This window comes from Mixophyes fleayi, chromosome 3 (genome assembly GCF_038048845.1).
Source record: "Mixophyes fleayi isolate aMixFle1 chromosome 3, aMixFle1.hap1, whole genome shotgun sequence".
NCBI classification, from domain to species: Eukaryota; Metazoa; Chordata; class Amphibia; order Anura; family Limnodynastidae; genus Mixophyes; species Mixophyes fleayi.
In genome coordinates, this window is record NC_134404.1 from 267738603 (window position 1) to 267882781 (window position 144179).

Below are 144179 nucleotides of genomic sequence, written 5' to 3' on the forward strand. Positions count from 1 at the left end.
ATTGAGTACTGGCAGTTTTATCATAATCATAATTGCATCTACCCTTTACCTTTGTTGTTTGTCTCCTCCTAACTAGTTAAAAGAGGATCATGGGACATTAACTCTATTAGTAATAGAAATAAGCAATGCTGTAATGGACTGGTTTTATTCCAGATGTAAGATGCTTAGTAAATAATTGTAGCATGCACATATACATTGATATATTTTTTATTGCAATAGCTAACAGGAATGTGTAGATAATTTGAATATGGCTGTAGATATTATATATGTGCGGGCCAGATTGAAAGGTGACGAAGGAACAGGAGATATGTATATTTGATTGGTAACCGGTATAGCAATACTAATGGAGTATTAATCCCATGAGTTAAAAATCGATAGGATTCCTAAATTGTGATATACGGGTTGCAATGGGGACCAATCATTTGTGATGAGGCAGGTAGTTAAGAGATGGTTTTGAACAAAAAGAGGGGAATTGAAAGAGTTAACTTCCAAATTATTTTTTCAAAGCAATGCAAAACTACAACTAAAGTGACATATCCTGCTTAAACTGTTTTTTTATGCAGCAGAACTTTGTTATTTGGTAACTCAAGGTTTTATGACATGCATAGATAAGACACCTGTTTAATAGCAATATTAAAATGTATTTATACTCACAATTTATGTATTTTTCTCTTTTTTGCTTAGCGTTGAGATACGTATTTTGCTATTTGTTGGTATAATGCCTTATATTTTGCATACGTGATACATTTGCACGATTATGATATGACTACGTAATCTGAACTTCAAAAACTGATGTCTTTGTCTTAGTAAATCAGAATTCTTGCAACAGACCTGTGTGTGTGTTTTGCTGACTCTCCAGCTGGCCGCATTAATACACCTTATCTGATCACTCCCACTCAAGGAATATCGATGACAACAGAAACTATTCTACCTAAAACCTCTTACGCTTATCAATAACTGAAGACACTGACACAATGCTTTGACATAAGGTCTCAGTTTATTGAAATTTGAAGGGTCGCTCGGTAGGCCATGTTGCATATAACAGTCAGTACTTTTTGCCCCGGCTATCTGGTGGATACAGACTACTAATACCAGACGACCCCCTGAATACACAGGTGTTTAACACAGTCATATGTGGCAGACTCTAGTGCAGTGATGTGGTGCAGTGCAAATGAAATATTGGATGCTAGGCCATCTCAGTTCAAACAGAAGCAAACTATTGAATTCCTCTTCTCATCCAGCACAAAGGAGCATAACGGTTGCAAGTAAAAGTTATAAGACCACTTCAACTCCTCCAGCACATCACTTTGCTGCAATAAAATATTTCTGACAGTTCACGTACCTGATGCTGCAGGATTAGTCATTATACAGTATCAGCAGAGTTTATAATTTTCACAGTTAGACAATTGGCATGGTCCAGAAGTTCTTGAATGCTCATGCACACCAACCCCTCAATCAGGGACCCTCTTTTTCAACTTTTAGCCTCACTGCCATCACACAGCGACCCCATCCTCAAGGTATGGGGGAACTTTCCAAGGGGGCACCTAGTGCTACTGTATTGAACAATTCTTCACTATGCACGAACCTCCCTTTATCCCTTTATACTGAAGCTGCCTTTAACTATTTGGGGGAACACTTATGGAATATCTTACAGATGTCACACATCCCAATCATTAGGGATTTCTGCTCCACATGCTTGTAGTTATGAACAACATCACAGTGCTTCCCTGACTGTAGGATCCAACCATACTGCTACACATGGCACTCTCCCTCCTGTTAGGGACACACAACTCAGTCTCACCTTGAGATCTCTCCCCAGGTGCTGACACTCCTTGGGACTATATCCAGGGGCTCTCTTCACTTCCTGTTATCGCACAAAGGTTTTTCTGTGTCAGCTGCCACACACTCACCCATATCCATGGTCACTGGCTGTCATCCATCCATACCTTTCTCTCTCAAGCACACTTTTCCAGAAGCTTCTCCTCCAAAGGCTCTACATTTCTGATGGCCTTTGTAGTAGGGGACTCTCCCCCTCTTGTCCACTGTCATCCAGCGGTCTCTCTCATGTATTGCTGCACCCTCTCATGATCTCCATGGTACTGGTGCCTCTCCAGGGGTACACTTGATAGTGGGGATCCCCCCTCTGGCATGGACCCTCTCTATAGAGCTCTTCCTGACACGGGGGCTCTTTACTTACACTCACTGGGTTCTGAAAATTTTGGCTCACGACACCTGCGGTGTCCCCCCTCTACTCCCTCAACTCCACTTCACTTGCCCTTTCTGGTCTATTTCGACTGGGAGCCAAGTCCCCCCATTTCCCATGCCCGGAATCCGGGATCACCTCCTCCCTCCTGGTCCCCGGGTAGAAAAAATGGCTCCTCGAAGGCAGTCTTAATAGACTCTGGCTCCCACATGACTTTCTATCTCCTGGCAAGGGTGTGTATGTGCTGCGCCATTAGCCACACCCAAACCAGTTGTTGACCATGCCCCCCATTCAATGAGGAGGCAGCTCGCATCACTGGGATGGGGCCTTACGGCTGCCAGTTTTTACAGATTTTATGAAGCTTATGGTGGTGGTGAAATCCATTGCAGGTCAGCTGTCAACTAATACCCAAACCAAAATCAGTGATAGGCCATTCGGCACTCCACACTGTTACCACGGAATACTCCCTTACAATTTGTCCAGTGCCAAATCTGGCATCAGAGTGACTACTCCCCTTCTGGACTCACAATGATATGCCCACAAAAACCAGGTAAAGGGATGCTCACACAAAGGGACGAAGAGCCATGTTGGTTTGAAAGGGTCAGTGGTAGCACCACATGTAAATATCAAAATCACAGTGTCCCCTAACACTTTCTTACATTTCATAATCATGATCCCTCTAAACTAAAATTCACAGGCATATGTATAAGGTTAGTAAATCAAGGCAAGGAGAAACTTTATCAATAAAATATCTGAAGAGGAAACAAAATGTATTTTTAATCTCAAGACTTTATCTCCCAAAGGCCTTTCTATGATACTGATCCTCTATATTTGTATAAGTCTTGGTCACTCACACCTTTTAACAATTTCTGGCTTTGTACAAGTTGTTGGATTATGCAAGAAGTTTTTGAAATTCATGTCTTTACTACCTACAGCCTTATTGTATGTAGTCAATTTTAGCATTAAAAATAAGCGATTTCATATAAGAAAAAATGGCAAATTCCTCCATATTATTGGAACTACTACAATATGGCTACCAAGAAATGGGACTGTATGGTAATCAACATCTCACACCCTATTCATTGAAAGCGCCTTAGATGAGGGCTGTAGAGATTCCCAGCCCACTCTTCCCAACCAATCAGGAGGCTTTATCTATCATGGGAGGACAAACTCTTTACAACCTTATTATCACTGCATATTCCCTAGAGAAGCCCCCTATTGGGCAAAACGCATAGGATTTGTATGCCAAAACTGTTCTCACTACTGAAAACCCTATATCGAATCCAGGACTAAAGCGGCTCATCTATAGCCAGCGTCTTTAAGCTGGTAATCACAGTTCTTCATCATTGCGTATGCACCCCACCAGACAGAACTCAACAGGACCTTGTAAACTCTGGTCGCATCCAATGCCCCTCACCTCAAGGGGAGGTAAGAGGCTTGTTCCAAAAGAGAGGACTTGCTGGAAGATCTCCGATGCAGCTATACTGAGTGAGTCTGGTTTTTCTTTCACTTGGACAAGATCGTTCATCCCATCCTGATTATATACACTGAGATCCTGCAAAAACTCTCCAAAACTGTGTTCTAGACATTGGAACTTGCACTTACCACTATCAACTTATGCATGAGGATTACCTGGAAAATATTGGATTTAATAGCTTATTTCTGAACCTTTTGTGACACATCCATGTCTATACTTGTAGTACTTATCACATCAGGATTATCTGACTGTATTTGATTGGTCTAAAGAGAAAAGTTGAAGAGAGAAAAGTATATGTAAGAGGCATTTACAATTCTAGGATTAATAAAGCATTCAACACTGAAATTTTATCAAAACAAGATCATGATTTCCATACTGTAAAAAAACGCTGAAAATACCAACAATGTACGCACTTCCAAAAATACACAAAGACAAAAATAACCCTCCGGGCCGACCCATTATCTCGGGGATTGGAGGACTAACCCAAAAAGCAAGTAGATATGTGGATCAATTTTTGCGACCTCATGTTCTAAGCTTACAATCATATGTTAGAGACACTCTAGATGTCCTCTTCAAGATACAAGAGATAGTGGTGGGTGCAAATACTTACTTGGCATCTTATGATGTGGAATCTTTATATACTAATATAAGTCATGAAGATGGATTGAATGCAGTACAATATTTCCTTGAAATGAATATTGAATCAGATCGCAATAATTTCATTGTCACTCTTTTAAATTTTATTCTTACTAAAAATTGTTTCCTGTTTGATGAAAAAAAAATTCTTCAGATAAGGGGGACTGCCATGGGGACATGCTGTGCTCTGACTTACACCATCCTAATTTTAGGTTGGTGGGAGAAGGAAATAGTGTTCTCTGAAACCAATGAAAAATACACCAAACACATCTTGTTGTGGCTAAGATACATAGATGATATCCTGATTTTATGGGAAGGAGATATTCCCTTGTTTAATGTGTTTACTGGGATTTTGAATGCAAACAATTTGAATTTAAAATTAACCTCAGAAATTGATCTAACAAGGATCAATTTCCTTGATTTATCCATCTATATAAAAATGAAAATGGAACATTGAATACAGATATGTATAGGAAATACACTGCTACAAACAGTATTTTAAATTCTTCAAGTGCACACTATCCATCAGTTATTAAAGGTATACCAAAAGGAGAATTGTTGCGAACTAAACAAAATTGTTCCCACAATTTAACCTTTGAAAAGAGGACAGAAGAACTTATAATGAGACTCAAACAAAGGGGATATGGAAGAAGAACTATCAGGAATGCCCAACAATTTGTATCTACTAAGAACAGGGAATCTCTTATATATTCTAAATCAATTCAGAAGAATGACAACAGAGATTCCAAGGTCAGAATGATTGGAACCTTCTGTACAGAATGGAGACAATTAAATGAGATTTTCCAACATCATTGGCATGTCCTCCTTTTGGGTCGAGAATTGAAAACATCTCTGGGAGACAAAATTTCCATTAATTGGAGAATATCAAAAAATCTAAATGATCATTTGGTACATAGCCATTTTCAGAACAAGATCTCGAATCCGAATAGAACAAAAGGCTTCTACAAATGTGGATCATGCAAAGCATGTCAGATTACAATCACTACCAAAGAATATACAGATAAATATGGTAATGTCTGGAAAATAGATGACTTCTTAAATTGCAATTCCACTGGAGTGATATATTGTTTAAAATGTCCTTGTTCTAAAAATTACATTGGTATGACTAGTCGTCCTTTTAAGAGAAGGCTATTGGAACATGTAGGAAACATTAAAAATGTGGAGAAAGATCGGATCAATTGCAAGACATTAACCTCGGTCGCTAAGCATTTTTTAATACATCACAATAGTAATCCAAAACTGATGAAGGCATTTATAATGGAACAAATACATATGGGTATTCGTGGAGGAGACCTACAAGGAGAACTCCATAGAATGGAAACAAAGAAGATATTCATTATGGCTAGTATGATACCAGAAGGTCTTAATGACTACACTATTTACTTGGCATTTCTATAATTACATTATAGGATACAGGGATCTCTTATTTTACTCTATCCATTGGTGTATTTAATGGAGATATATATATATATATATATATATTTATTATATATATATATATATATATATATATATATATATACAGTGTCTATAATCCAATAATGGAAGAATTTAGATTCCTATATTAAAAATTAAAAATAAAATAAAAAATATGTCAATAAAATGAATATGATAACTGTTCATTATAGGGTACTATAACCAGAAATTTTATGAATTGAGATAAAAATCTCCATTCCATAATCACCTTAATAATCGCTTCTATAACACCTGGAAGACTTGTTAATTTCTCTTTTCTTTTTATTATCACTTTTAATATAAATTAATTTAGGTCACATTGGTTGGTGACATGAACTAATTTATGTCACCTAATAGTAGTCACTTTACTTACTCTATAATCGTTCTGATTTTCTTACTAATCAATAAAATATAATATACTATATTCTTTTTATTGTTAATATTTTCTATTTATAATTTTTATTATATTTCTAATATTGTTTGGACACCTTTAAAATATTATTTTTAGACTTACTGTCATGACTTGCATTCTGCAGCTACCGTCTGCAGTGACTTTATAGGATTTGTTGGGTATATTATATCCTACTTGTAGTACTACTGCCCACCAAAGGGGCCACTGTGCTACTTGGACTATTTTTCCTCATTATCACTAGGAGTTGTTTCACTTGCTGCTTGCCTATACAAACCTGACTGCTTCAAACGGTCTTGGCCAGATCATCAGGTCACTCCTGTGTGCATTATCGAGTGCTCAGCTCCTGTCTGCATTACCTAGTGCTTAGCTCCTGTCTGCACTACCAAGTGCTCAGCTCCTGTCTGCACTATCAAGTACTCAGCTCCTGTCTGCACTATCAAGTGCTCAGTTCCTGCCTGCACTATCAAGTGCTCAGCTCCTCTCTGCACTATCAAGTGCTCAGCTCCTGTCTGCACTATCAAGTGCTCAGCTCTTGTCTGCATTATCAAGTGCTCAGCTCTTGTCTGCATTATCAAGTGTTTAGCTCCTGTCTGCATTATCAGGTGCTCAGCTCCTGTCTGCATTATCAAGTGCTCAGCTCCTGTCTGCATTATCGAGTGCTCAGCTCCTGTCTACATTATTGAGTGCTCAGCTCCTGTCTTTATTATCAAGTGCTCAGCTCCTGTCTGCATTATCAAGTGCTCAGCTCCTGTCTGCATTATCAAGTGCTCAGCTCCTGTCTGCATTACCGAGCACTCAGCTCCTGTCTGCATTATCGAGCGCTCAGCTCCTGTCTGCATTACCGAGTGCTCAGCTCCTGTCTGCATAACCGAGTGCTCAGCTCCTGTCTACGTTACCGAGTGCTCAGCTCCTGTCTACATTATCGAGTGCTCAGCTCCTGTCTGCATTATCGAGTGCTCAGCTCCTGTCTGCATTACCGAGTGCTCAGCTCCTGTCTGCATTAGCGAGTGCTCAGCTCCTGTCTGCATTACAGAGTGCTCAGCTCCTGTCTGCATTTCCGAGTGCTTAGCTCCTGTCTGCATTACCGAGTGCTCAGCTCCTGTCTACATTACCGAGTGCTCAGCTCCTGTCTGCATTACCGAGTGCTTAGCTCCTGTCTGCATTACCGAGTGCTCAGCTCCTGTCTACATTATTGAGTGCTCAGCTCCTGTCTTTATTATCAAGTGCTCAGCTCCTGTCTGCATTATCAAGTGCTCAGCTCCTGTCTGCATTATCAAGTGCTCAGCTCCTGTCTGCATTACCGAGCACTCAGCTCCTGTCTGCATTATCGAGCGCTCAGCTCCTGTCTGCATTACCGAGTGCTCAGCTCCTGTCTACATTACCGAGTGCTCAGCTCCTGTCTGCATTACCGAGTGCTTAGCTCCTGTCTGCATTACCGAGTGCTCAGCTCCTGTCTGCATTTCCGAGTGCTTAGCTCCTGTCTGCATTACCGAGTGCTCAGCTCCTGTCTACATTACCGAGTGCTCAGCTCCTGTCTGCATTACCGAGTGCTTAGCTCCTGTCTGCATTACCGAGTGCTCAGCTCCTGTCTGCATTACCGAGTGCTCAGCTCCTGTCTGCATTACCGAGTGCTCAGCTCCTGTCTGCATTACCGAGTGCTCAGCACCTGTCTGCATTACCAAGTGCTGTGAGTTCAGGTCTCTCATCAGGACTGGACCCCCTTTTTGAGACTTTCCTGTGGCTGCAGTGCACCGCTATTCCAAGATCTACTATTGTTGCTCTCTCTACACCTGCTGCGCTGAATACCATCTAACGGATCAGTTAAGTCTTCAACATTGTTGTTCCCATTGAACTGTTGCTTTGACTTTTCACCTCTGTATATTTATGCCACAATCCGTGGTGGACTGTTATCTGTGTTTCTTTATGAAGCCACTATAACCACTTACTCTCTCTCCGTGGTCATACCTGGGAAATCCTGACAGTATGATCTGGCCCTAATACCGAGCCTGCTGCTGCATGGTTTTCATCCCTTTTGAAAAGGATTTCCAGGGGAGTGACCTACTCCGCATTCAACATTAATTACATGGCTACTATTTCCTCAGAAAATCACCTGTTTCAGTTGCTCCAAGTGGACATTCTTCAACTTCGCACTCAAATAGCGCATGTATCTTCTTTGCTGAACCAAGTGCTTAAGCAACTTCCATTTTCCACCCCTAATACATCCTGCTGTAAGGAATCTAACTGTGCTGCTAGCATTTCTTTACCAAATTTGTCTGCATTTGACTCTCTGAAAGCAGTACCTTCCAATAATCCTGTAACAAATTCCAGGTTTTCCGGTGCTCCGCGCCCCCACCTGACCGAAGAGGAGCGATGGCGCAGGAGGACCTACAAATTGTGTCTTTACTGTGCCAGTGATGTACATTTTTTACAGGATTTCTCGCTCCGTAGACTCTGACCATCTTCAACCTCTATCTCCAGCTCTGAGTTGCAAGCTTCTGTCTCCATTCCAGACACACTGACTGCTTCCATGAGAACACATGTTCCCCAGTTCGACCCAGAGGGGGCGCTGTCCTTAAAGTCTGCTCCAGAGGGGGTGCTGCCCTTAAAGTCTGCTCCAGAGGGGGTGCTGCCCTTACAGTCTGCTCCAGAGGGGACGTATGTACAACTTGAGATGACCCAGTCTCGTGCAAATTCGAATTTATCCTCTGTTCAAGTCTTCCAACCACCTACCTTCAATGGGGATATTCAGCAATTTCATGCTCTTATTAAATTTTGTATACCCTATTTTCTCTCTGTATCCGACCTCCTTGATACTCAAAGAAAGCAAGTGTTTTACATGTTGGCCAACTTTACATGGGAAGCTCTGGAATAGGCAGAGCCCTTAATTGAAACCCAAGATCCCATCCTGTCTGATTTACAGCTTTTTACTGAGGCCGTGATCGAAGAATTTACACCAGCACTTGCCAATCTCACTCACAGTGATTCATCTATGCCACATGTTCTATCTCCGGCTACTCCAACTTTGAGATTATCGTTTTCTTCGCTCCATTTCCAGCAACCCTCTAAAAACCATAAAAAAAAGTGAAGAAGAAGAAAGATTCTCCTGGATCTCAACTCCCTTGTGGTGTGGTTTCTATACCCTTTCCGTCCTTGCATGAAGACTTCTCAACTACATGCCCAATTCGGGACTATGACTGACTTTTCCAACCATTTCTAGTATTTGGGCATCTGGAATCCGCCCTTTAAGGAGGAGGTACTGTCACGACTTGCATTCTGCAGCTACCATCTGCAGTGACTTTATTGGATATGTTGGGTATATTATATCCTACTTATAGTACTACTGCCCACCAAAGGGGCCACTGTGCTACTTGGACTATTTTTCCTCATTATCACTGGGAGTTGTTTCACCTGCTGCTGGCCTATACAAACCTGCCTGCTTCAAACGGTCTTGGCCAGATCATCAGGTCACTCCTGTGTGCATTATCGAGTGCTCAGCTCCTGTCTGCATTACCTAGTGCTCAGCTCCTGTCTGCACTACCAAGTGCTCAGCTCCTGTCTGCACTATCAAGTGCTCAGCTCCTGTCTGCATTATCAAGTGCTCAGCTCCTGTCTGCATTATCAGGGGCTCAGCTCCTGTCTGCATTATCAAGTGCTCAGCTCCTGTCTGCATTATCAAGTGCTCAGCTCCTGTCTGCATTATCGAGTGCTCAGCTCCTGTCTGCATTATCGAGTGCTCAGCTCCTGTCTACATTATCGAGTGCTCAGCTCCTGTGTGCATTATCAAGTGCTCAGCTCCTGTCTGCATTACCGAGTGCTCAGCTCCTGTCTGCATTACCGAGTACTCAGCTCCTGTCTGCATTACCGAGTGCTCAGCTCCTGTTTGCATTACCGAGTGCTCAGCTCCTGTCTGCATTACCGAGTGCTCAGCTCCTGTCTGCATTACCGAGTGCTCAGCTCCTGTTTGCATTACCGAGTGCTCAGCTCCTGTCTGCATTACCGAGTGCTCAGCTCCTGTCTGCATTACCGAGTGCTCAGCTCCTGTCTGCATTACCGAGTGCTCAGCTCCTGTCTGCATTACCAAGTGCTGTGAGTTCAGGTCTCTCATCAGAACTGGACCCCCTTTGTGAGACTTACCTGTGGTTGCAGTGCACCGCTATTCCAAGATCTACTATTGTTGCTCTCTCTACACCTGCTGCGCTGAATACCATCTAACGGATCAGTTAAGTCTTCAACATTGTTGTTCCCATTGAACTGTTGCTTTGACTTTTCACCTCTGTATATTTGTGCCACAATCTGTGATGGACTGTTATCTGTGTTTCTTTATAAAGCCACTATAACCACTTACCCTCTCTCCATGGTTATTCCTGGGAAATCCTTACACTTACATACTGAGTAAGATATATATTAGATAGAAGTAAAATTTACTATGCTATTCACCTTCTAAAATAAATATATAAATAACATCCTATTATGATACACTGCTAATATAATGTTAGAATTGCCACTGTTAACAATCAATGAGGTTATATATAACCAGACTTTATTTAATGAACAAACACTATCTAACTCCCCCAATATCTGTTCTTAAATGCATCCTGTACTTCCCGTACAGGCGAGCTTGCTCCATTGTGATTAACGGGTGAAAAGTCACTACTCCACCATGAAACCTAACTGCATTGGCTGAGAAAATTTTGAATTTTTTGACTAAGGTCCTCCTGATGAGGCCAGGAATATTGTTCCTGCAAGAATGTCTGGTAAACAAATACGATCAGCATAAATTCAGCTTGGGACATTTTTTATTGCGAATGGTGCGCAGCTCCATCCTAATGGAGATCAATGAAGCAAGAGTTTTACATTTTCCTAGGTCATTACCAACTAAGTGAAGAATTAGGACATCAGGGGGATCTGTGACATGTTCTTCAGCTGAGAAGAGAGGCAGCAAGGCCGCCCAAGCCATGCCTCTCTTACCTAACCACCTTACAGACTGACTGACCAACCACAGGCCAGCTTTTTTTAAGGTAACCAAACCTGCCAAACCAGGAGGTACGTAATTAATCAGCCCTGACCCAGAGATAAAACAGGAAAAAAATTGCTTTATGCCTCTGCTAAAAGCAACAAGCAGCATCGCTCTGGGTTATCCACAGGGGAGGAGGGTGGGCGAGTGTTTTGTAAGCATACGGCTGCCATCTGCCAAAAGCTTTAATCACGACACTGGAATGACCTTCTGCAGCTGCTGCAATAGCTACCCCAGTCCAAAAGGACTGGGTAGAGAGCCGTTTCTAAAGTCGGCTGGGTAGAAAGCCGGTCCACATGCAAACGGGGCATATGTCTTATCATGATTGGACTCATAGGCTTTTCCGTAGTGCATTTACAGGAATTTGTTAAGTGGGGGCAGTCCCGCAGGCAGGAACCAATGGGAGCTCCATCCCCAAAGGGTCTACTACTCGTAAGTGAGAACATAATTTAATATATATTCAGAACGATATGGTCCTTTATTTGATTGATCACGTCTGCTTCGTACAGAATTCCAACTGTGTACACAATACCTGATTCATGGCTAGTAGGCATCGGACTTTCATCACACAAAGTGCTGTAATGCTGCGATGGAAGACCCATTCAAAGTCGCAGCTGTAGCTGCCCCAATCTTGAAGACTGGGATGTATTGTGCATGCTGAAGGGGTGAAGCATCCCTCCGTGTCAATATATGGGTCTGCGGCTTGCCACAACGTGCCCTGCAGAGGCAACCGTAGAAAATTGTTACAGCCACCAATGGAGTGCCGGCGACTTAAGCTCAGATACCAAAGTGGATGTGTATGTGTCTGTGAATTCTGGATATTATGTGTTCCCTTGATTAATCTGCCAGAAGTGAGAAATCTGGACCTTGCAGCATGTTTAGACTGTGCTAGGAGGTACTCCCTTGTGTCTTATCTCTTCCCTTGAAACTTTACTAAAGCCACAGCAGTAGCTGCCCAAAACTTAAGTGAATGGGTACCCTAGACCTATGCTGATAAATGCAGTGATTTCCTTAGAAATTGCGTCAAACTTAACGAAATTCAGGTGAGAAAAATCCTAAGTGTAACAAAGTAAGTGGCATCTTCATGTGGACTAAAACCTGCCTACTGTCTGCCTAAGGTGACCAGACATATGGTCTGTGAGTTTATGTCAAGTCAATGCCTGCTACTTAACTGGGCACTCTGTGTCCTGTGACCTCCCCGTGAGACAGCAAGTAACACCACACCAGATCTATCAATGAAGCCAGTAGGCGTAGTCGAATCCCCAATCTAAAGTTTCCATATCAATATAATCCTTTTGGTTAATTGTAAATGTATGTATCACCACAGGGGTGCAACTGTCAAGGACCGATCAAGAATTACTATTGGTGCACAACACAAAAGGCCTGAAAAATGTCACATGTGTTCACCATGTGGTAAACTCTACGGGATATATTTGCTAAACTGTGGGTTTGAAAAAGTGGAGATGTCTATAGCAACCAATCAGTTTCTAGCTGTCATTTAATTAGTACATTCTACAAAATGACAGCTAGAAACTGATTTGTTGCCATAGGCAACATCTCCACTCTTTCAAACCCGTCGTTTAGTAAATATACCCCTAGATAGTCTGCTCCATCAATGTGTACCATAGTAACTTAATTAATCTATTTCACCCGCAGCTTTAAATATTGTGTGACATGCCTTGGTTAAAATTGTGCACCTCAGAATAAACTCATTGTAACAGTATATGTGTCCCAAAAATATACTATAAAATATTCAAAAATGGAAATCAGTGCAGAGGAAATGTAACTGAGACCAACTTGTCTCAAAATTACAGGATTTATGCATTAAGTAACTGATAAAAGCTTCCTGCAATCAATGCTTAAAGATCTAACTACTCCCTGTAATCCCAAAATGGCTGAAAAGCTGTGATATTCTATATTGGTAGACACCAGTTCACATAACTTACTAATAGTAGCACATTAGACTGAGCAGACTGGGTATCTCAAATTGTAAAGTGCTAATCAGGGATCCCAATATAATTTCTTGGGGTTAATATAATTAAGAGCAAGCTAATATCAAGACACAGTATATTGTCTGAGCCAGAGTCTAGTTACAACCCCTACTGGTAAACTTCCCAAGGGGTGGGTAGCTATGCTAACTAGCCTTCCCTCCCAGTTTAGCTTCATACCGATGCCAAAAGAAGTTATTTAATTCAGTGAATGTATCCAGAGTCAATAATAGATATGCCAATACTCATCACTGATGCAGTCTGACATGGGCACCATTGTCAAGGCAAATGTCAAGCAGATGCATCATCATTCCTGCATCCCTTCACTTGCACACGTCATGTTAAATGGCATCTTCATCAGCTATTACTCCAGGCGATCTGCTGGAAAGTATACAAAGAAATAGTAGGGTTTTGGCGCTGCTAAAAGTTGTTTTTTTTTAAATACGTTTTATTAATAACATCTAATCTTGAACAGCATTACAAAATATAAAACTCTTGAAAGGTACATTAGTGGGATGATAAATGCACATACAAATTTAACAAATTTAACAGTGTGTGTAACACTCTCTCACAGTGCTTTTACAAAACAAATTCAGCTTCATATGAGCATGGCACCATGAAGATGTTATTTTATTTTAAGTTATACAAATAAAAGGAAAAAGATAAAGAAAGGGGAGTAAGGGGATGATATAGGGCAAAATGGGGGGGGGGGGAGCAGATTGGGAAGGTTAAGGGAGGGGAGGAGGAATTCACGCTTTTAAGTTTTTAGCAGAAGGTGATAATTCGATCTGGGATTTCCAGTAACAAATCGAATACGACTAGAATTGAAGCAGGGGTTGGTTGCAATATGAATCCCATGGAGACCAGATTTTGTTGAAGGACACGGAGGAGCCCCTAAGCACGCTGGTGATGTATTCCATCTGATAGGTGTGCCAAACTCGACCACAGACCATTTGGAGCGTTGGAGGCGTGGGGTTCTTCCAGTGGGCAGCTATTTGGCAGGTATCTGCACTGATTATATGCCGAAGAAGCTTATGGGTGTGTATTGGAAGGTCTGGGAGAGGTAGAGGCAGTAATACGTGCTTAGGATCGGAGGGTACAGGAGTATCGAGGATAGCTGTTGCTAGTGCGAGAACCTCTGTCCAGAACGGGCACAATTTGGGACAATCCCACCAAGTGTGCATGAAGCTGCCAGTGTGGCCACAGTCTCTCCAACATGTTGGACTTGTTTGAGGATATATAATATGGAGCCTAGAGGGGACGTAGTACCATCTATGTAGCAATTTATTGGCGTTTTCTTTGATGCGGACACTTATGGAACAACGTGCTGTCCACTCATAGATGTCCGACCATTCTTCTGGATCTAGGGGTGCTCCCAAATCTGCCTCCCACTGTGTCTGAAAACGATCCTTGGTCTCCGTGGAGGTAGGAAGTAGGGCATTGTATAGCATTGAGATTAGACCTTTTGAGGATGGTCCTGATAGGCATACGTTCTCAAACACAGTGGGGGGTCTGGCAGACAACTGAGCCTTGACCTGTTGGTGATAGTGTCTGATTTTCAAGTATTGGTGGAACTGTCCCATCGTGAACCTGCACAGCTCGGACAATTCCGAGAACTGAGGAAACATTAGGGTCCTTGTGATGTGGTTTAGCAGTAGTAATTTACCTTCCCCTGCCCATTTTGCTCACATAGGACGTGATAGGCCTGGTGTGAAAGATGGATTCAACCAAAGAGATATGAGTATTTGGGGTGCGGGAGATAGAGATGCCATTCTACTACACCGAGACCAGAGTGAAAGGGAAAGGGCTATTACTGGATGGGTTCGAGAGAGGGCTGGACGCTGTGCAGCTGAGAGCCAGAGGATAGAACAAATCAGTGAGCCTCCTAATGCTGCTAAAAGTTTTAATCCTCTATGTGGTGTTGTTATTTAGTGAAACAGATGAGGCTCTACTATACAAAGTACAATATACAATCTGTATTTTACTATAGATGCACTATGCAGTATATATTAAATAAAGAGAGTCTTTTACAGTTCAGTGGTTTTCAATGTTCTTTGTTAGTGTTCTCTTTCTTGAGCTTGATCTCTTGTTATGTCTTTTGCTGATCTTGCTTGTCCAATTATCACAGTCCAGTAGTTTGCATGCAATAAAGGGAATATGCAGATCTATGGTGAAGTACGTTCTACTTTGGTTAATTCACAAAATAACTTATTGCACCTACATAGATTCCTGCTATATGAGCGTGTAAATTCTCAATAGTTGTGGTTCTCCGTCTCTGTCGTTAGATTACTGCTGTTTTTATTGTAACTATGTTTCAGCAATGATATGTCATTGGGAAAAGGAAAATCACATGTGGTAAAATATAAACACTTTATTTCGCCATATGTACACTTACACATAGGTTTAAATTTGTTCACAAAGAGGGTTACATCAGGATGGTGGCTAAGTGGATAGCACTTCTGCCTCACAGCGCTGGGGTCATGAGTTCACATCCCGAACCATGGCCTTATCTGTGTGGAGTTTGTATGTTCTCCCTGTGTTTGCGTGGGTTTCCTCTGCGTTCTCCGGTTTCCTCCCACACTCCAAAAACATAATAGTGGTTTATTGGTTGCTATCAAAATTGACCCTAGTGTCTCTCTCTCTCTCTGTCTGTGTGTATGTTAGGGAATTTAGACTGTAAGCTCCAATGGGGCAGGGACTGATGAGAATGAGTTCTCTGTACAGCGTAAATGGTTATGATGATTTCAATGTCCTCCTCCAGATTGTCCGAGTTTACACTGCTCTCGTGCCATGTTGCTGTATTCATTTGGGAGCTGGCCGCAGCGTGTGTCTGGCTTCTGGGTTGTGGGACACTGATTTATGGGAGCCTTCAGGGGTCAATTGGCTGTCAGATGGGTTTTCCAACGTGTTTCGTCAGTGTTCCGACTTCATCAGGGAAGGTCCACTACTGTAAACTTTGTATCTTTAATACCTCCTGTTGACGTGGAAATTGAAAAACTAATGTGCTGATTATGATTACATTTACCATAGATATTTATATAATGACAAGTAAAATCCATTTTACACAATGCGGGTTAGTATTTCACTGGATAATTTGTTCATTAAGATATTTGCACACTACTAGTGGCAATATTTTCCGGCTCTTTTATATGTCAATAGTTCTGATGTGCTGCTTGTGGTGACAGTATGCAGCTAAAAATAAAAATAATTAAAGTATATTCTCCAACCAGCTGGCTTCAGGAGAGTTCAGTTGACTCTGAGAATCTGGACTAAAAAACACATTAGCATCTTTTGAACCATGACTACTTGCATTAAACCTGTCTGCGCTACCAGTGAGATGGTGTGGTATGGGCCCTGGTTGGACGTAGTTTATCAAGAAACCAGAAGCTGGTTGGATAGGATGCTCCCGGGGCTGGGGATCGGTGTAGCCAGGACGAGGACTGGCATACCTAAATTTGGGGGACCTATTGGGTGAGAAGGTGGATTAAAGAACTGGAACCTCTGCCCATTGGACAGGGCGACATCATAACCCCCAGACACGGATGAGAAAAGGCAAAGGGATAAATTACTATAAGTGCCACCCCCCTGGTGGCCCAGTCACCAGTTGTGCAGTCCAAACACACCATATGCACTAGTAGGGGGGGGGGGGGGTTGGCCGCACCACGGCCTGCTCAGTAGAGGCATGGGCTGGTGATTCTCGATGGCCAATGTAAAGGGTGTGAGTGGTGGTAATAATCACCCCTTTGAAGAGGGACTTCTCTGCCAGCTTGGGGTTGAGAGTGAATCATTGCTCTCTGTGAGGTGGGGGGTTGCTCTATCTGTGGGGCTCCCAGGCATAGCCTCTAAAATTGATAGGATGAAGGGGCTGGGTGGCGTATGTGGAGGGGGGAATTGCTGGCAATGGAGGCTGTGTGGTAAGCTAAGAGAAACTCCTCCCACCTTTGGACAGCTGGATTCTTGCCTGGCATGGCTGTTGATCCCCACGTGAGGAGTATAGTGAGCCTGTCCCCTTTGTAGTGTGGACTGAACAGCACAGCAAGAGAGGACACACCCCCTCGCTGTGAAATTTGCCCATCTGCTGTGCTGAGTCGGAGATCCAAAGCCAGGCTGTGTAAGACCATACTCAAGTGCATGCACTCCTGCTTCTGTGGCCCAGAGCAGGTAAATGTTGGAGGGGGTCACAGAGGACTGACGGTCTTCACTGGGGATGCCACTGCCGCCCAATGTCTGAGGTGACAGCCATCGCTGATGTGGCAATTCAAGATGGCTCCCTTGAGGCAGAGGGGGGGGGGGGGTTGGGTGCCCATTACTCTCAAGGGGCTGGAAATCATTCTCTTGGAATGGGGCATGTCGGCACACAAGTAGGGCAAAAATGGATGGGAAGGAAAGAAGAAACGGCATAGTGTAACAATAAAAAGGGAGAGGTTAGGGAGTAATGGCTGGGGAGGGGAGAAAAGAGGGATTGGGAAAAACGGAAAAAGGAGTAAAAACAAGAGAAGAAATAGGATATCGAAGATGTTAGGAGAGCAAAGACACAGAAGTACAGCAGAAGGCAGTATACTTTTAGCAGTATACAAATGCTTCCTGCTGATCTCCCACGGAATTTGCAAAGCAAAGTGAGGCCCAGCAGCCACTAGGGGAAGAATATACATTAAAGCTACATGTCCCCCCTCTGTGATTCTATTGGCTGGAGTATGCAGTGGACTTAACCCTTAGTAGGTAAGTGCATTACTTTTCATAAACGAGGTGCATTTAACTTCATTTGACTTATGGCCTTACTTGTCAAAGTTATTGTTTATTTTATTTTTTTGACACTATTTTTTTAACCTTATTTTGGTATGATAACACTTGCGGAGCTGTGACATAGTAGCTCAACGATCAGTATTCATCAGCTGACCAGTTATAGACATGTACACTCCCAAGTTGTGCATGCTATTCCACATACACAGTGAGGTGTAGAAGAGAACCACAGCCCTTTTGCTACATAGTTTTACACCTTACTGTGCAAAAGTAATGACAACTTTTAGGTGTCCAGAAAGGCTTGTAATATGACCACACAATGAAGACATCATTTCCAAAACCAACAAGTAAAACATATACAATCTTACATTAACTGGGTGCTATACAAATACAGGAAGGAAACAGGGAAACACTTCAAAAGGAAATGATCACACATAAGAATTATGCAGCATAAATGTAGTACTTTTCTGTTGTAAAATTATGTCAATCTCTTGTACTCTCCCCTACTGTCATCAGCTTAAAAGTGAAATAAGCCACAAAATTATTGATATGCTATTGAAACTTATAGTTCACTAACACTGTTATGGTTTGCATTTGGGCAAAGGTTGATGGCACCAGGCCTTCCAAATTGTGCTACAAGAAGAACACCTATACTGACTTGTTTGCCTGTGAAATTATCTGCATAGGGAAAATCCATGTTTTATGTGTATGCTTCTGCAGGGATGCAGTGTGGTCAGAGCAAATGGTACATGTGCTCTGGGAATTAGATGTGATGCAGGGAGCCATAGACAGTCTCTCCCACAGCCCGACTAGAGCCTTTTTTGTTTTTTAGGCCAGTATTATTTTTTTTTATCTATTTATTTTTATGACTGGCTTGTTGGACAGTTGTACAGTGATACAGGACCCTGACCTGCACAGTAATCACAAACTTGCCAACTTTCTTCAGCTCCCTTCCAGGAGCCAGCCAGTGGAGGGGGGCGTGAGGGGGGAGGGACGGCCAAAATCTCGTCACCGGGAATCGCGGCGTTTGGGATCTAATTCTGCCCACTTCACTAGGAAGTGGGGCACTTCCTAGTGAAGTGGGCATAATTCGGGAGATTGCCACACTCGCCCGGGAGTCCGGGAGACTCTCGCAAAATGCGGGAGTCTCCCAGACATTCCGGGAGAGTTGGCAAGTATAAGTAATCAGCCCATTGTCCTGACTGCCACAGCACCCCATCTGGCATACTGGCTTGTCTGCTCCCCCTCCCTGATGCTCTGACTGGCTCCCTTATTGTTTTCTCTTCCCTTCTAATACTTCTGTCAACATTCTGATTCTGCTCCTTTACCATTCTCTCCTTGTCACACATGACCCTCATCCATCTTATGTGACATGGGGTAGGAGCGTGGGTCCATATGTGACAAGAACTCTCCGTTGTACCCTGCATCTAATCTGTCTCAAATCCTGTTATATGCATCTAAGAAAACATCTGCAAAAAATATAAAATATATATATCACAGAAGGCACTGCAAAAACATTAATTCATGCACTCATAACCTGCCATATTAACTACTGCAATTCCCTTCTTACAAGTCTATCACTCACCAGACTTTCACTCTTACATTGTGTTTTGAATGGCACAACTAAGCTAATTTTCTATACAAAATATTCTATTCTTTTTTCTTTTTCTTTTTTTCTTTACTATTACGCTGCTTTGCCAGTATCTATATTGGATGCCTATACTTACAGAATCCATTATAAAACTACAAACATAAAAAGCCATTAACCACATTGCCCCAATATAGTATCTTCACTTGTCTCACATCTCCCACCTCGGACTCTCCTCTCTGCCTCTCATCCTCACTCATTATGGCCTCTAATTTTTGTGAAATTCCCTCCCTCATACAAAAAGACTTTGGGCTAGATTTACTAAGCTGCGGGTTTGAAAGAGTGGGGATGTTGCCTATAGCAACCAATCAGATTCTAGCTGTCATTTTGTAGAAGGTACTAAATAAATGAAAGCTAGAATCTGATTGGTTGCTATAGGCAACATCCCCACTTTTTCAAACCCGCAGCTTAATAAATCTAGCCCTTTGACTAGCTTCCACACCTCTTCAGACAAGTTTATCAGATTACCAAGCCACCTTCTTATGCTCCCTAGACTACTTTACCCAATTACCACCCCTCTACTCAGTTAATACAAAACATTTATTTATCAACCTACAGACATCCAAACCAGCATTGCTTTATGATTTGATCATGTAGGCCCACTAAGCACTTTTTACCATTGCAATCTTGCTGGATCAATATGCAATCTGTGACTCTTAACCTTATGTGTCAAACTCCTGATTTCCTATAGATTGTAATCTTGAGACAAGAGCCCTCTTACTTCTGTGTCTGTTTAATATGCAGTCTTATTTTATTACTGCATTTGTTCCCAATTGTAAAACGCTACAGAGTATGCTAGTGCTATATAAAAAACTGTCAAAAAATAAATATATGGGCCAGATTCATTAGGGCACGCCTTATGAGTGCAATTTATGTTCTGTATTCTACACACGTATTTATGACTTACGCACTCCTGAATTCATCAAGGAACAGGTCTCAAGATACGCAGTTTGATGAATTTGTCGCAAGCCATTTACTTTACACATAAAATGTGCTTGGTGCAGTGCTGCGTCTGACCACGGAGTTGTGCTGTTTCGGACCGTTCAACTCACGTGCTTTAGAGTACGCTAGGCAATGTTATAAATAGGGATTCTTTAGTTTATTTGGCAGTGTTCTTAGGAGCTGATTTTACATGATCTATTTTATTTGAATCACACAATGTATTACAGATGACAGATCCTTCATGTAGGTGACCACTAATGGAATGGGGAAGGTGGAGGGCTAAATCTCCCTAGGGAAGGGAGCCCAGTGCCGACTTGTCTGGGGTTGGTTGCCATCATGGTACAGGGATCTCATGCTGTAGGATTCCCTTCTATAGTGCTACCACTCCAGGGAGACAAATAGTGAAGTGTTGTGCTGTTTACCTCCCCCTTTTCTTACGCTAGTTCCTGTCTAGGCTGGCAGCACTACAGTTGCTAAAGCTGTTTTGGGGGGCACAATCTGTTTTTTTATTTAAGAAAAATATATTAAACTTTGTTAAAATGTAATGATCTATGGCAATATTGTGACTGTACACCCATTTGATGATAATGGCTTTGCAGTCCGTATAGCAGTATACGTGTAAAGCAATCACTTACCTTGTCCATTACAGTAATATGGGCTGATGTCTAAATGTTAGGATCCTGCTACCCTCATCACAAATTAAACCTTATGACTAAAAATGTCTTGAAGTTAATATGTATTAGGAAGAGACATCTGTGTATTAGAACTTTTTTTTCTGTTGAAAATGTCCCTTCATTATGGTAAAAATTTACATGAAAACACTTTTTAAAAAAAAAAAATATTCCCACACCAATGTTTGGAACATGTTTACGTTTTTCTTACTAAACCCCAAAAACATGAAAAAACTACCAAATTAACTAATATAACATTTTTCAATGAGTGCATTTTTTTAAATATTTTTTTGCATTTTTTTTTTATATTTTTAGTAATAGATAAGCCAGGGATGGGGATTTTCAACTTAGTGAGGGGTGCAGGAAGGTAGATCAGGAGTGTGGGAATTTAGGTCAGGGGTTCAGGAAGGTAGTTCAGGAGTGCTTGAAGGTAGGTTAGGGCTGTGATCAATATGGTTGACTTCTTCAGCTATTAAAAGAAAATAATTAATAATTAGATTAACACGCTTTTGCCAAAATATATTACTTCTATGGATGTGCCCTGAACAGACATTTGCCTGGGTCGGCAGAGGAGTGAAGTTGCTTAAAATTACTCTGCAAAGGTACATGTTATGCAGTTGTAGCCAGAGGACTAATACTTGTTGGGGGTATGCATATCTCTCTCTCTCTCTCTCTCTCTCTCTCTCTCTCTATATATATATATATATATATATATATATATATATATATAGTGGCAAAGAGACTTATTTGTCATACTTCTCCTTTAGGGAAATGGGTAAACACCCAACAGGCTGCAGATAGGGTTACATTTTCCCTGGGCTGTTCTTTCAGCTCATACACACACAGATGTTCCACATAGGTGTAATTATTCTGTGGTTCGCTATGGTTGATTTATAGTGCTGGGGTGGATCATAAAAACACTGTTTGTATTTATGGATGGGGCCCACTGATGCCAGTTAGTGGCCGGCTAGTAGTGAGGGAACTACTTTTTTAGCCAGACGTAGGGTTGTGGAGGAATTGTGATGCTTTACTGGCAATGTCTGCTGTAGCCACTATTTAAACTGTTTAAGCCATCCTGAATACTGCTTATGAACAGTGAAATGGTACAGCCAAGCTGTGTGAGACTTCAGTGAATCTTGCTTTCTCACATGTGGTGTAGAAGTGGAATTTTGCCTACAGCACCTGGTATTCCCAGGTGTTCTCCCAGCCAAGTACTAACTAGGACCGACCTTGCTTGACTTCCAAGATCAGACATGATTGGGAATGTTCACGGTGGTGTGGCTGTAGGTAGCATTGGGTAGGGAACTGTCCTTGGTTTTCAGCTCCATATTACCAGAGACACTGACTCATAAATTGTCCAAAGGGAAGTTACTCTGTGTCCATGGGATGGCGAAGGAATATGACAGGACCCTTTTGCCTGTTGCTTTAAGTGGACAGACAGTCACGGTAGTAGCAGCAGTTTTCCCAAAACTGCCATACCTTCTAATACTGGACTTTCTGCTGTTCAAGCAGATCCTCCAGGAGCAAATCCAGACAGACACCTTGGCAATTGAAGCACCGGCCGGAGGTCCAGGTTTGATGGAGGAGCTTGAAGGAATAAGAAAGATAAAGTGACATAACCTGCCATGAAACCTGAACCGGAATGTTTAGGAAAATACACCTCCCCTGGCTGAATAGTTGAAGAACAGACAAGTGCCAAAGCAGAACCAAATCATGCCATAATTTGGTGGCGAGACCTTGGGTTAAGCGGTCACGCCTTCCAACAAGGACTGAGATCAGGACTGGTCACGGCTGTATAATTTATTTGCACTGAGAGACTTTGGCCGAGAAGATGTTGCCTTAGCTAATGTCTATAAGAATTTAGTTGCGAAAAATGGGATAGAGAAGGCTGACAAGCCTGCAGAGTGTAATGCCTATTATATGGTAAAGAATGAATTGTTGTATAGAGTTGTTAATGTACAAGACGGAATTGTAGAGCAAATGTTAGTACCACAAATCTATACACCCCTTGTACTCAAAACTGTGCATACACATCTGTGTGGGGGACACTTGTGGTAAGACAAAACATTTGAGCATATCTTGCTCAGGTTCTATTAGCCGGGAGTATACGAAGCAAAAGAAACATGTCCAGTATGTCAGAAAACATGTCCGAAACCGGACTATCGGGCCCCGCTAGTTCCCATCCCCACAGTCCAGACCCCATTTGAACTTATTAGGATTGATTTGGTAGGTCCATTAGAGAAAAAAGGCTGGTGCAATCAGTGTATATACTGGTCTAACTGGACTATGCCACCAGGTATCCCTTGACTATACCTTTGCATAATATAAAATCCAGCACAATAGCAAAATAACTCCTTCTGTATTGTACCAGGCTGCTCATCCCCAAAGAAATCTTGACTGAGCAGGGTACTCCCTTTATGTCCCGTCTAATGAAAGAGCTCTGTCAGTTGTTAAGAGAAGAAACGTTACACACATCAGTATATCACCCGCAGACTGACAGGTTAATGGAAGGCTTTAATAGGACACTCAAACATATGTGTTTTTGTAATGAGCTTAGAAAATTAAACAAAGTTTTCTGTTTCAACACAAACCCAATGCGCAGAATTAATGAGCTAGTGGAAATTGTGGCCAATAATTGGTACCTTACTACATTAGATCTGACCAAAGGCTACTGGCAGATTCCCCTAACACCATATGCCAAGGCTAAGACAGCCTTTTCAATCCCAGAGGGGTTATTCCAGTATAAAGTACTACCTTACAGGCTACATGGGGCTCCCACAACCTTCCAAAATGCCCTGAATCGACTTTTAAAACCACACCAGGAGTATGCAGCTGCATACTTACATAACATAGTCATCCACTCCCAGATTGGGAGTGGATGAGACACATCTATCCAAATTGGAGGCAGTATTAGCCTCATTAAGGGAGGCAGGTCTAACCGTCAATCCTGAGAAGTGCGCATTGGCCATGTGGGGGTCAAATACTTGGAATATGTTGTGGGACAAGGTCAGGTCAAACCCCAAGTTGACAAGGTAAAGACTATCAGAGATTGGCCCAAACCTGTGCGAAGACCCAGTTTATGGTAATTGTGCCACTAAAGTTGCTCCTCTTACCAAACTCCTAAAAGACACTTGTCTAGATAAGTTAGTTTGGTAAAAAGCAGTGGAGGTTGTCTGGTGGGATCTTCGAGTGGCTCAGTTTTCGGCACCAATACTTCAAGCACCAGACTTCAGCAGGAGAAGGAGATTGTATCTCCAAAGAATTGCCTCTGCAGCAGGGTGGGGTGCTGTGCTCTCGCAGAAGTTTGATGGAACAGAGAAACCTTCCTTTATTTGAGCCGCAATCATGCCTAGGGAGAAGAAATACTTCATGGTGGAACAGGAGTGCCTAGAAATCAAATGGACCACTGAGGCTCTTAGGTACTACCTCCTGGGTAGAGAATTCAACTTGGCCACTGACCATGCACCACTGAGTGGATGCATAGGAGCAAGGAGGTGAATGCTCGGTTAACTAGGTGGTTCCTAGCACTCCAGCCCTAATATCTCGCAGCATAGGCCAGGGAGTCTGCACAAAAATGCAGATGCCCTTTCTCACCGAGAAGCTCTCTTCACAGTATCAGTGTCACCGAAGTTGCGAAGGGGAGGGGTATGTGGCAAAGAGGCTTATTTGTCACACCTCTCGTATAGGGAAATTGGTAAAAACCAGCTAGTCTGCAAGAGCAGGCTGCAGATATGGTTATATTTTCCCTGTGGTGCTCTTTCAGCACATGCACACACAAGTGTTCCACATGGGTGTAATTAATTGGTTGTTTGCAGTGGTTGGTTTGTAGTGGTAGGGTGAATCATAAAAAAACTGTTTTTATTTTTTATTTGTGGGCGGGGCACTGATGCCAGTTAGTGGCCAGCTAGTAGTGAGGGAACTACTGTTTAGTCAGACGTAGAATTGTAGGAGAATTGCGATGCTTTACTGGAAATGTCAGCTGAAACTGTTTAAGCCATCCTGAAAACTGCCAATAAACAGTGACATATATATATATATATATATATATATATATATATATATATATATATATTTATTTGTGTAGTGGCTAGAGGGGTAGGGGCAGTTGATTACCAACAAACACTTATTAGGCTCAATGTGTCAGAAATCTGTGTAATGGCTAATATTGCCTAGGTCTAAAGCAGGCCTGTCCAACCTGCGGCCCTCCAGGTGTTGTGAAACAACAAACCCCAGCATGCTTTGCCAGTAGACAACCTGCTGATAGCTGGAAGGGCATGCTGGGACTTGTAGTTTCACAACATCTGGAGGGCCGCAGGTTGGACAGGCCTGGTCTAAAGTAAATTCCATGTGTAAAATCAAGGCTGACTTCCCATCCCTTTAAAATGTCCTACATTTTTACTTCAAGTTTCTTCAGCTGCCTCCTTCCCCCTGGCCTCCTCTTGGCCCTCCTCCTAGGACTCCTCCCAGGTGTTCTTGGCCGCATCATCATCATCAATTAATTACAGAGTGCCACCAATTCTGCATCACTATTCAGAGAATATTTGTCATTCACATGAGTCTCTGCCCCATTGAAGCTTACAGTCTAAATTCTCTAAAACACACACACACACACACACACACACACACACATACAAGCATGTTTTTGACATATTGGAAGAAAACTGGAGTAACCTGGGACTCCTCCTGGGACTCCTTGGCCTCCTACTGGGCTTTCTCCTGGGCCTCTCTAGCACCACCTCCTCGCATCTGCTCTAGATTTCTGCAGTGGAGTGGTGTCAGATGGTCTGTTGGAATAAATATGACACATTAGCATATTCTTAAATGTTATCACTGCTTCACACTTATATAGAGATAGCCAGATAATGATAGTTTACATTGTGAAATATCCTTTTTAACACATAGACAATTGAGTGGCTTAAAAAAAAAAATCAGTTCTACACTACTTACAGATGAATTTGACCAATGGATGGACATGAGTAATATGAATCCCATAGTGAATGAGAAATATCATTATTGCAGGACACAGATGATGAAAGAAAAATTGATAGGTGAAGCAAACATCTTACAGATGGTATTGTAGTTTGTCTAATTAAGTCTGTTACCAGTTAGAACATTATATAAAACAAATCTAACAGTTTAGCTATCAGGTCAATTTTTAAATTGCGATTACTAGAGAACACATATCTTTGAATCTCAGCCCGAGATCCTCTAGCAGCCGCAACTGCCACCTCCGCAGATTGCTCCAATGACGCTGGAGCTGCACGACAGAGCGCCTTCTGATTAATTTGAGTCTTATGCGACATTGAACGGCACAGTATGCCCTCAATTTAGCCTTCTTGGTGATGTATTGGCCTCTATGCTGGTACAAATCATCCATTATCGCTGTGAGGATGCAGAGCTCTACTCTAGTAAATGTCACAGCCCTCATGTTGAATGACTCAGCATTCAACACTGTGATTGGTTCTCAGAGTATGTATGGGTGTACACACTTTACTCACTGATCCTTCATTACCATATGTAAGATGTCTGCGTCATATGCCAATTGCTCTTGGTTATCAACTATATCCATGCATTTGAGGGCTTGCCTATCCCCTTGCTAATAATACAACATTTGCAAGTGAATGTACCTGAATCAAATCACAATAAAATGCACCTGCATACCCTATGTAAGGACTGGTGAGATACTCATTTAGCCCTCCCATTTTATGACTTCAGGAGCTCAGATATTTGTGAGATTTCAAGCATATGTGAGATTGCTTTCCTCTGGACACTAACTTCACAACTATTAATTCCATGCTCACATACATCCGGTAACATCTTTTGTCATTTTCCTGAACTGGCTTCCCACTATGTAATTTCCAACCTTCCTAGCCAAATGAAGATGTCCCAAATTTCCTCTCCTTCCCCTTTACCTCAATAATTTTCTTAAATATCGGACCAATTTACACACAGCAGACCCTCTTCCCCTTCATGCACCATTTTCCTCCTTTTATAGTTTCCACTTTTCACCTGCTGCTCAATAACCTCTGCAACCCAAATCCATCTTTCTGTCCCCAAACAATCTCACCCACCAGCCCCATTTGCCTCCCCACCAGCCACATCTCGTCCCCCAGCCCCCTATGCCCCACCTCCAGCCACTTCGACACATCCTAAAGCCATTTTTTGCTGACACAATGAACTCTGTTTTTTCAACACAGCCTTCCACATCACAGGAAACCAGAAGCCATACACAAAAGGAAACCACACAGCCGCAGAGCAAAAATTATATATGATGTGTGCTTTTTTTTTTATTTGTTTGTTATTAATTCTAATACAATTATTTGATTATCCACAAAACCAAGTCTCTGTTTTTTTATGCAATAGACTTTAAAAGTGAAATTTACACCAGATTGTTACAATTATTAAAAGGAGGTGGAAAACATATACTGCCTGAAGCAAACTTTAACTTTTGTAGTTTGTGTGTACACTAAAGAGTTACAACATACTTGTTGTTGAAGAATCTTCTCCTATGATATGATTCTCAAGCCATTTCATGCATTCTTAAAAGTATCTCCCTTCCTCCCAGCCACGTGCCAACACAACTCAGGTATCAAAGCTGTTATCTGAAACTGAACAAACAGAGACAAAGGAGGGTGTTGGGACACTGGGAGGGTCACTTGCTTTTTACTGTTGGAAACATACACTTTGGAGAGAACCGCCAGGGGTGATGACATCATCACCCCTGGACACAAGAAGCTCCACGTGTGTGTGGTGAATCACCACACACACACGCGCTGCTGCTGGGGAGGCTGGGAGTTTCCGGGTCTGGACTATTAAAGGCCAGACCCGGGACTCCCCCTCTCTCTTCCTGCCTGCCCCTGGACAACGACCTTTACATTACACTACACTACAGAAATTATATAGATACTCTACACTATAGAAAATCAGTGCCGTAACTAGACAATTTAGTGCCCTGGGCGAGACAGGGCACCAGCGCCCCCAATCTAAGTGGGAGTGACATTTGCCAAGTGGGTGTGACCAACCTAATGTGGGAGGGTGGCTAGTACTTTACTGAAAAAATTCTGTTACACATATTTGCAAGTGCATGATAGATTTTATATATATATATATATATATATATATATATATATATATATATATATATATACACACACACACAGTGGTGGGATTCAAATAAATTAACAACCGGTTCTCTGCCCTAATGACCATTTACTGACAAGGAGGTTAAGGGGATTACAGCGCAATACAGCACATGCAGAAGTGGGCAGTATTTTCCCAAGGAGCAAACAAATAAAATTTGCACCACTTATATCACAACATCATGTGTCCAGGTGTACATCTGCACCCCATAGATGGATTTGCCCCTAATTTTAAATTTGGCCTAATGTGTTTTAATGATGTGATCTAGTAATTGGAGACAAATACTTTTACACCTCTATTGTCCTGTGTGTCTACTCTGTGTGTTCTACATATATAATTCCTGCAAAATATTTAACTCATTCTGCATCTGGCCTTAAGTGTTCCCAGTCCTACCCCAGATACACCACACAGCCGAATAATCTGACTGTCATGATCCCAGCTCTATTCATAGACTATAAAGTCTGCAAAATATGAATTTACAAATACATTCAAAATGACAAATGGAAAAGATTACTCTCTAAAACTTCACACTTCTACGGAATGGCGAACTGGCCTGTTTTGCCTGGAAGTTTTACACAGATCAAGTTGGTGAGAAATTTCCACACAATTTTGTTCATTTCTGTTAACTCTACAGTGGCCACATTAACCTAGATGTAGTGGTGTGCCATGAATATGTTACTCTAATAGTGTTATGTGTAGGGCTTTCACTGAACTGAATATCCCAGAATTCCGTGACAAATATTATTTGGAGTAAATAATATCATGAGGCTATGTAAAGAATAAAAAGGCTATAAAAGTTACAAACCTAGTTATGTGTTATAAAATTTACTACACAATCCTGGAAATTTACTAAAAAAAATAGGGATACAAACATCACAGTCAATGTAGTGACATGTAAAATGGCATTAAATAAACAAGGGACACAGTGACTGCACAGTGAGGTAGTCTACACAGAATATGGACCTCTGCTGATACCCCCAATTTATTATCCATAAATCAGTCTTTTCTTCTTTATGCAAGAACCATAGTAGACATGTGACATAAGATCTGTCCTCAGGTTATTGGAGCTGACATTATGACTATGAACATGATGCGCAACATGAAACATCCCAAGTTTATTACTGGAGACGCTATTGCTTCTCTGTAGGTGTATAGAGAGTGGTAAATAATATAAAGAGAACACTGTAGGTGGAAGGAGAGAGAGGGTGGTGAGGGGGGGGGGGGAGATTTTCTTCTGCCCTGGAACGCATGTGCGTTCCACCAACAGGAAGTTCGGCATTTGGAACGCAAACGCAAGTTTGCGTTCCAAATGCCAAACTTCCTGTCACATGCGTTCCACTGCAGAAGTAAAAGTCTGTAGATAGCAGGCGGCTACTGCGCCCCTTTGAGCTTGCACCCTGGGCGACGGCACCGCCTGCACCTGCCTAGTTACGGCCCTGTAGAAAATACACATATTATACTACACTAGGGACACACTACACTACAGAAAATGTATATTATATAGATACACTACAGAAAATATTCATATTCTACTGCACTACAGGAAAGATATATATAGGGATACCCTGTGCCACTGAAAATACATTATACTACAGAATACCTACACTAAGCTACAGGAAATTGTATACTACAGGAACGTTCCCTACACTGCAGATAAAGAATCGGATCCAGGATACAAGGACTTGATAAGTATCATTATTTTATATCTATCTATCTATATATATATATATATATATATATATATATATATATAAAGCTATATGTGTGTTTGTAATGTAGATCTAACTATTTATATAAATATAACTGTGTAGATTTTGTCTGATATCTGTGATAGTTAAATCAGTATTATAAATACTGATTCTTATCAAGGATACATATGTAAAGCAAGGATAGTGTAAGGAAAAAAGTGGTGAACCAAGGGTTAATTTTGTATTGATATACTATGTTATGTTGAACAACGTTATGATATATGTGTGAACTGTGAATATAAGCTATTCTGTGTTAACAGTAAAATACTTTGATTTAAATACATACATATGTTGTGAGTAGTGGTTATTTATAACAAATATATACTGTGAAGTACTGCTGAGATACAGTGGTTATTGGATAAATAGTTCTTTAAAGCTTAAGTGTTATTTAGTGTGGTCAAAAGACTGAGTAAGGGAAAGCGGTGGAAGAAAAAATGTGCATAAAAGTGCGAGTTTTATAGTGAGTGTATCTGAGAACAGAATAAGAGGATAGCGTGCGCATCTGAGGCGCAATCACAGGTCATTTTACACTTGTACAAAGGTACAAGTGGCCCCATTAGGCTCATTATAGATCTGTTTGAGGAAAAAAATAATTATAATAACCTTTGATACCAAAAAATCTGTAAATAACTTTAAAAAAAACTCTATGTTGCAAGCTTTCGATAAATATACACACACAAAAATCTTCAACAGAATGTACTGAAGTATGTGGATTGCAAATTCTAAACAGATCGCATAGGGGGATATATATTGAATTAATGTCACATGATATAATAATAAATGCATTAATGATAAAACAGTTTTTTTCATGAAATATATTTATTACAATGTTGTTAATGTCGACTGAACTTAAAAATAAAATTTACAGTTGCTTGTGATTGCAAACTCATCTTATAGCATGCATACCAGACTGTTATCATTACTGATTGGGACTTAGACCAGCCCCAGAACTGGTGCAAGAGGTACAGCAGACAAAACAGTTGCTTTCAATGCAGTAGTGCTTGATATGGGCGTGGCTGTGTGTGCCTGAGTTTGGCACACCCCTATTGTGCAGTGAAAACGACAACACGCCCCTTCCCTGCTTGTATCACTTCCCAAAGTCGTATGCTACAGTAAGTGCTTCTTACGCTCAATAAGGCATACAGGGCCTCCAAGAGAAATTTTGGGCCCCGATACAGCAAATTTTTGGGGGCCAATCCTGCACAGGCAAGCAGCAGGGGTGCTGCATGCTGCCGTTGCGCGTCTGCACCTCCAAAGGGTCGTGGTCACATAATGTTGGGGGCGTGGTCAACATGGGCATGGCTGCACTTCTTTAGACATGATATATTGGTGGAAATTCAATTGCCGGCAATGTGACACGCAGACATTGCGCAGCACACACTGCCGGCATTTATGGTAGAAATCTCCACTCATTTTCCCTTGCACCACAAAAGTGTCTCGCGGACGTTCCAAAGACCCTTTGTGGCTAATTCAGTTCCACCTTATGTATTAAAATGGTGTTACTTTCATCTACCTGTTATTGCAGCTTTCACAACCTTGTACTGGATTCTTGCATGGATCCTGGAATGTTGGGAGCTGTTGGAAAATGTAAATATGGAAAAACAAGTAATAAGTGAACACTGTACATGACACAGATCATGCAGTATATAATACATACATTAAAATAAAATATTTCATTTATCACACCCTCCACAGTCACATCATGCCACCCTTCAACTACATTACGCATCACGCCACCCCCTGCCACATCACCCATCACGCCGCCTCCCAGAGACACCACGTCACCCCCCAGACACATCACACCACCCCCCAAACACATCACCCATCACACCACCACCCAGACACATCACGCCACCTCTCAGCTACATCACCCATCATGCCACTCTTCCCAGCCGGGTGAATGTGGGAGACAAAAAAAAAATAAGCTTGTTGTCTGCAGTGCGGGCCCGGGCCCTGTTAATTAGTACCAGCTCTCTTCCCTCTCGGCGTCCCTGGTCGCATGAACATTGCTTATATACACGAAAATATATTTCTATTTCTCGGCCATATCTCCTAGTACTGAGCATGCTAAGAGTAATTTTGCATACAATACGCTCAAAATCAGCAGATACATGCCCTAATGAATCAGACTAATTGGAAGTGTTAAAAAAGTGAAATTATCCTTAATGTGAAAACTGGTCATTTATGAATTGAAAAACATAACTTTTTTCATATCCAATTGGGCATATTTTATTGCACAAAACATACAGTGAGCAATTCAATTAAATTTGAGCTGCCCTGGAAGTGCAAGCAAATACTTGTGAAATCAAGCCCTTTTTTCAGTCTTGATTAGCACCACAGCTTTATTATAATTGTATTGATCTCTTTTACTGAGAAATGATGTGTGAGGCAACTTATACCTAATTGAATTGCCAACACAGTGTTTAATGCTTCCATTATGCCTTATCATGATCTGTTTGAGCAAACATTTTTACATTTTGCTTGTTTTTGAACTATGACTGAAATACAAGTATCAGCAAAAAAGAACACTTCATCTCATAGTACTGCTTGCTATCACAAATAGGTCACCCATTTAATCAATTCATTTTTTTCTCCAACATACTGCTCATTTGAGCCTAATTTGAGATTATATTTTTCATGACTGTACATGGACACTGCAACTATAGGTGTTTTTATTTAAGTTGCTTTTATTTTGCATTTTGAATTTTTGTTTATGTGCCTCTCTTAATCTACTAATCTGATTCTTGTATTAAATTCCCCTATATAGCAGTCCCCATGAAAGTATACAACTTTTGGTTATTACCACATCTAAGGTAGTGTTAAAAAAAATATAACTATCTAGTCCATATGTAAAAGTAAACATACTATGTATTTTATGCCATACAAGACTAAAACATACAAACTGATGGCACAATGACACAAATAAACCAGCAAATAAGTTCCAATAAATAGAAAGTCTTATTTTTACTAACCTCAACACAGTTCTTTAATGTATCTAATTTTTCAAAGTACTCAAGGTAAATATAGCTTGCTAGATTCAACACATGTATTTCAATCAAAAGTATTGATCCAGTGATTAACTAATATATGCTGTAGCAATGATATCCCAAAACATTTTGGGAGATGAATACTAATGTCAGGAAAAGTTAACCAATTGAAGCCTAGACAAAGTGCAAATAAACATTTGTAAAATGATGTATAGACTTAACCTAAGAAAGTTTATTTATAACTACTGTAAAAATGTAGGACCTCATTTAGATTTAGGAGTAATTCTAGTTAGGTGCTGCAATTCTGCCCCTTAGCAAAACCATGTTGTGCTGCAGGGGGGCAAAGATTCTGATTGGCTGCTGGATAAAACATCTCCACTTTTCTAAACTTGCAGTTATGTAAATACAACGCCAATCCTCATGCTCAAATAGGACACAATACTGACAGTTAGGTTTGTATATGATACTGTGCACTTCTGGAAGACTGGAAGTTTATTTAATCATTGATTAAAGGCCTGGATGGCTCTCCAGCAACTCTCCTCTGTAGATGATAATGTAGTAGTTGTGTAACAGCAGCAGTGGGAACCTGGAGCAATGGCAATGGAACCAGATTCTGTGAAAACAACTGGAACACGTACAGACTCTCCTGGACCCTTCTCTTCGTAGATGCTGCATACCTTAAAAATTGAAAATCCGGTAGGTTTTAACTTCATCATCCTTAAAATATTTGTTGTTACCAGGGGCGGATCTAGAAAACTACTGTACCCGGGGCGATTTAGGGGGGGCAATTTAGGCCCCGCCCCTTTCTAACAGTTTAGGCTGCCGACAGCTGCACAGTATGTGCAGGTCCGTCCAGCCGTGACAGGCAGGGACAGTGTGCTGCCCGGCTGCTCTGATTGTGTTTCAGAGCAGCCGGGCAGCACACTGTCCCTGCCTGTCACGGCTGGATGGACCTGCACATACTGTGCAGCCATCGGCAGCAAGTGTCTGCTAGGGGGGGCGATCGCCCCGATCGCCCCCCCCGGATCTGCCACTGGTTGTTACACAGGCTAGGGTCTCATGTATAGGAGATGCGCTATGCCTTTTGTATATGCTGAAATATAGTGAATTATATGTTGTTTCTTATTAGAGCACTAGAACATCTTTTGTTTCCTGATAGCTGGATCTGGATTCTCACTGGACCCCTGATCTGGATATGGACTCCCATTGTATCTTCGGTAGCTTGTGCAGGATTCCTGGCAGATTATTCTGTCAATGACATACTTTCTCTAGAATCGACATTTCCTCTTGTTGGTTGGGTAAATTCCTCAAGTAACCTGCCAGGTTTCCTGATAGATTGGCAGCTCTTTTGGCAAGTTGGCAACTTTCTCTGTAAAACTGGCAGAATGTCACACTCTGCCTGTGTCTTTGCCTAGCTCAATAGCACGTCCTCATTGTACTTGCTCTCCCGTGCTGTGGCTGTGCTTCATTCTGTCTTCTGATTAATCTATTCTGATTAATCTATTTCTCTTTTGTTGCCAAGTTCTCCAAGTTTGGTGAGTTCCAAAATTTTCACTCCTTGGGAGTGCTATAAACTACACTTGAGATGTGGGCTTACCTGTTATAGTGTGACCAGCCAAGTGGGGCATAATCTGGTGCAAGTAACCATTTTTGTAGGGGTCCCCACTGCCATTGCCCCCTGTGCATTAGTGGTAACTTACCAATCTATGAGGATTCATATTGGTTGCTGCTTCTGGGCAGGGGTACAATTGTTTATTTAATATTTTTACTAAAACTTCAGTCATCATCACTGTGATGAAACAAGGGGTTACGTTCACCTTGTGAACTAAAGAAATATGTATTTTTCTAGCCCTTTTTCTTCCACGGGTTTCCCAATTATGTTTAAATCATATATTTATTATGTATGTTTTAAACTGGAATATATTGTATTTTGATTATCATGACTTTGCCAATATGTGTACACATTCAGGTTAATCCATTGTTTTAGCCTAGGTCAAAGGATATTATTAGATTGTTATTGCTATTATGTTATGAGGGAGGTTATGGTTAATTATTGGGAGGGTCCCATACCTGTCATGAACTGAAAGGGCTGCAGTATCCTCTATCACCGCTTAGACGGGAAGTCCCAATCAGCTGACAGCTGAAAAGCTGGTTCTCAGGGAAAAAGAATGCCAGGGACTAAATTTGGAATTACCTAGCCCTTATCCAGGCCCAGACCATTATTTAGTTTGAATAGGTCCCCATTATTCTGAGTGGTGACCAGATAGACAGCCCAGAGTCATAATAGCAGGTGGTTAACTGGGGAATGAAAGAAAAAACTCTCTTAGAGCCATTTATGATAACTGCTAATCCCTCAGGGGTGATACATCTAAACCCACCTATGAACTAGTTTTGGTAGTGTGGGAAATCTAACTGGAGGAACACAGCCCTTGAACAGGTGGTTCAGAGTGGAAAGGAAAATCTAAATGTAGAGGTTGTTGTGGTGGGGAGCTGTTGGATTATGCTTGACTAGGGTACATTCACACTTCCTGAGCGCATCACCCTGTAAGTTTGCTAGCTTGGTGGGCCTGCTGGAGCAGAGAGACTTTGTATCGGTTTCCTAAAACACTGGTAGAGAGGAAGAAAATTGGACTAAGTGGCCGGGTCTCAAGGGTCCAGGAGCAAAGTTGACTGCAATATCTTGGGGATTATGATTTGTCTGCTATTCTTTGTGAATGGGTGTAAAAATGTTTGTAGGGGTATTTGCCTTAGTTAATTGGTATAATGCTTAAAGGATTGTGTTGCATTGAGCAAGTTAAAGTAGCTATTGAACATTGGCTACTTTTCTTAATCTAAGCACAGTTTTGGATGGGTTTTGTCTTTTGGTGCATACCTATTCAGATGGTAAAGCATTTGTCATGGAACAAGCTATGGTAGTGTTAAACAGCACAGCTGTGGAGTTGATTTCACTCATTACTGTAAAACTTAAAAAACCTCTAAATTACATTGTTTTATCCATGTATTTGGTGAATTGAAGTCCATTACATGTGTATTCTGGATTTAGAACATATTATGCATGTCACCCAAAAGGGACGCTTTCCCATTTCTGTCATTTAGCTAACTTCAAACATCACAAAGCAAGCTGTAGCAATAGTAATAAGCTATAAGTTATCTATATGCATGAGCCAAAGATTCTTTATAACAATATAAAATGTGTTTTAAATGAATACAAGCTGTATATTCTATAATACAGATATACAAATGACAATACATAGGAATAACAATTTTCAGAATTAGGATGATATGGCCTGTCAGTGGAAGGTAGACATATGTATATCCTCTCTATTAATATCTTTGGATGGAAATGTGATGGACTAACCTTATTTGGTGTATTTCTGATAGATATAACATTTTATGAAAGATGTATAAACCCTCACCATCATATGTTGTATCACAAATTAAAAAATATTCTTAGCAGAATTGTAGGCTTCTATATTTAAATTGACTCTATCTAGAGATGATAGTCCTTGCACATCTTTATTGAGGTAGGGAAATCTTTAGAAATCTAACGCCAGACAGGAGACCCAGAAATAGTAACACTGTGTGACCTCATTACTGATCCAAATGTAGCCAAAAGCTTAAAGAACAGCCCCAACACATTGGGACAGGGGCTTCAGAGTCTAAAAGAAAGTATCATAGAGTTTCAAATAGAATAGTTTTTAATAAATATGAGCTTTAATTAGCTTCATAAAAAGTACATTTTTAGCTGTGTGTACATTTTTAGCTCTGTGTCCACACAGAGCTGCCTGAGCTTCCTACTGAGCTGCAGGTTACACACCTTTTCAATTATGTTAGGGCAGATCCCGAATTCCATGTCATGATCAGGTTGAAAAGTAGCATCACCTAGGCTGCAACCACCATAATCACCGTCACAGCTCACAACCTATGGGGTGAGAGACCCTGGGCTAAGGCCACACACATCAAAGTCCTTGTTCCATAACTGGATGGTGCTTCAACCTATAAACTCATGGTTCACTACATTTCATGTTACATATGCATAATTAATCTTTACTCAACTTTACTATCAGAGTTTCTTTAACTCTTACTTACAACTTTGCTCTCAATAGGAGTTTTCCCCATGTTGATTGTGAAGTTGTCTTTATTAAGCCTGTGTTATACAGCTGCCAAGCTTATTTTCTCAGCATTTTACCAAACCTATTTTATTTACTGGCACTTCATTCTTTTTTGTAATGAAAAAAAAACTTGATCTTTTGTTAGAAGTATTATTTATATAAGTTTTTTTTGCAAAGATCTTTTGATCTTTCTTCCTGATTTCCCCAAATTTTGCTTGTTTATTTTCTGCTTTCTACTTCCTCACTGACCACTTCTCATGTGAATCATCTGCCAATGCTGAATGTTATTGCAAATAAAGATTTATCTTTGGAAGTTTGTTTGGGAATATTAAGTCTACATTTCCCCAGAGCTTCCATCGTGCCCTTTAGAAAAGTCTTCACCTCATTGGCTTTCTCATTATGCTCACTCTCCAGAGCTTCACTGACCCATTTTAAGTTCCATTTCACTCATTTTTTTCTGCTCCAATTGCTCAGAGAGGTTCTCAGCAACTTGTACATGTTTATGTTTGTGCTCCTGTTTTTTTTTGCGCAGACGGCCCCGTCTCCTCCAGTCCCGCCGCCTGCCGCCGGGTCGCCCGCGGCGCCCGTCGGCCTTCACCCGGCTCTCCGTCCCCCTCGTCTTCCTGCGTCGGTGGGTTCCGGGCCCCCAGGCGGGGGCCCCCCTCTTTCTCTCTCTCTCTCTCCGCGGCCTTCTTCCCGGCCGGGATTCTCGTTAATGATCCTTCCGCAGGTTCACCTACGGAAACCTTGTTACGACTTTTACTTCCTCTAGATAGTCAAGTTTGATCGTCTTCTCGCGTATTTGTACTTCTTGGAAATGACCGAGTCCACCATCTTATCCTGCAGTACTTGTTGATTCTTTTTAATTTACCATTACTTCAATGCTACCTTCAAGAAGCAAACCTTTACCTTTGCATGTTCTTCTGCATATTTAACAGAAATAGTTTCCTCCTCACTGAGGGCCTCATTTAGAGATGGAAGCAAAGCAAAATGAGCAAATTTGCTCCTTGACAAACCATGTTGCAATGCAAGGGGTGCATTTGCATTTATTTTATATATTTTGTATGCAGAGCCGGATTAACCCGAGGTCTAACTGGGCTACAGCCCAGGGGCCTCGGGCATCCAGGGGACCCTTGACAGAGCAGTCACTGCAGTCCTCCTTCTCTGGCGCTCAGTAATCTCCTTACTGAGGAGATCTCGCGAGAGTGTCACGAGATCTCCTCAGTAAGCTAACAGCGTGCCGCGGAAGGAGGACTACAGTGGTAGGAGAAGGTAAGCGCTTGGGAAGGGGTGGGGGGTCAGTCGCCTAACAGGGGGGCCAGGCTGCTAATGAAGGGGGGGCCTCATGGGGGAATGGGGGCCCCCTTAGCCCAGGGGCCTCCATTCTGTTAATCCGGCCTTGTTTGTATGTCAGGAAAAACGCTGGTGCTTTTGCATGTAGCGAACAAATACAGCTTTATTTTTGCACTGCAGGTTCGAGTTACACTGAGACATGGCTCCTCCCTAAATCTCTGTGCACATTTTAAATTTGTCCCCTGCCCCGCTGCAGAGCAACATGGGTTGCCAAGGTGAAAATTTGCTCCTTTTCATGCTTTGCTTTTAACGCTAAATTAGGTCCTGATCAAACTTCTGCTTCAGTTCTAAAGGGACTGCTGATTTTCCGTATTGCATTGCTAAGAGAGTCTCTTTCAACATTTTTATTTCACCACCTCTCTCATTCCCACTTATGGGTAAATGTATCAAACCTTCTAAAAAGGAAATGCAAAGGTATTGCCCATAGCAACCAATCAGACTCTATTATACTCTAGAATGTAAAAGATAAATTATATCTGAAATCTGATCGGTTGCAATGGTTAACAATTTGACTTCTCATTTTTAGGTGATTAGATACATTAAGCCCTTAGTGTGAGTTTGTCTTTTTCCTTAAAACCCTCTTGAAGATTTTATCTTTTCTTTTTACATTTGTTCATGTTCTCTTTGTTTAAAAGTTAGACAACATTCCTCTATCTACTACTCCACAGGACTCGCTCATAAGGGCTCAAGTTAAGGTTTATTTTATTTTTTATTTCTGATGGGCCACTTTTTCCAGTGCCCTCTCTGTTTCTGTCATTCTTATGTTCTTTTAAGCATCTTTTTAATGTCTATATTTTTTTTTTTATTTCTCTCAAAAAGAAATAAGGAAGAGCTGAATGACTTTTGCTTATACTTGTACATAGTTCTGTAAACTGATTGATTTCTGTTTATTGGTTGCCTACATCTCGTTCAATTTTGCAAAATGAAAGTTCCTATCCTGCTGATACTAGAGATGCAGCTCTGTCAGTCACTTTTTGTGTTCCTCTTTCAGTTTATATACAGACAGTAAATTGTTTTTTATTCCTCCTTCGTGTAGATTAAGCAGCAGTAACTTTTACCTTCACAAGCCCAGCAATCTGATCCAATCCTGATATATAAAAAATACGTCCATGCTATGGTAATGGCATATTATATATATTGAGATACATTAAAACTTGCATTAAGCCACACTGATTATGAGACATTATGCAAAGGTTACCAGAAATAATATGCTTAATATTATTACCTATTTGGGTTTGATCGCACATATCATAGATTCTGTAATGTTTGATTAAAAAAATCACATTGCAGTAATAGGTCCTGAATAAGCCAAGGAGAAGTATATTAAGTAGCCATAACTTGATTGGGTTGTATCTCTCAATATAAAAATCTATTGCAATAAACGGTCTTCATATTCTTAAATGTCGCCAGGTGGGTTTTTAAGTATCACTAGATCCTTCAATATGCAACAGAGCTATCTTTACCTGGACTTATCAGAGCACCCAAGCACGCAAAGTCCAAAAGGACACTCATGAGTTAATTCAGGGATAGCCCTCAATTTAAGGGAGTTGCCTTTAATGGACAAACAAATTGAAGCCCTTTGTTGATCTCCAGCTTTAGCCAGACTTCCTGGAGCCCTCCAATGCAGGCAGTCAGCTGCAATCTGAGGATTTGCTTGCGTCATTGGGCTTTATGAAGGCAACTAAGTTTCTCACTTATAACATAGTCTTTAATACAGTTTAATTAGACATTTGAATCTGACAAGCAGTTGCCAGGTGGCCTGCATGTGTTTAATCTAATTGGTAAGTAGTTCTCAAGATCAGCTATAGAATAGTTCTATGTTAGTATAATAGTAGGGATGGTCTGCATCTATCACATGAGGGATAGATATATTCCACATTGAGTTTAAGCCAGAATTTAACATATGAATATGAACAGATTATGTAGAATATTCTTGTCACTAACCAGTTGAGGTAAATGCGACTATTGGAGTGTAGGCAAACTTATCTCCTGTAATCCTTTAGTTGACAGAATAATGATTGCTGAAAAACATACTATGAACGTGGGTAGTGATGTTATTTTTCATGCCATGTCTACTACTGTTTAAAGATAAAGTTTTATAATGGCAATAGCAGTTAAATAACTGACATAAAATAAAGACATATCAATGTACAGTTTTTTAGTAGAGAAAGTCCTAAGTGGAAAGGAGATGAGATGCAGCCAGGCCAGCTGCACTAGAGTGTGTCTGTCAAGGAAACTGCTGATCACTCTGAATGACCCTAACCAAGCTGCACTCACATGATGGGTCATATATGATCATGGTTTCAAAAAGTGCAGCTCAAATGTCGTTTTCTACTCTTTGGTGAAATCATAGGCCTATTTGTCATGTATATTGGTAAGAGCATAGCTTAACATGCGAAGATGGTAACAATTGTGTAGGTGCAATAGTTTACTTCTTCACATTGGAAAGAGCTGGGTGGATTGTCATGCCTTAATAAATGCAGTCTGGCTACAGTAAAATGTATAATAATAGTAATACTACTATTACTACTACTAATAATAATAATTCTTTATATAGCACCTTTCTCCCAATAGGACTCAAAACTATTTACAGTGCTGCAAAGGATAAGAACCCATTGGTCCTTATAGTCCAAATTTGCTGAAAACACAGAAACGCCCATTTAGCCAGAACCCAATTAACCCACCAGTATGTTTTTGGAGTGTGCGGAAGAAAACCATAGCCGTAACCTGGAGAAAATACTTGCAAACACGAAGAAACTCCACGCAGTTAGTGTTATGGTGGCAATTGAACCCATAACCCCAGCGCTGTGAGGCAACAAAAGAAATAAAAATTAATGTAAAAAAAATAATTAGATAAAATAAATCATCTACAAGTTAAAATACAAATGTGTTTTATAATTTATTGCCAAAACAGCACAAAAAACAAACAGAATTCTGCAAACTAAATTAAAAAACTATAAACATATTCTAGCAAGGACATTTAAGATTTATCGTTTATAGGCAGCTGCAAGGGACCAATTAAAATGCATAATTTGGCATACATAAGCCACAGTAGCAGAGGATTAATCATAATGTACCACAAAATTGCTCCATGTGGACAGCAAAATACAGTATTCCTGGCATATGATTGAAAACATGCTCAGAACTGTCCTATACAAAAAGAATTTGACTTTCTTAGATTTATCTTATAATAATAAAAAACTGAACAAACTGAAAACAAACAAAAAAAAGTTTGTTAATGTCCAACAATAATTTACGGAATCATTGTTTTAGGGTCAAGCTATAAAAGCAATTTAATATATTCACAACCTAGAGTCAAAACAGCTATATATTTGGTTATTAAAGTAAATAATGGCAAAATATGTTTCTAAATAATGTATTATTGTAGACAAATTAACACACTAGCTTGGTATCTATTAACAGACATGTTTGTATTTGGAAACAGACAGGTTTTTTTGTTGCCAAATTCTGTTTTTATGTTTCTATGAAGGAAAGGTAAAATATGAAAATATTATTAGATATTCTTATATTTTACAATCATGCAGAGTCTGCCGAATAACTAGTGTTATTATATTGATATAGTTATTGTTTTTGACTAAACACATTTTACTATTTCCTGACTGAGCACTGTTTAAAACAATGTAGATAAGAGAATCCTATGGATAGGACAAAAACCATTGGAGAAATCAAAGTACATGTGTTAAAGTGTATGTGCTCAGGGCTGCCATCAGAAACTGTGGGGCCCAGTACTAATTAATCTGGCAGGGCCCCCCCTCCCCATACATATGCCCCCCTACCCATACATGTGCCCCGCTCCCTCTTTAGATTACAGCAACCCCTCTCCCTCATCACAGTAGATGTCCCCCTCTCCCCCAGTCACAGTTAATGTCCCCCCTCCTCCACAGTTAATGTCCCCCTCTCCCCCCAATCACAGTTAAGGTCCCCCTCTTCCCCCAAGCACAGTTAATGTCCCCTCTTCTATCTGCCTCTCTCCTATAAAATGAATACCTAATTAACTTACCTCTTGTCTGCAATGCTGCAGCTCCCGGTCACTGATACACTGGGAGCGCGGCCTGCAGTGATGAGGTCACCACGACTCGCTCCCAGCCTATCAGTGCCTGGGAGGCGGAGCTGCAGCATCGCAGAGAAGAAGGGGCAGCACGGTCAGCCATACTGAGGGGCCTGGACAGTTCAGGGAGCCCCGACAGATGGAGAGGTCTGTCCGGGCCCCCTAGTCTGTCCGGGTCCCTCACAGCAGTACTGGCCGAACCCCCCTGATGGCAGTCCTGCATGTGCTACATTGCAAATATTTACACAGGATCAGAGAAACGTGTTCACGGGAATCCATAATATCAGGACTGTACAGTGTTGGAGATATTATAGATTTATGCATTATCTGTGGCCACAGCAGGAGGACAACATTGAGGATTGTTACTGCTGGGGAAGAGGCACTTTAGGTGGCAATTAATATTTCTAGTAAGACAGAAGTGAAAGTGAGGCTAAAAGCCACAACATGAAACACGGCGAGAAGAACCTGTCTGTAAGCATAATCAGAGACAGAGGGTTAGATTTACTAAAGAGCTGTTTGATGAAACCGTCAGTTTTCCTCTGTTTTTCTGGTGGATTTAAAACCGTTGAATTTACTAAAGGCCAAACTGCCACTAAAATGAGCAGAATTGACATTTTTAAAAACCACCACTGCACCAATTGCCATCTTGATTTTAACAATGATGAACATACAAACAGTCAGATTTACTAAGCTGGGGTTTGCAAAACCGCAATCCAAATGGCCAAAATAAAAGAGACATTTTAGCTTTCTTGCCATTTAGAACATAAGAGGAAGCACCATTGGCATATAAATTATGGTGCATTCATTATTTATTGATTACAGGGCAAAATTAATTTATAAATAACTTATGGGGCAAATTTTATTTTTCATTATATTATGGGGATAATATTATTGTATTATGTTATGGAGGGACTATGAATATATAATTATACTAACTGGGCAATACTATTTGATTGTTAATGGTGGATATAATCATTTATGCAGCACAATGTGGCATTACATAGTGCCCCCATAATATAATACAATAATTTTACAAACATTTTCAAAAAATTATAAATAAATGCATGTATTTATATATTTAAAGGTTTTTGAGCACCCCTTAATTTTTAGCATGCAGTATTACATTATAATGATACATTATATTTTACACTCCCCCCCCACAGACACATCACGCCACCCCTACAGCCACATCATGCTACTTCCACAGTCACATTACAACCCCCCCACAGTCACATTACAACCCCCCGAGACACATCATACCCCCCCAAGACACATCATATTCCCCCCAGACACAGCATACTCCCCCACTCCCAGCCCAGCATACTTACCTAAGCTGAACTGGAACTCAGTGTGCAGGCAGAGCTGAAGCTCCTCCTTCATTTTCTCCAAGCTTCTGGGACAGTATCACACACTGTCCGGGACCTCCCCAAAAAACCTGCTTGCAAATTTATTTATATTTATATTTTTTAAAATCCCTTTAAAAAAAACAAACTATTTATCAGACAGTGTGGGGCCCGGGCCTCCCAGGCAGGCCCATCCCCAGTAATTTGTACCCGCCCCACCCCCCTCTCTGCACCCCTGATTACCTACCCTAGCTAATACACATTCATTCACATCTCTCCATCATGCACCTATTCAGTTTACAGTCTCTCCTATTTACTGTCACCATACTTCTCTCCAAACTCCTCTTTTTTCTCCATCATCCTATTCCTCCCTCCCCGCTAGTCTGTACACATGAACGGTTTTGTCTCCTGCACCCACCACACTCACCAGCCTAAATAAACAGAAATAAACCTCCCACTCACAAATCCTCCTCCCCTGCTCCTTCTTATGGCTGCTGGTGATATCTCACCTTACCCTGTGTCCTGTACAATCCCCATTATCTGCTTACACTCCTCGCTATACACTAAACCTTTCCATCCATCTCGTACTTCCAATCCCGCCAACCTTATCCACATATCTCTACTAACTCTCTTCCCCTCAACTGTGCACTATGGATCACCAGATCTGTTTGTAACAAACCTACATCCATCCATGATCTATTCATTTCAATAATCCCTCAACCTCTTTGCCATTACACAAATTTACAGAAATGTAAAGCTAACACTTATCTGGTTCCGTGCGTTGCCGCTTTAAATTCGGAACTTTGCAAGTCACAGCTGTAAATGACATCATTTACAACAGTCGCGACCTCCTGTCTTCAGATTTACTCTCTGTCTTTTTACTAGTATGTAGTTTTTTTTCTTCGTCGCTCTGTTCAGTATAGGAATAATTGTGGAGGATTAAAGAGTGTCAGTGTTTACAGCGCTGATCACTCGTACTACACCCTAAATAATAGGTATCAAGTTACATAAAAATGTATTAATAAAACATATACAAAACAGCAGGATCTATAATCTAGAATTATGAAAGTAGAGACGAGGGGCCTGAGTGATTAAGGAAAGTAAAGCAAAAAAAAGGAGTAAATATGTTCTGGGACAAACCATGTTGCAATGCAAGGGGTGCAAATTAGTTTATTATTTTCCACATAAGTCAAACACTGTCTGTTTTTTCATATAGCACACAAAAACTTTATAGCTTTATTTTTACACTGAAATTTAAAGGTGATCTAGGATATGTTCTACCCCAACTATACATCTGTCCCCACATTTTAAATTTACCTTCCCCTCCAATGCAACATGGTTTTGATGAGGTGCATAGTTACTCCTTTTTATGCTTTGCTCTCCTTAATGACTCAGGACCAAGGTATCTATGAATACTAGGCTGAAACCTAAATCAACTTTATATCCAATAAGATCTAAAGGAATTTAGACTGAAACATGTATTTCAACTTATCAGGAAATATTTTGAGAAGGCTTGCAATGGAACCCATAAAAGTAGGGGAAATCTATCCTAAACAAGAAAGGCAGGCATTAAAGCAATTTGAAAATAATAATAAAATTATTATTATAGCAGTGGATAAGGGTGGAGGTCTGTTGCTTACGGATTATGAGAATTATTTGAAGGAGGCTAATAGGCATTGTTAGATATTACCACTTATATTAAAATACCAATGGACCCAGAAAAATGAGTGGCGAATGAGCTTGAGAATGTATTAATTAGGGGGTTCACAAAACATATATTGGATAAGGACAAGTATCGATATCTCAAAATTCAATACAATAGGACACTAGTTTTATTTTATTTCTACCCAAATACCATAAGTGCATAGAGAACCCTCCAGGTAGGCCAGGGCAATTACATCTAAAATCTCTGTCAGCTACAGTACATCTAAAAAATTTTATGTGGATACATATCTCACAAAATATATATTAAAATTGGAGTCATAGTTAAAGGACTCCATGGATGTATTGCACTGGCTTAATGGTTTGAAGTGGGATCAGAATTTCAAATGATGCACAATTTATGCTCATGCACTATATACAAGTATTTTACATGATAAGGTTTTAGAGCAAACTAATTATTTTTTTGTCAATGGATCCAAATAAACGAGCTATCTTTTAAAAATAACTATTTTAATTTTCAGTATGATTTTTTTCTATAGATATTCAGAAATGGGTATGTCATTTGTGGCAAGATTTGCTTATTTATATATGGGACAACAAATACCTTGAGAAAGACACACACTTGGGCTGAAACGCGTTGAAAAGTGCAAGTTATGTGCTACAGATCCACCTGCCAAAAATACTATATCTTTGAGAGGAATTGGCTATCGCTCGATCCTGGGACCAAAACAGCATTTTATATGATGTGCCTGTTATCTTTCAATATCCAGTAGCAGTCCCTGCACTAATCTTTTTATTTGTTTTTAAAATGTATGTATGTCTAGTGTTTTAATTAATTTGCCTATGAAATGTAATCAAAACATATTACACTAGATTGTGTTTTATTCTGTTATTTTTTACTTTGGTAAAATACCCTCGAGAACGTTGTCAGATACCTGGTACTGGTCTAATTGAAGATTTAAAGAACTCCAGAGATATGATTTTCAAGCATATATCTAGTAAGCCTTATACCTAAAGGGAAACTTCACAATGAAGGGTAATATATTTATGAAGGCACACTTGCAAGTTTGTGTGGTGTAAGTTTTCCTACAAAAGGGTTCCAGCACTTTGGAGAACTATGTGCATTCTCTTATTTTTACCAATTTATTGAATTGTATATGACATTTTATTTTGTACAAATAGGATTGCAGTATTATTTGTATGTTGGTTTTTTGTCTTTTACATTGTGTGGATCACCTGTAAAAAACATGGGAATCTTTCTATTCACCACAAAATATATAAGTATTCTTATTCCTTATTATCTATTTGAAAAGGGTAGCACTTGATTTGTTGTCTTATCTTTTTGTTGCATGCTATATTGTGCTTTATTGACTGATGTATGGTCATTATATTATTATTTATTATTATCCTTTATTTGTTAGGCGCCACAAGATTTCCGCAGCGCCGTACACCATACAAACAGTACACTATACAAGGTGAAACAGTACAAAACAATAAACAGAGATACCCGTACTTCAGGAGCTCCAGGCAGGTTAAAGCAATAAACACGGAGCAGAAGAACAGGTGAGGAGACAGGAGGAAAGAGGACCCTGCTCAAGTGAGCTTACATCCTAAGGGAGGGAAAACAGAACAGGCACAAGGGGAGCCAGATGAGGCAAGGGAGAGAGCGAGTGGAGGAGATGAAGGGGTTATGCGGATGGTTGGTAGGCTTTAAGGAAGAGGTGGGTTTTCAGTGCACGTTTGAAGGAGCACAGAGTAGAAGAGAGGCGGATGGAACGAGGGAGGTCATTCCAGTAAAGGGGGGCAGCACGGGAAAAATCTTGGATTCTGGAGTGGGAAGAGGTGGTAAGAGTGGAGGAGAGGCGTCGATCATTGGCTGAGCGCAGGGAGCAGGCAGGAGTGTGAATGGAGAGGAGGTTAGAGATGTAGGGGGCTGTAGAGTGGGAGAGAGCCTTGTAAGTGGTGGTGAGGAGTTTGAAAAGGATTCTGTAGGGTAAGGGAAGGCAGTGTAAGGCGAGGCAGAGAAGGGAGGCAGAGGAGGAGCGGTGTGAGAGGAAGATAAGTCTTGTGGCCGCATTGAGTACAGAGCAGAGGGGGGAGAGATGTGAGTGGGGGAGGCCAGTGAGGAGGAGGTTGCAGTATTCCAGGCGGGAGATGATGAGTGCATGGATGATAGTCTTGGCAGCATCCTGAGAGAGAAAGGGACGGATGCAGGCGATGTTGCGAAGTTGGAAGCGACAGGCTTGGGCAGGGGAGTGAATATGGGGGGCAAAAGAGAGAGAGGAGTCGAGGGTGACACCCAGACAGCGGAGTTGGGTGACAGAGGAGATGGTGGTGCTGTTGATGACAAAAGAGAGGTTATGGTGGGATGGGAGTCTGGACGGAGGATATAATTATAGGATACTATCGAGCAGCAATCTTTTTGAAGCGCACTAGTGAACTCAAACTTTATCTTTTAACATAATTTATGTATGGGGCAATTAGAGGATAAATATATTTTTAATGATAATCGTTTTAATGAAAATGTTGGAATATTTAAGCGATTCATTGACGACATTATTACAGTTTGGGAAAGATCTAAGGAAAAATTTTAGGAGTTTGAAATATATTTACATGATTTTAATTAAACATGTCCATGGAAGACTCAATACTATAAAAAAGAGTGATTTCACCCAAATCACTCTTGATTTGGGTGAAATCAGATGTGATTTCACCAAAATATGCTACGCAAACCAGAGTGCCACCCTGCATCAGCCCCAAAGTGTCTAACCATATTGTTCATAGGCAGTTTAAAGACCACCGCATTTCCTATCCTGATTCATTATTTTTTATGGTCACTGAATATGTGGAACTAGATGAAAGAGGAACGGATAGATCTGTTGAATCTATACTCTCAATACATTTGCAATAGGGATGAGCGCGCTCGGATTTCTGAAATCCGAGCCCACCCGAACGTTGCGGATCCGAGTCGGATCCGAGACAGATCCGGGTATTGGCGCCAAATTCAAAAGTGAAACTGAGGCTCTGACTCATAATCCCGTTGTCGGATCTCGCGATACTCGGATCCTATAAATTCCCCGCTAGTCGCCGCCATCTTCACTCGGGCATTGATCAGGGTAGAGGGAGGGTGTGTTAGGTGGTCCTCTGTGCTGTTTAGTTCTGTGCTGTTTAGTTCTGTGCTGTTTAGTTCTGTGCTGTTTAGTGCTGTGCTGTGCTGTGCTGTGCTGTGCTGCTTAGTGCTGTGCTGTGCTGTGCTGTGCTGTGCTGTGCTGTGTTCTGCAGTATCAGTCCAGTGGTGCTGTGTGCTGTGCTCTGTCCTTCTGAGGTCAGTGGTGCTGCTGGGTCCTGTGCTGTGTCCTGTTCAGTCCAGTGGTGCTGTGTCCTGTGCTCTGTGCTTCTAAGGGCATAGTTATTTCCCCAATATTCCCCTGTGTTTAAAAAAATAAAAAAAAGTTTTTTTTATAAAATACCAAAAACTACTTTAATATTTTTTAATTACCACAAAATTTTCACAACCAATCCTGCAGTATAAGCCCATTGGTACTGCAATATTACCAAGTTCACACATTCAGCAGTAAAAGTCCAGTGGTACTGCAATATTACAAAGTTTACACATTCTGCAGTATCAGTCCAGTGGTGCTGTGTCCTGTGCTCTGTCCTGCTGAGTTCCGTAGTGCTGCTGGGTCCTGTGCCGTGTCCTGTTCAGTCCAGTGGTGCTGTGTCCTGTGCTCTGTGCTTCTAAGGGCATAGTTATTTCCCCATTATTCCCAAGTTTGTAAAAAATAAAAAAAAAGTAAAAAAAAATAAAAAATTTAAAAAAAAAAAAAATATATAATAATTATAACCAAATTTGCAAAACCAATCCAGCATTATAAGTCCATTGGTACTGCAATATTACCAAGTTCACACATTCAGCAGTAAAAGTCCAGTGGTACTGCAATATTACAAAGTTTACACATTCTGCAGTATCAGTCCAGTGGTGCTGTGTCCTGTGCTCTGTCCTGCTGAGTTCCGTAGTGCTGCTGGGTCCTGTGCCGTGTCCTGTTCAGTCCAGTGGTGCTGTGTCCTGTGCTCTGTGCTTCTAAGGGCATAGTTATTTCCCCATTATTCCCAAGTTTGTAAAAAATAAAAAAAAAGTAAAAAAAAATAAAAAATTTAAAAAAAAAAAAAATATATAATAATTATAACCAAATTTGCAAAACCAATCCAGCATTATAAGTCCATTGGTACTGCAATATTACCAAGTTCACACATTCAGCAGTAAAAGTCCAGTGGTACTGCAATATTACAAAGTTTACACATTCTGCAGTATCAGTCCAGTGGTGCTGTGTCCTGTGCTCTGTCCTGCTGAGTTCCGTAGTGCTGCTGGGTCCTGTGCCGTGTCCTGTTCAGTCCAGTGGTGCTGTGTCCTGTGCTCTGTGCTTCTAAGGGCATAGTTATTTCCCCATTATTCCCAAGTTTGTAAAAAATAAAAAAAAAGTAAAAAAAAATAAAAAATTTAAAAAAAAAAAAAATATATAATAATTATAACCAAATTTGCAAAACCAATCCAGCATTATAAGTCCATTGGTACTGCAATATTACCAAGTTCACACATTCAGCAGTAAAAGTCCAGTGGTACTGCAATATTACAAAGTTTACACATTCTGCAGTATCAGTCCAGTGGTGCTGTGTCCTGTGCTCTGTCCTGCTGAGTTCCGTAGTGCTGCTGGGTCCTGTGCCGTGTCCTGTTCAGTCCAGTGGTGCTGTGTCCTGTGCTCTGTGCTTCTAAGGGCATAGTTATTTCCCCATTATTCCCAAGTTTGTAAAAAATAAAAAAAAAGTAAAAAAAAATAAAAAATTAAAAAAAAAAAAAAATATATAATAATTATAACCAAATTTGCAAAACCAATCCAGCATTATAAGTCCATTGGTACTGCAATATTACCAAGTTCACACATTCTGCAGTATCTTGTGCTACATATAATGGAGACCAAAAATTTGGAGGATAAAGTAGGGAAAGATCAAGACCCACTTCCTCCTAATGCTGAAGCTGCTGCCACTAGTCATGACATAGACGATGAAATGCCACCAACGTCGTCTTCCAAGCCCGATGCCCAATCTCGTAGTACCGGGCATGTAAAATCCAAAAAGCCCAAGTTAAGAAAAAGTAGCAAAAAGAGAAACTTAAAATCATCTGAGGAGAAACGTAAAGTTGCCAATATGCCATTTACGACACGGAGTGGCAAGGAACGGCTTAGGCCCTGGCCCGTGTTCATGACTAGTGGTTCAGCTTCACCCACGGATCTTAGCCCTCCTCCTCCTCCCCCCCCCTACAAAAAATTGAAGAGAGTTATGCTGTCAGCAACAAAACAGCAAACAACTCTGCCATCTAAAGAGAAATTATCACAAATCCCCAAGGCGAGTCCAAGGGTGTTGGTGGTTGTCAAGCCTGACCTTCCCATCACTGTACGGGAAGAGGTGGCTCGGGAGGAGGCTATTGATGATGTAGCTGGCGCTGTGGAGGAACTTGATGATGAGGATGGTGATGTGGTTATTGTAAATGAGGCACCAGGGGGGGAAACAGCTGATGTCCATGGGATGAAAAAGCCCATCGTCATGCCTGGTCAGAAGACCAAAAAATGCACCTCTTCGGTCTGGAGTTATTTTTATCCAAATCCAGACAACCAATGTATGGCAATATGTAGCTTATGTAAAGCTCAAATAAGCAGGGGTAAGGATCTTGCCCACCTAGGAACATCCTCCCTTATACGTCACCTGAATAACCTTCATAGTTCAGTGGTTAGTTCAGGAACTGGGGCTAGGACCCTCATTGGTACAGGGACACCTAAATCCCGTGGTCCAGTTGGATACACACCAGCAACACCCTCCTCGTCAACTTCCTCCACAATCTCCATCAGATTCAGTCCTGCAGCCCAAGTCACCAGCCAGACTGAGTCCTCCTCAATACGGGATTCATCCGAGGAATCCTGCAGCGGTACGCCTACTACTGCCACTGCTGCTGTTGCTGCTGTTAGTCGGTCATCTTCCCAGAGGGGAAGTCGTAAGACCGCTAAGTCTTTCACCAAACAATTGACCGTCCAACAGTCGTTTGCCATGACCACCAAATACGATAGTAGTCACCCTATTGCAAAGCGTATAACTGCGGCTGTAACTGCAATGTTGGTGTTAGACGTGCGCCCGGTGTCCGCCATCAGTGGAGTGGGATTTAGAGGGTTGATGGAGGTATTGTGTCCCCGGTACCAAATCCCCTCGAGATTCCACTTCACTAGGCAGGCGATACCAAAAATGTACAGAGAAGTACGATCAAGTGTCCTCAGTGCTCTTAAAAATGCGGTTGTACCCACTGTCCACTTAACCACGGACATGTGGACAAGTGGTTCTGGGCAAACGAAGGACTATATGACTGTGACAGCCCACTGGGTAGATGCATCCCCTTCCGCAGCAACAGCAACAGCTGCATCAGTAGCAGCATCTACAAAATGGCTGCTCATGCAAAGGCAGGCAACATTGTGCATTACAGGCTTTAATAAGAGGCACAACGCTGCCAACATATTAGAGAAAATGAGGGAAATTATCTCCCAGTGGCTTACCCCACTTAGACTCTCATGGGGATTTGTGGTGTCAGACAATGCCAGTAACATTGTGCGGGCATTAAATATGGGCAATTTCCAGCACGTCCCATGTTTTGCCCACACCATTAATTTGGTGGTGCAGCATTACCTCAAGAGTGACAGGGGTGTGCAGGAGATGCTTGCGGTGGCCCGCAAAATTGCTGGACACTTTCGGCATTCAGCCAGTGCCTACCGCAGACTAGAGGCACATCAAAAAAGCTTGAACCTGCCCTGCCATCACCTCAAACAAGAGGTTGTGACGCGCTGGAACTCCACCCTCTATATGCTGCAGAGGATGGAGGAGCAGCAAAAGGCCATTCAGGCCTACACAGCCACCTACGACATAGGCAAAGGAGTGGGGATGCGCCTGAGTCAAGCGCAGTGGAGACTGATTTCCGTGTTGTGCAAGGTTCTGCAGCCATTTGAACTTGCCACACGAGAAGTCAGTTCCGACACTGCCAGCTTGAGTCAGGTCATTCCCCTGATCAGGCTGTTGCAGAAGCAGCTGGAGAAAGTGAGGGAGGAGCTGGTAAGCCATTGCGATTACAGCAAGCATGTAGCTCTTGTGGATGTAGCCCTTCGTACGCTTTGCCAGGATCCGAGGGTGGTCACTCTTTTAAAGTCAGAGGAATACATTCTGGCCACCGTGCTCGATCCTCGGTTTAAAGCGTATGTTGTGTCTCTGTTTCCGGCGGACACAAATCTACAGCGGTGCAAAGACCTGCTGGTCAGGAGATTGTCCTCTGAAGAGGACCGTGACATGCCAACAGTTCCACCCTCATTTTCTTCCACATCTATGGCTGCGAGGAAAAAGCTCAGTTTTCCCAAAAGAGGCACTGGCGGGGATGCTGATAACATCTGGTCCGGACTGAAGGACCTGCCAACCATTGCAGACATGTCTACTCTCGCTGCATTGGATGCTGTCACAATAGAAAAAATTGTGGATGATTACTTTGCTGACACCATCCAAGTAGACATGTCAGACAGTCCATATTGTTACTGGCAGGAAAAAAAGGCAGTTTGGAAGCCCCTGTACAAACTGGCTCTATTTTACCTGAGTTGTCCCCCCTCCAGTGTGTACTCGGAAAGAGTTTTTAGTGCAGCGGGGAACCTGGTCAGTGAGCGGCGAAGGAGGTTGCTTCCTCACAACGTTGAAAAAATGATGTTTATAAAAATGAATAATCAATTCCTCAATGAAGTACAGCACTGCCCTCCAGATACTACAGAGGGACCTGTGGTTGTGGAGTCCAGCGGGGACGAATTGATAATGTGTGATGAGGAGGAAGTACACACTGTAGGGGGAGAGGAATCAGAGGTTGAGGATGAGGACGACATCTTGCCTCAGTAGAGCCTGTTTAGTCTGTACAGGGAGAGATGAATAGCTTTTTTGGTGTGGGGGCCCAAACAAACCAATCATTTCAGTCAAAGTTGTTTGGTAGGCCCTGTCGCTGAAATGATTGGTTTGTTAAAGTGTGCATGTCCTATTTCAACAGCAGACCTCTCAACTGCAGCTCATCCCTCCTCTGCGGGGATAATGTCTCCTGTGCTCTGACACGTCACTCTGTGTACTCTCAGCCTCAGGATCTGACACTACAGCTACCATGCCTCTTGTAGCAGCCCTCACTCCAGGGCCTCTTCCATGTGCAGTGTCCCCCTCTCTCTTGGGTTCACTATAGTGGCATGGAGTTCTCCCCCTCATCCAGGGCACACATTCCTTGCCCTGGCTCAGTCACCACGCTCAGACTTCCAGGCAATGCTGGGGGAGCCTGGGAGCTTCCACCCCAGGTCCCCAGCTACAACTCTCCTCTCCTGTGTCTTCTCTCTCTTTCTGACACTTTAAAGATCGTGCCTTTAAATGAAAAAGTCAGTCTTCATTGCACGACTATGTGCAAGTGCAACAGGGACATTTTTTTGGGTTTACAAAGTCAAACAATAACACTACGACCCTGTCTGTCTGGGGTCTGTCAATGACGAATTGTCTGGAGCATGTTTTGAGGAGGTATTGTGGCCCCGGTATCAAATTGGGTACCGGGGCCACCCCACTATGCAGTCCAGATACTTGTTTGGTGGAATTCCGACACGTGGAGGGTTTTTTAATTATATTGTGGCCTCGGTACCAAATTGTGTACCGGGGCCACCACACTACGCAGTCAAGATACTTGTTTGGTGGAATTCAGACCAGTTGAGGGTTTTATTATTATATTGTGTGGACCACTCTATCTATACCACACTACAACTCTATACCACTCTATTTCCTACTTTAATTCTATTTAATTCTATTTCCTACTTTAATTCTATTACTAATTAATTAACATAAAGAGGAACAAAAATAACCAATTTTACCAAAAGTATAATATGACTTAGACTTACAAACACTACACTTGAAAGATCGTGCCTTTAAATGAAAAAGTAAGTCTTCATTGCACGACTATGTGCAACAGGGACAGTTTTTTTCTTTACAAAGTCAACTAATAACACTTGGACCCTGTCTGTCTTTAACATACTTAATGGGATCTCAATGACGAATTGTCTGTAGCATGTTTGGAGGAGGTATTGTGGCCCCGGTATCAAGTTGGGTACCGGGGCCACCCCACTACGCAGTCCAGATACTTGTTTGGTGGAATTCTGACACGTGGAGGGTGTATTTATTTTATTGTGGCCCCGGTATCAAGTTGGGTACCGGGGCCACCCCACTACGCAGTCCAGATACTTGTTTGGTGGAATTCTGACACGTGGAGGGTTTTTTAATTATATTGTGGCCTCGGTACCAAATTGTGTACCGGGGCCACCACACTACGCAGTCAAGATAGATAGATGCGTATCATAGATAAAGTACATTCAGTGGTGTGGGGCAAATTGAAAAATATTCAAAATGCACTGACATTATCAAAAACAAGAGGTTGTCACACGCTAAAACTCCAACATGTATATGATGGAGAGGATGGAGGAGCAGCCGTATGTGTAGTGTAATGCAGACCTGTTGAAGGTTTTTTATATATTTTATTGTGGTGCCCAGTGCCCACTCCTCTACGCAGTCCAGGTACATTTATTGGTGCGATTCATAAAAGTTCAGGGTTTTTAAGATATTGTGGTGACCCACTCCTCTACGCAGTCCAGGTACATTTATTGGTGCGATTCATAAAAGTTCAGGGTTTTTAATATATTGTGGTGACCCACTCCTCTACGCAGTCCAGGTACATTTATTGGTGCGAATCAAACAAGTTGATGGTTTTCTTATTATATATATTGTGGTGACCCACTCCTCTACGCAGTCCAGGTACATTTATTGGTGCGATTCATAAAAGTTCAGGGTTTTTAAGATATTGTGGTGACCCACTCCTCTACGCAGTCCAGGTACATTTATTGGTGCGAATCAAACAAGTTGATGGTTTTCTTATTATATATATTGTGGTGACCCACTCCTCTACGCAGTCCAGGTACATTTATTGGTGCGATTCTTAAAAGTTCAGGGTTTTTAAGATATTGTGGTGACCCACTCCTCTACGCAGTCCAGGTACATTTATTGGTGCGATTCATAAAAGTTCAGGGTTTTTAATATATTGTGGTGACCCACTCCTCTACGCAGTCCAGGTACATTTATTGGTGCGAATCAAACAAGTTGATGGTTTTCTTATTATATATATTGTGGTGACCCACTCCTCTACGCAGTCCAGGTACATTTATTGGTGCGATTCATAAAAGTTCAGGGTTTTTAAGATATTGTGGTGACCCACTCCTCTACGCAGTCCAGGTACATTTATTGGTGCGAATCAAACAAGTTGATGGTTTTCTTATTATATATATTGTGGTGACCCACTCCTCTACGCAGTCCAGGTACATTTATTGGTGCGATTCTTAAAAGTTCAGGGTTTTTAAGATATTGTGGTGACCCACTCCTCTACGCAGTCCAGGTACATTTATTGGTGCGATTCATAAAAGTTCAGGGTTTTTAATATATTGTGGTGACCCACTCCTCTACGCAGTCCAGGTACATTTATTGGTGCGATTCATAAAAGTTCAGGGTTTTTAATATATTGTGGTGACCCACTCCTCTACGCAGTCCAGGTACATTTATTGGTGCGAATCAAACAAGTTGATGGTTTTCTTATTATATATATTGTGGTGACCCACTCCTCTACGCAGTCCAGGTACATTTATTGGTGCGATTCATAAAAGTTCAGGGTTTTTAATATATTGTGGTGACCCACTCCTCTACGCAGTCCAGGTACATTTATTGGTGCGAATCAAACAAGTTGATGGTTTTCTTATTATATATATTGTGGTGACCCACTCCTCTACGCAGTCCAGGTACATTTATTGGTGCGATTCATAAAAGTTCAGGGTTTTTAAGATATTGTGGTGACCCACTCCTCTACGCAGTCCAGGTACAATTATTGGTGCGATTCATAAAAGTTCAGGGTTTTTAATATATTGTGGTGACCCACTCCTCTACGCAGTCCAGGTACAATTATTGGTGCGAATCATAAAAGTTCAGGGTTTTTAAGATATTGTGGTGACCCACTCCTCTACGCAGTCCAGAAAGATACCTTTTTGCAACGTTTTGGACTAATAACTATATTGTGAGGTGTTCAGAATACACTGTAAATTAGTGGAAATGCTTGTTATTGAATGTTATTGAGGTTAATAATAGCCTAGGAGTGAAAATAAGCCCAAAAACTTGATTTTTAAACTTTTTATGTTTTTTTCAAAAAAAATCCGAATCCAATACCTTAAATCCGAACCGAGACCTTTCGTCAAGTGTTTTGCGAGACAAATCCGAACCTCAAAAATAACGAAAATCCGGATCCAAAACACAAAACACGAGACCTCAAAAGTCGCCGGTGCACATCCCTAATTTGCAACCTTTTGTTTAAATGAAGAGTGTGAAATAGTTCCATTCTCACATGGATAAAATTGATAATGGCCTGATTGAAAAATGTATCCCCCCAATTTGTGTGCTGTGAATAACAGAAAATATTGTATTTTAAAGCATTTTTAGCATATGTGTGTGTGTGTGTGTGTGTGTGTGTTTAAATATTGTGATAACCATTCACAAGGATGGCTCCTCACACAGGTTTCTGCTGAACTACTTTGACGTTTATTTACTTGTCAGGATGGATAAACCGTCTTGGCAGTATCTTCAGCAGTCAAATGAAACATTCACAGAAATAAACATAGTCCCATAGCCCTAAACTGTGGCTATCACATTTAGGTCCCTAACTGGTCACTGGCCACTTGTTGGCTTCAGTCTCCTACACAGAGCTCAAACACAGCTTTTTAATCTTCCTGTCAGGCATTGCTCTGGCGGACTCCTTAAATGATCAGACCAGGTGTTCCTCCTGGTCTCCTGCTCTGTCAGTGTATGTGTGAAGATTTAACCCTCTCTGCACCTTTAGGCTGTGGTTTCCAATGGAAACCACCACTCTTTCCTCTAGAAGAAGGTGGCAAAGTGTCCCAATTGCCACAATAAGATGTCGAAATGGAGAAAGAGCAATTAGGGAGATAGGAGTTGGAAAGTGTCAGAAAGACCAAAGATGCTAAGAGTGTGCAAGAAGAGAGGGTGGTCAATTGTGTTGAAGGCTGCAGATAGGTCCAGGATAACAAGGAGGGAGTAGTGGCCTTTGGATTTGGGAGAAAGAAGATCGTTAGTAGAATCCTTTGTAAACTACATTGTACATGGGTGCATACTTACATTACCCCCTTAACAACAGTGATAATCGCGTCAGCATGCTCAATGTCATCAACTGCAGCTGCCTTATTGCTTCATCGCCATTGGCTGAAGTCAGGGTGAAGAGGAGTCGTCATCGGTCAAGGTCGGGAAGCAGCCCTTTTGGAATCCTGATGTTGGGGTAAGTCTTGTCAGGGTAGTCCGCATCGATAACTATCTCTGTCTACCACTGACTACCACCGATTTTTTAAGTAGCACACAAATGTCTGATACCTTTATTTTTACATTGACATTTAAAATTAATCTTGGACATGCTCTACCCCAACTATAAATATGTCCCCACATTTTAAATTCAGCTCCTCCTCCAATGCAACATGGTTTTGCCCAGGTGCAAAGTTACTCCTTTTTATGCTTTGCTCTCCTTAATGACTCAGGCCCTTGGTGTTTTCATGATACATCATATACACTACATTAAATATGATTGAGATAAAAAAGGAGGGAGGAGAAATAGGAGGAATACCAGCCCCAGGTTCTGTGTAGCATCTGCAGACCATGTGTTTTTTCCAGTCATTTGAATCTGGACTCATTGTCTGATCAGGAGGTAGTGCAAATGTTTTGCCTCAACCACACTAACATCCTGATGCTTTATAATCAGGTGAGACTTGAATTGGAGACAGTAACACCATACTCCCATGTCTGGGCTGCACAACTAAATTTATTCTGTCCATTTTATGACCACAGACTCCTTTCAGTTTGTGATGTCAAGAGTATTAGGCATAACAGAGGCAAAATTTTCAAGGTATTTTTCTCAGGTGTTAAGTGCCCTAAAAAGAGTGTTGGATAAATATATTTGCTTCTCCAGTCCAGTGGTATTGGTTATTGCGACACTAATTATATCAACAGTGAATTTACAGAACGAAAAATTCTGAATACTATGACAGCTACATAAATTAAATGGTCACATGCAATAAAACAGACAGAGGACTTTACCGATAACACTGCTGTAATTTACGAAAATCCTGCATGCCAGTAGTTAACTTTCACGTTAGATAAGAAAGCAACATTGAGATGTGTGTATTTAAAATGACAATCAGAGGATCAGCCACCAAACAGTAACCTTTACATTAAATTGTGGAGTTGCCGGGTTCTTTGATTGCCGTTTTAAATACATTGAACAACCTTACCGTTCAGGGATTTTTGTAACACTTTTAAACATTTAGGTATATGGTTATGCGTAAGTCACATTTTTAAGCTTTAGTTGAACCTAACTACCATGTATAGTCAGATTGTTTAGAAGGCAGGATTTAATTGTTAAAATTCACCATTTTAATAAGATAAATGTTTTTGATGCACATGCTTCTCTTTCTACTTAGAAAGTTCACATTTGAATTTGTGAAAAATGAAAAAAAAAAAAAACATTTACCTGTAAATCTCTAAAAAGCTATCATTAGAGATTAGTATGGTTCTTGCTGTACCAAATTGTGTGTGTTGCACCATAACATTTTTGATGAGGTTCCGCAGGTGGAGACTGACTGCAGTTATTGTAAGCTTGTGCGCACAGAATTTACGAACTAAAATATGCACAGGTGAAAAAAAGCGTACTGACTCGCATAGGTTGTGTCGGACGCATCTTTAGTGGCTTTACCTTATTTGTACACATTACATAATAATGCACTAAAATGTCATATGCACAAAAGAGAATATTGCCTTGACAGTTATTAATGACTCACAAAGTTGTTTTTCCTATATAAAATGTAATTAATGGTAAACACCCCCAGAGCTGTTGGTTTTTCTTCTTTGAACATCAAGGGCCTGGTTCATTAAGGCACTCAAAATGTCATTTTTTAAGGACGCATGTAATTTGGGCATATGCAAGTCCGTATTCAACTTGAAGTGGATGTAAAGATCTGTCTGTTGTTGAATACAGATTTAGATACACTCTGGTCTAACAGACATTACACTGCAAAGGGGCAAACGCAGGATTTGTAGAGGGGCGTTTCCACCCCACCCCACCCCACCAGTGGGCATGGCCAGCATGCATGGGGGCGTTGCTATAATTTTAGACAGTGCTTGGCTGCTCTCCAACTCTTCCTATCCCCTTAATATACATGGGCAATGCTGCGTGCACTACTGATAGGTGCACGCAGCTCTCCCTTTTCAAGCAAAGCTGTGTAAAGCGGGAGCAGGGTCCAGCCACCTCAATTATATGGTGCCCCAGGCTTGGAGGGGGGTTTCCAGGCACTAGGAAACCCCTCCTCGGTTTGCCTATGCTGCATGATACGTCCAATACGTATGTTGAATATAATGTTACATAAGAACGCAGAGGAAAAAAATAGTTTTCAGTGATTGTCATCTGTTAATATTATAGTTAATAATGACAATTAATGTTTTTTTCAATTTTTCCCCTCCAAAATATTTATCATGATGTTATTAATAGACACTGAACATAAAATGCATTTTTACAATTGCTCCTTATTGCAAAAACATGTTCTAGCATGCATACACTAGTAATCGGCACTTACACCCGACCTGTCTGCAAGTGACAAAAAAAATACATACCTTTGAGATGTCCAAAGCTTGAATTTGAAACTGCTGCATGCGCTCGAGCTTGGCATGTACTTACTGTACATTGACAACATGCAGACGCCCAGTCCCCTCCTCTTTTCGCCCCTGAAATCATAAGCTGCCATTAGGGTCCTTTGTGCTTGAAGATGAATTGGATGTTGCTGCGTTCACCGGTGTATAGTTCCTTAATGAACCAGCCTCCAAATGAGAATATTCTTTCCTTCAGCAGTCCAAATGGAAATGCCAATTAAGTAATTTGAATAGATAGCTATGACTTTATGTTATATAGCTGTAATGTTAATGATTTAAATATTATCTGCGGGAGGAGTCACTACACAGTCAATCAAAATACACAATTAGCCGATTAGCAGCAGCTAGATATGACTGAGATAATCATCATCATCATTGCTTATCGTTGCATCACTTGCAACAAATACAGTTACTAAAAGGGCATGTGATTACATTGTAATATATTGCAATTACATATATATAACATATAACATGTCCTTGCTTTACTCATTCAATGCTTACCCATCCCAGCCCTGGTTTTTGCTTTAATAACTCAGTGCACTCTTTGTAGGTAATCAACAGTTTAAATCAAAGATTATTTTTTCCTTGCTGGGATGTGGGTTTAAAATATTAACTTGATGTGGATAGTTCCTGATAACTTTCTGTCTGAAGATGAATTTGTGCAGAGAGCCAAAAATGTGGTTACAATGTAAAAGGAAAATGTTAAATGAAGTAAATATACAATATCCAAGCTAAATGCATATTTTCATCAATGGTGAATGTAAAATCAATAAAAGATATCAGAAATGTTTAGCTTACTATGGAATTACATGGTAAATATCATAACAATAATATTATTGTAGTCACTATGGAAGTCATTTTAAACTGCCTTAAAATTCTAAGGCACAATTTTAATTTATCTTCATAAATTATACAGACAAATGTCAGTAGGAATAAAATTGTTAACTGTACTTATTGAATTAGAGGATAATATCTGACTTTGTTGTTGTACAGAATGTGCATTACAGTTGTATAATTAGCTAGAGCTCTAGTATGTGGTGAAAAGAAATAATCTCGTCACCCACAGGGAGTGTTAATATTCAGCATATCATACAAGGCCTCATGACCTCGTTAACAAATATTCAGGCATATAGCAATACTCTTTAATATGAATATTCACAAATATTCTCCGGCAGTCAAATTTAGGCAGACTGTGCCATTCACTCTTACCTTTTCCTGAAGCTCTAATTACCTGTCGTTCTCTCTTGCTTGTCCTTGTAGTTTTGTTATCTAGCTACTAGAAACTTGGGGTCCTGTTTTAAAAAAATGCAGCATTTTTTTTATAATGCAAAATGTTAACAAACCCTGAATGATTACATTCTTTAGGTCAATCACAACACTCCATTATGGCCAGATAAAACTACTCCATAATGCAGGCATATACAGACAACAAAATACATTATTTTTTTGTCACAGAGCTATGATCAAATATAAATATTTACCACAGTGCTGTAATTAAACATTTTAGTGCCCTGGGCTAGACTGAGCACTGGCAACCCCCACCCCTTTCATGCACACTCTCAGGAACGCACAGCCAGAGGGGACATTCCAATCTAGTGATGCTGCCGATGTCTTAAAAGCATTTTGGCCAGATCCTGGAATGCTGGGTTTCCTGTTAGGAAAAGAGATAATTAATATGCACCTCCTGTAAAGTCTAGCATTCAATAACCAGCCCCCTCTGCTACCCTGTTCTTTACAACCCCCCTCTTACCCCTTTTATTTACAGCGCCTATCTCCCCTGCTATTCTTTACAGCCTCCTCCCCCTCTTGCTCTTACAGCTCCAGTGTTATTTACAGCCCACTCTTGCCACTGTTCTTTACAGCCCCTCTTTCCCCTCCTGTTCTTTACAGCGTCCTCTACCTCCGCCATTTCTTTACAGCCTCCACTTCCCGCCATTCTTTACAGCCTCCTCTTCCCCCTGTTCTTTACAGCTTCCTCTCCCCCTAATCTCAGCAGTCCCCTCTCTCCCATTCTGTTTTTTACAGCCTCTCCCTATTTTCTACATCTCCCCCACCCACAATTTTTACAGCCCCCTTACAGCAATATACTTACATTAGGGCTCTTTAGTTTCTCTTCTCTCAGCATCCTGCTTCTTCTAAATCTGTCTTCTCGTTGCTTTGTAATCTTCTTGCTCTCTTTGCTCTTTTCTCTGTTGTCTTCTTCTTCTGTCTGTCGGTAGTCTTCTTCCTGCTTCTTGTCTCTGTGCAGGCTCCACTGTGCAGTATCCTGACATCATATGTGCACGTCATGTACACTGCAGGGAGCTGCATGCTTTTCTCATTGTGCTGGCTCACTGCCACCGAAAAACTTACAGCCCTGCTGTAAGTGAGATGGGGCCATCTCTGGACTGCACATAGTCAGCAGGTGTCGTGCCCCTTGACCTTGCACCCTCCTTACGGCTCTGATTTACCAACCCCATCTGAGAAGCATTTAGCATTTTAGTGAATGCAGTATCCACAGAGAGCATCCTTGTAACCACCAAAATATATGGAGAATGATTATGCCCCAGGCTTCTCAAAGCTTCTCTTTTGTCTGAATACTCTCTCAGACATTTCAAGAACAGGGACCTGCACTGACAGTTAACAGCAATTGAATTTGTTGACATGCAGGGCCACCCCCTTTAAATCAGGAATGGCCCCAATGCGTTCAGGCAACATTCACTGCTGGGAGTTTAAAAAAATAATGGGAGAAAATAAAAAAGTAGGAACAATTACGGGTGTCCCTCTCAGGATTAAGCACCCTAGACTGCAGGCTGATCAGTCTATTGATTGATCAGGCCCTGTCAGTGTAGACAATTGGAACCTTAAATGTTATGAATCTAATGCTCCAGAAATACTCTATAACTGTTGGATGGTTGTTCACTCATTGCTTATATTTACACAAAGAAGCAGTCTCTATGTGTGATCAAGACATCTCTGTCATGACCACTATGATTGTGCATAAAGCTTTTAGATGGGAGGATTTCATCAACAGTATAGATCATTGTAGATAAGAAGTTAGATGTAGCTGCCTTGCATGCTGTAAATGATTTATGTATAAGAATATTTAATGGTGAGAGAAGTGTAATTCAATTATTGTGTCCGGAAGCCAAGTTTTTAGGTCATGTCCCCCCACTTAGCCATTTAAATATAGTAGTGCCTACTGTCAATAACCCAATTTATGGAGTCAAACAGATACCTTACAACATAGCTTAGCTGTACTGTATCAGAATAGGATTTAGTGGGCAAGTAAAATACCATATGCATGTATTGATGTATTATTTTTTCTACCAAGACACAAAATAATTAAAACTAATGTTTTTAATTGTTGACACCATATTCCAAAATGTAATATCACTGAAGTATATAAAAAAAAAATAAGTTGCAGTGATTATAATGAAAGTAAGAGAACCTACATAAACTTTTAATATACATTAAAAAAAATATATTGCAGTTCAACAAACCAGATGAGATCATCTAAATACCTTTTACAGCAGATTATCACTTTCTGAAGGCATTGAAAGAAGTGTTATAGAATGACAGGTAATGTAATAATAGAAAACTCTTGAATGCCATTTCAGTAATGATGCAAAAGATCTTTCATATTTCAAATTAAAATATTGCAATTTAATCATTTCCATCTTCACTAACCAACAAAATAGAGCAATTTACTTTACTTGGAAATGTAGCCAATGTTCTCTATTTTAAAAAAAGCTAGTTTTTCTTCTCATGACCAGATATGCTTTGTGGGAGCTGATGGAAAAAGCCAATAAATGAGCACATAAATTCTCTGCATGAGACAAAGAACCCTGACATCCTTTGCCTGCTTATGAAGGAGTAACTTCCATATGGACACACGGTCATGTTTACTGTAAGATGTGAGAGGTAACAATCTTACCCACTTGGGAACAAATAATTGTATCTTTAGGATTAATGACTGGCACCTGAGAATTGTCTTAGACAGTTGTGCCTTATTTATGATTAGCTGCTGTACAAGTTAAGCCAAATATTGAGATAAAACTAGTGTTATCAGTCAAAAGCATTTTTGCAATAGTGTAACATAAAATGGGGCCAGAAGGGCCTATGGCTAGATGGGCCAGCCGACACTTCTTGGATTCCTGGTGGCTGGCTCCTGCCCAGGAACCAACCACCTCTGTTGCGTGATAGACAAGGGCTCCTCTGCTCCCTCCCCCTTATCCTGTGCACTGTGGACACAGTTTTTATTTTTTTTTCTCAATAGGGAGGCAATTTTCGCAGGAGGGGGGGGTGCCGCAATTTTTGCACAGGGATCACGGGGGGGTGCAGCGATTTTTGCACAGGGGTTGCGGGAGGATGCCTCAATTTTTGCATGGGGGTCACGGTGGGGAGGGGGGGCAGGGTTTTCACGAGTGTGGGAGAACCAGGGGGAAGGGGGTGCAGTTAGAGGGGTGAGAGCCACGAGGGAAGGGGGTGCTGGAAGAGGGGTGAGAGACAGGAGAGAAGGGGGTACGGGAAGAGGGGTGAGAGCCAGGAAAGAAGGTGGTGCTGGAAGAGGGGTGAGAGCCAAGAGGAAAGGGAGTGCTGGAAGAGGGTGAGAACCAGGAGGGAAGGGGGTGCTGGAAGAGGGGTGAGAGAGCCAGCGGGGAAGGGGTGCTTGAAGAGGGGTTAGAGAGCCAGGGGGGAAGGGGCTGCTGGAAGAGGGGTGAGAGAGCCAGGGGGGAAGGGGGTGCAGGAAGAGGGGTGAAAGCCAGGGGTGAAGGGGGTAAAGTGAGAGGGACAAAGGAGAAGATGGTGCAGGGGCATAGGTAAAAGAAAGTGTAAAGGAAGAGACATCTTAAAAATGGGAATGTCAAGGAAGCAATCATCATAAAACACAAGTAGTAATGAAGAATGGGATTGCACAGAGGGGACAAGTGTTAAAAGAAAATAAAAAATCAAGCCTTCATACTCCTATCACTTATATTTTCCATACCCCCACTTCTAAATTTCCACTTTGACCATTGCCCTCGGTCCCTGCTCCCGACTGGCTGTGTGAGCTGACAGCTGCTAATCCCTTGTCGCCCAGCGTGCCCAGTACGAGAACAGAACACAGAATGCCATAATCAGGTAAGTTTATATATTTTCTCGCGTGCAATGTGTTTTTAACCATTCTTTGTTGAACTGGGGGCACCACTGTGTATCCAATGATGTTTAAAACACTATGCATTGCTCACTATTGCCTGTAATTTTCTTGCATATTTATCTGTACAGAGACTTTTAATTAAGAGGAAAAAGCACTGCTTGTCATAAATGTTATCTGTGATTGTGTCAATACATCTATTTTTGTTTGCATTGTAAATGGTGTATTAAGTTGCTCCTGGGACTCACACTCTCAGTATCTGATATGCTGTACCAATTTTTATTTGTGATTGAATTTTTTGTCTGGTCACTACTGTATGGCATAATGTTATTTTGGGGCACTACTGTATGGCATAATGTTATTTGGGGGCACTATTGTGGCATAATATGATTTTGGGGCACTACTGTATGGTATATGATTTGTGGGCACTACTGCATGGCCAAATATGAATTGAGGGTAATATTATGTGGCATAATATGACCTGCGGGCACTACGGTGTGGCATAAAATGACCTGGGGGCACTATGGTATGGCATAATATGACCTGGGGGCACTACGGTGTGGTATAATATGAACTGGGCGCACTACGGTGTGGCATAATATGAACTTCTGCCAAAGGCAAGTCTCTTATTGTTGAATATGACAGGAGCCCAAAGAAGTTGCTGTACTGGGGCCCAAAATTCCTCTTGTCAGCCCTGCCTGTGAGTCAAGGGGGTAGATGTCTCCAGGTATATAATCTAAATGTTTCCTATCTAATCAAACTGATGGATCACATCCAATTATCTCTCACCCACCTCCTCTATCCCCCTTAATTAATATACTGTGTTATTTAAAATGAATAGAAAAGATGCATATCCAGTTACTGTAGTATAAAAAAATATTTTTTTCTGACATTTTTCTGTAGATGGAAATACTTTTAATGTAGCCGTGTGGGTTCAAATGATCATTCAATAGTTTTGTTTTTTCTGATATATTTGTTAGAGTTTTATTTCATGTGGAATGATTCATGAAAATTCTGCCATTACTATTTGATTGAGGGAAAAGCGTACCTGTTACCTATATGTGTGTGTATGTACTCTGTTGTTGCTATTTTGTGGGAGATTTGAAAAAAGCAAAACATTGGTTTCCTACAGTGGCGCCTGGTGGTATTGCTGTAGTATGGGGTGGTGTGGTGGGGGCATTGTTGTAGTGTGTTAGGGGCTTAGTATTGCTAATAAGTATGATAGGGTATTGCTGTAATGTGGGGATGATGCCGGTTGCTGTAATGTGAGGAATGATGCCTGTTGCTGTATTGTGGGGGATGATGCCTGTTGCTGTAGTGTGGGGGGTGATGCCAGTTGCTGTAATGTGGGGGGTGATGCTGATTGCTGTAATGTGGGGGTGATGCTGGTTGCTGTAATGTGGGGGTGATGCTGGTTGCTGGAATGGGGGTGGGTATCGATGTAGTAGGAGTGTGTGTGGGGGGTTATTTATTGCTGTAATTTGGGTACTAATAATGTATTGTCATGGTATTTATTGATGTAATATGGGTGCTAACAATATAATGTTGAGGGATATTAGGAGAAATAAATACCCCCCCACACACACACACACACACTCATACTACATCATGTTGTACTGCACCAGCAACGCACACTGTGCCAGCATCAGTGTGTAACTATATAGTGCATGGAGCCCACATGTGGGCCTGTGTGCTTTAAATGCCAGAGCTGATTTTAAGTCCCAGTCCGGCACTGAACAAAAAGCACAAAATGGATTGCACAGAGAAAAAGACCTTTATGACGAGATATAAACATGGCCACCAAGAGGAATTTTGGGCACCGCTACAGCAACTTCATGGGGCCCCCTATAAGTGATAAGCATGTAAACTCATGTGACACCTCTGCATATACCTGCCCTTTTTCCAAACAGGGACCCAACATTCCAGGATCCAGACAAAATCTTGTTAGAGATTAATTATGCTATTTGGTAAATGTTGATACCCAATACACATTTGCTAATTTATGAGAACATAAACTAGTTTTTCATCCAAAAAACTATATTTTAAAAAACACTAACCACAATGCAAGTAAATTATCATGCAATATGCATATCACTTTAGCCATCTCAAGCTAAATACTAACAATACAGGCATCATTGAAATTTTGTATGAAAAAAACTTTTGTGGTGGGCTGCATGAATGTCATTTTTTTAGATAATTAAATTTTAAAATTTACCTTGAAGACATCTGAGCAGACCATGCTATGTTCATGGTCAGTGAGGACAGAGCATAACAAGATAGTTCTATCATTTTGTTCTGTCTTGATCTTGCCCTCATAGATAAAATGGGGTAGCACCCTAATAGATCTTTTTTTTTTAGGGACAGGTTTACACCTGGAGTAAAAAAAAATGAAATGAAAACAAGAATAAAAACATAAATATGCCATCTCACTTGTGATGCAGAGGTGGCCTAATAAATTAACTCATGCTGTTGCAGTGGATAGCTTTTCCTGACCTCACCTGATTCAGTGGGAAGCAGAGGTTATTAAAATAACCCATAACATTGTTGGATGCTCTGTCTGGCAGCTCCTAGTGCAATGTGGCTTTAGAGTAATGTTAAATCCCTCTATACTAAATATGGGGCAAAACTAGAAACTCCAGAAGTGACATTGAATATTATCTTCAGGGCTTACTTCTTTTTGGTACCATTGGAAGATGAGAATGTCTAGGCAACCTGCTATGTAGAAGTCCAAGCCAATACAGACTGGGACTTATAGTTCCACAAAGCTGGTGATCCACATATTTCTTTAGCTTGGCACCTTAAAAATAAAAAAATTATAAAGAAAAAAAAAAGACAACCCAAACACCCCATTTCTAAAGAGATATTTTATACACCAATGTACTTATCCACTTTTTTGCTATTCGTAGTTCATCTAATCCTCATCCTCAAACTTCACAAGAGGCAATCTACAGTGTATCTTTAATGAAAACCTTGATCAACTATTGATCCAATGTATTCCAATTGGGAAAGGGGGTAAAATATTTTCTGAGCTCTGATTGGTTAAAAGCTTCAGAGTGTGTTAAAATGAGAATGAGATTTGTTTTACCAATACTCCTTATGCTTTTCATTACTTGAAGATAACCAATCAGATACATGAGAATTGTGTTAGGTTAGCAGCAGAAATGTGTGACTTAAAATGATAGTCTTTTTTATAACACAATTAATCAGCAATAAACAGTATATGCAGAATATCAGATGTAGAATATCAGATGCATACTATCAGGTTCAGAATCATGGGCCTGATTCATTAAGGATCTTAACTTGAGGAATTTCTTATTTCAGTCTCCTGGACAAAACCATGTTACAATGCAAGGTGTGCAAATTAGTATTCTGTTTTGCACATAAGTTAAATACTGCCTGTTTATCTACTATATAAATGCCTAGTGGCGTGTGTGAAAAAAAAAAAACAAGCTGCAGCACCACCAGCTGGGCAGAGTTATACACTGACCTATATATTTGTTGAAGGAGAAGTGACAGTTGGGAGTGGTTGGTGGTTGCCGGGGGTGACAGTGGGGAGTTTTTAACACCTTAAGTAGCTTGATTTGACTAGAATGCATGAGTATCATGCACGGGTTAACTGACCTGCTAAATTCTTAGTGTGTGTGGAAAAAAAACCTCAAAAAGGGCTGAAATTTGGTATACTGACATTATTGACGAGTTGAGGGGTCAAACTCATTTTCTTGAGGTAATTTTACCTCATAAACACACATGTGTACAGTGGCGGATCCAGGGGGGTGCGATCAAGGCAATCGCCCCCCTCCCTAGCAGGGGTTTGCTGCCGACAGCTGCACAGTATGTGCAGGTCCGTTTGGCAGTGACAGTGTGCTGCCCAGCTGCTCTGATTGTGTTTTAAACACAATCAGAGCAGCCGGGCAGCACACTGTCCCTGCCTGTCACTGCCGAGCGGACCTGCCCATACTGTGCAGCCCCCGGCAGCCTCAGAAGTCGGAAAGGGGGCGGGGCCTAAATCGCCCCGCCCTAACATCGCCCCGGGGAACAAACATTTTCTAGATCCGCCCCTGCATGTGTAGCGGCGTGTGTTACTGTGTGTGTGTGTGGAAAAAACTATTTTCTCAGAAAGGGCTCATCCGAATGACCTGAAATTTGGTATACTGACATTATTTGACAAAAAAATTAGAATAGTGAAGTCAGTTAACGTCCATCATACCCCCTTCCCCCCGTGGGAGGGGTAGTAAAGGCTAAATTTACGAGTTGAGGGCTCAAAATCATTTTCGTGAGGTAATTTTACCCCATGAACACACATGTGTAGTATATTACTGTGCTACCCGCCTTCCTAACAACTTTGCAAACACCTACTATTACTACTCGCGCCTTGCTAACAAGTCGCCAAAAATTACTACTCACGCTCTACTGACAAGTCAGCAAAAAACTAATACTAATACTAATACTACTAATACTAATACTAGAATGCATGACTATCATGCACGGGTTAACTTGTGTATACACACACACACACACACACACACACATATATAAATATATATATATATATATATATATATATATATATATACACACATCATTCTGAACTAGTATTTAATGGAAAAGAATAGGGTGATGTTGCTGTGTGACTCTGAGCACAAGGCCCCAAAAAACAAATATATTTCTTTGTTTGAAAATTTAAAGTGTGTCTAGTGAAGGCAATCTTGTGTCCTCGCTACCAAATTTCATCTTGATTCCATTTTTCCTGAACAGCAATTCCTCAGTTACACTGCAAATTTAAACAAAAAGTCATTCAGTTCCTAGAAAATTCCATTGTATCGAATGTCCACTTTTCTATGGATATTTGGAAAAGCAGTACTATTCAAACACAAGACTACATGACCGCAACAGAACACTGGGGAGTTGTATCGCCATCAGCAGCAGCAGTACCGGAAATTTTATCATCATCCTTCTCATCCTTTCAGTATAGAAACACCAACACACAATGCCATGTCATTCACAGGCAATCTACTCTTTGTATCACTGGATTCACAAAGAAACATATAGGGCTAGATTTACTAAGAATTGGTTTTGACGGTGGTTTAGAACATCCGTGCATTGCCACGATTTTCCGGTGGTTTTGGTGGGCAAACAGCCACATTTACTATTGGGTGGTATTAAGGTTCAATGTGAAAATGCCGTTACTGCTATCAGTTTTTCACATTTTTAACACATTCAGTATCGGCTGTAAGAGACTCCAAACACAACTCCCACACCTCCAAATGTCGCCCCTGAAGAACAAACTGGTGAGTGTCACCTGTTGTGATAATTTATTTATTATTTTTTTATTTTTTAAAAAGGCTGTTGCAAATATGAGAAAGGTATGATTACATTTCTCTGGGGATTATAGCAGGATGTCCTACACAGAGACTCACCTAACGGTGAAAGAGTTGCAGTGGCGCATGCAGGGGGGGTTTCTGAGTCTCTAGAAACCCCCCCTGCGCTAACTAAGTGGCCACTGTCCTATACAGCAGCCGCGGCGCTGTCAAAGAAGCATCCGCGGCGGTGCTGTATTGTATACAGCACCGCCGCAGATGCTTCTTAGACAGCGCCGCGGCTGCTGTATAGGACAGCGCTGGCGAAACGGAGTTGCTGTTTAAATAGGAACAGCTGGAAAGAGATTGGAGGAGCCAGAGAGAGGCACGCTACGTGAGATGTAGTGTCCCATTGCTAGGCAACAGGACAGAGCAGGGCGCATGCGCCCGTCAGGGAGCTCCGGCGGAAGCCGCAGCGCATCTGTTGCTAGGCAACAGAGCGCTCCGGCTAGAGGAAGCAGGCGTCCGTCCCCGTATGACAGGGGAACAGCGGGACGGCGCCTGACAAGAGTTTCCTTCCAGAGGCACACATGTACCTGAAAAAAGGCGCAAGTAACACAATGAATGGTCCTAAAATAAAATATAATTTAAGTTATTGATTTGCAATTAATGCAATGTACCTTGCTTGTGGGTCAGTTATATGGTTCAATATTTTCTGCCTCTTTTACTTATGTCTGGTGAACCCTTCTTTCTTCACAAATATACTGTGCACATTGTTGTGCTTGATTATGCAATAATCAGTTAGGGTCTTATTCATTAGCGATCCCTTTCTGTGCAGAAGGTGCAATGCATATTTTAAGAACAAGCGTAGAGATAAGAAAGTTGCGATTCAACAAGGAACAGAAGTTCAACGACATGCCCATCTTAAGTCATTTACGCTAATTTTTTCGTTTTACCACTTACATGCTTATATAACCTAGGACACATTACTTTGAAGTGTTAATGAGCTAAATCAAAACACCTTGGAAAAATAAATACATTCTATAGACTAAAGCGAGAAGCACAACAATACAGCATGCATGCAACAGATGTAAGAGCTAAACTATAGTGCTTTAAACCCTAAAAAATACACAATACTGGCACTCTTCCTTATTACAAAAAAATATATGCCAGTTGTACTTCTGTCTCACAGCATTGGTGTCATGAGTTTTATTAAAGTAATTCTATTGTTTTCAAATAAACATTGCCCAAGCGATTGTATTGTGTTTCCAACGCACAAAGTGATTTATTTTAGCAGAGGTAAAGTTTAACAGTTCAATACATGATTATAACATAATACAGTACAGTACAGCCAATACCAAAAGATACATACATACCGCTGCGTTCCCTGCGCTCCCACGGGTACCAGTGAACTGTAGTTCACCATTGAATACTGTGGTCAGAGTATACTGAAGCTAGTGGGAGCGCAGCTATGATATATTATTATTATTATTATTTTATATATACTATTATATTATATATACATTCAGTGTTACAGAGTGAACAATGCTGATGACGTGGCTTGCTTCTATAGGTCCAGACTTCGGGTGGGTCCAGGGTAAACAGGTCATAGGCTAGTTCAAACTAAAGAATCCAAAGGTGGGGGTCATCTCTCCAGGGGATGTGCTCCTTTGTTCCCGCCAAGACTCCAGTTGCAACTAGTCTATTATGTCGAAGTCAGCAAATTGGATAAAGTCATTTCAATTAATATCGAGCAAACTTGATTGTCTTTGTCTGAAATTATGTGCAGAGCACGCTACGGCGCAAAAGGGCGTATCCAGCCGCAACACGTGGCAATAAACAGTTTCTACACTTTTACACACATTTGCACAAACATAAACATTTGTAAATAGTACACATTAATTGTAGTTGCAACACATAGTCATTTATGTCGAAATATAGTAGAATTCATGTTTAATAAAGGAGGTATATGCATACTAGTGAAACCTATGGTTCAGGATAAAGGAAATGTGTCATGGCTGATATCATATTAATCCCCTTTACAATAGCAGCTGTCCGGTACATTCGGCGAAGAGATCGCACATTGCATAGTTATTCTAGTTATTGATGTTAGGGAATAAACCTTTAATATGCTATTGATTGTGAAATGCTAATGGACTGATTGTAATTGGAGTTTTGGCGGGAAGAAGAGAGCTCATCCCCTGGAGAGATGACCCCCACCTTTGGATTCCTTAGATTGAATCAGCCTATGATGTGCAACTCCCTTGACCCTCCTGAAGCCTGGACCAATAGAAGCAAGCTATACCATCTGCATTGTTTCACTGTATCTCTGTTTGCATATAAGCAGTAGCTCTAATGTAGTGTTCAGTCACCTTGACCACAGACTTCAGACCTGATTGACTGTACACTGGATTCAGAGCGCCTGCGATAAGTAACGGCTGTACTTATTATTATTTCGCTTGAATTGTTCTGCTACTTTTTGAGAATAAATATTTGTGCGTTGGAAACACAAATCGAGATTCGACAATCATTATTGGATAGCGACAAAACGCTCTTCTCAATTTGGGGGCTCGCAGCGGAGGTTTCGTTGCCGGACGATACGCAAGACCAACGGATTTCGGTTCCTCAACAAAGAATGGAGACGCGTCATATACGGGTAAGAACGCAATGTGTTCAAAACCTGAATTTTACTCTGTGTTTTGAAACCGAATGTCCGTTTCGCATAATCTGAAGGTGCGCTAACTAGAATCTAGGGACAAAAGAGAAAACTGTTTCTTTTTCTGTCATATTGCGTTTTGATATATTGTATTGCATAGCGTATGTGTACTTTCTGCTTAGCGTATGTGAACTTCCGGTAAGATTTGCCACGTGGTTAAACAATCGTTTTGATAGTTATCATATGTGCATAGTATAATTACTTGTGAAAGCCTCTGAGACATTATTACTATTGTTGGGAACTTTTGATTTTCTGCGCAGAAAAGGTGTATAGTGTGTCATTTTGTAACGTAGATACACTGTTTATTGTTGATGTGTTCAGTTGCTCTCTGACGAGGCATGTTGCCCAACTGAAGGTCGGTATACGGAGCAGGTATGCCGAATGCGAAGACAAAGGGTGTATTCGCAAAAGCGCCACCAATAGATCGCAAAGTTTACTGCTAGTTAGTATCAGTAGCCGGTGCGATCTAACCGCACGACAACCGTCAGTGCGAATTGGAGGAGCAGCTAGGAGGAATTATACTGGAAAGGTAGGTTGATTGTATCGACTTTGCGCTCCCAGCGATAATAAACTCAGCAGATTTTTGTGGTTGAGCCAGGGTATCGAAGAGCTTATAGCCCTTGGGGCCCACAGTGATATTTCTGTGTTAGGGGTCCTCGCCTGGTGCGAGAAAAAAGTGAGTGGACGCGGCTAGTGGAAATACGTCCACCGGGCATTAGAGATCTCTAGTGGTGATTGTAACAACAGGGTTAAAAATGTTTGCTGGAAGGAACAGAGCATTGCGGTGTATCTGTGTTCCGCATAGAAGGTACTGTTCAACATGGGTGCTAAGCATACGCTAGAGATGGCCAGTGTACTGCCTAAGGAAGGGCCTATTGGTTCAGCGAGGTTTCTTATGTGTAAGAAATATGGTGAATACGCAACGGTTTATTGCGACACGTGGGTCGAGATGACCAAAGAGTGTGTTAGGCCTTTCCCAACAATAGGGAGTTTTAATGCAGAGGTACTAAATAACGTAAAAGATAAAGTGTGGTTGATTAAGTCAACAAAAGTAAGAAATAAACATAATGACTGTTTAAAATTGTGGCAAATGGAAGGCAACACATGGCAGAGCAGCGAGTGCACAGCGGAAGCAGGCGTGACGAAAAGCGCACGCACAACGGAAGTAGCCATTGAGAAACGTGGAGACCTTATGTGGCGGGGGGAGTAAGTACAGCCCTTATTAAAAATGAAAAAAAGGAAATTGCTAAGTTATATCCTGTTTTAAGTCAGTTTAAAGCAAGTGTTTCTGAAGAAGAGGATGAACCCATGGTAATTTCAGCCATTGCCCATGCTGTTAATATGTTAGAGGCTCAGCATAAGTATGGAAAGGGGGCAATGGCTGAGATAGGTGAGAGTAGTATGACCACTAGGAGAGAAAATATTCAAAGTACTGAAGTAGCTCACCCGGAAGATAGTGAACCAGTGGGTACGTATCCAGTCCGCACAATATCAGTTCCCAATGGGAAGGTGGATAAGGATGGTGTAGTTCCTTTAAGAAATGTTACAATGCATTGTCCTTGGACTAGATCAGAATTATGTTCCATTATGACTGAATTCCCAGACCCTAGAAAAGAGTTGGCTAAGTGTCAGAAATTTGTTAAAGACTTAGGAAATGCACACGAACAAACCAATAAGGATTGGCGTATAGTGTTGAGGGCTTGTCTTCCTCCCAATACTAATGTACAAAAATTTATTAAAGATTGTTCGTTGGAGGAAGATGATACCTTGACAGATGAGGTGAATCAAGAGAATATAGAACAAAGTATCCAACATTTAGCCATCTATTTTCCAGTAGTAGCGAAATGGAGTAAAAATTTCACCATCAAACAGAAAGATAGTGAAACAGCATCAGATTACTTCGCTAGAGCTCTAACAGCGATAGCACGGTTCACTGGGATATCAAACATAGGTGAGGACCCACATCACAAAGAGGTAGCTGTAGGAGTATTAATGGATGGCCATAGAGAAAATTTAAAGTACGAGGGTACAAACCACATTACCTAATTGGAGAGGCATCACAGTAGATTCTCTTAGGGAGTCTGCTGTGGAGCATGGCAAAAACCTTTTTAGAAAAAAGGAAGAGAAAAGTGATAGGTTAATGACGGTAAGTATACAGGCTCTAGATGGGATGCATACACGACCACCAGCATACAACCCACATAACAAGAAACACAAAATGATCAGGTGTTTCAACTGTAATGAGGAAGGACATTACATGAGAGATTGTAAGAAGGAAAGACTCAATGCACATAGGGGTGGGTCACGTAGATATCCTCCAAGGTGGAATTCACATAGACTAGAAGACTCACATCTACCCGCACATATTATAGCAGCAAATGCTGTGCGGGAAAGCGATAGTCAGCGCTAGGGGTCAGGTCATACCTGTAGTCTACAGCCAGTGAGGTTAACAGAGAGTCTGAGAGAAGAACCAACAATGATAGTTGACATAGCTGATAGGAAACAAACTTTTCTTGTAGATACAGGGGCGGCCAGATCTGTGATAACCTCTCCTTTCAATCTACAGGTGACCAGTAAGACTATTCCAGCTATGGGTGTAACGGGAAGAGTGTTACATTATCCTATAACTAAACCCACAGAAGTTACTATCGGGCCCCTGCACACTAAGCATTAGTTTCTCTTAGCTGCAGCAGCTCCTACTAACTTGCTAGAGAGAGACTTGTTATGTAAAATGGGATGTGTCATATACTGTACCCCAGATGGTGTGTTCTTAGATATACCAGAGAAGGTCGCGCATGAGGTACAGGATATATTGGACACCCCTCAAAGGTTAATGTTGCACTCTACCGTTGTAGAACAAAGTCCATCCCAAGTAAAGGGGATGTTGCTGGAAATATCGGGTTCACTATGGACCAGAGATGGACAGGACACTGGATTGATGGCAAACGTAGCCCCTGTCATGGTAAATCTAAAAAGTGGTAGGATAGCTCCAAAAATCACACAGTATCCATTAAAACCGGAGGTGGAACTAGGTGTATATCCTGTTATTGAGAGGCTGTTGCAACAAGGAATTCTTATTCGTACCTCCAGCACAGCAAATAGTCCCATTTTCCCTGTGAAGAAGAGTGGGGGGAGGGGCTGTAGATTAGTCCAGGACTTAAGGGGAATTAATAAAGTTGTTGAGAGTCAATTCCCCGTAGTGACGAATCCAGCTGTCATCCTTATGCAGATTCCACCGTCTGATAGTCATTTCACTGTCATTGATTTATGTTCTGCTTTCTTCTCAGTCCCTCTTCACCCTGACTGCCGATACCTTTTTGCATTCTCCTACCGAGGGGTGCAATATACATGGACCAGACTGCCCCAGGGGTTCATTGACATCACCAGTATTTTCTCTCAAGCCTTACATGACTGTTTACAAACTTTCCAGCCTAGCAATGGGTCTGTTCTAACTCAATATGTGGACTGTTTGTTGTTGTGCTCTGATTCTTTTATGTCATGTTTACATGATACTAAATTGTTGTTGCTCCATCTCTCGCAAACAGGGCACAAAGTGGCAAAGGACAAGTTACATCCATGTCAAAACTAAGGTCAAATATTTAGGGCACTGTCTCACCCAGGGGCTAAGACATCTGACGACTGACAGAATTGAGGTCATACAACACATGACTCTGCCGCAGAGCCAGAAGCAAATTCGTACCTTCTTGGGGATGTGTGGATACTGTAGATCCTGGATCCCAGGTTTTTCTATTCTGGCATTACCATTGCAGGAGCTAGTCTCTTCCTCGAAACCAGAACGTGTCGTACACACAGAAGAGTCAGAGCAAGTGTTCTTTAATTTCAAAGATAGTCTGACTAGAGCACCTGCATTGGGAATACCTTATTATGAAAAGCCTTTTGAGCTATACTGTATGGAAGCTGATGGTTGTGCAGCAGGTGTTCTCACACAGAAACATGGTGACGCTAGCAGACCGGTAGCATACTACAGTGCACAATTGGACACTGTGGCACGATCACTCCCAACATGTCTCAGAAGTGTAGCAGCAACTGTCTATACACCCCATGCTGTATCAGCTCTGTTAAACTCAGCTCAAACCAGACATGTTTCCTCAGCTAGATTCACAAAATGGGAACTAGCCCTGATGGCACCCTCAAACATCACCATCAAATGATGTAGCACCTTAAATCCAGCTACATACCTTCCATATGTGTCTCGAGAAACACAAAGGGTGGGAGGTGAGGTGACCCTGGGTGATGATGAGTTTGGCAATAGTACTGATACGCATGATTGTATGGAATACCTGAACCAGACCTTTACTGCCAGGCCCGACATACGTGACACCCCCTTAGAAAATTTAGATTTTACGTTTTATACAGACGGGAGTTGTCATAGACAGACAGAGACGGGAGAACTATGTACTGGTTATGCTGTTGTAGATGATCAGGATGTTGTAGAAGCTAAACCTCTTGGCCCACCTCACTCAGCCCAGGTGGCGGAACTAGTAGCATTAAGGAGAGCTTGTGAGTTGGCAAAAAATAAATCAGCTAATATATATACTGACTCTAGGTACGCCTTCGGAGTAGTGCATGATTTTGGGGCCCTTTGGCATCTTAGAAACTTTACGACAGCAGCAGGCACGCCGGTGGCACACTCACAACACATAAAAGGACTTCTGACAGCGATACAGTTACCCAGGACAGTAGCCGTCATAAAATGTATAGCCCATACCTCTGAAGAAGACCCGGTGTCATTGGGCAACAACAGGGCAGACGAAGCTGCTAAATGGGTGGCAGGGCAACCTATGACTGTATCGACCGAGATTATGATGGTTTTTCAGACATTAGACATGCAGAAATTAATTGAAATGCAAGATTTGTGTTCCCTGCAGGAAAAGGCGGTCTGGAAGGCAAAGGGATGTGGTCAAGAGTCCTCAGGACTCTGGAGGGATGGACAAGGTAAGCCCGTAGCTCCCAGAACATACTATCCAAGCCTGGCTGAAGCAGCATATGTTCTGACTCACCTGGCTAAAGAAGGTATGTGCAAACTGGTGAGAGCATACTGGTGTGCTCCTGGATTTTCCTCTCAGGCTGGTAAGAAAGCAATGTCATGTCTTACTTGTTTATGGAAAAATGTCGGAAAAAATATTCCAACTGAGCCATCCCACATCCCTCCTACAGACGGACCTTTTCAGGTAATACAAATTGACTATATCCAATTACCACCTTGCAGGAATCTAAAGTATGTGTTAGTGTGTATTGATGTGTTTTCCGGTTGGGTAGAAGCATATCCGGCAGCCACTAATACTGCTGTGTTCACTGCAAAGAAAATTGTACAAGATTTTGTGTGTAGGTTCGGTAACCCTAGAATCATTGAAAGTGATAGGGGTTCCCACTTTACTGGTGATATCTTCCAAAAAATGGGTAAACTCATGGGAATCAGTAGCAGACTTCACACCCCTTACCGACCACAAGTCAGTGGTAAGGTGGAAAGAGTAAATGGTACCATTAAGAACAAGCTTGGTAAGGTAATGGCTGAAACCGGGTTAGCGTGGCCTGAAGCTTTGCCACTAGTCCTCCATAGTATCCGAACCACATCTAGACCTCCTCTTAATCTGTCCTCCTTTGAGATACTGTTCGGCCGACAACCTCATTTGATCGTGAGTCCGCAAGACGACTTAAAGTGTAATAATGAAGTGACTGTGCAATATCTTATAAAAATGAGCAGACAGCTGAAACAACAACAACGAAAAATCAAAATGCTGTCACCTGGTATGCCAGAAACGAACTGTCATGATGTTGAACCTGGGGACTATGTTATGATTCGCAATTTTTAATGTTCAGGTTGTTTAACAGACCGTTAAGAAGGCCCGTACCAAGTGCTGCTGACCAGTACCACATCACTGAAGGTTGCAGAGAGAGACACTTGGGTCCATTCCACCCACTGCAGGAGAGTCAGTAACCCGGAGAAAGTGCGAGATAAAGCTGAGACCGACGACACTGATCTGTCACTCGTAAACCTGTTCCGGGAGACCTAAAGCCTGCAGTCAAGACATCTGAACCAGAGACGTTGCCTCAGAACTATCTTTCCAGCGATGGAGTGGCGGTTTTTGTTTTTCTTTTGTTCCAGGATTTTCCTTGTTTTTACTTTTTCTAGGACATTCGATTTTTGCGAAGGAGGACAGAGGCAGGTTCTGGTAGTGATACGGATGAGATGGAGTTAGTAGAATACCCAGAGCAGCCCATTATCAAGCTTAGTCCAGGGGTTATGAAAAGGTTTGCTAGCTTGGGAACTTGGAGACAGTGTGAGGGGCTATTGTCTGATGAGTATTGCATCTGTAAGTTCTGTGACTCTCTAGTTGAAGAAAAGTGCATCCAGCGATGCCAGTCCACCAGTACCCTGGACATGGGTGGGCATCCCCTGGAGGATTATCACTCCTTAGTGGGTAAGGTTCTAAATCAAACTGAGTCCTGGGTGTGCTCACATGTGCCTCAGGGACAGCATAACATAGGACTAGTACCATTCCCACTAAACCTCTCTGAGGTACTAGAATTGAAGGGAGGGAGGCCCATAGAAGGGAGGTACAATAACACTAGGTCCCCTTGTCTGAAGCTTCGACAATGCTCCTTAGACTGATCCTTACTGTGATTAAACATCTCTCATGCAAAGCGTCTAGAGAATTGGGAAGCTGACCTATCCGATCAGACAATGGCTCGCCACACTCATTTTGGAGGAAGACTTGTAAGGTCACCAATAGACAGGACTGTTGATAGACACCACAAATTAGGGCGTGTAACTAAACATAAGAAAGTATCCATTGGAAAGGTCTCTATTGGTAATTGTAAGAATGTCATCCATGCTGACACGTGTCTCGAACAAATGGAGGCACTAGGCATGGGTAGTTTTGTCAAAACCTTATGTGATATAATTAATGGGCATACTGTTCCTTATGTTCTCCCTGATGATGTGTACTTTGTTTGTGGGAGAAAAGCTTATTCCTGGGTGACTCCGAGTTCCAAGGGTTTGTGTTTCTTAGCTAAACTGGTTCCTGAAATCATGACTATTACTCATGATGAAATGGTTGGTATTCACAAGACTACATCACCATCATACATACACACACAGTATGAACACCGTGTCAAGAGAAATATGATTCCTGGTGAGGAACCCGTAGCTACAGAATTGATTAGTGAAACCGCGGGTTTCCAAGTTATGGTTGCTCTAGATCTCACCAGGACCGCTCGGGGAACATTGAACTTTAAATATATTCAAGACCTAGCTAAATTGATAGATAATATCACCGAGATGTATGATGACACTTTCAGGTATATTGGAAGGGAGCTACAAGCGTACAAGAAGGAGTTGGTGCAACATAGACTGGTACTAAATTATCTCACCTCTATTACTGGTGGGTACTGTGTGACACTGGCCACCCAGTTTGGTGTCAAATGTTTCACGTACATCACCAATAATACGGATGACCCTAAGGAGGTTATAGACCGGAAGATGGATGAAATTCTGCAACTGAAATGGGAATTTCGAAGGAACCATAATTCTTCGCTATATGAGGTCGGGGGAAAGGTGGCAGGTTGGTTCTCGTGGTTGAACCCTGTGAAATGGTTCTCTGGTTTGGGGGAGTGGGTACAGGAAATGGTTGCTAGTGTAGGTAAGCTCCTTCTCCTTATACTGGGTGTCATCTTAGCAATTGGTTTATGTGTCAAATGTGTTCCTACTGTGTTGAAGTGTGGAAAACAGTCTTCTGGGAGAAACACTGAGAACGAGACTGAAAGGGTGGTGAGCGATACCGAGATCATGGTCTGTGAGGAAGTGTTGTATAATCCTGAACTTGAGACGGTGATTAGGTGATAGTTTATAACACTATCAAAGGGGGGAGCTGTCGAAGTCAGCAAATTAGATAAAGTCATTTCAATCAATATCGAGCAAACTTGATTGTCTTTGTCTGAAATTATTTGTAGAGCCCACTACGGCGTAAAAGGGCGTATCCAACCGCAACACGTGGCAATAAACAGTTTCTACACTTTTACATACATTTGCACAAACATAAACATTTGTAAATAGTACACATTAATTGTAGTTGCAACACATAGTCATTTATGTCAAAATATAGTAGAATTCATGTTTAATAAAGGAGGTATATGCATACTAGTGAAACCTACGGTTCAGGTTAAGTGAAATGTGTCATGTCTGATATCATATTAATCCCCTTTACATCAGCAGCTGTCCGGTGCATTCGGCGAAGAGATCGCACATTGCATACTCTAGTTATTGATGTTAGGGAATAAACCTTTAATATGATATTGACTGTGAAATGCTAATGGACTGATTGTAATTGGATTTTTGGCGGGAAGAACAGAGCTCATCCCCTGGAGAGATGACCACCACCTTTGGATTCCTTAGATTGACTCAGCCTATGATGTGCAACTCCCTTGACCCTCCTGAAGCCTGGACCAATAGAAGCAAGCTATACCATCTGCATTGTTTCACTGTATCTCTGTTTGCATATAAGCAGTAGCTCTCATGTAGTGTTCAGTCACCTTGACCACAGACTTCAGACCTGAATGACTGTACACTGGATCGAGAGCGCATGCGATAAGTAACGGCTGTACTTATTATTATTTCGCTTGAATTATTCTGCTACTTTTTGAGAATAAATATTTGTGCGCTGGAAACACAAATCGAGATTCGACAATCATTATTGGATAGCGACAAAACGCTCTTAACAATTAGCATTTTATAGTCAGCATCATATTAAAGCTTTATTCCCTAACATCAATAACTAGAGTATGCAATGTGCGATCTCTACCAATTTCAGCCGCTGCCCCTGCTAGTGGGATTGTTCCTTTTCCTTGTCCTGAAACATTATTTTTAACATCACTTAAAACAATATACACGTTACTAGTTACAGTTTTTACATTTTTGGTATTGGCTGTACTCTCCGCCTCGACGACAATATTGGTATGCAATGTGCGATCTCTTCGCCGAATGCACCGGGCAGCTGCTGATGAATAGGGGATTAGAATGATATCAGACATGACACATTTCCTATAACCTGAACCTTAAATAACACTGAGGTGTACATATAATCATAATATATAAACTAATAATAAACTAAATACTATCTGCTCATAAATCACTGTAGAATGGATTCAATATGAATATGAACTATATAAATAACTAAATGTTGTAATGCGAGTGTGTACGTGCGTATTTTACTGTGCGATCGCAGTATACCATGTGTAGTGCAATCGACCAATAAAACAATATTAACCAATATACTTTCGTTCATCCAATTTTACGACTTACACAGTTTGCATACCAAATATTGCCTTAGCATCTGTGTGCAGCTTGTGAGCCTGAATCATTAAGGAAAGGAACACAAGAGGAGCTTTGTCCAAACCAGAATTTTTTTTTAATTAGCAAGGGATAGTGTTGGGATAGTATTTAGCACATAAGGAAAGTTATTTTTTTTTCATGTAACACACAAACACTTGATTTTTACTCTGACATTCAAAGTTTAGCTACAACATGATCTATCCCACTTATAAATCTGTCCTCATAGATTACATTTACCTCACCCTCAAATGCAACTTTGTAAGGCAAAGGTGCATTTGTAATTTTTAATGTTTTTGGTTCAAAAATAAATCTGTCCCACAGGGCACATTCATTCACATTATCTGCATGCTGCCATCTATTACTACGAATGCCCTTAGACTTTTTGGGGGAAGGGGCTGATTTGGAGGGGACATGCTCCTTTGAGGTTAATGCAAGTATTGTCTGCAAACATTTTATTTTTTATTCATCTACCGCTTGTATGTTATGTACTCTGCCTCCCTACAAATCAATGCAGACAATACTTGAGCAGCACTGTGGGTTAGTGGTTAGCACTTCTGACTTTCAGCACTGAGGTCATGAGTTCGTTTCTCAACCATGGCCTTATCTGTGTGGACTTTATGGGTCATTAAGCAAAGTAAAGTCAAAAGTAGAGGATTTTGAACCTTGTAAAAGTAGTTATAAACAGTTGTTTTTTTCATCTAAGTAAACTAATGGCTGTTTTTTCAGATACCACACAGATGCATTGAAAGTTGATCTATGACATGCCTTACCCCAATTATAAATATATACCAACTTTTTCAATATACCTCCAAACATGCTTTGACCAAGTTACTCTTTTTATTGACTAACTTTTCCTGACAAATCTTGTCCTGTATGTTCTCCCCATGTTTGCTTTTTTTCCTCCCTGAACTCCATTTGACTTCATCAATCAAAATGCATACTATTAGTTGCATTTGCTGATATCAAATTGACATGTGCATGTGTGTTTGGGGATTGTTAGACTGTAAGCTCTATTGGGACTGTGTTCTCTGCACAGTGTCGCTGAATTGCTGGTGCCATCATAAATAAATAAATGATGAAAGAAATTATGATGTAGTGCAAAGGAACTGTTTGCGGTGACAAGTTCTTTCAGGTTGCGAGGAGTTAAAGAGTCGTGAACAAAAAATTCAAATATCAATCTTTTATTGCAAGCAAGTAAAAATATAATAGTCATATACTTAGCTTCGATAGTTCTCTTAGAAATATGTTTAATATTGCAATATTCAGGGCCCCGCTCTTATCTCTCTCGAGCTGGATAGACAAATGACTGGCACCAGTAATGAAGGTCCAGGACAAGGCAACTTGTGTTGCAGCAAAATCAGCTTCTATAGAGAAGAAACTAAGGATGCCGGATATTGCTAACATATAAGGTATAAACAGAATTAAGAACTTCTTATTGGTACAGCTATGAGCAATAAACAGTTTCACTTATTGTACGCAGGCGCAAAGCAGTGAAGTTACATGGGACTTTCCAGTACATGCGCAGTTACCACTGGGACAACGCCTAGCTGATATATGCATATAGACATATCCCGGCTTTGCCTTAGTTACTATAGCTTTTCATAATACACACAACAAAAGTACAAGAATAATAAAATGTAGTTCAAAATGTTGGCAATGGCTAATGTTATGCTAAACACAGTATTAGCCAGAGGATTAATACTTTTGGGTGGCAGATGTATTTATATATACACATTTGTGTGGTGTGGGGGTGAGGGGGGGATTACTTGTTTCACTTAAAAATATTATTATGGCCATCATGGTAGAAACCTGTGGAATGCATAACTAGGTATTGGGTAAATGGTATATTGTAAATTATGTTTTTTTGACAACTACAATGTGCAACAAAAGGAATACAGTTAGGAAAGGGTATAAGGTGAATACTTACATTCAAACCTCACCTCCTTCTCCACCGCCTGTGTGGCAGCCGCAGGAGCCTGAGCCAATTCCTCCATCTCCACCACAATCCATCTCCGCCACCTCCTCCTCCACTTTATCAACCTCCTCCACTTCCTCCGCTGCATTGTGCAGCTCCAGCGATGCTGGAGCTGCACAATTGTTCTACGGCAGTGAAACCGCAGCCAAATGTGCCTGCGCACCCTCTGGAATGCCCGCAGTTTCATCTCGTTGAAGATGTATCTCCCTGCGGGCAAACTCTCCATGGCCTCGGTCAACATCCACAGCTCTCGCGAATGAGCTGGCTCTCATTTTGGAAATGCGTATTTTCCAATAATCTGCTCTACGATTGGTTCTCAGAGCATGTGTGGGCGAGCTTACATCATTCACTGATCCTTTCTAGACCTGTGTGCAAAATGTCTGCCTGTCATTTGTTCATTGTATCCTAGCAAAGGGGAAGGGGCAAATTGATGGGAAATGTACTCTGCTATTCGCAATTATAGGCACTTTATAACAGGAACCTGTAATTGCAGCCATCTGATAGCAGGCACTAGATTTATAAGTGTGGTAGTTTTTGTCCTAGCTGAGTTGTAAATGTAAGTGTAGAATAAAGTGTTAAAATTTGGTGTAACTATCAGAAAAAGCACACAGTAATTTATTTATGTATTAAACTACAGACACCTATTTCAAACCATTACTTTTTGATTTGGTTTTGATAAGTTTCAAAGCAACACATTTTTTGGGCCATAATTTGCCTCATGAATCTGGTCCTCCTATCCTCCTCACAAACTTACTGACAAATTAAATTTTAGGCAACACAGAGGTTATAGTGGTGTTATTGACAGTGAGTGAGGTTGGAGGCCAGTTGGTGACTATGGCAAGATGGACAATAATGAGCTCTGTATAGAACATGATTTGCTTTAGCTATCGTTGTGACATCCATGCAGCAAATGCAGAAAGACAGTGGTTTACAACAGATAGTGCTGAAAGAAAAAGGTCAGGGAAAGCAATGTATATTTGGGTGTCCTCAGCGTAGAGGTGGTAGTGGAGGCCAAATGAATAAATTATTACCCCAAGACAAGAGATGTACAATATTAAAGTACATTATTTAGAAAAAAAATAAGCCTTGTGGGACCTTAATAGAGAGTGAGAGTGGAAGGGAGAATGTACAAGAGGTGGCTACACTACAGGAGTGGTTGGAGAGGTAGGAAGAGAACCAGGAGAGAACTGTGGAAAATGGAGTGAAGGGTGTGTAGCAGAAGAGGGTGTTCAACAGTGTCCAAAGCAGCAGAGAGTTAAAGGAGAATAAGTATTGAGAAATTACAAATATTTATATTTATTCATAAGCACCTTTTCATTAATCAAATCAAACACAAGTTACAAACAAGCTATATGTCACACGGAGCTCATTCGGCTTCCACAACTGAAGACTAAGACACTCATCTGTCTCATTAAGTATACCTCAGCACCTAGCATTGGTCCTGCGCATGTGCAGACCTAGTGCCTTTTTTCGTCCATTGTGGTTTCTTATTGGTTCTTGGTTCTGGCTCTGGACTTGAAAAGGCACTTCCTTCCTTTCCTCTGGGCCTGTTGATCAAGTTACCTGCCTGATTAGGACCTTGTCTATTCCCTGTGTGTCTACTTGGATCGTCAGTGCCTCTGTTGTGTGTTGCTGTTCCACGGGCTATACCGCTCAAGCTGCACCTGTCTCCGCTGTGTTGCTGTTCCATGGGCTATACCGCTCATGCTGCACCTGTCTTCGCTGTGTTGCTGTTCCACGGTCTATACCGCTCAAGCTGCACCTGTCTCCGCTGTGTTGCTGTTCCATGGACTATATCGTTCAAGCTGCACCTGACTCCGCTGTATTGCTGTTTCACGGGCTATACCGCTCAAGCTGCAACTGTCTCCGCTGTGTCGCTGCTCCACGGGCTGTACCGCTCAAGCTACACCTGACTCTGCTGTGTTATCGCTCCACAGGCTACATTACTCAAGCTACACCTGTCTCCGCTGTGTCGCTGCTCCACCGGTCCTTCTGCTCAAGTCGCACCAATCTCCATTATCGTACTGTCTGGATTATCTACTCTGCATTCGTCCATGTGGTCCGGCTGCACTACAGGTTGCATCTCTCAAGCTGCTTGATTTCATCTACATCTGTTGGTTGGACTGTTCCTACTGCGTTTGTCTCTATTTGTATAGCTGTATTATGGGTTACTCCACTCAGGCTGCATTTATCGTTATTACCCTGCTGGCTGGACTGTTATCTGCACCTCTCTTATCATGCTGCCATACTGTGGTCCCTAATACCTAAGCTGCGTTTGTCACTACCATTCTACTGCTGGACTGTTCATGCTACTACTACTCTTATTTATGTCATTATACTGCTAAAGCTGTATTTACTCCTGTTAGGCTGCTAGTGGAACTGTACACACTGCTATTATTCTCCTTGTGTCAATATATTACAGACTGTTCTGTTCAAACCTCTAGTCATCATTAAACCGCTACTTGAATTGTTCATCCTGCATCTGTCTTCACTCCACTACTTGGAAGTAGAGCTACATCCTAAGTATCTCCAGTGTGTCTGCATACCTCCCACCTACACGCCTGGGATCTCGCCTAACACTCCTGGTAGGGACCACGACCTGCGGATGGACGCCGCTAAGCCCAAATCACCTTGCGGTGATCACTGGTGAATACCATCCGTCCGTAGCGCCAAGTTGGGCAGATCCAAGAGTCCAGTGTACCAAACCGTGACACACATGGTGCTGTGGTAGAATCTAAACCTGCTTTTCCACTGACCTCTTCTCATGCGGTAGGGACAGGTGACAATGTTTCTGCAACTCTGTTAAAATGTGCTGACAGTACCCCTGTTTGTACCCAGGTACCAGGATATGACAGGGAAAATATAGGTTCCATTGTACATGAAATGTGTAAGCGAGGATGTGACAGGGAAAATGTTGGTCTGAGTGTACCTGAAATGTGTAAAGTGTCTGTATTCACATGCAAGCAAGCAGTGCAGGCCAAGTCCTCAGAATTAACCCCTGAGGGGGAGGAAAGGGGGATGCCAGAAGGAAACACTGACCCTGAATCAGTCTCTCTAACCCCCATTCCTTCATCTCCTGCAATGATAGAGGTGTCTGATGACAATGTGGTACATTGTGTTGTTTTGAAATCTAAGCCCTCTTTACAGACCCCCTGTCCTGAGATAAGGGAAGCTGTTTGTAGACTACCTGAGAGCGATCAGGAATCTGACCCCTTGGTGGAATTATCAGCTGTTGTTAGAGGGGAGGGTTCCCTAGCAGAAGCCCACTGCAGTGAAGAGCTGTCTGACTCTCTGCTGGAGCAGCTGGCTGACATGCTACCATCCTACCAGTACCATTTTACAGGGAAAACTGGAAAAACACACTTGGTCACACATCATGTAAACACAGGCAACCCTCAGACAGCCAGCATATCGTACTTCCCTAGAAGTGCTAGAAGCAATGAAAATGGAAATAGACGAGATGTTGCAGCCAGGGGTAATTCAAAAGTTTCACAGTTCTTGGGCTGCCCCAGTGGTACTGTTCCCAACGAAATGTGGGGGCACCCGGTTCTGTGTAGACTATAAGAGGCTGAATGATGCCACGGTGTTTGATGCTTATCCTATGCCTAGGATAGATGAACTACTAGATCAGCTTACCCAGGCACGCTACATCGCTGTCATGGATTTCAAGAGAGGGTACTGGCAGATCCCATTGTCACCTGAGGCATGTGAGCATTCCGCATTTGTCACCCCATTTGGGCTGTTTGAGTATTTGGTCATGCCCTTTCGAATAAAAAATGCCCTTGCGTCCTTCCAGCGCCTGGTCAATGACCTGCTAGAGGGCCAAGAGGGACGTGCAGTTGCCTAGCTGGATGACATTGCAGTGTTCAGCCAGACCTGGGAGGAGCACATGATCCATCTGAATAGGATGTTAGGCTCAATTACTGAGGTAGGTCCGACTATCAAGCCAGAGAAGTGCCAGCTTGGCATGCGTGACGTGCAGTACTTTGGGCACCGTGTAGGGGGAGGTACCCTCCACCCAGATCCAGGCAAGGTAGAGGCTATCACATTGTAGCCAACTCCTTCCACGAAAAAGCAGGTCTTGTCTTTCTTAGTTACAGCTGGATATTATTGAAAGTTCATGCCCCATTATAGCACCCTAGCCAAATTCATATAGTACTACTGCTGATTGGCCACAGCTCACTGCTCTCTTCTAAGTACTTATTCTCTTGGTTACTTTGTGAGGGGATCCCTTGACATGCTTTATGAGGGCATGCTTTTGTGAGCCCAGATTTAGCACCAGCCAATCATAAAGGATTATATCCTGGAACCAGTGGTTAGTGCTGGATGGCTATACACAGTTTGGTTATTACTATTAGTTGTAGGTGACTTGCAAATTGCCTTCTCCGCGATCATGTCTTGTTTTTTTTACTTGAATGTAAGTACAGTTTAAGTCTTAATGTGTGCGTGGGGTTTGGTGCAGTAAAAGTCTTCAGTTTAATATATGATATGCTCGAGCAACTTCTTGCTTGGAAAAATGTTGCCTTTTATTGTTCACATCATTAAGTCAGGATGACACCAAGCGACCCTCACTCTAGCTAGACACAGTTGCCCTGCCTAGTCACTGGCCAATTAACTGACATCGCTTGTCGCACTCAAGAACAGACAAATCGATCAAAGAATACAACAGACCATTTACACTCGAGTAGCGCACCTGTTTGTTTGAGTGCTGCATGGGAGGCCAAGAGGGAATTTAACCCTGTCTGGAGCCTGTACCTGCAGACTCCTTGGGTTTTTATCTATCCCTATATAGGAAGGTGTGGCAAATAGTCCCCTTTGTCACACTTGTTATAATATTTTCTTTCTTCTGTATAGAAAGATCAACATAATGTGCAAATAAGTGAAAGCATAACACACCAAAACATAAGGAACATCTATGCTGCTGTGTAGTGAAGGGGACAATAAGTTTGTAATCTGCGATTCTGTATCTAATAGAGAGCTATCCATCTGGTGGCCTGTCATGCCACAACCTGTAATTTTAGCCATTCCACAGTCATTTTGATGTGAAAGCAAGCAGTCTCACTGATTGCAGTGTCTTAGCTCAAACCACAGTACAAAATGGTTTCAATAAAAATTAAAACAGCTATTGCTTTTTGACAAGGAGCTTTCAATGTGAAATGTTTGTGTTTTTCAGAAAGAAACCAATTTGCGATTACTATTGATGGAAGGCACTAAGATAACTTTGAATAAAATAGTATGTTTTCCTCTCCATTGGCCCTCTACATTAGCAAATTGTTCTCTCCCTGCTAATGTGAAGAGACCACTAGCAAGCATCAAAACAGAGGACTCAACTGATACAGCTGGTGTCCTTGCACTTTCTGCAGCCATAGCATAAATCCATCTAGTCTTTATTAGGAAATATGAATGCTGAAAACAATCAAACCAGTTCCACAGAAAAAGCTGGCTTACTTAACAGTGGCATGAAAAGGTTAAAGAGGAACCCCCTCATCCATTAATAGCAGCTGAAAAACAATAATTTTATACCATCATGTTGTGTCCATATTGACACAAGCTCAGATGCACAGCAACATTTGGTCAAAAAGTAACATTTATTTACTAGTTTAGCTAGTGTTCATGAACAATATTTGATAATAAGTACAAAAAAGCTAAAAGTATCAGCAGCTGAAAGTTTGTACTTCTGAAGAACTCATAGAAATATCTCATTCTATATATATTAATGATAATGTTGAGGATGAAGCAGGACATCTAGAGTTTACTTATATCTTGATAACGATACACATGTGGAAAGTGCAGGTGATGATAATGTCAGCTAGCAACATAAAGAGGGGTAATAAATTTAAAAAAAAACAATAATCTGGGAGCTATCTAGAGCGCTCATAGATTACATCAAATCCATGTAAGCATACAACAGTGAAAAAATGACAAATATACTTTATACTTTTTCCAATCAATATTCCAAAGGTGGCATAAAAAAGAAAACACAATAATAGTGTAACACTTTATAACCAATCCACTCCAATAATTGAAGTGAAAATAGAATTCAAATCTTCCAAGTTTTGTTTTTTCAGTGTTCAATAGAAAATAAGTTTTCAGAGGTGTTATTCCCCTAGTGGTAGAAAACTTACTAGAAGTTTTTTATTTTTTATTCTGTATTGTGATAGTTATAAAAAAGCTTTTCTAACATGCTGCCCCCTAGTGGTGAAAAACTTACGAAAAGTTTTCTTTTAGTTCACCCAGATAATAATCTGTCGTTGTTTCTGCTTTCTTATTGGTAGAACTTTCTTCAAGGGTTAAATTCTTAATTTCTCATGAAAAGTGTATTTAAAAAATAGATAAAAGAATGAGAGACATCTAGCAGAATACAGTTTTACATTTTTCAAAAGATTTTAATTACATAAAAGTTACATTCACATTTACCAATAAAAATATATATATAAAAAAACTGAATGTGCAGGTACTCATACCGAAATGATGAGTAAACAAATTGCAGTATATCAAAGAACATTAAATTGCCCTGAGGTAAATACACCATGACATATATTTAATAAACTTGACTGTCTCAAATTTATACAATAACAAAGTCTTTGCTAAGACCATATGGGATAAGACAATATAATTTAAAAATTGATGACATTTCTGTTCTTGCTAACTGGTTCTCTATGTTTCAATATTACCAGTTGCTTTGTATTAGATCTTGTACCAGAAATCTGACCAGATATTTTCTGAGCACCCATGTTTCTTTTCAAAGTGTGCCAATATAGAATATATTTCATTCCCTTTTTTCATGTTTCAGATATAATCACAAACATGCTTTGTGAACATCCTGATAGTTTTACCTATATAAACAAGGCCACTTCTACATTCCAATAAATATATAATATTTTTGGAATTGCATGTGATAAAATGGTTTATCTTGTAGGACTGATTTTTTTACTATAAATTCTTGAGTTTATAGGGGAGGAGAGAATTGCCTGTACCAATTGTCGAAGTCAACAAATTGGATAAAGTCATTTCAATTAAAGTCTAGCAAACTTGGTTGTCTTTGTTTGAAAAGATGCGTACAGTACGCATCGATGTACAAGGGCACGCTACGGCGTGAAAGGGCGTACGCATCCACTACACGTGGCAGCAACAGTAATTGGTCTTTTACCATACATTCGCACAAACACGCATACTTATAAAATAGTACACATTAATGGTAGTTGCAACACATAGTCAGTTATGTCGAAATATAGTAGTATTTATATGTTATATCAGAGTTACATGCATATTAGTGAAATACACGGAACGGGTTAAAGGAATAACATCATGAGTGGTATCATAATGAACCTTGTTACATATCCTACTGTTTGGTTCACTCTGCGAGGGAATCGCAGAGTGCATACGCAAGTTATGAATGATAGGGAATTATGAACTACTTAAGACTAAGGAATCCTGGCGGGAAGAGCAGAGCATACCCCCTGCAGAGATGACCCCCTCCTTTGGATTCCTTAGGATGAACCAGCCAATGATTGACGACCCCTTGGACATTCCTGAGACCCGGACCAATAGATGCAAGCTATACCATCTTCATTGTATTACTGTATTTGATTGTGTATATAAGCAGCAGCTTGTGATCCAGAGTGCAGACATCTTGTCCCCAGACTTCAGGATTGAATGACTGCACTGGATCCAGAGCGCCTGCGATAAGTAACGGCTGTATTTACTATTACTTCGCTTGAGCATATATATATTCTATTATTTGCGAATAAATCTCTGTGCTTTGGAAACACAACTCGAGGTTCGACAATCGTTATTGGTTAGCGACAATACGCACATAACACAATGTTGTCAATATTTAAGCGAAACTTATTGGAAAATTAAGTTTAAATCAATTTTTTGAATTAGTTAAAATTGGTTAAACAGCATACCATTCAGTCAGTTTCTCAGATTGAGAAAAATAACTGTACAGAACAAAAAGTACTGTTGAATTAGATGGACAAAATGAAGCAAAATTTTAGTTTGAAGGGTTATAGAAAGAGCCAATTGAATATAACAAGAAGGAAACCTATTGAACAATATACATCTTTTTCCTCAAAAAAAGGATCACGATGATAAAAATATGTTTGATCTACCTTTCATTATAAGATAGATCTTTTTTCATTAGCATATACAAAAAAATGGCATGTTTGCACTGGAACATTCAAGGTAAGGATCATATTTTACATTAGTTTCTTTCTAAAAAATCATCCTTTGTCTGTAAGAGAATGTAGTCTGAAAGATAAATTGGCGAGAGGTCCCCTGCAGAAAATCCATTTGCAGGTCAAATAAAACCAAAGGATTTCACAGATGTGGGATGTGCTCTGCTTGTAGGATTATTAAGAGTAATAATAGTCAAACCAAGAATGTATAGTGAAAAATCAGACCTACAAGGTAAAACCATTTTATCACATGCAATTCCAAAAATATTATATATTTATTGGAATGTAGATGTGGTCTTGTTTATATAGATAAAACTACCAGGATGCTCAGAAAGCTTGTTTGTGAAAATATCCGGAACATAAAAAAAGGCAATAAAATATATTCTATATCAGCACAATTTAAAGAGAAACATGAGTTCACAAAAAAAAAAAAAGAACTGGTCAACTTTCTGGGAATAGATCTGGTCCAATGCAACTGGAAATACAGAAACATAGATAACCAGTTAGCGAAGACAGAAATGTCATGGATTTTTAAATTAGATTGCCGTATCCCCTATAGCCTTAGCAAAGACTTTAAATTAAAATGTTTTCTCATTTAAAACAGAGATTGATATTTTTTATTTATTTAGTAGTCATTCAATTTATGATGTTCCCCATTTTTCTACTGTTTATACATGTATTCATCTTTTTTTTTCTGAAAATGTATATTGTAAGTCTCTCTTTTTTTTTTTTTAATTTTTATGATCTTTAAAGTATTCCTGATTATTGATACTAGAATTATCAGGAATATCAACTGCTAAGCACTTTCCAGTGTCTCTTTTATCATGGGAATACTTAAAGATTTGTAATACACTGCAATTTGTTTACTCATCTTTCTGGTAGGAGTACCTGCACATTCAGATTTTTTATATATATATTTTTATTGGTAAATGGGAGTTTATGTTTTGTGTAATTAAAATCTTATGGGAAAAACCTTATACACTTTATGCTGAAGAATTAAGAGGAATTTAACTGTTGAGGGAGATTCTACCAATAAGAAAGCAGAAACAATAAAAGATTATTATACAGAAGGCGAACCGAGAGAAAACTTCTAGGGCTAGATTTACTAAACTGCGGGTTTGAAAAAGTGGGGATGTTGCCTATAGCAACCAATTTATTTAGTGCACTTTACAAAATTACAGCTAGAATCTGATTGGTTGCTATAGGCAACATCTCCACTTTTTCAAACCCGCAGTTTAGTAAATATACCCCCTAGTATGTTTTTTACCATTAGGGCGCAGCATATAGGAAAAGCAGTTTTTTAAATATCACCACTTTAAGGTCCAAAACTAAAGAAAACATCTAGTAAATTTTCTAACACTTGGGGGATAACATCTTTGAACATTTATTTTCACTTGAACACTGAAAAATTAAAACTTTGAAGATTTGGATTCTATTTTCACTTAAATTATTGGATTCTATTTTTTAAAAATTATTGCTCTATTATTGTGTTTTATTCTTTTTTATGCCATCTTTGGAATATTTATTGGAAACAGAAGACAAGAATCTTCGATATGGCAAGCAAATTTAAACAAGTTTTCACTTTTTCCCTGTTATATGGATTTATGTATTTGACATAATCTATGAGAGATGTAGATAGTGCCCAGATTCTTTTGATCTTTCTAGTGTTTGTTATAAAATTCATCTAGGATGCACTCAATAGTAGAGCGCTGTAAGAATTTTACTAATTTATATTATTTACCTTTTAAAAAAAAAACTCATTGTAAATATTAGTACTAACGTAGAGGTGGTAAAAATATTGGGACAAAGTTTGTGTAAAAGGGAAAAAATGTATAACACGTGCTTAATATTTGGATGGTGATTGAAAGTAGCCATGAAAGGTTTAAAACTAATTTGAAGTGAGTGGTGGCCCCTCTAGAAGATATTTGAGTGTGACTGATAGCACATGTCACAATTGGAATCATTCTCTTGTTTCACATCCGGTTCAATTATCCAGCCACTTCCACAAGCCAATCACATAAGAGTAGCTTGAACCATTGATGGCTCAAGCCTGGATACACGGAGCTGTGACAGTTGTTGAAGAAGCAGCCATGAAGAAGTTACAATTGCAAGAGCTGAAATGGGGGATTGTAAAAGGGGTTATGAATAGGGGACCTATGAAAAGGACAGAGACTAAACACTTACTTACTTGACACACCACACAGGTATCTGGTCTTCCTCGAAAGCGACTTCACTCTCTTCGACGGCATCAATGCAGAGACGGGGAAGCGGTGGAAATGGTGCCCGAGTACCTGAATGCAACAGGGGAGGGAGTTTTTTTGTCTCATATGCTGGGCATTCGTTTTGCTGTAAAGGAAGAAATACAGGGATGACAGTTCCGCAAAGGGAGCCCCGGTTAACTTCAAAGGGTTTATCTCAATTCCTGGGGTTCTCCAATGTCCACATCCCCCAACCTTCAGAGTACAGTCTTCCTGCCTAAGCTGTGCTTAGCTTAACTGCAATGGCACTCCTATAATCCCTTGAGCACCAAGACTGACAATTATCCTACGGGGGCAACTTGCGAATAAAAGGTACACTACAAAGCAGTAATACAATAATGGGATAATCATAGACAGAAGGAGGGAATCTTATATAGTCAGGATACAATGTACAAACACTAGGCAATACAACATCGCTAAAGAGTACTAGGCAAGGGGTGGCCTACTCAGGTGCTTCTGTGATATTGCAGTACGGGGGCGGGGGCCTAGTGAGGCTTGTGCCTAGAGGCCTGGCTTGGACCTAGTAGCCTGGGGCTGGCTGGGACCAATTAGCCTGGGTCCCGGATGGAGCCTAGTATCCTAGGGGCTGCCTGGGTCTTAATGGCTTGGGGCCAGATGGAGTGGGAAACTAGGTATGGCAGGTGCATGGCTAATGGTGGCTAAGCATGGATGCCTGGAGCAAGTGAGGCCTGGGGACTAACTAGACTTGGGACTATGGGAATCTCTGATACAAGAAAACCTTTCAGCACTGGGTATGAGAATGGCACAAGACAATCAGTTGCGAGAGGTCTGCATTCCCCAAACACAAAAAAAAAAAAAAAACAACAAATATTGCAGCTGCGCACTCTGTACCACTAAATTTAAAAGGGACTTGTGGATAAGTAATTATATATCTTTAATAAATATTAATTAAAAATCCTATACAATACATAGACAATCTCATGAACTCTACATTTAAACGTCAGCATATGCAAAAATCACCATAATATGCAAAAATATTGAGAACATTAACTATTTATGATTACATAAACATAGAATAGTATCAACTTGAACCTTGATTGGTGGGTGGCCAGCTAACTTATTCAGTACATTCAAGATTTTGTATAAAAAAATCCCACAATAAAATATTCTAGTGATGTAATCTGATCAAAAAAATGTATGCACTGCTCCACAGTTCTATTTTTAAAGTCAAGTTTTCTACAATAGTCCTAAAGATCACTCTTGAACCAGTAATAACCTGCAGAATGCCATTTTTTGTGAGATTCACACAATTCAACTTGAAAAAGAGATGTCATATGATGTAATGTCCAGATTTGTATTTTATTAGGGAGTTGTATTTCCCACATACAAGTTCATACCGATATCTGAACACTTCAAATAGGTCAAAGTTATCATTGACAAAATAAATAGTCTTGATAGACTGTGGCTACAACAAGCGCTTGTGTAATAAGGAGGAGAGGTTTACTCACACAAGATATTACAAACTGACAACTCCTAAACTGGTATTGATAGATGGTTCAGGCTCTGTTAAATTTCAAGCCAAATTCCTTCAGCTGTATGACATCTCTTTTTCAAGTTGAATTGTGTGAATCTCACAAAAATTGGCATTCTGCTGATTATTACTGGTTCAAGAGTGATCTTTAAGACCAGGGCCTGATTAAGGGTCACAGCCGCCCTAGGCTAATACACTAGTTGCCACCCCCCCCAACACCAATGTGTGTGTAAATAAAATAAAAAAGTGTATATATATATATATATTTACACACATAGATAGATATATGTAAATAAAATTGTAAAACATTAATTAATACATAAAACACACTTCCTTATGCACTTCATCTCTTACCTGATCGTGCAGCGTAGACTACCTGGTGTTCTCTTTTGCTTGTTCTTGGAGCGTTGGCCGTTGGCTGGCTTCTGGAAACTTGGGAGTCCTGTATTTAAAATTGCAAAAATTGTATTATAGTGCAAAATTTTAGCAAACCCTGAATAATACAAAACAACCCTCTAGTACAGACAGACAATAAAATATATGAAAATTATTTACACTCCTATAGTAACATCTACCAGCCCTGTCTATCTAGTATTTAGTATTCTAGTGACCGCTGAAACCACAGTCAGCATCCACATCACCGCCACACAATACATCCTGCCCCCTAAAAGCTATTTCATCACCTCCCCCACCAGCCAATTCACCCGCCCTGTCATTTTTATAAACCCGCACCAGACAGTTTATGACCCCCCCTATCCAATTCATTAACCCCCCCCCCTCTAGCCAGTTCATTAACCCCTCATCCAATTCATAAGCCCCCCCTCTAGCCAGTTCATTAATCCCAATTTTCACTTCATCATTCCCCCCCTCTAGCCATTTCATTAATCCCCCCCATCCAATTCATAACCCCCCCCCTCTAGCCAGTTCATTACCTCCCCATTTTCACTCCATTAATCCCCCCTATCCAATCCATACTAGCCAGATCATTAATCCCCCTATATCCAATTTATAAACTCCCCCCCATTGGCCAGTTCTTTAATCCCCCCCAATCATCTCCCCCCCTCAACATCCGATGTGTCAACCCCCCCCCCCCCTGATATTTAACCAGAAGCACTTACCTTGCTGTTGTCACGACTAAGGATATTTTATGGATACCTTTTGCCACTACTTGGATGTTATTAGCAGTGGATGGTGGAGGTTGAACAAAACACAGAAGATGATCGTAGCGTTGCAATATAGTATATTGGTAGATGGTATAACAGCAACAGTGAAAGATCTGTCGTGTACTCAGCTTGCTGAGTTGTACATTTCACAAAATACAATGAAATCACGAAAGAATCACAGATGACAAGGTAACTTGATTGTAGTTCAGTAAAGAATACAGGCAGCTGAGCAGAGAGGTAGTTGAGCCAATCAATATGAGTGCAGGTGTAATAAGCAACTCACGAGACAGTTCAGTGTGCAGATGTAGAAGTCTAGTACAAAGGTAACAGCCGTAGGAGATTCAGTAAGCAGTGTGGAACTACAAGTACCAGGTATGGAGGTTGTAGATGTAGAAGTCCAGCACACAGGTAACAGCAGTAGGAGATTCAGTAAGCAGTGTGGAACTACAAGTACCAGGTATGGTGGTTGTAGATGTAGAAGTCCAGCACACAGGTAACAGCAGTAGGAGATTCAGTAAGCAGTGTGGAACTACAAGTACCAGGTATGGTGGTTGTAGATGTAGAAGTCCAGCACACAGGTAACAGCAGCAGCAGATACAACCCAGACCAAGGTAGACTGAGTAACACAAAGATCAGGCAATGAGTCCGTAACCTTGGGAGGTTCATATAGTGCTCCAGGACCAATGAGGGTTAGGGAGTGGTCCAGATCACAGTAGCTAGGAACACCTGTGAAAGTAATGTCTCTGAAAGAGAAGCAAGCAGAATCATGGTTCTTAAAGGGAAAGTCACAGAGCCCTGACTATAGGACCGGCGTGTGACAGCTGTCTTCTGTTTCTCCTCTCTCCAGATGCCGATGCTTCTGTCATCTTCACACGCAGCTAACAGCATCCAACTCTGTTAGCTGCACTGTCACTGCGGGTGCGCTCTGTGTGATTAGTGTGGTCACGTGAGATGTGAGATCTCACGTGACCACGCTAAGCAATAGGGCAGCTAACAGCATTGGATGCTGTTAGCTGTGTGATTAAGTACAGGAACATGCAGGACCGCCCCCTTGAGGCCAGGGGCGGCCCCATTAGAGGAGAAAGAAGCCGATCGCCGGCACTTGAAGAAAACAAAAACGAAAAAAAAAAAAAACAGCTTGTTAGTGTGCCGCGCTGTGCCCCCTAGGACTCAGCGCCCCAGGCTGCAGCCTGATCAGCCTAGTGGTTGATCAGGCCCTGTTTAAGACTATTGAAGAAAACTAAACTTTAAATAGAACTGTGGAGCAGTGAATACATTTTTTTGAACAGATTGCATCACTAGAATATTTTATTGTGGGATTGTTTATGCAAAATCATGAAGGGATTGAAAAAGTCAGCTGGCCACTGACCAATCAAGGTTCAGTTGATACTATTCTATGTTAATGTAATCATAAATAGTTAATGTTCTCAGTATTTTTGCATATTATGGTGATTTTTGTATATGCTTACGTTTAAATGTAGAGTTCATGAGATCTTCTATATATTGTATATGATTTTTCATTAAAATTTATTAAATATATATAATTAATTATCCACAAGTCTCTTTGAAATTTAGTGGTACAAAAAGCACAGATCCAATATTTGTTATTTTTTTAGTTTTTGGGACTATGGGAGTCTAGCTGACCAGGGGCTGATGGCCTGGCACACAGGGAAGGATGAGGCACACAGACCAACAGAGTGTTAAGAAATAGGATCTGTTATATGCATTCCTTCTCTGTCAGTTAACAATGCCTATGGCTGTCATGTGTGTAGCTATGCAGTAAGCACCACTGTATATCCAATCTTTTGATGGAATTCTCCACATACTCAGCCGGTATCTCATTCATTCAGCTGGTTGCTTTGCAAATAGCAACCAGCATATCTTCAGGTTTCAGTTGCGGTCACTGCCGCACTCGTGCAGACAATCTTTCAGCAACCTCTGATTGATTTTACTGGCTTTATATTTCTGTTGCCTGTCCAATGCTGGTGATAGTAGGGGCAAAGGCAGGATTTTTAAGGGGGGGTTTCCAAATAGTTGAATTCTGAACAAAGCAAAAATACAACTTAAAAAATAAAGCGTCACAATAAGATGTCAACATAAACTTTTATACTGTAAATAACAAGTATTATATATTATATTAGCACTTTACATGAAATGAAAAATCATTGCTACCACACACTAAAATACTGTACATTAAAACAATCTAAACCTATCTGTAAATGAGTATTTACACTCCACATTAAAACTAGCAATGATACTCCACATTAAAGCTAACACTGATACCGCACATCAAAATAGCATTGATAACACACATTAAAATTAGCAATGATACTCCACATTAAAACTAACATTGCTAATGTACATGAAAAAAACTAACAAAAAAACCAAATAAGAAACATTTATAACATGACAGAAGTTTGGACTAATATATATATATATATATATATATATATATATATATATATATATATATATATATTTACATATATATGTATATATATATATATATATATATATATATATATATATATATATACAAGTTAACCCGTGCATGATACTCATGCATTCTAGTCAAATCAAGCTACTTAAGGTGTTGAAAAGGTTCTTGTCATGCATTTGGGCCATAGCCCAGGCCTCAACCACCAACCACTCCCCACTGTCACCCCCGGCAACCACCAACCACTCCCAACTGTCACTTCTCCTTCAAGAAATATATATATATATTTTTTAAATCTTTATAAACACTTTTAACAATTAACAAATTTAATTAACAAATTAAAAACATCTTAGTATACCAAATTTCAGCCCTTTCTGAATTTTTTTTCCCCACACACACTAAGAATTTAGTAGGTCAGTGTATAACTCCGCCCAGCAGGTGGCGCTGCAGCTTGGTTTTATTTTATCCACACACACAGACAGATAAACTAACACACGCCACTAGACATTTATATATTAGATATATATATACATATTTACACATATATATATATATATATATATATATATATATATATATATATATATATATATATATAGGTTTGTTATTGGGTTACAGGGTGAAATCACATACTGGTCACAATCAATCTGATGTAGTTTTTTTTATTAATGGACCAAAGACTCCATTTCTGGGGAGCCTGCAGGGTATGCAGAGCTGTGTGATTATATATAAATATTGTATTATAGGATTAAAAAAGTAGAGGAATCCTCTACTTTTTTAATCCTATAATACAATATTTATATACAATAACACAGCTCTGCATACCCTGCAGGCTGCCCAGAAATGGAGTCTTTGGTCTTTAAATAAAAAAAACTACATCAGATTCATTGTGGGCAGTATCTGAAGCTCTATTATTATTTAATGTTTGTAGGGACACTTGAAATAGCCCTACCGTGCCCCAGCAGGGAAGCCAGCCAGTGATGCCGGGTATTCAAGGGAGGAGCTGCTGCGCTCGCGCATGCGCAGCAGCTCCTTCTCGCCGAACAGGAGTTATACAGCAGCCGCGGCGCTGTGACATATTCTCTGTCTTGCCCTGCTCCTTACCTCTACTCTGGCTTAGTTAAGGAAACTGCTTTCTTCTTCTGAATTCTGACCTCGGCAAAAAGTCTCAATGTGTGAATTAAAATATATCAGATTACTAAGATAACAATCCTGAAATACTAGCACCGAGAAAGAATTATACATTCTCAAACTATGTATAAAAACATTTAATAATTAATATCACAATTAAAATTACTTTTAAGAATATCTGAACAATATCTGCCTTATATAATCATTTTTCATACATTAAAGTGAATGCTGATGCACTACAAGCAGAAAGTGAGAGTATTCTAATTATAACAAATAAATTTGCTACATGAGTAACTACACACATTGGGACTTATTTATCTAGGCACATATATGCCATTTTTGACCGTATTGTATGCAAAATCACTCTGCGCATGCCCAACACTTTGAGATACGTTCATAAATGCAGCCCTGTCAACTCCATCTTCAATCACAAGGAATACTTACTACAGCCTACGATTTCAGGGAGTGAAGGCGGCAGGGAAGTGGCCTTTTGCTGTATTCAGTTTACAGTAGGGGCGTACCAAACTTAAGCACACACAGCCACATCCGAATTCAGCTCTAGCCATCTCAAAGTTACTTGGTTTTCTGCTGTTTCTCTTGCTACAGCTAAAGGGCTAGTCTAAGTCCTGATCAGTAGTGAGGACAGTCTCGTATGCATGCTAGAAGATATGTTTGCAATTGCGAGCAACTGTATAAATGTATTTTATGCCCAGTAGGCATCAATAATATCCTAATAAATGTATTTCATGGAAAAGAAATAAAAAGCAAACAAACACACGTTGTGCTTAGTATGCATGCTTTGATGAATCAGGCAGAGTAAGTTCTGGCCAGGTGAAGCGTTTCAAGGTAACGCCCAAGCAGACAAACAGCCCACAAATTGGAATCTCTCCACGTTTATCTGGGTGTTAATCAGCACATCTCTAAGCTCTTGTAATACCGTCTTTTTGCATGCTCACCAAAAGAAGATAAAAAGACAGAAATTGACATCAATAAAAATCTGCTTCTTGGGCTCAACCATTAGGTTTTATCTGTTAGTCTTTTGATGGACACGTAAAAATACCATACTACAATATTTGAGAGATGCACTGATTAACATCCGATAAACATGGAGAGATTCCAATCTGTGAGCTGTCTGTCTGCTTGGGTGAAAATTAAGAAGAGGGGATTTTCCCCAAACAGCTATTACTCCTTATTGTGTGAAATCGCTACTAATGTCTCTCTTAATTGACTTTTCATTTCAAATTTGTGACAGAATGTAGTATGATGCACAAATAAGATCAGGATTTATTATGATATTTGCATATTCTTTTGATTAACAATCCATTAATCAAGTAAACTGGCCATTCACTTTGGAACATAAGATTATGCCAGTGGCAAGATTATTCTGACAGTTTTTCAAACAAGATCTGAGCTTGGGCACTTTATCTGTGATCCTGTTTCTGCAGGATGCAGAGCTCATTATTTACATAAGGATTACCTGTCTTTTTGGAGGAACCCGCGAAACTTGGTTACCAATTTATATTCATTGGCATTATTATAGTCTTTTGAGAATTTTTTTATACCTTTAGTGTTGTACATTGTGTGATGTTTTCAAACATTGATGTTGTAATAAATTGTTTTTTATATAAAGTAACACTGACTCTGCAATATTTATGCTGGTTATTTTTATTTTGACATTTGATATCTGTTCAGCCCTATGGCGCACCTGTGAATGCATTTTTGATAGTTATTTAAAACTGCTTAGTTTATTTGCATCTCATTCTATTTTTGATCTTGCCTCTTTCTGTATGAAGCAAATTTAATGGAAAATTAGCCTAGTTATTGTGTTCATAATGGAGCGTAGCAGTTAAACTCTGGCTAAGAAATTGCAATAGTAAATGTATTGGAATATTGAATGCTGTGCTCATAATGGTTTATAGGCGTGAAAGTCTGGTTAGGGAAGTTCAATAATAAGTATAGGAAATTATAAGTGCATGAATCAACATGTGTACAGTGTTTTGTATGAGATCTAAGTATATTTCTTAGATGTTTTTAACATAGATCAAAACTAGCTAGGTCAAATGACATAGCCTAATTGATTTTCCTACCAGTCCCCAATCCAAACGTTCCCAATCAGTTGTTGATTGAAACTGGCAGTTATTTTTTACCCACACGCACTGCAATTTGCTGTCAATTAGTTCTAAGGGGGCCAAAATGACTGTCAAAATCATTTTATGTATGGGCATCTTAAGAAAGATGAGCTGCACATTAAAAAAACAATGCAGTATTTTTTACTAGACCAAGGTTCCTAAATGTAGCTAGTTTTATGATTATTTGATACAAGGTAAATACTGACTAATTACCTGTGTCATTGGAATTGTTATGCACTTCAAAAATAAAAAAATGCAGTATAATTTAATTTTATTTTCATATTAACGTTAATCAAAACATAGTCAAAATGCAAAGAGAACATTAAATATCTGCATAATTACATGCTTAACATGAAAGTTAAAATGACATACCAAGATTAAAGGATAACAACACCTAGATGGACTTTTTTTTAGCGATCAATGGCTTAATTCTGAGTGGGATGCATGTTGGGCGTAATTAACTTTCCCAAAGCTGCCTATATATATAGCATATTTTTGCCCATATGTCAAGTCATAGGCATCTTAAGATGATTCCAGCTCTGCACCTTGCAGTGTATACGCTATAAAACAAATGGAATGTTCAATAAAACCGCGCCCCTTCCACCTGCAGCAGACCTCACTATCTAAATGTCACCCCAAAACATTTGCCAAAGACATATACGAAAACCAAAGGATGATAAATATCTGAACTAGTGTAAAAATACAAAACATGCAAAATATACACAAAAACAGTAAGAATAAAAAAATAAAGTCCAAAAGTATAGTCCTCAAATATAATAAGTGAAGATGGTTCTTCTACTAATTCATGAAAATGTGTATAAGTGCTGATCGCTAACATGGGACCATAGAGGGAAATATTATGATGCAAGATGCACAAAGGTAAGTTGACAAATGAAAATCCAAATCCGACACATCCCATATATGACATGGAATAATATATAACAAAGGATCCTAAAAATGTCTGAAGTCAATACTCAAGTCTATAGTGGACACAGACTCAGTGGGTTGGGCTTTATTATGCTGAGTATTTACTTTTTTGCCATCAACTACATGTTATTTATTATTATTTATGTAGAGTGATATGTGCAGCACACTAGGTCCATCCATTTTTTGCTCTACCATACATGCTATTTACTTTTTCAGATTATTGTGTGCCATGATATCTGCTCCCCCCCCACCATGTAGGACCATAAAAATGTGGTCCACCAAATCTGAGAATTTGGATAGCACTGATCTAATATTTAGTACTCATTATACATGTTTAAAAATTGTTCATTATTTATGACTAGCGGTTCTTATGTTTACAGAGACCTGATCCAAGTGCTTGACTAAATGTCATAAATTTCAACTGCATGAACCTTTTACTCTCTCTCCTAGATCAATTAGTTGACAAAGTTTGGAGTTTATTAACTTTAATTTGGACATTGATGAAATGCTGCATAATCTTATGCAATATTTATGTTTTGATACTTTTGTTTGTACTACATACAGTAATTTAAGTACTAATATGATAAAGTTTAAATCATAAGTAAAAAAAAATAAACGGATTAATACATAGCAAAGTACCACATGCATGTTTAGCAAAAAGGTCTGAGTTTCTGTAGTAGTCCACTGATCTTTTGAAGATTTATTGCATATTTCTAGGTGATTGTCATGGAATGTAAAATTGATAAGCCTGTTTTTTAAATGTAGATAGAATTGACTATCGCTTTCCATTTCATCTAGAAACCTTTTATCAATAAACAAATGCCAGGCTCTGCTCTCAAAGTTAAAGTATTTATGTGAACAAAATCTGTGGACCACTTCAGAGAGAATTTTAGACATCTCTTTAATCTGATCACCTTTTTACATCAATTTAGCTTGCATACCTTTCCATCAAAATTATAAGTCCATAATATAGTTATGCATTTTACCCTCATAAATTATATATAATAGTAATAACATTAGCGACATTATAGCACACGTGTACTTTAACTCCTTTACCACTGAGGCTTTTCTCACCCCTATCCTGAGTTTATTTTGTCACTTTTTGGGCTGGTCACATTGCAATATCAAAATCTGAAATTTGTTTATGCAGTGCCCACACAAATTATACCTTTTTTTTTTAACAAGACTTGCCATTAGATACCATTAGTCTGCTTATGCATCCTTTCACAACAATACAATTATAAACAAAATGGCCCAAGCTTTTTAAATTGAATTGCAAGAAAGTGAACTTAAAGCAAATATGTGTATTGTTTTTTCAAAAGAGACATAAAGACATAATTTATGCTTTCTCATCAATTTGTCATTTCCAGAACATCAAAAAGAAAGATTCTATATACAGACGTATAAAATAAAAATCTGCACTTGAAAACTATAATGCAAACTTTTATTTTTTATTTTTAATGAAATGCATCAAATTTAGGAATAACAATTCCAATTTAATAATATGTGTAGCCAATAGCTGGATTCAATCTGATTATCCAGTATTATTTTAAGATCTTCCGCATACTGCTTGATTACTTCATTTCTGCTAGTAGTCTTTTGAACATCTGATATTGGATATTTGATGTGAAATTTTATCTTGTTATTAAATGTGCGTGTTACATTTTATATATTAAAACATCTATTTTTAAGACAATATCACACTAGGGGCTAGATTTACTAAGCTGCGGGTTTGAAAAAGTGGGGAAGTTGCCTATAGCAACCAATCAGATTCTAGCTGTGATTTATTTAGTAGCTTCTACAAAATGATAGCTAGAATCTGATTGGTTGCTATAGGCAACATCCCCACTTTTTCAAACCCGCAGCTTAGTAAATCTAGCCCTAGATCTTATATTTTTCTATCATTCTTTTTGACGGCAAAAATGGATATCTGAATTGTAAGAGGGCTGCATCTACTAAGGAAACCCCTGTACCCAGCAAAAAAAGATACATTTATTAAGGCCTGACTAAGATATAACTCTGGTGAGTTTAACACCACTAGGGGTAAAAAGTGTGATGTTGCCTATTTAAGTATAAAGTGGAGAATCATCATTTTCACAAGTTCAACTTGTATGAAGTCGTTTATAATTTCATATAATGCATAGTGTGTGTATTGAGTATGAGCTACAGACTGTATTACTATTTTGGATATTTATTTTATTTACATGATTACTCTGGATTAACAAATGAAAATAGCAAGACACTGACAATTGGCAAATTTAAATACATCATTATTTGTGGTCACAGTGCATTATCACAGCTCTACTGATTGACAGTGGCGTTAATGCTAGTTAGTCCTGGTGATGGCAGATGTGTATTGGAATAATGTTACAGTTATGTTCAAATATTGTTAGTTGACAAATTCCAAACAAGTGCAGAAAATAAAACCTCAGTTCAGTGCATGTTCTGGATGTGTATATATATATATATATATATATATATATCACAGTTAATTGCAATATCGTGGAACAGGAAATTATGACTCTGAAAAGGAAATAAGTATACATGTTGCTTTAATTGATTTGCTAAAAAAGCGAAAAGGAAAGAAACAATGGACTCGACCGTGTAGGATATACAGTAAATGTCTTTCTTATTCACTTATACATCAATCTCACAATGTTTTTGCTTGTATTTAAATATTACAAATAAACAATGGTTTAGGAAATGTATTTCTTTTTATTAGACTCCTCACATTTTTACTTTGGCTAGACTTCCTCTACTTTTTACCTTTCTGTCAATACTTAATAGTGGGGCAAATATGCTAATGCCCATTTAATAACTTATTTATAACTGTTACCATCAAAAACCTCCTCAGACAGGTAGTTCAGTTTAGCATAAGGAATACAATTCCTCTTCTGCTCTAAAGCCAATGGACTGATATTTATATCATAGCTTATGCTTGTATGATCAAGAAAAACTACATGCAAGATATAGCAGTTTTGTATTCTCAGTAACATTTTGATTGCAATAATCGTATACATATTATAAAACAGTGTAGCAATCAAAGTATGCAACATCCAGTTTAATTTGCTCTATTAGCATAGATGGCATAGTAAATGTTAGCATAGATGTTAATGCAATACATTACATTCATTGCCTGTTTTATATATATATATATATATATATATATATATATATATATATATATATATATATATATATATATATATTGAAACCCTACTCTCCCCTCTTCCCTCCCTGGTCTGCCCTGACCAAGCCACCTCTCTCTATAACCACTCTCTCACCACTGCCTTGGACGCCGTCGCCCCTGCCACCTCTGTCTGCCGACGCCCCTTAACTCCGCAACCCTGGCACTCCAAGCTCACCCGCTTCCTCCAGAAGTGCACTCGTGCTGCTGAACGCCTCTGGAAGAGATCTCGCTCCCTGGCTGACTTCCTTCACTTCAAGTTTATTCTCTCCTCCTACTGCTCCGCCCTATCCCTCGCCAAACAATCCTTCTTTAAGTCCCTCATTTCTTCTCAGTCCTCTAATCCCCGCCGCCTCTTTGCCACCTTCACCTCTCTCCTCACCCCTCCACCTCCTCCTATCCCACTCTTCCTCTCTGCTACTGATTTTGCATCCTTTTTCTCCTCCAAAATCGAGGCCATTAGACTTGGCATCTCCTCCTCCCCTTCCTCTCCTGCTTCTCTCCTCGCTCCCCCCTCTTCCCACATCCCACCCTGGTGCTCCTTCCGCCCTACCACGGGCGATGAAGTCAACTCCCTCATTCGTTCCTCTCCCCCGTCCACCTGCCACCTGGATCCCATCCCCTCTCACCTTCTCCGATCCCTCTCCCCCACTGTCTGTGCCTATTTAGCTCACCTCTTCAACCTGTCTCTCTCCTCTGGCACTGTCCCCTCCTCCTTCAAACATGCCCTTATCACTCCTATTCTAAAAAAACCCAATCTTGATCCCACCTCACTCACCAACTACCGCCCCATTTCACTTCTCCCCTATGCCTCTAAACTTCTCGAGCGAATTGTCTGCAACCGCCTCACCTGTCATCTCTCAGACAATTCCCTCCTTGACCCCCTCCAATCTGGTTTCCGCCCCCTCCACTCCACCGAAACCGCACTCACCAATGTTACTAATGATCTCCTCTCTGCTAAATCCAGGGGTCAGTTCTCCCTCCTCATCCTCCTTGACCTATCTGCAGCCTTTGACACTGTTGACCACCCCCTCCTCTTGCAGACCCTTCACTCTCTCGGTCTCTCTGGCTCTGTCCTCACTTGGTTCACCTCTTACCTCGCCAAACGCTCCTTCTCTGTTTCTATCGCTGGATCTTCCTCCCACCCCTCCACCCTCCCTGTAGGAGTCCCTCAGGGCTCTGTTCTTGGCCCTCTACTCTTCTCACTCTACACTACCTCCCTCGGTGCTCTCATCACCTCATTCGGTCTTCAGTATCACCTATACGCCGATGATATTCAACTTTACATCTCCTCTCCCGATCTTTCCCCCGCCCTCCTCTCTCGTGTATCTGACTGCCTCTCTGCCATCTCCTCTTGGATGTCCTCACGCTTTCTTAATATTAACATTGCTAAAACCGAACTCATTGTTTTCCCTCCATCTCAGTCCCCATCCCACATGGATCTCTCCATCACTGTCAACAACTCCACTATCTCATCTGTCCCCCAACTCCGCTGCCTGGGAGTCACCCTCGACTCCTCTCTCTCTTTTGCCCCCACATTCAATCCCTTGCCCAATCCTGTCGCTTCCAACTTCGCAACATTGCCCGCATCCGGCCCTTCCTATCTCATAAAGCATCTAAAAATATTATCCACGCGCTTATCATTTCCTGGCTGGACTACTGTAACCTTCTCCTCACCGGCCTCCCCCGCTCTCGCCTCGCCCCCCTTCGTTCTATACTCAATGCGGCTGCGAGGCTTATCTTCCTTTCTCGCCGCTCCTCTTCTGCCTCCCCTCTCTGCCTTGCCCTACACTGGCTCCCCTTCCCTTACAGAATCCTTTTTAAACTTCTTACCCTCACATACAAGGCTCTCTCCAACTCCACTGCCCCTTACATCTCCAATCTCCTCTCCATCCACACTCCCGCCCGGCCCCTGCGTTCAGCCAATGACCGTCGCCTCTCCTCCACTCTGATCACCTCATCCCACTCCAGAATTCAAGACTTCTCCCGCGCTGCCCCCCTGCATTGGAATGACCTCCCATGGTCCATCCGTTTGTCACCTAACCTGTGCTCCTTCAAACGGGCACTCAAAACTCATCTCTTCCACATTGCCTACCAGCCTTCCACCTAACCCTCTCTCCATGCTCACTCTCCTCAGTAGAGGGGAGCGCTTGCTCCACTCCTCTGACATCCTCTGTGCCTGTCGTCTGTCCACCCTCCCTATAGGATGTAAGCTCGTATGAGCAGGGACCTCCCACCTCCTGTCTCGCTACCTTCTCTTCTGCTCCAACCTCCACTCACTTGCCTTGCCTGGAGCCTCTGAAGTTTTGGTACTACTCGTTTATTGTATTGTACTGTTATTCCCTGTACTGTCCATTGTTTGTATTGTGTACGGCGCTGCGGAAACCTTGTGGCGCCTTATAAATAAACGATAATAATAATAATAATAATAATAATATATATATATATATATATATATATATATATAAAAATGTGAAAAGACAACGGCGCTCAGTGCAAACACCAATGATCACGTGTTTAAAACCTGTGCTCAAATATTTAAAATCACATACAGTAGGCTGCTTCCCTTTAAAACGTCAGCTTGCAGATGTACAACCTAGATACACAAAAGAGAAAGAGAAGCGCCAAAACATAGTGTGATATTGCCAAAACAGAGCAGTGATCAGGAAAATTATCAAATTGGCCTCGTACCAGATATATGAAGCAAATTCGCTTATCTAAGAAAGTGTCCCTCTGCGGTACTCAAATCCTTCTAATGCAGATTAGGGAACTCTAAACTAGAACTCAGATGGAAAATAGCAAGCAATAGTGTAGTGCGTTCACAACAGAAGTAAAATAACATAGAATTTAATCATAAAATTGTATCCATAAACAGCAAATCAATGCCCGTACATTGAATATAATCAAATCAAGCTTATCTGTGCACTGTGATCATCCACTGTCCAATATAGATCTCGCCATCCACAGGTGATTCTGGCTCCTTTGCACCGATATACAGACAGAAGATAGTAGTCCCTTAGCCCCTCTGGTGACAAGCAATAATGCGTGTTCAGCCGACAGATTGGATCAGATGCACATCAAAAATCCCTTGACGCGTTTCGTCTATTAGACTTTATCAAAAGGGTGAATACTACCAGTCAGAATAAGCCTTGTCATTGGCAGCTCGTTTCTTTAGTCACTAAGGAATACTTCAGATGGAAACACCCACACCAAACTATATATTGATAGATAGATAGATAGATAGATAGATAGATAGATATGTAATTATTGTGTGTGTCAGAATGAGCGTTACCAGTAAGTTTGTGTCTATGCTATCTTGTGGTGTGAGGGTGTGTCTGACTCAGTGTTATCTATTGTGTAACTATTGTACTTAAGGGTGTGTATGTGTGAGTTTGTATTGTATGGTGTCTGGTGTATGTATGTGTGGGGAAGAGAAGCCTTCTTGGAGAAATCTGTATATAAAGCTCATGCTGTCTTCCATGTTGTCTACCTCTAGGCACATGGTGAATTCTAATTAATTGCTCATGTAAATACCAATAAATACAAACTCTACCACACATATATACATATAACAAAAAAGAAGCCGAGAGTGCTTGTGAGATAAGTGATATATAAATTTCTAAGTAATACTCAATTCCCTTTTATAGTAAACGGCTTTCTTTTTCATATGATACCTGTTTGCAAGTATCAGACCTAGGATCGAAAACAAAAAGAAAAGGAAGCGACACACATAGCGTAATTCCTCTTAAATTCAATATCAATTGTGAAAAAGTGTCAATTAAAACCCGTACCAAAAGGTGATTTTTAGACAGCTTCTGCCCATTGATGAACGAATCCAGATATACACTGAAATTCAGAAGAATATCAAATAGTGCAATACAGCCTTCAACTGAGGGAAATATTATATATCTCAATAGTACACAGGCTCAAAATTGTTTAAATCTTTAATAATGGTTCTAAACCATCCAAAAGAGCTCAGAGTCATGATCAATGATGAATGTCCCGCTCTTATATCCTAGAGGCAGTCCAAACGCACATTCTCTGATGTGTTTCGTCTCCACAAAGACTTTTTCAAGGGATAATATTCATCCATAGTACTTGGGTAGGTTTAAATAGAGAAGTTCATCAATCCAGGCCAATTAAATCTACGGAAAATTCTGCCTGGAAATGCTCAAACCGAGTATTGGAATCCACCTGGAACGCATCAATTGCGTACTTCCGGAATTCTCGATATGTCACTTCCAGTTGATCATAGATCTACTTCACCAATAACATGATGATCTAAACTTTTACGTATCATATATACATATTATAATACATATTAAGACATTAGAAAAAATAGACGCCTGAGCACAATATTGGACATAAAGCAATAGTAATTAAAATGGCAAAAACAAGCCCGATAATGAGCACCATTTTCTCGAAAAACACAAAAACCTATAAATGAAGGGGAAAAAGGGAAAAAGAAGAGAACGAGCAGAAAAAAAAAATAATACCTAATGAATGAAGAAAGCCAGTTCGAAAGCCTCATTTAACCCATTAGGTGCCAAAGTGTCTAGTCTAGATGTAATCAGTCCTATTTAATATAACAATAGCTCCCCCCTTATCAGCCTGTTTTATGACTTTTTTGTCATTACTCAACAGATTAATAAAATACTCTAATTTCCAAATAGGGAATGATATTGGTTTTAATAATAATTACTGTATGTGTGTATATACTATATACATATAAAACATATGAAAACATATGAAACAAAAGTTCTACAATAAGTGCTCCAAACCTATGTTTTCTCAGAAGTTGATAGCAGCTACTCCGACTTAAAACACCCCAACTAGCAAAAGAGCAATCTAAGAAATTGAAATATAATTAGAGCCAGAGAGCGCTCTTACAGTCTGATGATGAGTTAGGAGCAAAGCAAATAAAATAAATAAATTTGCAACGTGGCAAAAACATGTTGCATTACAAGTTAAATTTAAAATGTAGGGACAAATTTATAGTTTGGATACGGCTAGTCATAGATCGACTTTAATTTCAGCGTAAACACAAAGCTTTAAAGTATTTGTGTGCCACATGAAAGAACAGCCAGCATTTTCCTTGCGTGCAAAACAATAAATCAATTTGTACACCCTGCATTGTAACATGGTTTGTCAAGGTTCAAATGTGCTCCTTGTTTTTTGCTTTGCTCCTCACTCAGCATCAGGCCCATAGTGTAGTAATACTAAACACCATATATTAAATATTTCCAATAAAAACTGCATACAATTAAGAAATGAAATAAGGCTTATGTGTAATTAGAAATCCTCATAGGCCAGTCTCCAATTGGGCCCAAATCCAGTCAACAAGTAAGATATAAACCTATAAAAAAAAACAGAAAAAGAGCCGCAACAAGTGCCCACACATGTGGAATTGTTTCTAAGACTATTTACAAAAGCAGTTAAAAAAACTTAAAAGAATAAAATAGTAATGTCGCTTATCTGAACCATCATCTCTTATTGAAAGCGACAACAGGTCCAGACCAATTGGTGCCACTAGGCTTCAGTGATTGACACAAACACAGTGTGCAAAAAGACCACCCTATGCATTTCATGATAGCACTTTGTCAGGGCTGTGTGGTCTAATTGCTTTTATAATGCACATAATTAAAAATTGAAAACCGTTTTGAGGGCAGACATAGAAAAGCGGCATATCGGCTTCAAGTGATGATCACATCCAAGATAGCCGTATATAATCTCATGATAACTATAGTTAGTAAATTCCACCAACAAGATAGCCGCCACCAATAGTCAAACACTTTCCACCAACAAAAAGGCCACCGTCATAAATACATCCAAATGCAGATTCAATAAAATGATAAATAAATCAATTAAACGCTAACATAAGACACCCCTCGAGACGATTTTCAAATCAACATCAGAAATATCAAAATTAAACAATCAGATTTTAACAATTAATAAAACCACCCATTACATAGTAATTTATCTTAAATCCATATTATGTGTTGTCAAATAGAAAATACATGCAATTATTAAAAAATAAATTATATAACATTCAATCATAGCAGAAATAATTGATGGGTCCAGGGCCAGGGGGTTGGAGTGGGAGTGGAAATGAGCTGGCCTTCAACCAGGTGCAGGCTGCGGCCGCTGGCAATATTTAAGTAATATGGCATCCACGGGGGGGCGGCCGGCTCAAAAAGTGGTTAGACTGATGTCCCCCTGCCCCCCGGTCCAACCTGGCCCCTGCAGGCCGCCCTGCCTTCCACAGTGGCTCCCCTTCAGTGTCCTTCAGTGTCCATGCCACAATGTCTGGGCCAGCCTTGTAGAAGACACTGGGTAATACTTGTCTTTCCCCAGCTCCAGATCTTGGATAACACACAGTCCCTCCTGAAATTAAACTCTTCCACGCTCTTATTACGTCAGGGATTCCAGTTGTCCTGCACTTCCCGTCCCTTTCTTCTTACTCCTCCATTCGTCTCCGCAATAAGTTCTCCCTCTGTCCACTGGGTGAAATTTAAGAACTGTTCCTGGGGTGACAGTCCATGTAATCCCTGCGGATTGATGGGCCGTGTGAGAGAAACGTTAACTTGGCAGTTTGACCTGGTCCCTGCACTTAATGAGTTTAAACAAAAGAAAAACCTTTGAAAGGACACACATCTCTGATAAAGTAGATATAATCAGAAATACTGAAAACTACTGTTTACTTCTGCCTCTGTAAGATGTGCTTGGTTGAATTTTTATGTTGGTGCACGCCTATTCTGCCTAGTTTATTGCCTTTTTTTTACCTGCTCTTTGTGCTAAAGTAATTTATTTTAAATAGAGGAAGCAGTGGAAGTATTGCCTGATTGAGTCTGGTCTGAATCACTCAAAGAAGTGTGTTTGTCAAGATCAGTAAAAGATCTCTCTTGTCTGGGACGTCTGAATCTTTTTACAGAAAACCACTGATTTCTACTCTCCCTACTAAACAACCACGGATAGACACTTTGCTCTTTATAATCTTCTTTTATCTTCTAATATTTATCTCTTTTGAAGTACAGTAAATTAGATCAAAAAGCATTGACTGCTCTTTCAATTTGAACAACCAATCCACAGTGGAATTCAATCTTAATATACCAATAACAATATTCTCACACACTGCCCTATTGTCTAGTATGCTAGAATGATTTATCGAAGAAGCTTATTCATTTTTTGTTTTGTGGTTATTACATGGTTTTGTGTTTGTTTATTTCTTACAGGTAGTTCAGTTTACATGTGCTTTCCAGTGTCCTTTCACTTCACTAATTTGCCACTTAGCAATTTGCATTGTTTATCCAATCACATGATTGGGGATTTTATTGAATCCTTTTGTTGTTGGTTGCTAGTTACAAGGTGCCTGAATGGCACTGAAATTGTTGTAGGGCATTCTGACATACACGACTATGGGCATATCATATTTCCAGGTTGGTAAGGCATTACAAGTACAGAAGAAGTTCCACTGTCCATACTATCCACAGGCATCAGGGAAAGTGGAAAGACTAAATGGAATTTTTAAATATAATATTGTAAAAATCATGAGGCACAAACGGGATTGCCAGATGCACAACCTACTTCTATTAAGAATATGAGTGCTACCACCAATAGAAGGACAGGACTAAGTCCCATGAAATATTGAAAGCAGACTGAGTACATACAAAGGTTCACCAGCAAACACTTCAATGGAACTAAGATGAAAATGTCCCTTCTGGTGTTATTAATCAGATATATTGCCGTCAATGCCTGCAAATGTAGGTAAACACACCTCACTGAATATACAACTGCTCTGAGTGTTTAGGAATTTTCAACTGGATCATAAGCGGAATCTTTTGAATAAATTAGCCCATTTTCTCGAATAGTGAAAGTCTGTGGACTTGGCCTTCTACCTTGTGAAATATAATAGTGTTCACCTTTTCCCACTCCATCTAAGTGATAGGACATAAACCCTGCATAAAGAAATTTGTTTTCTTTGTCATAGAAATTCATTGGCCAAAAGGTAATAACACAAACACACTTAAACACTCAATTTCATTCTGGAAGGTATTGTGAACTATTAAAGGAAAACTGTAGCAGAAACATGATATGCTTGTAGTCACAATTAAACTGAAATAAAACTTCTGGGTGCAATGGTACATAGCACATAATATACATGTTTTTCAATTATTATAGTCATTTACAAGAATATGCAAAACAATATGTCTAAAAGTGCAATAGGACATCACGAAATGAGGTTATATCTATTTTTATAGGTCTGTACATGGATTTGGATGGCATGATGGTATCAGTTGTGGCGTGAGCTAATCTTCTGCAGGATGATTTATAGGGGGTACTCTTGTCTGGAGACAATGGGTATTTTCAAACCAAAAATTGTTATGTGTGAGAACAAATTGTATATCTTTGATGATGTTCCCAATCTGATCTGGTGGGATATCCCACCAGATCAGATTGAGTTCATCATCAAAGGTATACAATTTATTCATACAGTCTTTAAAGGCTGCTGTTTTGTAAATTTCCCTATAAGTGTAGGGTGTCATACACAGACAGACACCAAACTGAATTTGGCCATTTCTATTTTATTGTACAGTATTTGCAGGCTGTTTTTTGTTTATAAAAGACAAAAGGAGAGAGAAGTGCCACGCATAGTGTATTAAATGACCAACAATTAGTCTTCTCAGTGCGACAAACAAGTGAATTGGCCTCGTACCAAAAAACAAATAATAAACAGCTTATCTGTAATTAGATTCCCGACATCCTATATAGTAAAGATCCTTGATGTTCAGTGCTTATGGCTCCAAATATTCAGATCGCTATGGACTCAGAACAAAACTATTATGGTGTAGTATGCCAAATAAGACGCCTTAGGCTTAGGATAAGGCGTCTTCTGATTCTTTCCTTTGGATTACCATATCTACCTTGGCCAGGTGGTTTTGAGAGATCCGTGACTACCATCTGGAAAGACTGTAGATAAGCCTACATATGTTATATATTATGTACGGGCGCATTTTGTATATATAAAACTATTTTACCTTTGTAATAAATTTTTAATGGATTAATTCTGCTATGAGTTTATGTTGGTACCCACTTTTGAGGAATTGTTGGTAGCCTTATTTGACATACTACACCATAATAGTTTTGTTCTGAGTCCATAGCGATCTGAATATTTGGAGCCATAAGGACTGGACATCAAGGATCTTTACTATATAGGATGTCGGGAATCTAATTACAGATAAGCTGTTTATTATTCGTTTTTTGGTACGAGGCCAGTTCACTTGTTTGTCGCACTGAGAAGACTAATTGTTGGTCATTTAATACACTATGTGTGGCGCTTCTCTCTCCTTTTGTCTTTTAGAATTATTTGGGCACTTGCAAATGAGTGCCTGCTTTTGAGGAGCTGCCTGCTGCATAAATTTGTATGTTTTTATATCCTTATTGTGTATGAGGTACACATATACACATAAGTATTCTCACAATTTTGGTGGTTTTTATATAAACGCACTAAGCGCCTTTTGCTTATTATTTTTCTATATGTTTTTTGTTTATATTTAACTACGAGTGGAGGGTGTCATACACAGACAGACACCAAACTGCCTTTGGCCATTTCTATTTTATTGCACAGTCTTTGCAGGCTGTTTTTTTATATTTAACTACAAGTGGAGGGTGTCATACACAGACAGACACCAAACTCCCTTTGGCCATTTCTATTTAATTGTACAGTCTATGTAGGCTGCTTCTTCGTCTATTTCAATTTTAATCTCTGGAAATCATCTAGACCCAAACAGAATATCTGCTTTGGGCATTTCTATTTATAAAATAGTCTTTGCAGGCTGCTCCTTTTTCTATTTAAATATAAGTGTAAGGTGTAATATACACCCAAAGACTATTGCCAATAGTCAAAGATGGAGAGGAAGACAAGCAGGCTTGTCTGTAGAATTTGCAGGCAAGTGTTACATTACATTAAATAAATATGAATTTCTATAGCTCTTTTTACACCGTTGACTGCCACCCTGGATTGGTGTGTGTAGCTGTAGAATTAAGGACGGCCTACCAGGGATTAAACTGTATTTTTCCTAATTTGCACTAATAAGGTTTGGGTGTACACTAGAGCCAAACAGAAAAGATGCTTTGGGCATTTCTATTGATCGTACTGTTTTTGCAGGCTTCCTTTTTTCTACTTAATTATAACTGTAGGGTGTAATATACAGTTAGAGACCAAACTGCCTTTTTTGCTATGAATTTCGATTGCTCTTTTTAGTGCGTTGTCTGGTACCCTGGATTGGTGTGTGTCTGATAAAAGCACACATCCGGTGGGGCGGGGAGGGGGGGGCAACGTACATTGACATTTATTAGCTGTAGAATTACCTCACTTATCTAAGAAACAGGTGGAGCACTAAACTATGTTATTTTAGCTGATAAAAATGTAAGTTTTTTTAAAAATTGCAAAACAAAACCAAACAAAACCAAAACCAAAACACAGGGGTCAGTGACCATCTCTAATTATAATGCAGATGTAGACTGTCCTACTCCCAAAAAATTTACTTTGGTAATCAAGTTTATTACTCTGAGGAGACAAAGGTATAATTTACTTACATTGTTATAATAGAAAATTGGAAATTTACTAGAATGTACTAGATCAATGATAGCTAGAATCTAATTGCTTACTATCAGCAACACATCTACTTTTCCTTTTTAGACATTTTAGTAAACCTAACCCAGAAGTTGTCTAGAAACTTGTGTTCCTGGAATACTGTTGGAAAGGCAAGTTTAGACCCACATAGAGAGAGTAGAAAGGATGAGGAGAGAAAGACGCTGTAGTGCATCAAGTTTTCAGAAAGGTTTCATAAACCAGCACATATTAAGCAACATACATAGATATATACAGCCCTCCAGCAAAAACATCTAAATTACCACTTTACTCATATATTCATAAATATGAAAGGCAGACCTGTAAAGTTAAGTAAAAAACGATAAAATCAGACAACTGCAGCAAAAAACTTTACTTGATTTCAATTCAAAACCATTATATATAATCCTAATACCACTTAACTATTGACCTGTAATGTTAACATTTACTGAAAATTCCATATGTGCACACACATTGTTCTAAACCTGAATGGTGGCAGAAGCTTTTGCACTTTTTCTTTTAGTCAAAGTGTACTGTAAAAATATTCTGCTCTGTCTCTTATGTGACTGTAAATTATCAAAGCCTAACAGCAAAGAATGATAATGTCATCTCTAGTGGATTCAGATTTACTTTCTAAAACCTGTTTTTCTCCTGTGTGAAAGCTCCAATGTGTAATAAAATGTGATACATTGGTAAAATATTGTTCACACTGTGACAATGTTGGATTTATGAAAGTCTGCCATGGGTTTAAATTAAGAATATAATCTACAGTATATCTTCAAGGAATTTGGGCTGAGGGTAGGGGGTTTTAGCTATAGTTGCAGAAATTTTAACTGGATATTTACATGAAGTAAGTCATGGTTCTTGAGCTTACCAGCATCATGTTAAAATATGGGAAACAAAACTATGATATCTTTTCTCCCAGTTTAGATCGCAAACAGAGAGCTTGGGAAATAAATAACTGACTTTAAAAGCAGATAGCATAGGATGCTGTGTTAGTTGAACCTTCAAAACATCTCATCAGCTAGTTTGTCAAATTTCAGTGCTAATTAGGCTTGGGATCTAGTTAATTGAGATTTAGGAACAATGGAGATGCTGTAAAAAATCATGAAAAGATTGAACATTACTCTTAACTTTCTTACTAAAGGAATCGATCTACCACACTAGCCAATAATAATTCATGTGTGTCCCTGTTTTAGTAATATATAGTGCTGTTTTTGTCACTGGAAATATATGACTCAAAACATTTTTTAACAGGGTTTATATTACAAATAGGCTTTGTTGGACAGAATTAGCTTTATTTTGGTGGTTAGCAACCAAAAGGGAAACATGGGTTTATTAACCATGAGAAATTCATGACACAGTATTGCATTAAAGGCCTTGCTAGCCCAAAGCTGAAAATTGTAATGTTGCTGCACTCCAAGGCAGGGCCAGACTGGCCATCTGGCAGTTCTGGCAAATGCCAGAAGGGCCGATGGCCAGTTTGGCCGGTGCAGGGACAGGCGAATTGGGCATTTCAATCTGTTATATTCTATCTGCCATGCCAGGTTCCGGCATGGCAGATAGCAGTCCATGCGCCCGAGCTAATGGGGCCGGCCCTAGCCTATTAGTGGCCGGCCCCAACACTGACTGACATCCTGATGGCTGGCTCCTCCCCAGGAACCAGCCAACTTACTACCGGTTCCGCGCTCCGCCCCCCCCCAGAGATGGATTAAGGGGAGCCCCGGGGGCATGCGCATTGCGGTTCCCATACCCGGAAGCGCCGATGAGCACTGTACACTCACCACAGTGTCCAGCTCACACTCTTGCTGGAGAACACCGGAGCACTGCCACCTGCCCTGCAGCCCCAGGAAAACAAACAAGGTAAGATGACACTTAACTTTCACACTCTGGAAACCGCTCACTATGACCAGGTTCAAGTTGTCCCCTTAAAAGACTCAAAATCATTGAAAAAATCATTGTTTGCTGCAATCTTTATGACTGGATTCTATTCATTCTCTCTGGACACTGTTGTTCTTATGGTACTGCTGTGATTTCCTCAAAGACTGGTTCCAATAGCTTTAATTTTGGACATTGCTGCTAGAAATATTTATAAGACCTCATTGAACCTATTTTATGAATTATTTATTTATTATTTGTCTAATTACTATTAACCATTCATAAATTTTATGGTTTTACTGGTTTACATGTTTATTTTATTGCCTTCAGGGCTAGCAACAATTTTATGTATTACTATGGTGAAAGCAAATAAGGGGCTTATAATTATTAGCTGCTGTCAGGAATAACGTGTTATCAATCCTGGTAAAATATTAATTCTATTTTTCTCACTCTTTTAAAAATCGGTTATATTGAGCAAATTTAATGTATTGTGTGTTATTTATCAGTATTAAAATGAAATTGGTTTAACGCTAGTTAGTCTCATTGAATGATATTTCCTGCATTAAATAAAGTGCTATCAACAATTAATTCCAAATTCAATAAAAACAAATATCTTTGGAAATAGATGAGGATCCAGGTTTAGTTGAATAACACACTTAAAAATCTACACACTACAGGCATTATTCCATTCGCATCCAAAATTCCTAAAATTGATATGGTATCAGCCTAGAACCTTAACCTTCACCCACTGAATTCCAATATATATGTATATATACATACCTACCTTGCGATCTAATTACAGCGACTAACAAAATCAATGACGCCTAACTGCATTGTGTACATATATCCATTATTAACGTATGACAGCAGGTGTGAAGAAAGCAGCTCCAGTAGCGGGCTATAGCGCCACATGGAAGAATGTCAGGGAAGGGTTTGGGTTGGGAGGGTTTGAAGGGGCTTTTAATGTAATACGGGTGGAGGCGTGAACTATTAATTTAATGATAGGGTGAGGGTGGGGGGATAATCTTATAATGATGGATGGGAGCTTTAAATTTATTGGTTTGCTATTTAATTTAATAGTGGTACCATTTAATTTAAGATGGGGAGGTGGGACCTTTAATTTAAACTGGGTCTATTAATTGAATGTGGGGCTGTTGAGTTCTATTTATTAAATGTGACTAGGAATTATTTAATGGCAATGATGGTTTGAGGGAAATATGTATTTTTGTTAAAAGTAAATGTTATTTATTTATTGCCGGGGTGGGGGGGGGTCTCTACTGTAATTTGGGTGGGAGGTAGGCTATTAATTTAATGGTGGACTGTAGGTCACAGTTAATTATTTAATGGTAGGTGCTATTAATTTATTTGTGGGGTGATTGTCAGCCTATTCAATTTAATAGTAGGGCGTGTTAATTTAAGGTGAGGTAACAGGACCTTTAATTTAATGCTGGGGTGCTGGTTTGTGGCTATTAATTGAATGTAGGGCTCAGTTTGGGGAGGAGGGCTATTTATTAAATGTGTATATGAATTATTTAAGGCTGGGGAAAGTGTTATATTTATTAAATGCAAATGTTATTAGTTTATTGCTGGGGCTGTTTGGAGGGAGGGAAATGGGTTTATTTATTAAATGTGTATACTATTTAATTTTGGAGCTGGTTGGAGTGAAGGATCTATTTATCAATTGTGAATACAATTATTTTAATGTTGGCGGGAGGGAATTTACATTATTAAACTTGGGTGCTATTAATTTAACACTAGGGGGTAAATGGAGGGAAACTTCCCTTTACAAGGCAGCGCCGCTTTAAATTTAAGCTGTTATCTCGCAGATTTACGGCGACTTGTACAACCCGCACTATGATACATTTACCCCTAGATGTCATTGGGGTTTTAAAAATTACATGTACCCATTTTTTTTCCAAATAGGGCATCCAACATTCCAAGATCCAGACAAGCAGAAACTAAAGAAACCAGCAGCTGTAGGTAGTGAAAGTGACAAGAACAGGTAGGAGAGAGAAGGACAGTCTGCCAACTGTCCTGAATCTGTTGGGGCAGTCACAAATTTGGGTGACTGTCTCTCTTAATCAGGATTTGGTCTGACTGCAAGGACAGTTGGGAGGTATGTCCCACTTCACACTATATAGTGCTCGTGAAGGGGGTGCTGCCTGCACCTAACTGTAATGCACACAGTTTTGCCTGTGTATTTGTCTAAAATTTGTCTAATAATCATATTACACCATAAGAGCCTCCCCTGTCTTAAGTGCCCCAGGCTCCCCGGAGCCTTAATCCAGCTCTGGTTAGGGGAAGGGAACTGATAGTTGCTCCCAGTCCCCGCAGAGGGGACACACAGCATAGCAAGCCGAGGAGTTCTAAGTATCACGAGATTTGGAAAGCTTGTGAGATAAGAGCTTTCCTGCTCACTCTACAGGAAGTTCCCACCCTGATGAATGTCAGCAGCACCAGAAGCATAGATAAGTACAGTGAGCTGGGGTGGGGTGGCGGGATGTGGCTGGGGAGGGCATGATAACTGTAATGTTTTATTTTAATGTATGTTTCAACACCCCATGTTGACCACGCACCCAACACAATGTGGCCACGCCCTTGGCGCCGTACATAATTTATTTCCTACTCATCAACAGAAGTGGGCCTGTATGCTTTAAATGCCAGGGCTGATTTTTAGTCCCAGTCCGGCCCTTCTCCAAGGTAACATGTTGTTGTGGATTGTCATGTAATGGTCATGATGTATGACATCCAATGCAATATACCACCCTTAGCCTATATTTGGAGGCCAACATTTTTTTCAGAGCCCCAACATTTGGTGACCAATGTACAATTGTTCCAGCTACAGAGCTAATCTACATCCTGAGTACTAGTGATGACAGTCTCATATGCATGCTATAACATGTGTTTGCAACCAGAGCACCTGTAAAAATTTATTTTATGTTCAGTAGACATTATTAACATCCTAATAAATGTTTTTCATGAGTAAAAAAAATATTAAAAAACACTTCTTTTTACTGTTTGATGCCTATATTATAAACATTTCGCATTCATTTAATTTTTCTGTGTGCGTTCTTTTGCAAATTTAAAATCCACATATGTATTGGACGTATCCTGCAGTGTCTTGTATAGTAGAGCACAGCAGACCTTCACCCAGATTCATCAACACGTGTATTTTCAAGTCCATTCCCTGTTGAATTCAGTACACAGAACCAAATTATGTGCATTTTTGAACAAACGCATGTTGTACTCAGAATGCGTGCCTTGATGAATCAGGCCCTATCTGAGGACTAATATACAGATTTAAGCCTCATAATCTAAAATACCATGCACAGGTTATTCTGGTATCCAGTCCATTCTGGTATCCAGCACACAATATAGAGCATATTGCGGTAACCAGTAAACAAGAAGAGTTCCTTGTGGTGACCAGTATTATGAAGTACTCCATCTTACCTGTATACCCTGCTTCCTGGTGACTGAAAAAAATATCAATCAATTCTAGTGACTTGTTTACAAAGAGGCACTCATTCTGATTATGAATATATAATGCAAAGCCTATTTTGAAGCCAAATATACAACCAGTGCAAACAGTGATGACCAATATAATAGTTGTGCCCACAGTTTCATTGGATTTATAGGGTTACTTTGGAATGTGGAAGTCAAAATACAACCTTTATGAGGTTGTTCACACATGTGCTGGTAAAATAAGTGCACAAAAACAAATGCATACTGTGGATGTGTTTACAGTGTATCTTTAATTTTACCAGTACAATCTATTGTTCTGTTAGCACATGTTGATGCATGAGTAATAGGTTGTGCCACTTATTAAAATATTTTAACTCATTTTATTCTAAGGTAGTAATGATATCTTGCACTTTCTATTCTCATTTTTGGAAGGATAAAGCTGTGTGGAGGAGTATTTGTTATATATGATATCAAGGGATTCCCCATCTAAAGGCATTTATACAAATTTTTCCATATAAAGGATGGTTGAAAATAGCCCATGATTAGGGTGTTTGAATTGCATTATATTGTGTTTTTTTTATGTTTAGATTTTACAACAATAAGTATGTCTCTTTAAGGTTAATTTTTTGGTATTTTAATAAATGTACATCTAAAGCATTCAATATCTGCACTAGTTAAATAGTTTCATCTATTTGTGCTAATTGGGTAGAGAGTGTGCATATGAGTATTGATGGGTATATGTCTTAGTGTAAAGGCCTTAGGACATATTTTCATCTGGCTGCACCCCTTCTCTACACACTAATTATTCCTTTCGCTTTGGCAATTTTTGAGTTGTAGCGATAGTGTTTATTGTTTACACCATATTTCTTTCATTACAATACAATTTTATTATTTTTAATATGAGTATTGAACATTTTGTGATACAATGTTATATCGTTTTGCATATACTACTTGCAAAAACATGTCTACAAATAGTATCTGAAAAATCTGTACAGATTTTATGCATCATTAGCTTAATTTAATTGCAGTGAACATAAACACCATCTGTGTTTATGTTCAGTGGATATTGCAATAGAATGTTCAGAATAGAGATTACACTTGGACCACAGTTAAAACAATCAGGCTTATTCTTCCGTTACAACACACAAAAGTACACATTTTAAAAATGTGTGACTGCTGGCATTGCATTTATAGTAATAAAATGAGGATGAGAGCGCATTAGTAAGTCTTTTTTGGCAGTCTTGTACATTCATGTCATAGACAGAAAAAATAGAGTCAGGTGTCATTTGCATCAATATTTACTCACTTATTAATGTGAGGACATGTGTAGATGGCTGAAAATTTTTATTTTTGCCCCTGTTGTGCCCTTTCCTCTATCTGAAAATGGTACTGAAATTAAAACGTGGAAAGACATATTAAAGTTAATTGTTAGGCGGAGTTATCCTTAAGTATAATGCATGCAGTTGAATTTTTAGATTTTCTAAATTCCAACTTTAAGAAGTTTGTACCCTTCAAGTATCTCAGAATCTGTTTAATTGCAATCCAGTACTTTCTCCCTGGATTTATGACAAACTGACTCACACGGCTCATAGCAAGTGTGATGTCAGGATGAGTTCCAAAACCTGCATACATTTAGCTTCCAACAGTGCTGCAGTAAAGGACCTGTTTCATCTCCTTCATTTCCTCGCTGTTGTTGGTGACAGGTTTTTTTGTAATTTCTAAGCTTTTGTCTATGGGTGTATTTGCTGGTTTTGCATCAGACATACCATATTTTGCAAATATGGCCTCAATGTAGGTCTGTTTATTGACTGTCACAGTCCATGTCTTCAGATATTGTTCAATTATCATGCCTAACAATTTATTTGCAGGGTCAAGGTATTTTAATCGGAATTTTAGCTTCAACATACATTGTTGAGACCTGCTAGTAGTAGATCATCTACGTAAACCACTATGATGAACAATTTTCTTCAATAGTTTTATGTTATAAACAGTGATCAGTATCTGACCTAATAAAGTCCATTTCTAACAGTACAGTATCCAATTTTACATTCCAGCATCGACCACTTTGCTTTATGCCATATAGGGATTTTTTTAAGAGGCAGGATTTTCCGTTCTGGAACACATTATGTTTGTAGTGTTTAGTGAAAATTTAAAGCGACGATGGCTTGTAAAGGCAAACTTGCTACATGTTTTTGGAGTGTGGGAGGAAACCGGAGCACCCGGAGGAAACCCACGCAAACACAGGGAGAACATACAAATTCTTCACAGATAAGGCCATGTGTCGGGAATTGAACTCATGACCCCAGTGATGTGAGGCAGAAGTGCTAACCACTAAGTCACAGTGCTGCCCCGGATTGATCCTGGATATAGTCCCCTAATCCAACATAATAGATAAAATGAGGGGAGATATATTGAATATCTGCAGTTCACAATCACCTGCTAAAACTGAACTACAAAACCAAGTGCAAGCAAATTTGCAGTGAACAATGGAAGACTGAACATAACTGAAAATAGACATAGAGTTCAAAACATAACTGCAGTGCACACAGATAGACTGTCTGTGGCTGTAAAAAGTAATGTTCAGCGCAAGGTACAGTCAGGGGCTGGCTTGGCAAATTATAGTCTTGGGGGAAGGCGAGACTATTAGGAGCTATTTAAAAGGAAAAATAATGCAGGTAGCAAAGTGAGCCAGCCCACGGTAGCCCACTATTGGACTGTCTGCGTTACAGATTCCCCCCCTTCTCAGCCAGCCCCTGGCAGCAGTGTATAATGATGGAGAAACAATAACTGGTGGGCAATGGGGAAATGTTAGAGAAAATATGTTGTGGAGGGGACTTGCGTGTGTTCAAAAAGCTGGTGGGCAGGTGGGAATATGTAATAGAAAAGCATGCACTGGGAATGGAGGATAAAAGGTTTAGATGATATCTGAGGAAAAATTACTTTACCAAAACAGCATTGAATAGGTGGAGTAGGCAACCAACAGAGCTGGTATAGGCCACTATAATTTAAACATGCTTGGTTCTTAGGGATTAAAAAAAGGATATATGTATGTGGTTCATGTCTGCTTCCAAATTCTATGTTTCTAAATTTTAAATCATAAATAATTTAACTTAAGCGCTATAAAAATCCATAGACAAAAAACTTTATTTTAGCATGCTCATTTAAGACTAATTTTCCAATTAAGGCTAATTGAAAATGTAATACAAGCATGGGATCAGTAAGAGAATGCACATGGGCATAAGCCATACCTCTGTATTGGTGAGATGATTCTTTATGAAGTTCAGCTACTTTTTTGTGAGGGAATCAATGAAATGTATGGCTGCCATAAGTTATTGCTAGGGTAAATGACACCAGTGTATAGATCGATGTCAGGACTGTGTGGGATGCATGCAAAGAAAGAATTGGATGCATGTGGGACTACATTTTGTGTTATATATCTACTCAGACTTTCAGCTGCATAGACTGCATGTGTGTATTCCAGTAAACACATCAATCTGTGAACTAGCAGCTTCACCATTTTGTGAGGGACAGCAAAGTTCCTGAAACCAGGCACTCCAATGATTTCATATGTACTTGCCCCATTGCCATTCTCTGCACTCCAGTGTCAAGAGAGCTGTCAATGAAATCCAAGCGAGTTGACACTCAAGGGATTTGAACAAACATTAATCTCCAACAAAAGGTGGTTATTCCATATTACTCCAATTTTTCAGTTATATATCCGTAAGTTTCCTCAGAGATGTGGTAAACATATTACACAAACAAAAGAGTATATTACTTATCCTGCACCTGTACGATCTCTAATAGCTGCCATCGCATCCTCTTCAATGCACCCTGATTGTGAAGTGGAATGGGATATTCCTATCCACATGCCAGCAACCAATCAGAAGTTTTGCAGACCTCTGATGCCATGCAATGGGCCGTCTAAGCTGGAACATGTTACCAAGGTGAATACTGGACAAAGCAATGTGCCTCTATTAAAAGAATGTTACCATAGAGATTACTACATTAATATAGAGATACCATAAAGATATTCTACACTGCTATTACTACGTTTGACAACCGACTATTACCTAATACTCATTGTACCAATTATTCAACAATTAAGCCACATATAACTACATCAATAAATAATTTACTTTAGATTCCTTCTCCATGAAGATTCTTAAGGAGATAGCAGCCCCATACTAAAACAATGAGCAAGAAATGAAAGCTACTAATTCAGATACAAGTATGACTATTGTTATCTAACAACTATATAAGTACAATGCAAAACTGAAACATTATTTGCAACCATAGCACAACCTAGCAGATAATAAAGTTAAAGTAGGCACAGGGTCACATACTATAAAATCATAAAATATACAGTATGTTCCAATTTTGTGCTCATGTCAAGACTTTACATTTTCCCCATTTTAGGTTAACAAATTAATCAAACCTACTGTATCAAACAAAGTGTATTTGACTATATTTATCAGCCAAAGAAATGGCTGGCAAAACATGGACCCTGTTGGGCCACAAGGTGAGTAATGCTGTCACCAAGCTGTACCGATATAATCAACTGTTGACAAAGGGTAAAACCCCATCCAGTAACTTTAAACAAACAACTGCTACTGAAATGTAATAATGTTATATATCTATAGAGAGGTCATATATGTTGACAGACCTTAAGGAAACAATTTAAAGGAAGAATCTCATTAAGGCACCATGAAGCCACTGTGTTGAGGCAATGTATCCATGTGGACACAAGTCTCATCAACATGTTATCTCTGTCTCCTCCCCTATGGGGAACAAGAACATATAAGAGAGTAAGAGGCATATTAGTAACAGCTGGTATGCAGCTTCAAGCAATTAATTTAAACAATGATTAAATTGGCAATCTTTTCTTTCTTGTTACCATCAATGCTGCAGGACTTAGGTGTCCAATGTGTACTGTAGATTTTTTAGTTGAATGGCATAAAACTTTTTGTGCACTGTGAGATGGATAATTTTAGGTCTGGTTCAAAAGTGAGTTTATGTGAGTGTTCTGAAATACACATTTGTTGCCTTCCACCCTTCCACCATGTCCTATCTATCTATTATCTTGTTAAATCAAACAGAAAAACAAATGCATACAGCACTGTCTTTCGTGTAGACAGTGAAGAAAGTCTGCATAGCTCTCACTAAAGTATTGGCTATTTTACAGCCATGGCCAAAAGTTCCGAGACTGGCACAAATATTATTTTTCATAAAGTCTGCTGCCTCAGTTTTTATGATGGCAATTTGCATATACCCCAGAATGCCTTGAAGAGTGATCAGATTAATTGCAATTAATTTCAAAGTCCCTCTTTGCCACGACAATGAACTTTATCCCAAAAACAACATTTCAGCCCTGCCATAAAATGACCAGCTGACATCAGGTCAGTGATTCACTCATTAACACAGAAGAGAGTATTGATGTGGACAAGGCTGGAGATCACTCAGTTATGCTGACTGAGTTAGAATTACAGACTGGAAGCTTTAAAAGGAGGGTCGTGCTTGAAATCATTGTTTTTCCTCTATTAACCATGGTTACCTGCAAGGAAACATGTACAGTCATCATTGCTTTGCACAAAAAGGGTTTCACAGGCAAGGATATTGCTGCTAGCAAGATTGCACCTAAATCAACCATTTATCGGATCATCAAGAAATTCAAGGAAAGAGGTTCAATAGTTGTGAAGAAGGCTTCAGGGTGCTCAAAAGCATCCAACCAGGACCGTCTCCTAAAGTTGATCCAGCTGCGGGATCGGGGCACCACCAGTGCAGTGCTTTGTTAGGAATGGCAGCAGCTAGGTGTGAGTGCATCTGCACACACAGTGAGGCAAAGACTTTTGGAGGATGGCCTGGTGTCAGAAGGCCAGCAAAAAAATCCACTTATCTCCAGGAAACACAGCAGGGACATACTGATGTTCTGCAAAAGGCAGAGGGATTGGACTGCTGAGTAGTGGGGTAAAGTCATTTTCTCTGATGAATCTCCTTTCAGATTGTTTGGGGCATCTGGAAAAATGCTTGTTCTGTGTCATGCCAACATTCAGAGGAGTACTGGCAAATTTTATCCTGGGGGGAAAGGTTTGACTATTAGGCACATTTTAAAGGAAAAAATTGAAGGTGGCCTACTGACCCAGCCCAAGGTAGCCCATTATGAGACTGGCCCGGGGGTCAGATGCCCCTCTGCCCCCCAGCCCAGCCTGACCCTGCCAACAGTATAGCATCCTGAGAACATTCATGTGTTGGGTTGCTTCTCAACCAAGGGAGTGGGCTCACTCACAATTTTGCCTAAGAACACAGCCAGGAATAAAGAATAGTACCAAACTCCAAGAGCAACTTCTCCCAACCATCCAAGGACAGTATGGTGGCGAACAATGCCTTTTCCAGCATGATGGAGCACCTTGCCATAAGGCAAAAGTGATAACTAAGTGGCTCAGGGATCAGAACATCAAAATTTTCGGTCCATGACCATGAAACTCCCCAGAAATTAATCCCTTTGAGAACTTGTGGTGGGTGAACAAACAAAAACTCACAAATTCTGACAAAATCCAAGCATTGATTCGGCAAGAATGGGCGGCCGAATGTGGCCCTGAAGTTGATTGACAGCATGCCAGTGGTCTTTAAAAAGAAGGGTCAACACTGCAAATATTGACTCTTTGTATAAACTTAATGTAATTGTCAATAAATGCGTTTGACACTTATGAAATGCTTGTAATTTTTCTTCAGTATACCATGGCTACATCTGACAAAAATGTCTAAAAACACTGAAGCAGCAAACCTTGTGAAAACCAATACTTGTGTCATTCTCAAAACTTTTGGCCATGACTGTATACAATAGGCAAAGAGCAGCTGTAAACATAGTGTGATATATGTAATACAGTGGGAAATATATGTCAAATAACAGCTGTACAGCCGTCTCTCCACTAGTCGAAGGTCAGCTTGAATCACACGCTGCCTAACGTCTCCTGGGAGTCATGGCTCCCTCTTGCTAACATTGTCATCTCTTTGACCTGTGTATGAGAAGATGAGAGAAATTATATTATATTATTAACAATGTTTTCAGTATTGTTTGATACTTTTAGTCATATGCATTGATGTTTTATTTTTCAGCATTGTGTATTTAAATGCTTTTTTAGACAGTAACAGATCTAATGTCACATTTACTATTGGAAATATGCAAATGGGTGACACTGCTTTCTCACAAGAGCTGCAACTCTTGTGTTCATTTTTTTCATAATAAGCATGTACATTACAGTACATTATCTAGCACAATAGCAATTGTGTTCAAGTGGTTCTATAAACTGTTTTTGGGTGTAACCCAGCTGCTCATCAGACAGCCCAGTGAGATAGTAATTGAGAGAACAGGGTCCCTTAACATACCCATCAACTCTGGAAGCCTAACTATGAATCCAGTCTTCATTAGGGTAGACAAATGTACAGAGTCTCTGAATAGTATATTTTCAAGAGTAAAGTTTTCCAAAGAGATATGTACAGATCAAATAAACCTGGTTATGTCTCCATTGATTCAGGATATTTGTAAACAGAACCATCCAATTTTCTACCTAAGAAGTAAGTTGCTGCTTCAAGAGGTAGAATATTATGATATGATAAGGCAAGCATGGGAGTGGGCAATGGTTTAGTATTTTGGTATTGGGCAAATTTTATATGGAACACAGATCCCAAACCCCTTACTTAAAATTGCTGGAGTATCCAAATGGCCAAATTTGCAGTGAGCTGGGTAATGCAGATAGATCATCAAGTCAAAACAAAAGTGTTTTGCCAGGTAAATGCAGAAAGTTTCCTGCAATGACAGTTATTTGCCACCTTTTTAAAGGGGAAAGTCACACTACCCTGAATATGTACTTATAGATGGCCTGTATATCACAGACAAAAAAATCACAGATCCTAAAATATTCATTAAAACTCCTTTGGCCAGGAAGAATTATACCCGAGTTATGCCAAGATAATTATATATTTCTTAGGTGAAACAAAATGGATACAAGTAATACTTCTCAAAATACATGTTTGTGAAGTCCTCTGTAAATATTTGTAACCTATGGAAATAACATATTGTTGAAAACATATACAGATGCCATAAGGACCTTATAGTATCTCTGAAAGAAAACCATATAATGTAATCATATTTTATATGTATATCTGCAAAAAATACCATACGTTTTTAAATTAATGCCATATTTCTGCAACGTTCCAGAATAGAGTTATGGTATATTTTTAGGAAATTAAATACCAGCACATTTCTTTCTGTGATGTCACAAAGGTGAAAGGAGAAGAAGGAATAAGGTTTAAAAGTAGTGGAATTATTTAGAAAATTGTAATTTTATGGATATCAGCCTGCTACTGAGAATTGCTTACAGCAACCTTCAAATTATATAAAAAGTATCTGAGTTTAGTTCTAAGGTTTCTGTGTTTAATTTGTTTTATTTTAAGAAACAATTTTACATTTATATTCATGTCCATTTGTTATTACCATTTTTTCAATAAGCATTGTAACTTTTTGTTATATTAAGTCACATGTAATAATATTATGTCTTTGTGTTCTTAAAGAAATCACATGTCAGATCTCATTATAATGCTACAGACAAGCATGGAATTGTTTAACCTACAGTATATTTAAAATAGATTATGGTTGCAGTGTAGGATAAGTCCTGGAGTAATTGAAGACTTCCTGTGAGCGTTTGCTCTTACATTTATACTTAATGGTGCATTAGTTGATAGTTTTTTGTGGGATTTGAGTAATTGTTAGACAGACCATGTAGTTTTGCACTGATTAACCCTTTCACAGCACATGCCAAACATGTCCATGTGGGTATTTTTGTAACAGCTTTTTACATAAGTAACTTGTGTTTTCAATAATTCAGGAGTATCTGAAATTTTCTCAAAGAAGCAACCAGCTTAGAAAGGGTTATCAGGCCATTTACAAACAATTTGAAATCTATAATTCTACAAAAGTAAGTTTATTTAAAAATGGAGTACAATTAATACTATTGCTTCATTCAACCTCTGCCCTGCGTTTTTGTTGTCAGAAGTGGGCATCTGAGCAAATTCACACAAAAATTAGACCATAGGATGTGTTTAGAAATCACAAAGAACCCAAAAGCTGCATCCAGGGATTGATAGACCACTGCCAGCACAGTAAATGTTCATATATCTGCCTTTACAACAAGACTGACCAAGTATGTCTTTCATTTAAGGGTAACCAGAAGACAAGAACTTCAGTAAGGCTTATGTTTGCAATGCTACATCTGAACAAATTACAAGACATTTTCTGACAGACAAGACCAAAGTGGACATAATGTGCAGTGCCACATTTGTCGAGAACCAAACACATGGTATAACCACAAGAGCCACGTACTAACAATCAGTCACAGTGATAGAGGGCTAAATATTTGGGGTTGTTTTGCAGCCATAGGCTCTGAACACATTCATTGAATCCACCACAAATCTATGTTAGACTATTCTAGAGGTTAACGTGAGCCTTCTGTCCAATAACAAAAGCTTGGTCAAAATAGGATAATGCAACAGGACGATGATAATTAGAGATGGGCGGGTCCGGTTCCCCGAGAACCGAACCCACCCGAACTTTGGGTATCCGAGTACCGAGCTGAGCAGCTCGGTACTCTCCCGCCCGTTCCGAATCCAAATCGAGGCCGAACATCATTGTGACGTTGTCGGATCTCGGGGCTTGGTTCTCCTGATACTTCAACATTATAAATACACGCCTCCACAGCAATCCATCACCATTTGACAGAGGGAGAGAGCAGGGTGTAGTCACAGGCTGATTAGAGCAGGGACAGAGAATCCAATATTCTTCTTGCAATTGCTCTAACAAAAATCGCTAGAGAAGTGAGTAGGATAGAGGTTTTTTTATTTTTTGTTAATATTTGGCACTCCCCAGTGCTTTTGGGGTGTCCCCCATAATTGTGAATAAATATTTCTGGCTGTCAAAAGTCATATCTGTCAGCAGTATCTACCAACTAATTTTTAGCACTCCTCAGTGCTTTAGGGGTGTCCCCCATAATTGTGCATAAATATTTCTGGCAGTCAAAAGTCATATCTGTCAGCAGTATCTACCAACTAATTTTTAGCACTCCTCGGTGCTTTTGGGGTGTCCCCCATAATTGTGCATAAATATTTCTGGCTGTCAAAAGTCATATCTGTCAGCAGCATCTTACCAAATAATTTTTACCACTACAAGTGCTTTGCGCTCAGAATGGATTCAAAGCAGTCCACATATGATCAGAATGAGCAACCAGGTTCTGTCACCAGTCCTGATGTTAGTGTTCCCAGTATGTCATCTAGCCAAGGCGATGTCAAACAACAGAGTGTTTCCAAATCAGTGCAAAAAACAAAAACCCCCAAAAAATTTACTGTGTTAAAGCGAAAAAAAAAGTGTTACTGAGCAAAAGTTAAGTGGCGATAAAAAAAAAATTGCCAACATGCCATTCTACACACGCAGTGGCAAAGAGAGAATGAGGCCTTCACCTTTGGCTATTAGTGGCAGATCCAAAAATGTTACCGACCCTACAAGTGGTGCACAATTACTGTTATGCGTCAAAGCCGTGCCGCAAGATAACAGTAAGGCATTAGAGAATAATGTTTGCTCTGAATCAGAAATGACACCGATCCCTGTGGAGAGTCCATCCAACAGTGGTATGTCTAATTGTGAGTATTCTGTTAGTATACCCATAAAGAAGGACCCTTTCAGCAGTTCTGCTGATGTGTACCTGAACAGCCTGAGTGTAGCCGCTGATACACAAATTGAGGATGCCACTTTGGAAATAGAAAAGGATGAGGGGGAGATTTATGGAGGTGACGAGGGCGCTAATAAGGATGTTGATGATTATGATGCAGACAGATACCAAATTGCCTTTCTCAATTTCTATTTATATTCTAGATTATACAATGGCTGAATAGTTTTCTATTTTATTCCTAGTGGAGAGCGGATCTGATGCAGACAGATACCAAACTGCCTTTGTCCATTTCTTTGTATATTCGAATTTCTAGTTCTACAATCTATGCAGGCTGCTTTTTTTATATTCAACTACAAGTGGAGGGCGGGGGGGCTTAGATAGCCACCAAAGTACCGTGGTTCATTTAATTCTACTTTCTAGCTCCACAGTCTGTGCAGGCTGCTTTTTTAATATTCAACTACAAGTGTAGGGTCTAATATACACCCAAAGATGATGGCTACATTGCCAATAACCAAAGATGGAGGAGGTAGACAACCAGGTTTGACTGTATAATTTGCAGACAAGTGTTCGCATTAAGGATGGCCTACCAGGGATTCAACTGTTTTTTCATAATTTATTAGATTTAGAATTACCTCATTTATCTAAGAAACTGGTTGTCAGGCGCCGTCCCTGTGCTGTTTCTGTCGCACATGGACGGACGCCTGCTACTACCTCTGAGCACTCGGTTGCTAGGCAACCGAGTACACTTCCGGGTCGGCGGCCACATTCCGTTGCTAGGCAACGGAACGCTCTCTAGTAAATCCGGCACCACCGCCGCTAATTGAAGGCTATTTAAGGATCACTCTGGCACTAGGAGAGTGCCAGAGTAATAGGTCCCACCTAGCTCCAGCGTTCCTGTGTCCTCCTTGCTCTCTGTGTATAACCCGGCTTGCTGACCATTCTACTGCTGATATTTCTGTGTACCGAACCCGGCTTGCTGACCATTCTACTGCTGATATTCCTGTGTACCGAACCCGGCTTGCTGACCATTCTACTGCTGATATTCCTGTGTACTGGACCCGGCTACTCCTGACTTTGGCTTGGATCTTCCCTGTGGCATATCCTGATTCTTTCGTTTCTGACCCGGCCTGCCTGACACCGTTTTCATCTCACCGCTTCACTGGTTGCTCCCTCTGAGGACCGCAACCTGCGTGTCTCCCGCAGCTAAGCCCATACTCCCTTGCGGGGGTTCCTGGTGAATACCTGGAACACGTTAGACTCCGCGCCTCTTTGGTGAGTAGTGTCAAAACCAGTAAGCACATACTTTAGTTGTGACAGTTTACTCTGGCCATGACGTCAGATGGAACAGGTGAACCCTCAGCTCGGGATCTGCTCATCCACCTGGGCCGCCGAGTATAACAACAAGAAGCCGATCAGGGTCGATTACTTCAGTGTGTCCAAGGAATACTGTCTCGTCTAGACTCCTTACAGGCAGTCCAAGCACCTCCGGTGGAACCTCCCGCTGCTCCGGCTTTGTCCGCAGTTGCTCCGGTGGCTCCATCCCCTTCCCCGGCTCATTCTACTGGGCTTAGAATTCCCTCTCCAGAGAAGTATGACGGAGATCCTAAAAAATGCAGGGGGTTCCTCAACCAGTGCGCAATCCATTTTGAGTGCAACTCTACTGCCTTCGTGGATTCTGGTGCGGCCGGGAATTTCATCTCGGCTTCTCTTGCCTCTCAGCTTCAGTTATCCATTTTGGCTCTTCCACAGACGTTAACACTAACAGCTGTAGATGGTACTCATGTCAGCAACGGCACCATTTCCAGCATCACTAGTGCGGTTCAATTGCGGATTGGAGCCTTGCATCAAGAATGGATTCAATTCCTAGTGTTACCTCAGTCCATCATTCCTTTAATATTGGGTCTCCCCTGGCTCCGGAACCACTCTCCACAATTTGACTGGGCTCGTGCCGAAGTTATCTCCTGGGGTCGGCAGTGCCATAATGGGTGTATTTTTTCTCCTCGCTTCAACGTTTGCCTCACTCAAACTAATTCGGAGACATCCACATTACCTTCGGTCTATCTGACTTTTAAGGACATCTTTTCCAAGCAAAGATCAGAGATTCTACCACCTCATCGCCCTTGGGATTGTCCGATCGATTTAATTCCGGGAAAACAGATTCCTCTTTGTAGGACTTATCTCCTGTCTCTGCCAGAAACCCAAGCTATGTCCCAATTTATCTCTGAAAACCTAGCCCGAGGGTTTATCAGAAAATCCTCCTCTCCGGCCGGAGCAGGGTTCTTTTTCGTCAAGAAAAAAGACGGATCCCTACGCCCCTGCATTGATTATCGGCAACTAAATAAAATTACCATTAAAAATCGTTATTCTCTGCCCCTTATAATGGATCTTTTTGACAGAATCAGCAGAGCCCGAGTCTTCACTAAATTGGATCTCCGAGGGGCATATAACTTAGTACGAATTCGCCAAGGGGACGAGTGGAAGACAGCATTCAACACGCGGGACCGACATTTCGAATATCTAGTTATGCCATTCGGGCTTAGCAACGCTGCCGCTGTCTTTCAGTCCTTTGTAAATGAGATTTTTCAAGACTTATTATATCATTCCGTAGTTGTCTATCTGGACGACATCTTGATTTTCTCCCGAGATATCTCCTCCCATCGTCTTCATGTCAAAGAAGTTCTATCTCGACTACGAGCTAATCAACTCTTCTGCAAATTAGAGAAGTGTATCTTCGAAGTTGAACAACTCCCTTTTCTAGGGTACATTGTTTCAGGATCAGGATTACGTATGGATCCAAAGAAGGTATCCGCTATTAAAAGTTGGCCTCTTCCTCAAGGCACCAAGGCCAATCAAAGATTTGTTGGGTTCGCCAACTACTACAGGCAGTTTGTTAAGGGGTTCTCCTCGATTATATCCCCAATAACCGCTCTGACCCGGAAATCATCCAATCCCAGAGAATGGTCTACCGATGCCTTAAAGGCTTTTGATTCCCTAAAACAAGCCTTCTCGTATGCACCAGTTCTTTCTCAACCTAATCAATTGGAACCCTTTTTTCTGGAAGTTGATGCGTCTGCAATAGGTACTGGAGCAGTACTCTTCCAAAAATCTGAACTTGGTACTCATCTTCCCTGTGGATTTTTCTCTAAAAAATTCTTGCCGCATGAAAAGAATTATGGTATTGGCGACAAAGAGTTGCTTGCAATCAAGGCCGCCTTGGAGGAGTGGTGACATCTCTTAGAAGGTTCCCGTCATCCAGTAACAGTTTTAACTGATCATAAGAACCTGCTGTATATCAGTGAAGCTCGGTGCCTCAACCCACGCCAAGCTCGATGGGCTTCATTCTTTGCACGTTTTGATATTATTTTAACTTATCATCCTGGGTCCAAGAACATCTGAGCGGACGCCTTGTCTCGATTTTTTGATAACACGGATCTTTTCACATCTCTGAAGCCACTGCTAATCTTAACACCTACCAAGATTATAGCCCTTACCAGAACCTCTCCCAAAACACCTCCTAAGGGTTGTTCTTTCTTGGAACCCAAGCTATGAGCCAAAGCTCTACGGTGGGCACATTCCTCCAAACTGGCGGGACACGCCGGGGTGAAGAAAACCTATGAATTTCTTCGTCAAAAATATTGGTGGCCGGCCTTGCATTCTGACATACGGTAATTTGTGGTCTCATGTTCCATGTGTGCTCCTTGTAAAAACCCCAGATTGGCTCCACCAGGTCTTCTACAACCACTTCCTACTCCAGATTTTCCTTGGCAAAGTATATCCATGGATTTCATCACTGACCTTCCCCCCAGTAATGGGTTTACTGTCATTTGGGTCGTCGTTGACAGATTTTCAAAAATGGCCCACTTTGTACCCTTACCTGCCCTACCGTCTGCCTCTCAGTTGGCCCTTATCTTTATTAAGGAGATATTCAGAATCCATGGTTGTCCTCATGAAATCATTTTGGGTCGTGGAGTGCAGTTCATTTCTCAATTCTGGAGAGCCTTTTGTAAGATTCTTGGTTCTGACCTCAAGTACTCGTCCGGCTATCACCCACAAACCAATGGCCAGACGAAACGGGTCAACTAGGACCTCAAAGTATTTCTACGATGCTTTTCTGCAGACAATCAATCAGAATGGGCCAATCTCCTTCCTTGGGCAGAATTTTCCCACAACTTTCATCATCACGAGTCTTCTGGTGCCTCTCCATTTTTTGTTGTTTATGGAACCCAACCCACCCTCCCAGATTTCTCCGGTCAGATTTCCTCACCAGTTCCAGCTGTGGAAAATTTAACACGGAACTTCTCTCAGATTTGGTCAGCTACTAAAACCAAACTCCAGGAGACTTCTTCACACTATAAAAAAGCGGCTGACCGCCATCGGAGACTTATTCCTCTATTACATGTTCACGACAAAGTATGGTTGTCTACACGCAATCTTAAGTTGAGAGTTCCTTCTCAAAAATTGGCTCCTCGTTATATTCGACCTTTCCCTATAACACATGTTATCAACCCGGTGACCTACAGACTTCAGTTACCTCCCTCCCTAAAAATTCATAATGTGTTTCACGTCTCTCTTCTGAAGCCACTTTTACTCAATAAGTTTCATCGCTTGCCTCATCGCCCAGCTCCTGTACGGACTACCAATGGCGAGGAATTTGAAGTAAGCCGCATCCTGGACTCCCGTATTCTCCACGGACGACATCAATTCTTAGTCCATTGGAAGGACTTCGGTCCAGAAGAGAGATCATGGGTGGCTAAAGAGGATCTTCACACCCCACGACTATTGAAACAATTCTTGGACCAAGGATCTATCCAACAAAGTAGAGGAGGGGGTACTGTCAGGCGCCGTCCTTGTGCTGTGTCCGTTGCACAGGGACGGACGCCTGCTACTACCTCTGAGCGCTCGGTTGCTAGGCAACCGAGTACACTTCCGGGTCGGCGGCCACGTTCCGTTGCTAGGCAACGGAACGCTCTCTAGTAAATCCTAAAAGCTAATTGAAGGCTATTTAAGGATAACTCTGGCACTAGGAGAGTGCCAGAGTAATAGGTCCCACCTAGCTCCAGCGTTCCTGTGTCCTCCTTGCTCTCTGTGTATAACCCGGCTTGCTGACCATTCTACTGCTGATATTTCTGTGTACCGAACCCGGCTTGCTGACCATTCTACTGCTGATATTCCTGTGTACCGAACCCGGCTTGCTGACCATTCTACTTCTGATATTCCTGTGTACTGGACCCGGCTACTCCTGACTTTGGCTTGGATCTTCCCTGTGGCATATCCTGATTCTCTCGTTTCCTACCCGGCCTGCCTGACACCGTTTTCATCTCACCGCTTCACTGGTTGCTCCCTCTGAGGACCGCAACCTGCGTGTCTCCCGCAGCTAAGACCATACTCCCTTGCGGGGGTTCCTGGTGAATACCTGGAACAAGTTAGACTACGCGCCTCTTTGGTGAGTAGTGTCAAAACCAGTAAGCACATACTCCAGTTGTGACACTGGTGGAGCACTAAATTAGGTTATTTTAGACCCAAAAAATTTTATTTTTTTCAAAAATAGCAAAACAAAACCAAACAAAACCAAAACCAAAACCAAAACACGCAAGGGCGGTTTTGCAAAACCAAAACCAAAACACGAAGGTAATCCAGATCCAAAACCGAATACAAAACCAAAACACAGGGGTCAGTGACCATCTCTAATGATAATAGCTAATATAAAACTGAATGTCTGAAAAAAGAATATAATTAGATGTTGTAGCGGGACCTATAGAATGTTGTACATAAAAAAATTCCTTAAAGCAACAGGAAATTAAAGCAGTATAAGAAGGAGGTGTGTAAAAATTCCACAGATACATTGTAAGAGACTAATAAACTCATACAGGAAACAATTAATTCAATCTACTGCTGCTAAAGGTAGTTCTACAAGATCGTTTTATACTCTGCTTCTTAATGTTTACAATTGTTGAATAAATAAATGACAAATTAAATTTTGTATGTGTTATTTGTCACTGATATTAGATGATTGTAATGAACATTTTGATATGTAAAACACAGTTTTGAAATAGCTTGTACTTACTTTTTTAAATGACTGAATATAATCTTAATGGGATCATCAAAAATATATATTACAGATAGGATTGTGCTTTATGATGGGGAAAACAGCTTCCTGCATTTAGGACATATATAAATTGTACTTATTACTAACATTTTCACATGTCTATTTTTACATTCAAAGAATGCTTCCTTGTGAATTGGCATATAATCCTTCTTGACAATGGGGAGATCAGGACAGGCCATAGGGAATTAAAACAAGCAAAAATAATTGGTTGCTTTTTTAGTCTCTTATTTAAATTTACAAAAGCAGAGTTGACAGCCAAGCTTAGTGGTCTGTTTGATTTCAAAGCAACTCAGAGCTTTTTCAAATACAAAACAGGCTAAACATTTGTCCTGCTTGTAATTCATCTACACTTGGGGGTCTATTTATCATAGGTGATTAGTGGGTGGCTGTAAGAATAATGTTAGGTTAAGCATAATATAAATCCAACCGCACTAAGTCATTTACATTCCCCTTATTTATTTGTTTTCCGAGTATTGCATTAAATTTTGGGAGGTGCACCCACCTATTTTATTTCCATATATTATTAAGATACAAAGAAGAAAAGAAAATGTGTTTGTTTTGGGGCACTCTGTGATTTAACTTATATTAAAATTTCAACCTTTATTAATATTCATTAAAAAAGAAAGATCTTTTTGACATATTACTGAATCATCATTAGTAGGAAATTATTTAAAAACAACATTAGTGATTAACATGATGCAATAAAGTGAAATTAAAATAGCAGTTAAACTGCTAAGCCTCATTTTTAATATTGTATACCGTATATACTGGTGTATAAGCCAACTTTTTCAGCACATTTTTTATGCTGAAAAAGTTCCTCCTCGGCTTATACACGAGTCAGCAGCTTACCTTCCGCAGTGGAACAGCTTAACTCCCGCAGTGGAACGCATGTGCGTTCCACTGACAGGAAGTTCTGCATTTGTGTTTCAAATGCCGAACTTCCTGTCTGTGGAACGCACATGCGTTCCACTGCGGAGGTGAGTGAAACATCTCTCTCTCTCTCTCTCTCGATAGTAGCAACATGTTTTCAACGGGACCTGCGACATAAGGCACATACACTTGCCACATGCCTTCTTCATGTCAGCCAGCGTCGTTGGTATGAATTTCATTTTCAGCATCTGCGTTTTGTTCAGTAGTACTGTAGTAGTAAGTCCTTTGTTTATAAGCAGTCTTTGTTTATTCACAAGATTCCTAGAGGGCTGCGTGATCGTGTAGTCAGTGGGTAGTAAACGGTTAATGTGAGGACACTGTGTATATATAAAGGACATGCATGTTATGTATTGTGGGTAATATAGCTCTTGCATGCTGCATAATGTTCTGTTTAAGTACTTCCTGAACAGTTAGTTCCCTTTGAGTGAGGTGTGGGATGATAGAGGAGTGTCTCTTACCGTGCAGATAACGTGGCACATACACTTGTGAATCTGTGAGTGTTGGCAGTGCATCAATGAGCTCCATTAAATTCTAGAACATTTCTGTACAAGTGCAGATCATGAAGGTTACAGTTTTATTTCCTATAAATTGGTATCTAAATATTTGTTTACTCTGCCTGACTTGTCCTGAAATTTGAGTTGTATGCTCTTCTGAATAGTGTACCACAGTGTCTTAAAAAGTGTTAGTGTTGTTTGATGTTAGTGTTAGCAATTGATTTAGCATTATGGTCTATTATAACAGTCTATCCTGCAAACAGAGTGGTGTTGGGTCAGCTGACAAGTTTTTTCTATTAAAGAAATGTACCAGTAGCTGCTGCATTTCCCACCCTAGGCTTATACTCGAGTCAATAAGTTTTCCCAGTTTTTTGTGGTAAAATTAGGTGCCTCGGCTTATATTCGGGTCGACTTATACTCGAGTATATATGGTAATTAATAAATAAACAATATATATTTCATAAATTTGGTCTCCTGTTTTTATCCAGTACACAATTTTAGTCTCAATTTGCACCTATTTTGTATGGTGACAATGTACCTTCATCAATTTTTCAAATGAAAATCTCTATTTCTTATATACCGATAGATTTTATCAGCAATTGCCTATATAATAAATGGATGAAGTTGACCTCCACTAGTGAATTTAATAGATCCTATATTTTCCCTCTATACAATATAGAGATATTTGTTATTTACTGTTGTCCTAAGTTAACTTAAAGTCTCTTAATGAAGAAAATAATAATCTATCGCTGCATAAGAAGACATACCAGATTCAATGTTTGTTCCGTTGCAGTTAAAAGTATGCCATTTTTACAATGAATTACACAATTACCTAATACTGCGATTTTAGTAATTATGGATGTTAAGTTGTTGTGCAATATAATTCCACATGTAGGTGGTGTTCAGGCAGTAAGGAAGTCACTTGGGCAGTCTAGACACCTCTTTCCTCTGATTGACTTCTCCCGTGCTGCTCCCCACTTATGGAATCCCTACCACAACCAAGCAGACATCTCTTTTTTAAAGCTTACCTTATCCCCAATACTATTAAAACTAATGCACCCTCACAACTGTCCCAAAAACCACTCTAAGCCACATTTGCTCCTCTTGTTTCAGCTTTGCTCTCTTCCACTTAGGATGTAAGCTCTAATGAGCAGGGTTCTTGATACTCGTTGTTTTTAAGTTTGCATATATTTTGTCTACCTTGTATGTCCCTGTTTTATGTATGTCCTGTTTTCCCTCCTGTACGGTGCTGTGTAGCACTGTGCACCTTACAAATCTTTGATAATAATAAATTAACTTCATTGTTGACCTGTTGAAATTAGTTTTGCACTGTAAATGATTTTGCTATTTCATCTGGTTATACATTAAGTGTTCTGGCACTGTTATTGGAACTAATTTAGCACATGCATATATTAATTTGTTCATTGATAATTATTAATGTCAGTATATATTGCCTATGTATAGAGCTAGCATCCAGTATTATAAATGCTTTATCAATTATATTTTGAATGACATGGCGGAGGAACTTAATCACATTTACCAACTCCAGTAAGATTTACTATGAAATCCCATTCAAGGCCCATTAACTTTTCAGACAATACAACTTTTCTTAAGGAAGGCCTATATTCTTTCTTGGAAACTAACAGATAGGAACATCACACTTTTTGCAAAGTGTCAAGAGTCAATATCTGCCTTTTTTAAAAAAATCTGTCTGCCTTTTTCTCAATTTTTATGGGTTTTAAACACAATTTTCAATACTAATTGTTGCACATTTGTAGGACATAACTCAAAGTTTTTGAATAGATGGTGTTCGTGATGACTAACATTAATAACTGCCTGAATAAAGCCCAAAGTTCTCAGTTAAATGTCCAAGAATGGATATTATCATATGTCACAGGTTTCCCTGTACTTAATAATTTGTTGCATAAATTTTAACGTGTCCCTGTGGGGTGATATATGTAGTAAAGTCCATACGTGGTTTCAGAGAATGAATGGCTAACCATTAACCCACCATTCAATAAGTCTTAACAAATTGAAGCATCCTCTGGTGAGTTTGCATTGCATAGCTAATTAATTTGGATCATTCACCAAAGAGACGTGGTGATA

General features: G+C 40.2%; 1 long non-coding RNA gene and 1 pseudogene across 2 annotated transcripts; both read right to left on the reverse strand.

Moving 5' to 3' along the window:
* Nucleotides 1-21449: 21449 nt before the first annotated feature.
* On the reverse strand, nucleotides 21450-95475 carry LOC142142960 (uncharacterized). Of its 2 annotated transcripts, XR_012689424.1 has the most exons (4): nucleotides 95323-95475; nucleotides 31609-31670; nucleotides 25879-25991; nucleotides 21450-21676 (listed from the first exon to the last, which is right to left on the reverse strand). It is a non-coding gene; the product is annotated as an uncharacterized LOC142142960 (long non-coding RNA). The 2 variants fall into 2 exon arrangements; XR_012689423.1 differs by lacking the exon at nucleotides 95323-95475 and having other exon boundaries at nucleotides 31609-31758.
* LOC142146443 (5S ribosomal RNA) lies at nucleotides 22378-22496 on the reverse strand (annotated as a pseudogene).
* Nucleotides 95476-144179: the final 48704 nt, after the last annotated feature.